The sequence below is a fragment of the Cynoglossus semilaevis genome, chromosome 14 (assembly GCF_000523025.1).
Source record: "Cynoglossus semilaevis isolate Cse_v1.0 chromosome 14, Cse_v1.0, whole genome shotgun sequence".
In the NCBI taxonomy this organism is placed as follows: Eukaryota; Metazoa; Chordata; class Actinopteri; order Pleuronectiformes; family Cynoglossidae; genus Cynoglossus; species Cynoglossus semilaevis.
Window position 1 is genome coordinate 8548544 of NC_024320.1, and position 144179 is coordinate 8692722.

The 144179-nt window shown below is 39.1% G+C and overlaps 7 protein-coding genes across 14 annotated transcripts in view; 5 read left to right on the forward strand and 2 right to left on the reverse strand.

The window, feature by feature from the left end:
- Positions 1-4508, forward strand: part of xirp2a (xin actin binding repeat containing 2a) — a 57415-nt gene extending 52907 nt beyond the window's left edge. For all 4 annotated transcript variants that reach the window (XM_025062081.1, XM_008324829.3, XM_025062082.1 and 1 more), the window contains 3 exons: positions 1-3340; positions 4143-4276; positions 4368-4508. The exon at positions 1-3340 is cut by the window's left edge and continues 5874 nt beyond it. In XM_025062081.1, coding sequence (XP_024917849.1) covers positions 1-3340; positions 4143-4237 — 3435 coding nt within the window. In that variant the 3' untranslated portion in view covers positions 4238-4276; positions 4368-4508. The remainder of the gene's footprint in view (positions 3341-4142; positions 4277-4367) is intronic.
- Positions 4509-10380: 5872 nt separating this feature from the next.
- LOC103389428 (beta-1,3-galactosyltransferase 1-like) lies at positions 10381-84553 on the forward strand. 2 transcript variants are annotated; one of them, XM_008324827.3, is made up of 3 exons: positions 10381-10513; positions 45796-45851; positions 79650-84553. In XM_008324827.3, exon 3 carries the CDS (start codon positions 79867-79869, stop codon positions 80851-80853), a length of 987 nt encoding a protein of 328 aa, XP_008323049.1. In that variant the 5' UTR covers positions 10381-10513; positions 45796-45851; positions 79650-79866; the 3' UTR covers positions 80854-84553. The 2 variants fall into 2 exon arrangements, with proteins under 2 accessions (XP_008323049.1, XP_016894574.1); XM_017039085.2 differs by lacking the exon at positions 10381-10513 and adding an exon at positions 41133-42067.
- A 20160-nt stretch (positions 84554-104713) lies between these two features.
- Positions 104714-126795, reverse strand: LOC103389468 (bile salt export pump). The gene is made up of 38 exons (XM_025062033.1): positions 126642-126795; positions 125909-126007; positions 125785-125803; positions 124615-124644; positions 124454-124505; positions 123357-123649; positions 123185-123272; positions 122253-122386; positions 122002-122173; positions 121791-121915; positions 121378-121552; positions 121155-121268; positions 120952-121062; positions 120719-120871; positions 120295-120587; positions 120123-120210; positions 119212-119345; positions 118961-119132; positions 118750-118874; positions 118337-118511; positions 118114-118227; positions 117911-118021; positions 117705-117830; positions 116921-117124; positions 116663-116833; positions 116038-116239; positions 115624-115693; positions 114704-114818; positions 114456-114626; positions 113450-113554; positions 113199-113360; positions 111727-111930; positions 110327-110568; positions 109986-110142; positions 108943-109140; positions 106904-107110; positions 106505-106651; positions 104714-105029 (listed from the first exon to the last, which is right to left on the reverse strand). Exons 2-38 carry the CDS (start codon positions 125985-125987, stop codon positions 104829-104831), a joined length of 5439 nt encoding a protein of 1812 aa, XP_024917801.1. The 5' UTR covers positions 125988-126007; positions 126642-126795; the 3' UTR covers positions 104714-104828.
- A 4876-nt stretch (positions 126796-131671) lies between these two features.
- LOC103389427 (retinol dehydrogenase 7-like) lies at positions 131672-134819 on the forward strand. Its single transcript, XM_025062065.1, has 4 exons — positions 131672-132016; positions 132849-133107; positions 133191-133354; positions 133694-134819. Exons 1-4 carry the CDS (start codon positions 131704-131706, stop codon positions 133912-133914), a joined length of 957 nt encoding a protein of 318 aa, XP_024917833.1. The 5' UTR covers positions 131672-131703; the 3' UTR covers positions 133915-134819.
- Positions 134820-135779: 960 nt separating this feature from the next.
- cldn10d (claudin 10d) lies at positions 135780-143362 on the forward strand. 4 transcript variants are annotated; one of them, XM_017038848.2, is made up of 8 exons: positions 135780-136019; positions 139248-139269; positions 140464-140531; positions 140650-140870; positions 141483-141644; positions 141727-141808; positions 141880-141987; positions 142811-143362. In XM_017038848.2, the coding sequence occupies exons 4-8, from the start codon at positions 140660-140662 to the stop codon at positions 142998-143000; spliced, it is 753 nt and encodes a 250-aa protein (XP_016894337.1). In that variant the 5' UTR covers positions 135780-136019; positions 139248-139269; positions 140464-140531; positions 140650-140659; the 3' UTR covers positions 143001-143362. The 4 variants fall into 4 exon arrangements, with proteins under 4 accessions (XP_016894337.1, XP_008323046.1, XP_024917834.1 ...); XM_008324824.3 differs by lacking the exon at positions 139248-139269; XM_025062066.1 differs by lacking the exons at positions 135780-136019; positions 139248-139269 and having other exon boundaries at positions 139285-140531.
- LOC103389425 (pentraxin fusion protein-like) lies at positions 136416-138192 on the reverse strand. Its single transcript, XM_008324822.3, has 4 exons — positions 138146-138192; positions 138011-138072; positions 137404-137617; positions 136416-137308 (listed from the first exon to the last, which is right to left on the reverse strand). The coding sequence occupies exons 2-4, from the start codon at positions 138063-138065 to the stop codon at positions 136903-136905; spliced, it is 675 nt and encodes a 224-aa protein (XP_008323044.1). The 5' UTR covers positions 138066-138072; positions 138146-138192; the 3' UTR covers positions 136416-136902.
- A 138-nt stretch (positions 143363-143500) lies between the features above and the next one.
- The window catches only part of gucy1b2 (guanylate cyclase 1, soluble, beta 2), an 11017-nt gene continuing 10338 nt past the window's right edge, over positions 143501-144179 (forward strand). The window contains exon 1 of the mRNA XM_008324884.3: positions 143501-144179. This exon is cut by the window's right edge and continues 545 nt beyond it. The gene's annotated coding sequence lies outside the window, so the exon portion shown is untranslated.

Consider the following 144179-nt stretch of genomic DNA (forward strand, 5'->3'; position numbering starts at 1 on the left):
CAGCAAGAGCTAAATGCTTTGCCACAGCCAACCCCTGCAAAGCTGGTCAAACCCATCTGCAGACCATTATTTAAGGTGCCCGCTGTCCCAGAAACACCAAAAAAGCCAATACAAGTGAAACCCAAGTGGCAAAAAAAGCAATCAGAGCCTTCTCCACTTCCACCACCTGAGCCATCTCCTCACCAAGAAATCACTGACTCAGCAGACAATAAAGAAGAAAAGGAAGGTAAATTGCAGGAAATAAAGAAACAAACCATCCAACAAACTCAAATGAATAAACAACTTCAGTCTGAATCAACAGTCGTGTCTGTGAAAACAATTCCAGATATTCCAGATGCAAAAACGGCACCAAAACCCAGAGCGTTTGTCCCTCCCATCAAACTGCCTCCACCTCCTGATCCTACTCCAGCTCCGAAGGCCAGACCCTATGCCCGCAAATTCAAAACCCCTCTCATGCTTGCGGAGGAAAGGTTTCGCCAACAAAAGGTGGAGAAAGAAGAGATGGAAACGAGTACAGTCACTACTCCCACTTCTCCACCGGCAAACATGTCATATTCTGCAAACGACACTGAATCTTCTGTGGCACAAAACACTGAGAAAGACGTGGACATAAAAGGGCGAACAGAGAAGGCGGAGGGAGCTAAGATCATTTCCAAAAAAGAAACTGTGGCCCAACACATACCTGCCAAGAAAGCACCTTCCCAGATCCCTTTGAGCAAGCTCTTGATCTCTGCATCTTCAAATGTGTCCACAGAAAAAAGGCAAGATGCCAGTGAGCAACTCACAGAAAACATACTCTCCTCTGCTGATGCTGTCAAAAAGAATCAAACAGCATCTAAACATCAGACCTTTTCTCAGTCACATCATGTGGCCTCCAGTGTCAAGGTTGAGTCACAGTCACATGTGGTCACTTCTTCAGTGAAAGATTTCAGCACTCAGTCAATTGCTGCCGTGCAAAGTGCAGTCCAGGAAAATCTTCAAAGCAAGCCTGCTGTCGCTCTGAAATCTAAAGATGTGAAGAATATTAATGTACCCGTGACACTAGAAGAGAAGAAGAGCCTTTCTTTGCCTACTAAAATTCCAAAAGTCACACCAAGTTTCAAGGTAAAAACCTTTAAGATCCCAACGGAGAAGAAGGAGGAGAGAAGTGATTGTGTGCCACAAGCAGATGTGATAAAAAGTGAAATGCAATTTCAGCAAGAAAAACGCTCTGTGTCACAGCAGGAAAGTAAGCAGCGAACAACAGCCAGAGTTGAGATGGAAAGAGAAATGAAGGAAAAAGAAATCAAAAGCCAGGTCACCATTCCAGCAAAGAAAGTTGACGTGGAGGTCAGTGTGAAAAAGACAAAGCAGGTGCAGAAAAATGAGCCTGAAGTGAAGCTGTCACCATCTGTTACTGTGTTAATGCCCAAGGTGACAAAGGCAACATCTGCAGCAACTCATCAAGGACAAGGCCATGTATCTGTCTCCCACAGTCAGCAGAGCGTGACAGCAGAGGCTGTTCAGAGGCAGGAGGAGGTGGTCGTCGTGAGTGAGCAGAACCTTTGCAGGCAAGAGGCCATTCAGGTGCAAACACAGCAGTTGAAGCAGCAAACAGCAGAGACAAATACAATTCAGGCGAAGTTCGGAAATTCAAAAGGCGAGCACAAATATGTGTCTGTGAAAGGTGCAGGGAAAATGGGCCATAAAGATGAGGCTCCCAGTGAAGAAATCACAGATTCAGAGAAATGTAATGTCATGCAGAGGCTGCTCAACCAAATAGAAGAGCTGGAGGGCACCCCAAGCAGAATAGACTCCAAGACTGTGAGAATGATTATAAGCGAGTTGGCTGAATGGGCGATAGGTTCAGATGAGAAAAAGAATCTAAGTGAAATTGCCAAACAGCAAAGTAAAAAGAAATTGAAAGAAATTGTTTTTTACCTAAAAAATATGTTTCGAGCAAAGCTCAGTGTGCTAATGGAAAACTTGAAATTGGCTGAAAAACAGGACAAAGAGAAAACAGAAAAACCGGCGCCACCACCAGTGCTTCCAAAACCAGACAAGAAAGTTGTCAGTGCCACAGCTGCAAAGGTTGCCTCAAAGATCAGTGTTGGTGGCTCTAAATCTGAACAGAAGGTGGTGCTAGAGAAAAAGTCACTTCAGAGCAGCAAACTCCATCAGGCCGTGAGCGACTCGCCTGATCCTAGAGTGTCCTCTCCTTTGGCAAGTATCCGTACTCCATCACCAACTTTCATTAGCATTGAATCAAGGAGAGTGGACTCACCCCTCAGGGTGACACCATCACCTCCACCCTACAAATCCATCGGGACACCGCCGCCTCCTCTTCGCAAGACATACACACCCACATCTAGCTTTAGCAGGGCTACGCCCTCTCCCACTCTCAGCCGCTCAGAGAAGCTGGTCAAACTACATGATACGTCCTCAAAGATCTCATTCAGCATCCCTGCTCAACATACAGTGACCACATACGAGTGCTTTGCAGCTGAAAGAGAGCAATCTTCCCCTTTCAGAGACAGTGGCTCACCCATGCAGAAAAATGAAGAAGGAATGGCGGATGTTACGGAAATGGTTGACTCCATGAAGACAGTGAGGGACAAGAAGTCTTTCTTTGAGGAAGCACAAAAGGCAGAGGTGAGCAGGGCATATGTTCGCAAGGATCCCATTGACATCCCCGAGCGCCTCGGCCCAGACAATGAGGAGGGTACGGAAGCTGTGATTATAGATCTTATGAAGGAGGATCTCCCAAAAGTTGACCTGTCCAAGCTGGTGAATAAATTTGAATCCCCAAAGCCTAAAGTCTTTGCCAGAAAAGAACCCATAGTCATTGCAGAAAGACTCGGCAGTGACACAGAGGACGCAGAGGCTGATCTACAAACCCAGAAGACCGACGACATCCCCACTTTCAATGTCAAAGCAATTAAAAATGTCTTTGAAACAGGCGAACACAGCTCACAGGCAGCGCGAGAGCTCCGAGAACAAATAGAACGAAGAGAACCTGAATCGGTTTATACCAAACCAGCTGCTCCATTTGAAGCCACAGTATTCACCGAACAATCCTGCAGAGTTGATGAAGATGGAAGCATTGCTAAAGAAACCCTGAGTAGTGAGGTGCACTCTGGGAGCTCCCTGGCCCGTGGCAACCCACCGTCCTATGCTGATGTGGTGAAAGGCAAAGTTCTAACAGTAGCTGTTCATCCTGATGCCTCCACCGAGGAGCTGCTCCGAAGCTTCCAGGAGTCATGGGCTGAGTCCGGGGGAGTTTTCCAGAACCTGGGTTACAGTGTGACAGAGCAGAGGACTTCACAGATCGTCACTCGCACACAGGAGACTGTTGTGACGGGTAAACCTGGCTGTGCTGCATGAGGACGATAAACCAAGCGTGATTAACTTGTAATTGTGTTGGAAACAAAAAAGAAAATGTCACGTTGTTGTGACATCACTGATGTGCTTTCATTTGAAGTGTCACTGCTAACACTCAGGCTTTCACACCTTTTTCTCAGGTTGCAGTTTGACCCGTGTACTCATCCGCCTCCCTGTTTCAAACTGGCATTGATGCTAACATATTAAACGTATGCCTGCGTGTGTTTGTGTGTTTAATTGTATGAACTGACCTTAGTGAGAATATTTATGGTCTTGACCGGAAACCAAATACCTCAGTGATTCTCTGTAGTCTGCAGTGACTTCTTTCTTAATACAGTATAATACCTGAGCTGACATTCAGCATTTTGTTGATTTTTTTTTCAACATATGTTTTCCATAGGCTTATTTTTGTAATATCTAGGCTAGTTTCAAGAAAATGAACATTTTAGTTCAATTTTAAATTTATTTTTTATGAATTTGCCTAATTAGAAAAATGGCTTCAGTGATTTGTAGCATTATATAAATGTTTTGGTGTTTTGGTATGTGTCGATTTTACCTAATAAATTAAAAAAATGTACTGTAATACTACTTTATTTTTTATTTAATTTCTTTATTTTTAATTTTTAAATTTTAGATCCATTAACTGCATTGTGCCTGTTGTTGTTTTTTGTGTGAATATTATTTGTTTTATTGCCATATGGCTCCATGTTTTCTTGCATGTGAGTTTTTCAGTGTTGTTGAACTAAGGGTACTCCATATTAAATCACATTGTTCTTTTGCAGAGAATTCGAATTCCAGAGTCCGAACAGTGCAGGGTGTGCAGGAAGAGGGTTTACCCCATGGAGTCCCTGATGGCCGACAAACAAAACTTCCATAAAAGCTGCTTTCGTTGTGAACACTGCAAAGGCAAATTAAGGTGAGGCTGTTTGACACAGTCCACAGTGATGTGTCGATTCATTTACACCATTTCACACATTGTTGCTATTGTTGCTTCTTCCCTCCTATAGTCTTGGCAACTATGCCTCTCTCCATGGACGAATGTACTGCAAACCACACTACAACCAGCTGTTCAAGTCCAGAGGGAATTATGACGAGGGCTTTGGACAGAAACCTCACAAAGAACTCTGGAATAACGAGAAAAACCTTCAGGATCCAGCCAAAAAGACAAACATCAGATCACCCACACCTGAAAAGAAAGTTATATTTTCATCTGCTCAAGAAATGAAGCCCACGAGTAAGATTGCTGTAGTGTGGCCTCCACAAATGGATCAGCCAAAGAAACCTTTTACTATAGAGGAGGAGATAAAGTTAGTAAAGCCGTCATGGCCTCCTAAGGAGGGCTGTGCTCCGGAGAATGAACCTGTGAAGCCTGATGTTCCTGCAGCCAAAGAAGAAAATGAAGTGGACGGAATTGACAAGGTGCCGCACGATGTCTGTTCAGCAGAGAGTGGGCAAATGTCTGAAGAGGTTCCAGCCTCCCCTGGGGCAGGTGCTGAAGAAGTGAGTGTTGCTCCCACTCAAGAAACTAAAGAATCAAACAGTGGGCCTGAGGCTGAGGCACTAGTGGTTTCTGAAATGGACTCTCAGGTGCAGAGTGGTGAGGCAAAGAAAGAACAATGTGAGGGAAGCACATCGCTGGAGGAAAGTGCAGAGAAGGTGGAGGAAGTGAGAGTAAATGGACACACAGGGCAGGAGGAGAGAGTATCAGGTGAAACACTAGAAGAGGAAGGAAAACCAAAGGAGGAATTCACTGTAAAAGATGAGGCGGGAGCACCAGAACAGAATGCAAATGCCAACAACAACAACAACAACAACAACAACAACCTGTTTGCAGAACTGTGTGAAGATAAGGTTCAGCGAAACCAGTCAGTGTGCACTGATTTTTACCAGTGCGATCAGTGGGATGAGTCAGACTGGATGCCAAGCCAAGTGCTGCAGTTGGCACAGAGAGAAGATGCATTTGTGCCAACAGGTGCCAAATGTTCTGACGCCACTGACTGCTCCACAGATTTAAGCTTTGAAGAAGCATTTAGCAACAAAAGAGAGCCAGAGGTGGGGGCTTCAAGTTTCCTGGAGGACATTTTTGCCACCCTGAGCACAAGCAGCTCTAGTCTGCTCTCTGGTTTCAACTCTGACCCACTGGGTCCATCTGGAGGGCAGTCCACACTGGATGAGGGTTTCAATCTTGGGACAGAGATGAGTGAGAAAGCAAGTGGATCAGGGGTGATGGAAAGAGAGATAGAAGGTGATAGGACAGGCCAAGACTGGGCTTCTCTGTGGGAAGATGAGGAAGAGGTTGAAGGCGAGGTCATGACGGTGGAAGAGTGGATCAAGAGGAACAGAACAGCATAATAATGCTGGGGACATATCAGAATTTCAGCCCATTTTTACTAAACAGCACTGACCACAAATATGTCAGAGTCCATGGAGAGATGAACTGCTCTGATTGAATCTAGTGATTGTTTTTGTACTCAGTTTTAAACCACACTTTTATTCAATATTTAGCTTTGTGTTGATGCTGACTGACTGCACCTGGTGTGCACAGAAATGATAAAAGGCCTTGTATGACTCCTACTATGCATATCACACTTTTTTGCTGACTGAATTAAAAGGGATTTTGGATTTTAAAATGTTCTGCATCTCCATTACTGCCTGACTTAGAATTAGAAGTTCTACAGAGAAGTCAGAGATGTTTGGAGGTTTGGGGGGAAAATGCCACAGTGCATCGTGTGTTTTTGTATTTCAACTTAAACTTACACATAGATATAAAGCTAACATTAAGATGAAAGGTGAAATACCGTGCAGATGTGTTGAGAAAGTGCAGCGAGAAATCAAAATCGAACAAAAACAAGGCTAAAGGCAAATTCTTTTCTAAAGTTTATAATATATATATATATAGCATAATGGTTTCATTTTTCAATGGTTTACAGAGACACATGCAGCCCGAGAACCGCCGGTTGCCAACCACTGTTTCACACCAATGGTGCATTACAATTGAATACACAGTCTACTTCTGTCCAGTCTGGCCCAGGGGCCAATTGTGACCCTTGGTCAAATCTTATACAACCATCACATGTGGGACGCTGGCACACACAATACACACAAATTTCAGCTTCCTAGAATTTTTTTTTACTTCATCTTGTATGGTCTTCAGATGGATTCAGAGGATGAAAGTGATTTTGGTAAGATCTGTTTAGACTTGTCATCCATGTGTTGAGATTAAAATTATGCCGTTTGAAATAAAATTTACATGAAAAACTTAATTTGTATTTTAATGGTTAAAAAATGTCAGGCAGAACGGTTCACTTCAACAAATCTCTCTGTCTTTGTAAAAAGTTTGTACACCGCGGCAGTAAGGCGAGTGTCACTTAAAGTGAGTAGCACTATTTCCATGAGGTTTTTACTGGAGACATCAGTGTATTCAGTGCTGCAGTGAGCCACATCTTTAGATGTTTTACTACAGCCTGTATCGTAACAGAACAAATCTTTAGGGAGGCATGGCTCGTGTCATTGTCCCTGATGTTTGAATACCTTGGAACCGCTGAAATTGTTAACCTACATCGACACATAAGGATAACAGATAATAATCAGTTCATTGGACTGGCACATTTTCCAGTGCATGAATATTTGAATGAAGAATTGGTCCTGACAGTGATATTGGTATTGGTGTCGGTGCATCCCTACAAACTATCTTTATTTTTTTTTATGTAAAAAGAATTAGCCATAATATTACTCCACATAGCTCAGTACAAGCACTAGTCTCCAGTCACTAGGTGGCAGCAACTCATACAGTGGTTTGTAAAGATAAAAATATACGCTATTAGGTTCTCTCTCTAGTATTTCAATTCGCAGAGGTGTGGGTCGGAGAGGAGACATGACAGAAAATAACTGAGAACCACTGACCTAACTTAATGTTGACAAAAGACGTTAGCATTTAATTTAGATCGGTAAATAAAAAAATGACCAAAAGGTTTTGATTAAGGGTCAAAGTTAGGCTAGTGTCATTGAAAGAGGGATTAGTCTGAAAAGGAACAAACAAAGGGCTGAGCAGATATAGTGGGTATAAAGCAGCATATACTGTGTTAGCTTTAGCAAGTTACTTAGAAACAGCTGATTTAGGGATTAAAACATATTGCAGACAGTCAGCTTGATAAATCGCTTATAGTCTGCTGAGTTGTAAGTCATAAAATAGGTAAGAAAAAGCCTAAAGGGCCACACAGCTTTTTTAGCCCAGAAGTGCTAATGATAGCTCAGAGATAGTTACTTTACTAAAAAATCCCCAGTCATTTACACAAAATCCATTCTAAGGCATATAAATGAATGGCCTGCACTGGAAATATATTTTCCCAGCCTGCACATGACAACCTATAAATATTCAATCATGACAAGGGCATTTTAGTACCAGTACCATTTCTCTGCAGTGTCTAGTCTAGACCCATTCTACATAGAAATGATAGACCACCTGAGATGAGTTTGGTGAAATCTGTATTGATTTGTACTGATGGTGCATGCCTGCTGTAAGAGTTACAGATTTTCCATTAAGGTTGCTTCTTGTCATCTCTGACAAATGTTTCTTTTTATTTGGCCGTCTCTCAGTTATAGCTTGAGCACACAGGCTAATTGGCTGTACAGAAAATATATACTAGAATGTTAATAACGGGAGCAAAAAGAATGTACTTTGCTGTCAGGGAAATTATGGCACTACAGATTCATGCAACACTGCGCTAATACTTCCCTTCAGTGCAGAAAAATGCTTTAAGATCAATTATTCATCAGCATCCTTTTACTCAAATGCTGTTTGGCGTCACTTTAATTAGGCTTTCTCCAGCCTCCAACATTTTTCATTGGCACATGTAAATAGATGTAGATTTGTTCATTATGGACTTTTAGTTGAACTGATGAGAGGACAAAATGTATTTCTATTCAAATGTGGAAGGGAACTACTGAAGTGGGCAGCTCTAACTGGGTAGAAAACAATGTTCATCAATTTGGTCTTATTCAAACCTCAGTCATAGATGGTGTCCTCGGGACTCAGCTCTGAATGTTGTCACATTTCACCATTAGCTATAAAGTACTGCTTATACAGGGTACTGCATTAGTGGAGGAGATACAAAAATGTGGACACATTTTCAAAACACAGTATGCTGCCACGACCATGTGGCACTGTGGAGGTGGAGAAATACCAGGGATTGCTGATCGTGTATTAGTGTTATGAGATCTCTTGAAGATACTTATATTTATCTAGTAATACACTTTAAAGCCCAGGCTCTCATGCAAAAAAAACCAAACAAACAAAACCAATTTGGTCAAATGTCAGAGCTGCGTTGCTTGTTAGAAACACGTCTTGTACACTGAATGGGTATTTAAACATTTTGAAAAAGGTGGAACAAACCGCCAGGTCTACGCAGATTGTGACGGAGTTGCAGCTATCACACGAGGTACGTTCAGGTACCATCGGAGACTAGAGAATCCGAAGATTGCGGCAGTTTACGTGTTGTACGGTTTAGGTCAAATGGTTATTCATGAAATATTTATATTTTTTTTATGTTGCTTTTTTTCTTATAGTCCCTCCAATATTCTGGGAAACTAGGGGACTGCTTCCCCCACTTTGAACAACCACTGCTCTACAGAACGTGTTCCAACAGAACATAAAGCTTCAATATGTACATTCTAAGGCAATAAATTATGGAGCCAGAATTCAAATCAGTTGTTTACACTATTTTTGTAATATGCTGTGCGTACGCTAAGTACAATAATTCTAGTCCGGTGGTTTGATATTTCAATATTTATATATGGAAACATTGTAGCTAGGCACCACGCTTTGATTGGAAGAGTAAAATGATGGACAAAATGTGAAGGTGCAGCAAAACATGAAAAAACAAAACAAAAACAAAAAACATGGGAGAAACAGGTCAGATTTTTTGTGTGGACCTTTGCTTTTTTTTAAAAGAGGCACTCCATATAATCCATTAACCAACACCCCATGACATTGAGAGAGGATCCAGTCATTTCATAACATGTTTTTTGTGGATGATCAGTGAAATGAAAACCTGTTCCTTCTCAGTGTCCTGGTACCAAATAACCAAAGACTCTTGGTGCTGATGCGTTGGGAGCCCTGCATCTATATACACAGAATATTGGGCAACATTCAAACAGACACATTGACCTTAGGGGCTCAAGCTGATGACCTTAGTGCTGTGTTCCATCAGCACAAACCACCACCACACCACCACCACGTGGCCAACCACAGGACCTAAAATCATCACTGAACAGCAGCCTAAAAAATGTTTGACAAAATAAAAAAACATTTTTTTAGAGCCGCGTGTATTCTATTTTATCTATTCTATTGTATCTGTTTTTCTGTTTCTGCCTCTCTGCTCATTGGACTTCGCTCTCTCTCCCTCTCTCTCCCCCCTCCTCGGTCCTGGAGGTTGATTCGCGGTAGACCGCAGTCAGAGCAGAGCAGAGAAGCTCCGCGGTTTGAAGCTGTGTCTGCAGTTCAGCATCTGTGAAATCTCGCCGTACGACTGCCAGTTAGTCGATGAATCAGGTAGGCAGTCGGACTCAGTAGAGAGACAGGTGTTTTTAATTGTACACTACACTTTGTGGAGGTTTTGGGGTGCGTTCGGTTCGTGCGCTCTGCTCCTCCTCGGGGTTCGTCTCCTCTCCACTGCCGCTGTTACAGCTTCGATATGGAAGTTGAACAGACAATCCTGCGCTGCTGTACATCACCGTCTCCCCCATCCTCACCTCTGTTCCCTGTCAGCTAATGCTGTGGAGGACGGACCCACGCACCCGTTCCTGTGGTGACAAAGGACAGCTGAAACTTGGACACACGGTCGTGTCTGTCTTCTGCTGATGGTCTGCGGTCCAACAGGGTGAACGGATCACTTACACATTCATGGTTAAAGAACCAGCGCCAGGAACCAAACTGAGACACTGCAGAAATCGACACATGGTGACCGTGATTTTTAACTTCTAACTGGATCCATCGGAGAGTCAGTGTGCCAGCACTGAGCACACACACACCTGCTGCAAAGTGGAGTTTCTCCGCGGGTTCTGCTCTTCTGCACCAAGATAGAGAAAAACGAAAAACAAAGTCAGCGTTTCGTGTCATGAAGACACGGGATCTACTGTTGGGTCGCGGACTATGGTGAGTTCACTGACACAAATCCAAATGAAGGCTTCCATTACGATGATCGTCTGATCCTAATAATGAAGGCAGCACTGATGCTGGTGGAGTGGAGTTTAGAAGACGTGTCTTCCACCTCACTAGACTAATCCTACAGTTTTTACAGCTTCATGTTCATTCTCTGGCTGAAATCCCAAGTTATTAATCTTTATATTCCATCCAAAGTCCATTGAGAAAATGAGTGTTTGACTGAAGACTACACAGTAGCTCAAGGCCTTTCTTTTTTCTTTTTACTTCCTCTAAAGTGGTATTGTAAATCTCTTATTTATTATTATAAATATTCACCAATGTCCTCTGAAAAAAATCCTTCCTTTTGGTTGATCCAATGCTTCCTGGGTGGCAGGTTTACATCACAGAGGTATGTCCAAGAAAAGGATTTCACACAGTGCTTTACAAACCTGAAATCTCACTGATGGTGGCAGCATTTCATATGGTGAGAAAGCTCAGGAATTAAGGCAGAGGAACGGAGGGCAGCAAATTCTTAATCACTGCTGACGGTGACAGCATTATAACAACTTAACCTTTGCTAAGGTTGCTGATTCAGTCTTTGGACTCGATTTGTGAAAAGGGTAACTGTTGGAAAGTGATTAGCAGTCTTTTCGTCTGTGCGTCATTCATCATTAGAAAAGCTCTTTTGTCAAAAATGTATAGTGTGGAATTTTATCCACCTGAAAAAAAGAAAGAAAAACCCTCATCAACACTGGACTGTAAAACTAGCCATAATGCAGAGTTTCCCCTTTTTGGAGTCAAATCTTGCTGCATGTCACCAGGGATTTGGGGTGTGGGGATTTTGAGAAACGTCATAATACCCAGACATATAGTTTCTGTTTCCATTTTCACTGCTGTTAAAGTTCCATGAAACCAATACTGTAAAAGTCAGTGCCACTAAACCTCACAATTTGTCTTCTTGACCATGCAACTGAGATTTCAATATATTCCCTCTAATTTATTTCTTGTCAGTCACCAGAGTTTCTTGTTGTTTCAATGCCAGTTATTATTTGTGAGTTCAGGTAGTTTGGGTTTTCTTTCTGGTTTTAGAAAGTGCAACCAACACAACCAACACCAGTTTTTCAAATTTGGCTCCTGGACCCTGTCTCTGTCATGACCGTTCAGTCTCTCCTTGATACTTTAAACTGTAGTAAAAATCAAGTAAAATTTTATATAAACACATAAACGTGGTGAGAGATAAGAGTTTTCAGGGTGAGCAGGTCATTCTTCAAGTGGAAGGTTAGCACCTTTTGGCCCTGGGCAGGAAACCCAACATGTTGTATTTTTTTGGCAGCGCTACACTGTTTTTCACAGTGTGAAATATTGGGGGGTAATTGATTTATACAACCAAGGGTGTAAAACTCTACTATCTCTGGTGAAAATAGGTCTCTCTATTGTTTAAAACTTTTGTGTTTTATAGCCAGAAGTAGAAAAAAAGATAAATTTAATTGTGAAGATTAAACAAATTAATGGTCATTAACATAAATTGCAACATTAGATCAGAAATAAGTGATAGTTAACAAAAGGAGTGACAAAATTAGCATTTTTTTCTTTTTATGCAAATTGTATATGAAAAGAGAAACAGCAAAAAAAAAAAAAGAAAAAAGGAAATTTCAATTAAAAGGTGTGATTGATAATGTCACTGATTTCTATTTCAAGGTTGTGAGTGTATGGTTGTTAATCAGGAAGGTCTTGATGTGGTCATCAAAACCGTACCATCACAGAACAGTTGCCCGTGTGTGATGTGGTGGGTGGTTGGGAGTGACCAGATAAATTCACAGCAGCAGATAAAAACATCGTCTTTCACCAAATGCTGTGCACTTTGTGGACTAATCTCTAGTCCACCAATGGATCTGGCTGCTAATCCATGTCACTTAACATGTAGCAGGAAAATCTATAAGGCTTGTGCTTTTAATCATCCACAGGAATGGTACCTACAGTGTCTGTGAAAGTAGCAAAGGCAACGAGAGCAAAAAGACCAGGAGGGCTCTTGAAATTTCAGAATGTAATTGAAAAAAATAAGATTTAATGTCCGACCTCTGTAACACCCTCAACTCCAACGCATTTGTCAGGTGGAGCATTGTATTTCCTGAGCAAATTTCTGTTATACGTCAGACAACTAGGGGTATAAGAAAATATCGATACGCTGCTATGTCACGATATTTCGTTTCATGTTACATTATATTGATATTCTACAGCACTGTATCTTTTTTTTATATTAATTAACATGCAAATATTCTTGGGGTTGGTACATTTTATTTAGCTTTTATTTCTTCTCTTGAAATGTCGATCCAATTAAAAAAAAAGTGTGTTAACTGTTCTGACAGTTTTAATACAATTAAATTATGAAATATGGAATTAATATGAAAAAGTAAATAAATCATCGTGGCTGTAATACTGCAGTGTATCACAATATATTGTACTGTGTCCTATATCGTACCATCTGATTCTTCAAGTTCATGAATGGGCAGTATCAATGAGACCAGCGTTAGCTAAAAGATAAACTCAAATTAATGACATATTGGTGGACACTTAGTGTCTAATATAGAGTGAGTCTATGTGTGAGTGAGTGAGTAAGAGTGAGTCTGCCTGTGAGTCCTTCTCTGTATCCATTTCTGACTCACGGATTAGGAGTACTTTTCAGCTTGTGGCACACACCTTGACTACATCCTCCTCCTCCAGATCGGATCCTCTAATACTTTATTTATTCATATTTCAGAATTACACACTACTTTCTTAAAGAGCTTACATGAAGGCTCTCTCACCCACTGCAAAGTAAATCCTCAGTGGAGCTAAGCTGTTGTGATCACTGTGACACTCAGTCTTCACTGCACTGGCTTGTTTTAAAGTGGACCAGCAGCCAAATTCTCTCATTTAAGCCTGTGCTCTGGCACGTAGCCACATTGTGATATGAGGGAGATAGAGTGGGGAGGTGGTGGGGGTCCATTTAATTTCAGAACTGTCCCACTGTACTGTAATCACCTTCTGTGACAAGAAATACAGCGGTTTAATTTTAATTAGGCATACACGCAAAGTGCTGCTGTTTTCACACATGGATGATTTCATTGGCAATGACAATAAAAACAGGCTCCGACCGGTTTGGTCAGACTGATCTCCTGGTGAAAACACTTTGAACCAGTTCATGGTGTTGGTACCGTTAAGATCACACACACACTGATTTAACCTTGTTACAATTTTGATTTTTGCTTCACTTATTCACAGCCTTAGCTCGTGGTAGGACTCCAGTCTACCACTGGTTTAACATCACCCACTCCTCAAAACCCAGGTTCAGGGGCATCCACTGTGAAAACTGCGAAATCACTGTGCGGACTACCACTGTAGCAATCGCAAGGGGACATGCTGAAAATGATCATTCAATACCAATTTACATCAGCAGTATACAATCTAGCCCACATGGACCCCCAAAATAGTCAAAGACTATCATTTTGTACCACAATAGCGTAATCTTGTTTGGGTCTGTGATGGACCACACATTATAAAATTCTCTGACTTTTTGGACGATCATCTAAACCATTGTTTCCCAAAGACTGGGTCGCGACCCTCAGGTATGTCGCAAGAGGGTTTTTTTTGGGTCGTCTCACATCGTGTTTCCCAGGAGATTAGGAATAACGTCTATGGACTTGGGTCGCAAACGTTTGTGACCTTTAAAATGTGTCCCCAGAGAAAACGTTTGGGAAACACTGATCTAAACTAGTGAAGTCATCCACATGTCATAGAGAAAACTTTTTCTGTCCAAATTAGATGCCGCACACCTCTCACTTCACCACATCCCACATTAGAGAATTGCTTTTGCTCACCCACATTCCACATTCGCAGAGATGGGATAAAACTATTGGTGTAGGAAGTTCCAGCTGTCATGTGGACATTTCTCTCTGTTTTGTTCTGGAAATTGTGAATATTTAAAGTAACCTTTTCTGCATCCGTAGATGTCTTTGAGCTAAAATGTACAAAAATACCTATCTGTGCAACTTCTCGCAGAAAAAACATGGAAATTGAAAACACGTCTAAATGTCTACAAAATAATGGGTGCAGTTCTGTGTTCTGTAGCTGTAATGGTCGTCTCGCTGCACAGGCTGCTGCGGTGATTCTGTGCAATTACCTTTGACAACATCTCTGTAAAGTTTTGTTTTTGCTTCGTAACTCGTTTCTTCTTTACGTTGGTTCCCCTTTTACCTGAAGTTTATGTCCCAGATCTGTATGTTTTCTGCTGGTCATGTTCACTTCCTGTAGCTGATGTGGATGATGCTAACAATAAAGAGGGGAAATAACTGATTAAATTAATAAGCCTAAAAAGAGGTGTGTTGAAGTGTTACAGATAAACATTAGGACTTCTTAACATTAAGTTTAATTGTTCATTTTTTTACCATTAGTTTCTACTTGTTTTGTATTGCAGCCTATTGGAGTAGGGAAGTGGAAGTACCCAGTAAGAGACTGCAGTCTTAGAAATGTAATTGCACCAGAAGTGTAAAAGGGAAGGCAAAGGAAAGTCGGGTTATGAGAGTGAATCCTCGTCCAGCTGTAACCTACGGCGATCGAGGTTGAAGCCAGTATTATGTTGTACCATTCTCTGTGAGAACGTTTGTGCGGTATGTGAAGTGGGCAGTCCTCCTCTCATTTGTCTTTTGTTATCACACTAGCATGGCTAATGGTGTGATGTTCTGGTTATCATAATGAGCTTGTTGTGTTGACATTACTGGAGGAGTGTAAACCACCAGCACCTACACACATCTTGTCAGTGGTTCCTGTGGGAGTTTGATTTGTGCTGTAGATAGTTTTGAGTCGCTATGCCCTTTTTTAGACTGACACGCTTAGTTTATTAGCTTTGATATTTAAGTTGTTTGATGTGTTCTACAGAGAATAATGAAAATATGATAAAGAAATCTGATTGATGTAATTATTTAGTAAAGCCCTCCAAAAAAGTACCTATGTGTGCTTTGCGTAAATGGCTATATGACGTCCACATTTTCTTCTGACAGCCGCCAGGAGTCAGATAAAAGAACACGTCTATTGTAAAACCCAGCTATTTTTCTTCTGCTGTCACAGAAGCTCCAAGATCAGATCGATCAGATCAGATCGAGAAACTATTTTCCAGAATCAAGGATCACGCGTAATAGCCTCATAATGTCCCATCATCCCTCTGTGTGTTGGTCCGTGCAGAGACGGGAATGGCAGCGATTGCGGATCAATATGTTGCTGCTGTGATGTTGTTAGGGATCTGTGTTTCCTTTCTTGCGGTGCCTGTAATTTCCTCAAAAATCAATGGTTTTCAACCTGTCCTATAAATGGCATCTTTGTTCATCTGTTATTCACAATGAAACGTCCCTAATTCTTGTTAAAACCAGTGTCAATGACATGAATTACATGGTAATGTTATAATGTCCATGTTTAAGTACATATAACTTTTAGAAAACATCAACAAATATTACTTCTCTGTGCATCTCTGTGTCTTTTGCCAGACAGTCACGTTGTTGCAGGTGTCTGTTACATAACATTCAATCAAGTAACTAACAAACAATACAAACAATAGAAGCCAAAAAACCCAGCAAACTGCTAAATGGGTCTTCTGAGGAAAAGAAGCTGATAAACATTTATATTTAAAAGTCAAGTTAGCTAAAGCATAGTTGCTTCAAAATAAATCAGCTTAATTTTTCTTTAAAGTAGCCAAAAAGAGTCTGTGTAAATTTGAGATCTAACCTTTTATATATATATTATATAAAGCAAATCATAATAATGCTACAAGCTTAAATGTAAATGACTAGAGCGTAGATTACAAATAAATATTAGTTAAGACCCCCAATGCTACAAGCTTAAATGTAAATGACTATAAAGAAATATTAGTTAAGACCCCCAAAAATGCTAAGGATATAGATTACTATGAAGACAAAAAGGTAAGGATAGCATGAAGGTAGGCCAGAAATCTAGGCGTGTATTCAAAGATAAATGATTAAATAAAAAAGGTTCCCAAAAATAGCTATGTTAAATTAGAAAAAAATATAGCTAGGTTTTATGACAAGATGTAGCAGCAATTATCAAATACATGAAAGAGTGAAGCTTTAGTAAATGTTAGTTAAACTTTGTCGGCTAACAAGCAGCACTGCTAATATACGGTAAAGTATCTAAAAGTATCTGCTGACGGAGCTACTGTGTACGAAGAAAGAATTCAACTCTGGAAAACCTGAAAAAATAAATGTTATTGTAGTCAGAAAATAACTACGTTAGTTTAGAAATAAGAAGCAAATGTTTTGCGGTGAAATAGCAAACAGACATAGTTAGATAAAGTTATGACACACTATGACACAATCCAACGGTAATGATGTTGAAGTAGCTAAAAGTAGCCATAATTTTGAAACACTAGGAACACTTTTCATCAAAATTGTCATTAGTAAAAACCTGTATTTCCTTCATTGGCCACTGTTTACTGTGTACATATATCTTTATATATCTAGGTTTCCTGTTGCTGCTTGTCAGTAGCAGTTTATAACATGGCAGACTCTGGGTCAGAGACCTATAGTCTTAATAGGTGTGGATTAAATGGCTCTTTATATGTGAAGCCATCTGGGCTGTTATTAGTCCATACATCTTTTTAACCTTCCACACTAAAGAACCCGGGTCTATTCAGTCCTGTAGCATGGACGAGTAAACCCCCGCAGCCAGGAGCCGGCTCTCTTTAATGACATCATATTTTCATCCTGGACTGATTGGAATTGGATTTACAGGATTCTCCAGGATGAGGTGAAGTGCATGTGACAGTGATTGATGGTGTTTGTGCAGAGGAGACCAGAGAAAAAGGAGTGTTAGCTTAGTAGCTCATTCAGGATTTCAGCTGTTTGACGCGCTTCTTAGTGGGCACTGCTGTCAGGGCAGGCCACAGGAAGAATCTGTCACTGTGCCGCGTTTGCTGTGACATTTTCCTGCTTTCACTGAACAGGAGTCTTAAAGAGAGCAGTTCTGACAAAACTGTTTCCCCACAGTTTCCTTCAAAAGCATGTCTATGTGTGTCAATGCCTGTTTTTTTGTTTGTTTGTTTGTTTGTTTTCTTTAATGTTTTCGTTGTAAACAGCTAACCATTAACACAAGTTCATTGTGCAGTATTACACCACAAGCACATTAGTGTCTACATGAAACGTCTGTTGCACCCATTGAACCAGTTTCAAGGGCAATTCTAAAGGTCACATTTGACAAAGTCACATTGTGTCACATTTGTCACATTGTGACAAAGGCCTTGTCACATTTGTTGTACCTGTATTTTAGATAACTCATTCTGTAGGCTAACCTTTAGCTCTGCTAATGGTTAATTTGCTCATTCTTGATATCTTCAGAGCAATGATGCTGTTTCTAATCATTAAATTTAATTTTTGTAAATACTGTATAAGACTCCCATTGGCATTCATATCTCTAAAGTACGGTGCAATGTGATTTGGGTGGCGACTGCTGCCCCCGCGACCCGGAAACGGATAAGCGGATGAAAATGGATGGATGGATGGACAAACATATATATGTATTGGGTATTGGGTATGAATGCCCAAAATTATTCATACCCCTGTCAAATACAAGGGATTCCTAATTTTTTTCAGTTACACATTAGTATTTCACCTCAGATTTGACATAAATAATATATGCGGACAAGTCTGGAACCATGAGCAGCTATGTTATGTGAGGTAACACTGTGAAAGGTGTTAAATTAAACTTTGACAAAAAGTCACCATGTCCAAAATTATTCATACCCCAGTGATACTAAGACCGCTAGCCAAAGGATATTTAAACTAGCCATCGTCTCTAAGTGTCTAAAGTGTTTAATATTTTGTTTTGTCAGTTTTCGGAATATAAACTTGGTTGTCGACTTGCTCTTGACATTTCAGTCATTTTTGAGTCAACACAAGACTTGCCATGGCAAAGACCAAAAAGCTCAGTGAGGACTTGAGAACACGCATTGTAAATGCCAAAAGGAAGGGAAAGGATACAAAATTTGCCAAACAATTTCAGGTGCCAGTAGCAACGGTGCAACGTATCATCCGAAAGTTCCAAAAATTTCACACAGTCAAAAACCTCAAAGGTCCTGGTTAGAAGTCAATACTGACACCTTGGCTTGCCAGAAGGATCAAGCGGGATGTTGAAAACAATCCAAATACTACTACCAAGGCTGTCCTGAAGGAACTGAGTTCAAGTGGTGTGACTCTATCAAGGCAGACACTCCAGCGGATACTGCACCAAAATGGACGTCGACCAAGAAAGACTCCCTGCTTCAACCAAAGCATGGTAAAGCTCGTCTGACTTTTGTAAAGACCTACTTAAAGAAAGACAAAAGCGACTGGTTGTCTGTTCTATGGTCAGATGACATGGAAATTGAGCTTTTTGGGCACAGAGATGTGGCTTTCATCTGATGAAAAAGGGGTTAAGCCTATAAACCAAAAAACACAGTCCCTACTGTTAAATATGGAGGTGGAACCATCATGCTTTTTTGCAAATGGGCCTGGCAACTTGGTTAAAGTGGAAAGAATCAGTACATCAAGATTCTCGAAGAAAACCTCCAGCAGGCAGCAGAGAACCTGAACCTGAGGGAGCGTTGGACCTATCAGCAGGACAATTATCAGAAGCATATGGCCAGGGTGCTGAAGAAATGGTTCCAGGGATTTCCACGGAAACCCTCCAACCTCAAAGATCTGGAAACATTTGCAAAGGAGAAACGGTCCAGAATTCCTGCCGATACTTGCAAGAAGCTTGTGAGCAATTAGAAAAATCGTTCGGAGGCTGTGATTTAAAAAAAAGAGGGTATGAATAATTATGGAGTGTGATTTTTTTTTTCATCCTGTAAAACCCATGTTTATTTACACTGTCTATCTTAAATATATTGGTTATGGCTTCATACTTTCTTATGTGTTCTATTTAAGTAAAATCTGAAGTGAAATACTAATATGTAACTGAAGAAATTAAGAAATTCTTTGTATTTGACAGGGGTATGAATCATTTTGGCCTTAAGTGTATGGTTTTATTTGTTGAATGACCTTAATAATTTTTACAGAACTGACAGCTTTAATGCCTATCCTCAAAAGTGTTTCTAAATGTTCCTAAACTTACATCCTTACAGTATAATGAAGACCTTAGCTGTAAAAAACAAAAACTAACGTTTCTTAAGCCTTGCTCTATTTTGTGGTATTATTAGTAAATTTGACTGATAGCATGAATATCAGTTAACACTCTCTCGCTTTTAGCTGCCGTGTCTGTGACTTATTAAAATGACAAACCTCACCGGGGGCAGATTATGTCAACCCAAGCCTAAATTAACATTTTATTTAGCAGCTGAATTAAAAGCATAGTTGGAGGTTCCTGAGACAGAGTGCTGACGTCTGAGATCAGGCACAAGTTGTTAGAGCTGAGAAAGCCACTGAGGCTCCAGTCTGACTCTACCAAAGAGACAATAATACTAACAAACCTCAAATTTGTGTGACGTAAAACACACTTTCAGATGCAATGTTTTCTTTTATTGGAGTCATTCCTGGAGAAAAGTCCTGACATATATTCAGTAATGTAGTACTTCTAATCATCTCTCACACAGACACTCAGACTCAAAAACTCTCTTACAAACGAACCTATAAACTGCTCCTCTCATTGTTCCTGATATTAAAAAATACATTCTTCACAGTCTATTGATCTCTTCTGCTCTTTCCAGCAGCGATGGAAAACCCACTGTAGCATGAACTTACAGTAAATATTCAGAAATTATACTTTCAAAATAATTCTCAGACCTAGCATATAATGTTAATCCTCACAGAGCACAATTTTCCTGTTGACCGTTTCCATGTAAATCAATAGTTTCTATGAAACAATCATGAAACACTTTGGATTTTACTAGTGTCAGCCTGCAGAGTTACAACTCTGTCAATCTTTCCAAATGTCTGCTTGTTGTACGATGGCAGTCTGTAGAATTTCCCCCTGCATCTGTTCTCCCTTGAAAGGCCTCCACTGATTGGCTGCTACTTTCTATTTCCCAGCGCTCAGCCTGGTCGTGATCATCTCTATCTATGCTGCCCAGATTTTACTGGATCATTGATAATATCAGTGGCTGAAGCTGAGACTTCAAAGTCTTTCTATGACTCAGTCGGCACAGATGGAATATTCAAAACAAACAACACAAAACTGTGATGATTTGAAGCTCAACAACATGGCACAGTAATGCAATTGTCAAAGCGCTTAGTGGATTTGAACATAAACAGGGGAAGCACAACATGAAAACGACAAAGTAACAACAATGAAGCCAAGAAAACAGACAGTAACATTACTGTCATTGGACGGAGGATGCTGGTTATTTCATGACTTGTGCTAAATTTGATCATGATCGGAAAGTAGTTCTTTTTGAATTAACAACAAATCAAAGGCGCATGTAATTATAAGAGAGCATCTCCTTCAATCATATACATATTTATACAACTGTTGGAAAGAAATAACAGTAGTTACCAACAGAGTGTGCTCTAAGCCTTAGCCTAAAAGGTGTTGTTTTGCTGTTAGCAAGCAAGCTTAGCAGCCCTGCAGAATATATACAGTACAACATGAAAGCGTTTTCCAGTTCACAGTCCTTATAGGCCACTACGGTGTTATCATCCCCTATCAATGTCATTTCGGTATGTTAGCTGAACAGTGTTGGTCTGTTCATTCACGTCCCCAGGCACTACACTAGAGGTGTGTTCACTGATGCAGTTATATGTTACATGGGAGTTGGGTTATTTGCTCCTTAAATACATTTAATTCAAATAGTGAAATTTTTTGTCTCTCCCTCTCTCCTTCTGTCTCTGTATTTACATAGATATATATCGCTATATGTCTATCTATCGATTGAATGAAGGTCCAACCTTCCAGAGTCATAAAACTGATGTGTTTCTGTTATTTTTCAAAAAGTTCATGCGGAGCCTAATGTTGATCTTGTAGCTTCCAAAATAACAGCTTGAAAAATAACTATATAAATTGTTTTTTTCTTGTTTGAAAAATAAAAATGCAGCTTTTGTTCTTTTTATTTTCACAGCACATAATAAAGTCTGGGTAGAAAAAAAATCTCTGTAAATTTAATTCTAACTCTCCTCCTCCTCCTCCTCCTCTCCTGACTCTAATCCTCTTCACTGAAACCCTGCGTGGTTTCACACTCACTCAGATTTATGCAGGGAAGAGGATGTGGAGGCAAAGTCCTGCTGCTCTGTGGTTCCTGAGTTAAATGAGTGAAACACAGAGAGAGCAGCTCCGTCAGTCTCTCCGTCAGGAGAACAGCTTTGACTCCTCTACTCTATAGAAACCATATTCTTCTTCTTCTGCTGCTGCTGCTGCTGCTGCTGTAGTCTGGAGCTGATATTTACACCTGACTGGATGAATACTTGATGTCAGTTACCATCTGCTCCCAGTTCCATGTGGACCTGACTACACTTTTCCCATCGTCATGTGTTTGACTCGCAGGCCTAATTATAGACTCACCACTGCTGAACCACGGTGTGTGAAGACAACACACAGAACATCGTGGATCTACCACTAACAAGATGCTGTGCTAATGACTTAAGGTGATGTAAACTTGAGAATCTTAATCGGTGGAGTCCCGTATGTAGATTTGACATTTACTCCTCATCTGGATATGAACCAAAGTGAGTGTGAAAGCAGCCACATTTAATGATCTCCTGATCTGATCCCAGTTGGTCTTGTTAATGCTCTCCTCTCTGCTGCAGCAGGAGAAAAATATTCACAATGACTGACTGACTGACTGACTGACGCTTGCTGATCTGACCTTCTGGTTAGAACAGATGCTGTGTTTAAACATTGAAAAGAAGAACCTTGATCTGCTGCTGCCTCTGCTCCTCATGTTGAACCTCATTTCAGCAGCTGCTTTCTTTTCATACTAGAAGATTACTTTGTTAAAGTGAAATTCAGTAAAATTCTTGAATGAATACTGAGTCCAACAGTGTGCTTTCTCTCTTGAAAACTTGACATTGCATGTTAGTTTTGTAGAAAAAAAAAATATAGTTTGTGTTTTGACTGTGAGCTTGTGCCCCAGAGGGCCTCAGTTTGTGCCACCGTTTTTCTGCCACTGCATTAGCTTGTACCAATTTTTTTTTCTGCAGTGTAATCATTATAATTTACACTAATCAACCTATGTCAATGTACTTCGTATACTACTACTACTACTATATGGTCAAAGAAACAACAAATACAAAAACTGTATCAAAGTCTATCAGGGCAACTTCACCTGCTGTTTTTCCCCGTACCACATATTTATTTTGCTAATTTGTTGTTTAAACGTGTCCCTGTAGAGGCACATACGATCACAGTAGAGGATGTTTCCTCTCAGCAGCAGCCATGAAGTCATGATCATAGAAGTGTGTTTGGTTTAATCACTCTTAGAGGTATGTTAATCCTCAGGTTTTCTTAATTCTTTCTGTTGTGTTCTGACGGTCACAGCAGTTTACTTTTCTACTGTGAAACTGCATTTACGCTATTGATTTGACTTGACTGCATTAACCAGGTAGAAGGCTGTGCTGTTTAAATGGAAATCAATGAGTCACAACGTTGATGGTGAGGCTGAAGGGTAATTATTAGGGCCATGGGGCCACCAAATTAAAATCGACAGATGGTTTTTTTTGTCATTTTTTAAAGGGCCTTGAAATGAACAAAGTAACACAGGACGGGTATTCTCAATACCGCCACCATTTTGAGGCTCCTTGTTCTGAAAGACAACAGGACGTGGACTCTTGGGTTTAACTTTAATAAAACAGCAGTTGTATTGTTGTCATGTTGTCATGTCAATTTAAGGAAACAAGTCCATTGCATCCATCTTGTAAACCCAGCAGGAAGTTGTATATTTGATTTAATTTTGGTGTCAGTATAAACATTGTACTTTTGTCATCTCTCCAGTAAGAACCCATCATTAGAACTTGCTATGTTTTTGACAACAATACCAGTACAATTAGAGATAAAAATCAAGGTACGAGCGGATCGAGACACTACTGCTGTTGTGGAACCCTCATATCTCGAGGGTCCACTGTATATGAAAACAACAGTCTCTACCTTCTTTTGGCCTGAAATGTGAACCTTGTCTCGACATCAGCAGCCCACATGCTGTGCAGCATGACTGCCTCCTTAGATTACTTTTATATCATCTGTCACATTTTGTTACCTTCAGAGGAAGGGTAATGGAATGGGGCCGGGGCTGATGCCTGCTTCGACCTTCTCTAATATGTTAAAGTCCATACATTTTTCACAGCGTGGCTGATTAAACTTCCTATATGACGTTTCATATTTGATCAGCTCTAGACTCTCTGGGTTTTACTTCCTCCACAGTCGCCGTCAATATTCAGTTGGTCCCCACTACACATGCACATCTGCTCTGTGTGGTGTCATTGCCGTGAATATTTTGTTATGCTTGTTTGCTATTTCCAAGGCCAGTCCTAGCTTACCTTGCTAACACCCTCAGCCTTGTTTGTTCTTTTGTGTTGCAGTACTGCCTGGGTCTACAGGGTCACTTGCCTGTCTTTTATGATTTTAATTATTTAACTGGAGTGTTTATCCTTTAATAACCTGAAAGGATGTGATCGCAATCGTAATTCTTCTGACTGGAAAACATTTTTAATTTTACTCATAGAAAACAAATTACATCAGTTGGAAAGGCAGTTAAAGACATATTTGACAGTGACAGAAAAAACATAATGGAAAGGACTGTGATAATCTTTAGTTCTGTGTTAAAAGCAGCCAAATCTCTGCTTTCATATGTCATCAATAAATTAGCTTTTTAGCAGAAACTACCCTGATAAAGTGTTTCACAGCTGCACCTGCACAAAGGTTCCACACAGATGTGTAATAAAAACTGTCCATCGGAAGAACCATAATGTCCTGAGCGGAACTGTTTCCGTGATTTTGCCTGGAGGGTTAATCTCCATAATCAGATCATTTTTCACTGATTTATCTCTGCTGTCATCCATCTTGCCTGAGAGAAATGCAGTGTTATCGATACCTGTTGACCTTTTTCAGCACTGGAAAATTTGTTGCTGACTCTCTAAATAAGCTGACCCTTAAATGACATTTCTCACAGCAGTGGAGCTTTTGCAGTATCGGCTTTACATTCAGAAACTCACAGGGCTGTGGACAAATCAAAATGTCTTTGAAACCTCTGAACTATTTAAATAATAGGCATTATTTAAGCAAGTATATATTTTTCTGCTAAAAATGAGTGATGATAGATGATAGACCTAGATTTTCCATGCTGAAATATATATTATTTAACCAAAAACAGCAAAAGGTAAAATAGGAATACAAAATAAAAAGAAAGAAAGAAAAACAAATAACAGGAAATGACCAATAGTTATAATAGTTCAACTACAAAAATGTATAATTAACAGGGATAAAAAATCATTGGAAAAGAATGACAAAATAAGGCAAAAAAATTAGCCTGATGTTAGTCATCAATAGATCATAGAAGCTAAATGTTACCATATTTTTAGCCAAATAGCCATTTGTATATATCTGTAGGTAGTAATAACTAACAAAATTAGAAATTAGGAACCAACACTAGAAGCTTAGATTAAAAACCAAAAACTCAAAGAATGTCTTTCAGATGTCTGAGTTTTTTAGTTTAAAATTTTAGTATACAAAGATTAAGCTAATTACACAAAAGCTAGGAAATAGGCTAACTACAGTAAAAAAAAACGAATGCATATTGGCATTAGACAACATTATACGCAATGACAAAATTACTATACAAAAAGGAATAGCTAAAAGGAGCTAGCCTCCTGGTTTCTTTGAACATATTAGCCGTACAATAATTGCTATAACTGATGGTCACAGATTTTACTCCCCTTCTTCTCAGTCCCCCTGAACTCCACCTTGATGAAGAGTAAAACCTCCGCTGTGCTTCAAATAAACAAGAAAAATCAAACTGTGGGTGTGTTCCAGGAAAGACAAACAGCCATTCTTTGCCAAGCTCAGCTGTGTTATGTTCACCTCACTTTCTCATCCTCCCACCTCCATCTTCCTCACCCTTCCTTCTCACAAGTTTGATCCTCAGCTGCTCTCCGTAGAGGCTTTATTGCCTTTCCTAGCTTTATCTGTCTGGCAGGCTGAAAAGGTCTCACAGGAAGAGATTAGCAATCCAATAACACGTGGAGCATTTACCCCAGCTGCAGCAACAGCAGCATCAGCAGCAGCAACAGAGGCAGCAGCAGCATGACAGGAAAATAAAATATTATAACAGAATTCAGATCTTTGGAGTCATGAAAACAATAATAGATCAGGGATGGCTCAATACAACTTTTTTATGTCAGACTGTAACTTGGAGAATCTGCCGATACTGATATCAATGCGATACCACCTTTTCTACACCAGCATGCCACTGACTGACATTGGGGAAATGATAGTGTCACTGTTAACAGCATGTCGTGTAAAGTTGAGTTGAGCAGTTGAGCTTAGGTATCAAACGGGCTGTACTTGTTTTTTTTATCAGTGTTTGATTCTGAAATTTTGACCAATATCAAACCGATACCGATCCTGAGTATCGGGTTGTATCTGATTCATGTCTTTTATGGGAACCCAAACTCACACAGTAGAAGACATTTGCCACAAAATTGCTTAAGATTCTCAAGAATTTTCCCTTTGTATGTTTTATCTCCACCATCTGTGATATAAAACGATCATGATGGTTTGATGATTCCTGGACATCTAGTAGAGTCCATGTCTTGAGGTGTCGGGACTGTTTTTGCAGCAGTAGAGGGGCAGGTGGCCATAACGTCATGACTGAATGGTGTATGGCCTCTCTCTCTCCGTTATTACCTGACAGCTGGTATTCACCAGTCCATTTTTGAACTGGATGCTTTGCCGGTCTGAAGAAATTAAAAACATTTGGTCGATTAACAACAAAATGGGTCGTTTTCTGCCTGTGATGGTATAAAACTGCAAAAGTCTGCCTTTTGATGTAATGCGTAAAAATATGTGAAGCATTTCTACAGCAGATGGCTTTGAGTAAAAAAAAAACAACTTTTATATCAGTAAAAAAAAAAGGGAATTTGAAAGTTAAGTATTTGCTTTTCATGAAAATATCTGAAGATATATTTTTGGTTATTTCCCCGTTTGTTTTTAGAGCTCAAATATAAACATATATATATTTAATTAATGAGTGCAATACACAGTCGTCCTCATGTTCTAAGTTGTGTCATGTCAGGAAGGTCTAAAACAGTGTTTCTCAAACTTTTTCTGGGGGCCCATATTTTAAAGGTCACAAACCTTCGCGACCCGAATCAACAGACATTATTTGTAAAATCCTGGGAAACATGATGTGAGACGACCCAAAAATAAACATTAAAATCTCAACGCAGACTGCTATGTGGTGAACCCTGATAAAGGGACAATTCAAAAGTGATCATTCTTCTTCTGCTAAATGATGGCCCTCATAATTAAGGCCGCACAAAACATTAAACAAAAGAAGTGTTTTAGCAGGTTCTCCAAAAATATGATTGGCATTAGAAGGTCCACACCTGTGTATAGATCCTATGATCACTAACATGATTCTAAATTTACTTCTTGTGTGAAATCAGACCAATAAATCAACAAACTCGGCTCAAATCTGCTGTTTCCATGAATATGTAGTTATTTTTATTCTACTGAAACACAAGCAGGAATACAAAGCTCCCCTAGCCTCGGTGTGTGAGCCGCCTGGCTACGCCATAAATCCCATCTGTCTTTGCAGCGCGTCCTGTGCAGTGAATCTATGCTCTCACCTCTGCTTCTTATCTGCTCTCTGTCTTTTCTTCAATTTCAAAAAGGACTTGTGTTCAGAGATAAAGACTAACTTTGTCAAGCACCGACTGTAGCAAATGGGATCAGTTACTGCAGTGTTGCTAGAATGTGGTCCTCTCCTCATGACACAGGTTTGACTTTTTTTTATCTATTGATTTTTTTCCCATTCTGATCTGCAATTATGTCTTTGATACATTGAAAAATCTCCCAATTCCCTGTTTTCATCTAAGTGTAAACTGTTCCACAGCTTCCTTTTTGACAGTAATAATACTGTATATATAAATACTCTGTGCTAAGTGCTAAGCACTGCCTGAACATGAGTTTCAGCTGAGACATTGCGTGGTCATTTACCTGCCTGTGAGATGAGGGACAAATAAGAACTGGAGATTATTGTATAGAGGTGAAAAGGACAGATTGCACCACACAGAGAAGTGATTGTTACATGTGTCTAGAGGTCAAAGATGGAGCGGCAGGATCCCTGTTCCAGGATATCATCATCCAGTGTCATAGTAAAATATTACTGCAGAAGAATAGGACATTAATAATGACTGGAGCCTCGTTTTTATTGTTTATTAGGACATTAATAATGACTGGAGCCTCGTCCAATCATTTTATTGTTTGCAGTGAAAAATGACGTATTTAGAGAAGTGGTCTGAAGGGTCTCTGCTGTGGTGTTGATAAAGGAATAGTTTATTGTTTACCCTTTAGATCTTTTAGATCAAAAAGTCTCAGGAATAGCTGGTTTATGTTTACGAAGGCTGCCTCTGTATACTGTAGAGATATGGTTTCTATGGCCTACTCCCTTGGTTTCTAGTGTACTGCAGATGCCCACAAGGGAGTCTCTTGGGGATTTGTTTGCAGGAAGTAAAATGCTGTAATATTCTGTTTAAAGTGCTCCAGTGTGTTCCAGTGAAAATCCCAGACAAATTTACAAATGTATTGTTTTTGTTTCAATTTTCAAATATGGATCACACATCAAAACACACACACAGGAGGGTGGTCTGGTTAGGTTATTTGACCCATGTAATTTAGCTCACTTCATAGTAAAGCTGACAGCAAAACACTCATCAATATAGCACATAATGCTATAAAGTCAATGTAGCCATGCATTCATCTACTGCCATGTTTAAATCCAACAGGTGCATTGTTCATTATTACATTACCATTGTACGGCATTAAATGCACAAAGCTATTTAGAAGTAAACTCATTAGCTGGCTTTTGCTACAATAGTACCGCTATAGCTTTCTATAGAGTGTTTAATATTATATTATTCTGACTTTTTACTTTACTTATTGTGATGTATTTAAAAAAAATATTTTTTCTAAACTCTGAATTTAAAGATTTAAGGATTGATTGACAGTTCTCCAAATTAGAATGTCAGTTATCATGGAGCTAAGTAAAAAAAGTGCGTAAATGGGTTATATATCTCAATAATGAAAATTTGTAATAATCTTTTCTTATGTTGTATTATGTTAATGATGTAATATTTTGCAGGTTTTGAAAGTTTCCTTTAAGTGTTGCTTTAAAAAAATCTATACATCAATAAGAATGTTTTTTGTTCGTTAAAAGTGAAAGGTAAATTGTCATTAGTGACATTTAGCTAAGCTGTGTTGGTCCGATAGAGAATTAATTTCCTTTTAATCAATACTGCCATGCTTCAGCGCGTTTCATATGTGTTTTAAATACCACATGTACTATAAACAAATACTGCTTTAGGTGAAGAGAGATGATTGACAAAGTGAAAAAAAAACTTTATGTAAAGTAGGTTGAACACAGCCTGGAATATTCATTTTAAGTTGATGATGATTTTATGAAACCTTTGTAAGACACTGACCTGTCGAAATTTAAAACCGATGTCTTACATAGCAAAAGATACCTTGACAAAAAAAATTGTCACAAAAGAGCTGAAGAATTATCTTACAAATAATCATATTATTATATATTATATCATCAAATAAATTACAAAAATGCAACAAGTGAAACAAGCTATCAGATTTACCTGAACGACGAGAGAAAATAGCTAATTGTTTATCTGTCAATGTAGTATTTATTACTCTTAAGGTAGCTGTTAAGTAAGTCGATAACAAGTCCTTGGATAGACCAACTTTAGCAAACTACAAGTTCCTGTAAAAAGATCCAAATCCCCTGGATTAACAACTACTTGTGTTAGCTTGTTTCTTGTATTTGTTTGTTTCCTGACACTGAGTTGTTACAAAGGCCTGGACTCTTCTCTGTGTACTTTTGGATTAAACGCTGGCTCTTCAATAATCCATGACTGTGTACTTGTCAGAGCAGATTAGTGACTTTAATCTCTGGTCTGTGTCCTTCATAACAGACATTACTGTTGTCCGTCGACTCAGTACAAAGTCCCAGCTCAATGCAGCTGATACTTATGTTTCTCACTGTGTTGCTGTCTGTCAAACATTGGCCTTTTCCTTCCGCCTCCAGTGTCAGAATCACTCACTTTGACAATTTCCCCTGAAGTCACCTTGTTGTGGGAATTTGGTGTTTCGATAAGAAGAGTCTCTAAATAAAGTTGCTACCATCATCATGGACAGGCAGAGGAGGGAAATACAGTGAAGTAAATCAGGGGGTCATCTGTACACACTGGAGAGGACTTACTGTATTATGCAAACAGATTTGTGCAAGTGACAGATTTGTGCAAGTGATAGAATCTAGAAATGTGTCTCATAATGAATGGAATCACATGGCAGGTGATTGTAACCCCCCTCCCTCCAGTGTAGCTCCACCCATACTACCTTACCTTACCTTACCTACCTGTGTGAGGACCACCATTTTCTCACATGACATACGTGACTGCAGAACTACTATTATATCCGTCCCAAAAACTAAGCACAGCTGCAGTGTTGTTGTTGGCTGAGCTTCTCATATTTCACTATACTGTTGATATAAAGTGCTGGATGTCACTTTGAATTAGTGTAATTATGGCAACCGGTTCATTGGCACACAGGTTCATACGATTTAACGTCATTCAGTGTCAGCCTAGGTTTAGTCAGCGTTAAACGAAGACTGTTTGATGTAACCGGGCGTTGTAAGTGCACTGTCTAAAGTAGGTGTGGTAAATTGTTCTTCTAATCACAGCAAAATCCAGCACGTTCTGAATTTTGTTCTGGAGCTTTTGTTTTGGGTCTGAATTTGGCTGTTACATGATTGGACAGTCATTTGTTTTCCAGCAGCCATTTCTCTATCACCATTCAACTGTTGCTATGGGGATGTGATGCTGTCCTCAAGACTCGCTCCTGCCAAAGAGGTGGGCGGAGCTCATTATCTATTTGGGGTCAAGGCACAGAAATGGCCTGTTTGGAACTTGGCTGTTGATTGGGTGTCTGAAGAAACAAGGACCTGGGGATGGCTTGATACAATGCCCGATACCAATACTGCAACTTGAGTATCTGCCAGTACCGATATCAATACCGATACCTTATTTTTTTTAAATTTGCTTAATATGTAAAGTTTAGTTTACTTTAGTTTAGTCTTTTTTTAAGACTTTTAGACATTTTTTGTCGTCTTTTGTTAGGACTGTCGGCATTAGTAAAGTGTGATATTATCTCGTCACTGCCCCCTACCTTTATGCCATTCATATTCACAACATATCTCTGTTCTTGGTTGGATGCTGAGGTTCAACTCGTTTTTTTCTGTTGTAGATCATTACTTTGACTGTCTGATGCATTCACAGACACTGTAGTTTAAAGTCCAATTTTTTTATACCTCTATTTGGAAGTCACCTTTCACCTGTTTCACCTGTTTTGGAATTTTACATAGACTGGACAGCTATAACTTTTCAGTTGTGTAAAAGAAGAGAAAAGAAAGCCCTTTTTGTTTCAAACTAAAACTGCCTCAGTAGAATTTGTAGTACCAAGAATGTTTCTCTGGACTTCAGCTAAATATAAACTGCGAGGACACACTGAGCCCACACACTCTTTTAATATGAATATTTATGTACAGACTTGATTGCCATCCACGCCTCATAATTGCTGTGCTACACTTGTGGCCCATAGAGTGAGTCTTGTCTTCCAAAAAAGGCTACTATTGACTCCCCTCTATCTGCCGACGCTGCTGGAAAATCAGCGAGGATCAAGGAGGATAACAGTGTTTCAGACAACAACAGTGTGCTACAACTTGATTAGCTGGAAAAAAAAAAAAAGACGTGCAGAAATGCAGAGTAAACCATTAACCCAACTGCTTTAATGTTGTTTTTTAACCCTAACCCTTGTGAATCTAAGGCTTTTTATGAGAGAATTGGGGTTGAAATTAGTGTAGAATAATCATGAGGACAAAGAGTTAGTGATGAAGTGTGCGATCAGAATGATTGATGGGTTCAAGGTGATTATATCAGTGATCAGAGGTGTATGCTGTGGAGACAGTTGAACTGCCTTTGGTGAGGTGGAAGTTAAATGGAGACATTTCAATGGCTCTTTGCCTCTGACTCTCTGCTAATTTCAGACCTGGGCTTTCTGCCCCAGCTGTGGTCCAAGTCCCACTCTCCCTGAACAGCAGATTGATTTCTGGCCAATCTGAGAGTGAAGACTCCAAGACACGTAGCCAGGGTTAAGTGATCTTCTTTGATGAATTCAAGTGTCTTGTCTTAACAACTCTTATGCCAATTATAGCTGTAAAATCTTTGTCACTCTGGGGAGAAAAAAATGATTCAAAGATCATTTTGCTAAAAGGGAAAATTACCCAGAGCCTCTTTCTCCCACTTTGGTCTGAAAAGTCAATGTCAGTGGTACTTTGTTAGAAAAGGTTAAAACGGCCATTAGAATTCAGGCCACAGCGCTTCTCATTTATTAACCAAATCGCCTGGTTCTTTATTGGATCTGATCCAAATTTAAGGTGACACTGGCTGCAGGTTTTCCATCACAGAATGTCATGTAGAACAAAGGCTGGTGTAATATGATCTATCTAACTCCAGCTTTGTCTTTGGCATTTGGCTTAGGGATCAACACAAGTAGAGCGTTATCGTCCGTCTCTCAGTAGCAGGAAGTAAATCTGTGTACGACCGCGACAGCAACGTTTTGTCTTCATTTCCCAGGATAACCTGGAAACAACAACACTTGTTAGATTAATGTTCCTCTCATAACTGGAAAAATGTAAAAGGACTTTTGTGGCAGTGACACCTCTTCTACTGATTAATGTATTGAGTTAAAGGACCCATGTTGCGGCTTTGATGAGGCAATTTGTACGGTTCTGCGTGAAAAACAACAGCAGTTCATTTTATTGCAATGAGCCTCTGGGGAGGCCTCAGCACGGCTGCCACTGGGTACAGTTAGGAGCTGAGCAAGATAATAAATCACAAGCTGTAGCTCTGCCAGGGAGGGGGCGCTGTTGCAGTTCACACTTTAATGGCTCGTCAGCTGTTTGTGGGGGTGCAGGTTCCAATCCACCAGCCACCAGGTTCCACTGAAGTGCACTGAGCATCGCACCGTCCCCACACACTGCTCCCCCGGGTGCCCTGCTTGAGCTGCCCTCTGCTGACTAAAGTGATGGGTTAAAGGCGAAGGACAAATTTGATTGCAGCGGTGTGCTGTGCATCAGCGACAATAATTCATTTTCACTTCCATTTAGATGCAGAGTTTGAAGCTAAAGTCTGGTTCTAGTCAGTAATGAATTCCAAATCAAGGACTTAACAGCACTCTCTCACTCCAGCCACACATAAATGTCACCCGCTCGACTTTTTTCCACCTCCGCAGCATCTCCCGCCTCCATACCCCACTCTCACCCAACAGTGCTCCTACCCTTGTTCACACACTGGACACATTCCGCCTTCACTACTGTAACACACTGCTGTTTGGAGTCGCAAACGTCACTTAGTCACATGACTCCTATCATGAATTTACTCCACCAGCTTCTCACAACATTCTGCGTCAAAGGCCCTTGGGTAACTTGTCACCCTCCTCCACAGTAACCCTAACCCGTCTGTATACTGTACACTGATTACCATGGATGGCCGGAGCCCTCAGCTTTCCCACCTCACATCCAGAACGCTTAACTGCGTCACCCATTTCAGGTCGACTGTTTTCTGTATGTCTCAGTATTACTTTTTACGTAATCCAACTTATTTTATATACTATTTTGTTATAATATATTTTATTCTCTCTGTATAGTGACCTTAAGGGTTCTTAAGTCTCTGTAAAATAAAATGTTATTATTATTATTTTTATTATTATTATTACAGAGGTTACTCCAGAGCTCTGGTTGTGCAGGAATATTTTACAGCATGTTTGCTGTCAGTACTGTCCTCGAAATGTCTAATGGAGCAAGATGTCCAAGTGGAAATGTCTGTTGGACTCCTTGATGGCATTTCAGGGGAATCAAAATATGAGAACTGTTTCGAAGGTTTAATGAGTTTGGTGGAGAAGCCCGTAAAGGTTTGCAGCATTTTTCAAACACCCAAATGTAGCTCAGTTCACTGTGAAACCTAACTAGCTTTAGCTACTGCACCTGCTTGAATCCAGTATGCTCTCTCCACAAATGATGGAGATCAAACACATGTTTTATCAAGAGTGTATAAGGTTTGTTACTGTTTGTGTGTACCGGGGGCACCTAGCTTGACTTGGTCTGTGTGTACCGGGGGCACCTAGCTTGACCTGGTCCTACTAGCTTACAGTACTTACAATGCTTTTGCAAACTCCTAAAGTTTAGATCGTTTGTTCTGCAGAAACCTTTGGATTTTTCCTCACAGATGTCAACTTGCCACTGTAGTATAGTACAGCTACAAGAAACATGTTACTCATTGTTTATGCGTGCTGTGTGGTGTATCAGGAGACACTTTCTCCTGCGCAGACACAACGGAAGGATTTTATTTCAGCGAATACAGGATTAAAGCTTTCCTTTATTGTGTTTTGTATATGCACACTGGTGTACATGAGAAAAAAAAGGAAAAAGTGTTCTCCCTTTAAAAAGTAAAAAAGGCAGGTATAAATAACACATTAAAATAATAAACTGATAGTTATACTGTACAGTCAGTGTTTTAACAAAGTCCAGAGACAGTTAACACTGTGTGAACATTTTCTGTGTTTGGTGGAGGGAGGCATGGCAGAGGGTGGGGGGGGGGGGGGGCATTTGTAATTCCCATGGAGACTCCTGTACCTTTTTCCTGGTGGTAGTAGAGAGAAAATACTTTTTTTTCATCTTGAGTATTTTGTGGTGAATTTAGTTGCTTCCCAGACAGGTTTTCAATTGTTTCATTCTTCACAAATGACAAACGCATGACTTAACCTAACTGGCCTGCCTGCAGTCTAGGTCAGTTTCCTTATGAGAGTGTGTGTGGCTCAATGTGCAGAGAGAAGACGTGGACAGTATAAGTAGTGTGAATGGGTAAAAGACTGGTGAATATGGCCTGGTTCCTCCTCATTTTTTCTTTCTTTTCTTTTGTTCTTTCTTTTTGTAGTTTGTAGTCCAGTTTTTTTTCCCCCTAAAGCAGTCATAATGGTAACAGCACAGTGTCACCCGGTAGACCTCGTGTGAGAAGAATGTCAGCTGAGTGGAGATGAAGCAGCGTTAATGTAAATGATCAGAGCTGACGAAAGAGTTCAGCTCCACAGTAGACGAGCGCGGACGACACACTGGTGATTTATTCAGGTATTTTATCAGTTGCTGTTTACAGTCAGAGAGGCATAAAGAAAATGAACGGTAATCACTCTCACTCAGATAGTGTAGAGTGTCAGTTTGATGTTTGTGTGTGTGTGTTTCTCCCTCCCCCCTCCTTAAACCCCAGCGGCAGAATCAACCACCTGGAGACCAGAACCTCCTGGTAATGTTGTAACACCCCGTTCACAGCTGACAGCTTCGGGAACATCACTCCACAGAGGGAATATGGTCCCATCAGCCTTTTACTGGAACTCAGATTCCCCTTCACCTGTGTGAGGTGTGGCTGGTACTTCATACAGATCTAAGTTGTTTTTTTAGTCTTCCTTTTTTCTGCTCTGTCATTTGACAGATGCTCTTCCTCATCTCATCACTAATTATTTTTCAAACAACAAGGTCTTTCGAGACTTTCTTCATAAATGTATTGATATAAGATGTTGTCCATTCATCCATTTTCATCCGCTTATCTATTATTTGACCTCCACCCAAATCACATTGCATCGTACCAACCCCCCCAAACCTTCCTGCAGGTGGTGAGTCCACTGGAAGGTACCAACCGCCCTAACCTGGATTCACTCTAACCCAGGAGGTGAACCCTGGGGTTCCACACCAATGACAGAGACATTGCCTCTGGGCCAAAGCACCACTATAACATGTTGTTTGAAAACTAATTCCAACAGAAAATAGATTTCATTGGAGGTATGAAATGTATGTTAAACCTGTGAAGAAGTGAACCTATAAAGGCAGCCATTTTGATTAACAACTATTCATAGAAACTTTAACTGTTGATTTTTCCTTTGGAATGTGGTGTAAGACAGACCTGGTTGTCAAGCTGCAAACGAGTTCATCACTTTATGAACCATTCTGTTTTATACGATTCTAGTCAACTTTATTCATATTGACCAAACACAACCACATTTGACCTGACTGAAAATTCTAGACAACAAAAGCGAAGGAAAGGAAAGTGAACTCCTTGTCATTGTGACACAGCTCACCACTGCACACAACCAAATGTGACCTCTTCTTTTGACCCATCACCAAAGTGAACAGTGGGCAGCTTTAAGGACCAGGGATCAGTGTGTGGGGACGGTGCCATGATCAGAGCACCTCAGTGGTAACTTGGCAGCTGGTGGACTCAAACCTGAAACCTTCCAGAGTCAAGTCCGCTTCCTTAACCACTAATCCACCACTGCTGAAAGAGGGATGGTCCATACTATAGATATATAGGTATATATATAGATAGGTTGAGCAGTTGGGCTTAGGTATCGAATCAGATGGACTGTATTTTTTTTTTTTTTACAGAATTCTTTTCTTCTGTTAAGTCATTTCTTGTCAGTAGGAAACCTATATTTAACACTAATTAATTTTAATAAAGGATCCCTGTTTGACATAATGGACTGACAGTCTACGAGCAGGTTAAGAGGACTTATTGACTTCAGTATGAGTGAAAAGAAATAATTAACAGTAGAGTTGTATAAGATTTTCTGTCCATTTCTCTAATGGAAAAATAACAGCTCTATTTTTTCCATTTGTACGCGTTAGTTCTCCACGTGAGCTAATTAGTTGGTTTTTTCTTTGTTCTGTTTTGGTTGGTTTCTTTTGTTTAGAGGACTGGCATGAATGGTTTTACATACACACACTCCCCCACACACTAACACACACACAAACACACATCTTTTTGTGTGTGATTTTACTCTAATCTTTATCCTTCTAAATCTTCATTCATTCTGTGGGGGATTACAGTCACACAAAGATTCAAAACTTAAGAAAACGCAGTGTTTCATGATTATGATCAGTTATGGAGACATTGAAACCAGGATTCTGGAATTGGATTTTCACATTAGTAGTCTCTCAACAAAGTAAAATAAGATTAATGTCAGTGCTCTTAAGGAACATCGGGGTATGTAATGTTGTGATAGAGAATAATATCACAGTTGGGGAATTCAGATCAAGCCCAGAAAAGAAAAGTGAAAAGAGTTTGAGACTGTTTGTAGAAAAAAGGGCTCAACTCCTCATCAATATTTACAGTTCCTATAAAATTGAAGGGTTTAAGGCAGCGTTCTTAATTCTTTCTCTTCTTCTAGTTAGAATTCTGAAACCTGAGGTTAATGCTTCTGACATGGAGAACAAAGTACATGGAGTTCTAAACAAAGTCAAACTTTTGAATTATGAATTTAGGGCCAAAGTCAGAATTTACAAACTCTGAGAAAAGTTTTTCATTCCAAATTGAACAATCCCTGAGAGAAATAAATTTAAAAAAAGTTATTTATTGGATTTAAGTTGGGTTTCTGAGGCTCAAGTAAGAGTTTTGAAGAAAATTCCAAAAGAATAAATTTCAGTTTAAAGTTAGAATTCTGATACAGATACAGGGACATTTTTATATTTTTAAGGAATTTCAGTTACAAACAGATCAACTTTATTTTTTATTTTAATTGATTTTCAATTTCTGAGAAAATTCTTCAATTCTTTCTTCTTGGATTCATAGAATTTTGACTCATAATCTAATTTTGTCCTTGAAATCAGAACTTTGGGGGAAAAAACAGCTCTTGTAGCTGTGAGGGTGATGGTCTTCAGATTTCTTTGTAGTTTTATGACGCTTTGATCACAGAGGGATTAATGTTTGCTCTAATCCTGTTAATTCTAATCCTGTCAAGCTGAATCTCAGGATTGTACAGAGCAGCACTTTATCAGATCCGCTCCGACTGCTCTGCTCTACGTTCGTGCTGTCAGAGATGGTCCTGAGGTGACCCCTGAGTGAAACGCACACTTCTTCATGCATCTCCTCTTGTGTTGACACTTTTTATGGACCTGACAGGTGGAGAAGAGAATTTTTCAGAGTCCCAGGGAGAGAATTATCATCACTTCACACTTTTCACTCTCACCTCCTGTGGGAGCCTGTTTCATCTCTCTCACTCTTATTCCACTTTTAAAGCCACCAGTTCAAAAACAAACATCCTGTTTCTCAAACCAAATCCCATTAGAAAACAGAACACAGTAGTCGTTGATCATTTTTTTTCCTACATCAGTTTTAATTAATCTGTTTTTTTGTGTGTGTGTGTGAAACTAGTCTTTAAATTTCTTTGTTTACATTTGTCTCACTACCACATTATAACTACACATGGCTGTAGTAGACTGTTAGCACATTTGCGTGAGTTAGCTAAGTAGGATATTAGGTCAGTGTTTTTCATCCTTAGGGCTGCAACCACATTCGGGCTCACCTGGAATTTAAATGTGCCCCAAAGAAATGTCTAGTAAGTGAGTTACTAATTATTGTTAAAAACTTTTTTTTAACAGATTCCAACTGTTTAATAGTTGAAAACGTGACAGACCTTAACACAAAGGTATAACGATAGATCTAGGGGTGCTAGGTAATACTGAGCATTTGGGCTCAGGTATTGGACAGGTTATAGTTGTATAGTCTTTGTTTAGATGTTCGACCCTGAAATTTTGAACAATGTCAAACTGATATTGATTCTCAGTATCAGATCCAGAAATCTCTAGGTGAAACCTAACAAAGCTGTTGGAAAAATCTCTAGGTGAAACCTAACAAAGCTAACATATCTAAACATATCTAAATGTGTTTCCATAATTAAAATAGACCTGGGATCCTGGTTTTCCCGAGCCTCCACTGGCAGACAGGAGAAAGAAGAAACAAAGTCAAAGGTTTCTATTGTTGATTCCTTTTTCTGGCTTATGTGTCTCCCTTGAGGCTTGGACGAAGTCCAGCTTCATTTCTGTGATGTTAAAAGTGAGTGACAGCATCCTGCCTTGGCCAACACCCACCATTGCCACTTAATGGCAACCCACGACACACATACTGAGGTTTTCCAGGCTGAGTCAGCTCTAAAACGTCAGCCTTTGGCAGCACTGCCAGCGCAGGAAAACAGTGGATTTGACATCAGTGACTCTGGATGACACTGTTACTGTCAGACTGAACCTCCCACACTCTGTCACTGTCACCCTTTTTCACTGTGTGGTGACAGAGACACCAGCTGTTAGGGAATTCTGGAGGTGAAGTAGTTTCCATTACAGCACGGTTGTGGACGGAGAACGACGATGTTCCATGTAGATAATGAACATACAAACATTAGCCAAAGACATAAATACACGTTAGCTCATCAAAAAACTGAAGTTTATTAAATCTACTATTAAAAGTTCACAGTTAATGTAGCTACATGGCTAAACAATGTCCTCAGTTTGTGACGCCCTCGACGTAAGGCAATTCATGGGGAAGTCGTCACTTCCCATAAATTTATTAAGAGATTCTTGATCCGTCAGTCCGACGGCATTGAAACAAATTTCACAGAGAACTAGTTGGCAAGATGAGCCGATGGATATGTCAATGTGCAGTGCTAAATGCAGATTTTATTTTGTTTATTTTGTTAGGGGGAAAAGTGTGTCTCATACTTCGTCATTGTTGGCAGTGTTGATTTGCCCTTGGCCTTGAAGTCTCAGTATTTCAGTCGCTGTGTGCAGGGCTTTAAATTCAGACTTCTTATACATATTAGTTAGGTTGTGTGTGTGTTTGTTTCTTGGCGTTGAAGAGTTTCCAGATATGTGTAGAATCCATTGAAATTCATCCACAGAAAGAGTTGAATCATTTCCTACTGTTTACATGTATTTTCCTCAGTCACTCGACAGCCTCAGTGCTGTGATGCGTTTGCTCCCAAACAACGAGGTTCTCGCTCCACCCTGCAGGGTCGGTCTGATTTTTCACATTAAATGTCTATCACAAATAGGTTCACACATCATCTGTCTGCATTTCTCTTTATTGCTTAGACTGATGGTGATGAAACAGCCAATCCAGTCCAACCCTCGGGGAAGCGTTTCAACCGTAGTTCACCTCCTTTGATTTAATCCTGTTATTCACTGCAGGTTAGCAGAGCTGTGTTTTCATAATCAGATCTCAGGATGAAATTTGACTTCTGAAGAAACAGACAGTGACTATATCAGGTTTTACCAATACAACCAAGCGACGCCACGTCATTTTATCAAATACAGTTTTCAGTCTCGCTGTTGGCAGTGCTATTGATGAGCTGCTACTGGAGAAGTTCAATGAAAACCGGAGAAGGTCTTGAGTAGAGTCAGAGAGTGGACGCTGCCTTCACTGATGAAGACAGGGAGCTTAGTTCAACGTCAGTTTAACATTAAGAAGTCAACTAAAACATGCAAATAATAATAAACTCACAAAGCACAGCCTAACTTTCCTCAAAAGCATCTTCTTGGAAAACTGGGTTTGAAGACCTTTGCAAATGAGCTATTTGTATGTATTAAGGTTTACTTTATTCCAGTGGTTCTCAGTTATTATCTGTCATTTCATATTCCACTGGAAGCCCCTCACCGCGCCCCCTATCCCCCACCCACACACTGCTTTAATTGAACACTGTCCCTTTAAGACTGGAGTGAGTTAGCCCCTGATGCTACTGTGGTTGTCGTTATTCAGTTACAGCTTGATGTTGTAAAGTGTGCATTGTGAAGTAAGGAGCTTTACAGAGTTTCACAGACAAACTCTTCTCGTTCTTCCTTGATGTAAACCATGATTTACATTCAATGTAAAAAGATATAACACTAATGCAATGACACATAAATGAGTTCAGTCAAAGGTTTTGCTCAGAGGGTGGAAAACTTGGAAAATACTAAAAATGAATGGACAAATGTTTAGGGGCTCACATGTCGCAGCAAGGCAGGCATTGAATAATGGATGTATATGTATTGTATATATCAGTGGTATTCTGTCAAGGCCATGACAGTATCAGAATCAGTGACTTATTTTTCAATGTATTTATCATGAATATTCATGGCATAATACACTATTAGTATTAGTTCTGTTGTCATCTTGTATTCATCTTCTCAGCTTTTCTCCTGCTTCCAGTTACATATACCCACATATTTCTGCTTCATGTGTTGTCAAGGTAAAATTAATCTGCCCTAAAGTCTTCAGAATCAGTATTTCAAGCGCTGGGAGCTTAAAATGAAAGGCGATGAGATTGTTTCTTTAACCAATCAGATTTTGAGTTGGCAACACAAAGGCTTCTAGCAGGCCTACAAATATGTTGGCCATTTGAGTAAAACATATTTTGATAATAGAGAAATTCCACAATGTCTGTTCTTTTGTAATTCATTGCTTTGTGGAACCAAATGTTCACTGGTCATATTTAACTGACAGGGTCTTAGATTATAATGGCTCTCTTGATTAGGGATTTAATTGGCCCAAGTGGATTGAAAAGGTCGACCAATTAGATCCACTCTGAGTGGAGATGAGCACTTTGTCTGCTGCAGGTACCTAATTACCTTCAACAGGATGTAGGTCATTTCCATTCAGAGCTTGTCTTGTACTCATGTACTCTGCATTTTAGTAAATCTAGTTTAAATCCCAGATCGGAACAAAAAAAAACAAAATAACTGAGAAAACAATAATTAAATGACATAAAAGCATCATCTGTAATTATTAGCCGTGTACAGTGAAAGGTGACATTTGCAAAAGTGCAGTGGGTTAATGTGGGACTTTACTAGGGAGAAAAACAACAAACTCAGTGTTGTCACACAAAACAATAATCTGTTATCCTGTCCAAAATGTTTTCGCTACTTAAGATCTAACAGTAGAAGAATCTCTGTTTTTTGATCTGTATAAACCATAGCTGCAGTATAATTAGCTGTTGCTATTTTTTTTTGAAATGTCTCTGAATCACAACTGCAGATTTACAGATCAACAAACCGATTCTTCAGCTGTTTTCTTGATTAATGTGAGTGAATTCTAAAAATGCACAAAAAAAACACAGTTAGATGGAACGATTAATTTTGAGTCAAGGCTAGAGTCAAAAACTGTTATTTTTTTCCAGCTTTGTTTTGATAGCCGGTGTGATTTGTGTTTTTCAGAGAATTATAATTTTCAGAGAAACCAGCTGGTGTTCGAGTTGAGTGTGACCTTGATGGAAGCTGCAGTGACACAGTAAGAAAAATACTGTAGTGCACAGCATGGCGGGCTGCTGTGAAGCACACCCAGCATGTGTGGAGAATGAAGAAAATGAATGAACATTTTCTAGTCAGTCTCCTCAAAGGGGGATTTGTGTTTTCAAAGAGGAGCATTGGTGTTAGAACACCATCATCCAGTCAAAGAAGGCCCAGTTTGAAGAGGCTAACAACAGGTAAACAACTTTTGTTTTTTCAGACGTATCATTACCGTAGTTAGTTTAACAGCTGGGATTTGAACAAGTAACGTGATCAATGTTGATCTGAATAGACACACATTATACAGAACTGTTACATAAGCTTTACGTTTGACAGTTGGGTGCACAGCAACTGATTTGACTGTAATAAGTAATACATTTTTTCACTTCTGGTGTTGACAGTGATTGGACAATCAGGGCTGATCATGTTTTTGTTTATGTCAGGTATGGTTTTGGCGCCATATCATTAGCACAGACACAGTGATCAGACAAGGATTTGGATTATGAAGAATTTATCTTTCTTAAACCCCAGATCATTTAATAAATATTTGACAACTATTGAGTCAGCCAGGTCTGAAAGGTCAGAGAAGTCCTGCAGTGCCAGAGGAATCAGAGGAAACATTTGTTTCACACTGAAAAATAGACTGCAGTGAATTTCACCTTATCACGATAAACCTCAGAAAATACAGGAGGACTTGTAAAATCAGATAAATTCCTTCATAATTGGTAAGAAATCTGATAGAAGCAAACAAACACAGGGTTGATAAACTTCACTGTTACAGTTAATGTTTAATCATCTGTTCAACTATCCTGCGGCTTACTTTGTTATTGGGTCTTTTTTCTGATTTGCAATTTTATGCTACTTTTAGTCAAACCAGTTTAGGCATTCTTCTCTAAGACTGCTTGATGTCTCAACTTCTAACCTTGGTCTTTTGTCTTTTTAGAATATAAAAAAATGCATAGCCAACTCGGGTGTACACGTGGATAGTAATTTCAGTTTAAATGAGCAGATCATTTGCGGATGGGAAAATTAAGCTCCATCTTATCCAGACAAGACTTTGATGTTAATATATTGAAATCAAAGATCATTTGAATTATTAGAACTCCCTTTATGTTGGTGGTTGTCAAACATCCCTGCCCCGTCTTCAAAAAGTTCAGTAATTGCCCTTTTAACTTTCGTCTGCAGGAGTGAGTGCCTCTACACTGGCTTCCAGAGCTGCAGAATCCACTTTAAAGTTTTATCGTGGGTTTAGAAAGAGCCAAAAGGTCTTAAAGGTAGAAACCTTCCTCTCTGATCTGCTCCAGGTCTCTAAGATCTACCGGTCAGTAGTTCTTGGCTGTCCCTAAGTCGAGACCGAAGCACAGAGAGCATCAGGCCTTTGATTTTGTAGTGACTATTTTTATTTTCTTGTATGTTTTATTATCCTCAAGTCGGAGGACAAAAGGTTCCCAGAAGAAAAACAACACAAACGAAAGAAAACAAATGTAGAACAATCCAATGTATGTGGTAAACTGAATATCCATAACTTTATTTATCAATTGTATTTTCACTCCAAACAGTTACCATTTCTAGTTTAAACCTTTGAACCCTCCACACTGAAGTTAAAAAAAAAAGTAATAATGTTCTATGAAAATACTTTGTAAGTGGAACGAAGAGGCCGGTGTGACAGAGTCTGATGCTGCAGTCACTCACACTGTGTCTCTGTGGAAACACACTGCATTGTTTTATCCTCAGCTAAAAAGCAGAAAGAAAACAATGAAGTCCCCGTGCCTCTGTTGTCCCCACACTGCACTCTAGTTCTGGGGAGAAAAGTGTGAATGTTGGTTTGTTGAGTGTTGGTAAATACATAAGTAAATAAATGTTGGCTTAGTTCAGCCTCACAGAAATAAAATCCTCAGTTTAACAGCACCTTATGACAAAATAAAAATGAGTGTGACACTAATTATCACCGTGCTGGTATTGAAACACAGAAAAGGAAGAACAACAGTGACTGGACTTTATCTTACTACACTGTACAGGTACACTCTCCATTATAACTGCTGACTGCTTTTTTGGGTGTTTTTTTTCTTTTTTTTTTTTTTTTGGCTAAATTTCATTCATTTCTTTTTTTATGGCAGTTAAACCTAATTATGATTTTCTCTAGTTTAATTAAACTGTTTTTTTACAAAACAATGTTTCATCATCTGCTTGAAGCTACTGTATGTCAATTGTAATGTCAATTTTCAAAAATCCCTGGGCTAGGTTTTAGATGTTTTACTATTAGTTAGCCTTCACACATTTGTTAGCTACTTCTGGGTGGACATTAAGCATTCTCCTGGTCATGTTTTAACTTCTGGGTGGACATTAAGCATTCTCCATTCTCCATTCTCCGTTTTTAGCAATTTCAAGGTCAACTTTTATGTACACCTGAATTTATATTTAGTTAATGGTTTTTTTTTTTTTTTTTTTTTTTTACCAGACTAGCGTTTCAGTGTTTTAGCCTAGCATTTTCTGCTAAAGCGTTTAGGTTTCCTCTGTGATCCATGCTTATTTTTCCACTGGGAAAAACAATTTGGTTTAAGAGTGGACTTCTTAATGGAAGTTTGTGATCATTCCAGGACAGAGCCGTATCTCCAGCTCTGATCAGTGACTTCACACCTCAGACCAGACATGTCACTCCAGTCTGGGGGCAGAACGGTCTTACCAATTACCCAGACTCCACTGCTCTGTGCCTGTAAGCAGCAGCACTCAGCCTTATGACAGTGTGATGGGCACATTATCACCAGCCTCTATTTCTACTTCCTTTTTTAAAGCTCATGGTCCCTGTGATAAGGTTTCGATTTCTCAGTTTTTTCAAAAAAAACGACACGACTGGAATAATTCAGATAGTTCAACTAATATTGAAGTAAGAACTGACAAAATATATTAAAGTTAAAAGTGGTAAAAAACCTTTGCATGCTAGCTTGCTAAAAGTTGCCCCGTATGTCAAACATAAGATGCAATTCACCACTTGTCCACAAGTAGTCTTACAGTTTTCAGTTGTTTCTGTAAAATATTTTGTCATCTGGGAGAAAAGCTGGGGCTTTTTTTTTTCCAAAAGTCCTTTGACTGGGATTTTATGGGAAGCTAGTTCCTATTAAACTAATTTGATTCATTGCGTGTTAGATCTAGAGAGGAATCAGATTTGTTAAATGTTATCTGTCTTTTGTTTCATTTTGAAATTAAATGAAAACTGTCGATGTGTCACTGGCTGTGCCACTTATTAATCAAATGAAAAGCTCAGTTTGATTTGAAGGAAATGCATTTGCCCTTTTCGGGGATTGAGTGAAGTGTAGAATGATAAGTTGTGGAGAAAACACAACTGTCAATAGTTTCCCTGCAGCTTCTCTGTCTGTTTCTTCCACCGTTATGAACCACGTTCAGAACATGTTTGAGCAACAGGGTTTTGGCTTGTAGCTGTACAGCTTTGTTTTCTTTTTTTGTCACAGCCATTCTTTGTAGTAATGTTTCTGTCTGTAGTCATGTTTGGTCGCCTTGGTAGCTGACTCTGTTCTTCCTCTAGTTGCTCCAGTCCCTGCTTTCCTGTAGTGATGGTCAGTTTGAAGCAGAATCCTCGAAACACACTGTGTTAAATTTTGATTAGTTTGACCAAATGTCATGTGTGCCTCATTTGTAGACTTGATTGCCTCAGTCTGGACTCTAAAGCACTGATTTTTAACATTTTGGTAAACAGTTTTTATCAGTTTTTGCTAGAATCTGTGTTTTGTTTGAGTATTATTTATATGTAATTATTCAGATATACTATTGAACACTTGAAATACTTCTCCATGCAGTACTTTCAAAAGACATAAAGGTAGTTTGTGCTACAGAAGACTTGCTGCTCATTTGTCTCACAAGGACATCCTTTCCATACCTGTGACACATATCAATTTTCTTTTCCCCACAGAAATGGTCTGAGGAGACACGGACAATATTACTCTGGAGGAAAACCAGCTGCAGCAGGTGGGTTACACTACACTGACCTCAGGGATGCAGTCCATATTTCTGCTCTTAGAGGGATTTTTCCCCTGTGAGTGCTGTATGCAGCAGCAGTAGTTGTGTGTGTTGTACACAGTCTGAGACGGTGGGGCAGAATAAAAGTTATTGTTGCCTCTGAGCTTCACTGCCTCAGTGCTGCTGTTTAATGAAGCGTCAGTTTTATTACCCGTGCATGTGTTTACATCTCCCGTGTTTCTGTTGCCATCAAAACCAGGGATTAACAGGTTATTTATGGACGAGATAACAGGGCACGGCCCTCTTTATCATGTGGGCTCTCCAGTCTAACTAGTCCACTGATCATAATCATCACCTGCAGAGTGTGTGGTTCTGTGGATTAATGCCTACAATATAGATGGAAACACTCTGTGTGTCTTTGTGTGTGTGTGTGCTTAAAGAAACGTCGTCAAAATCACTCAGCCAAAAGCAGCCAGGACCAAGTGTGATAATTCAGATAAATATGAAGATAAGTGCCTTACATTAACACATTTACTTTTTTGTTATCATTGTATTTTATGACCATACCATACAAACAGAGACATTTCACTATTAAACAGTTCAATAAAAATCAACCATCAGAGAAATCTCTATATTAAAATAAAAGGCAATGAAAAAATAATTGAGAAAAAAATTAGGGTTGGTTGATAATATCTGCCAACCGATGTGATCAGCCCAATAATAGTGTAGTTATACAATAGATGTAGGAATGGCTATTGCTTTTTCCTCTGATAATGAAAACACAATAATGCGATGTTTCGGTTTTGCCAAATATTCTAGAATTGCTTGTGAGTTCCTGCGATGTTTACTGCAGTTTCGGGGGAAAACAGCTGCATATATCGATATTGGCTGATATCAGAATCGGGAAATTCTTTGGACTTTATCGGATATTGGCCAAAAGTTAATATCGGAGAACCCTAATTAACATCTGCATATATGAGGGGCTACATTAAATATTAAGAGTTCAATTATTAGTTGCATAATTAAAGATCAAACTCTTATCCAAATTATAAATGTTGTCTAAACAAATAGAAAAATAAACAATTATAAAAATATTAGTTTTAGAATACATTTGACAATAAGAACTGAACAACAGTGCCAACACCTGAGGCCTGTACTGTGAAGGACTCTCAACATATCCAGGCTTTGTGTTCATGGTCTGGCTTAACAAAACCTAAAGTCCCGGAATCAAAGTTAAATAGTTACATGATGGCGGTTATCAACTGGCTTTGTCTGGTTCTCGGCTTCGTTCTCTCTGCACCTTTACATTAAGTGGGGCGTTTGATGTCATTATTGTTATTGATATTCCACCAAAATGGAGTGATCCTGGGTAACATTGTTCAAAGTTAGGAGGCTTTGAAGACACTGGTTTTAACAAGAAAAATGAAAAGTAGGGTGTAACTTCAGTGAGGGGGCAGAGGTCAGCCTTATGATCCTCTCAACCACGTACGATCTGATGTACCGCTGTGGCCAGTTTATGATTCTCCGCCTGCAGGGGGCTATCCCTCGCTGACAGCCACAGCCTTTGTCATGGTTGGTGGGATGGAGCAGGAACCCAATTTGAAAAATAAAGAAACCTTTTCAAGTGAAGCCTAGATGTTGTATTGTTGACTTTGTTGTAGAGTCTTAATCGCTGATCAATATTTGGTCAATAATAAAAACCAATTACTTCAGTGCTACGACAGGCAGAGCAAATTGTGTTTGTCGTGGAGAACCAGTGGAGACAATTCTGTCAATTATTCATACGAAACCCGGAGGAGAGTATGGATTATTGTTTTTACGAATTACTTGCATAACAACATAAACCCTGTTTACAACCTGATTGTTTTATACAAATTGACATCAGTAACTCTCTTCAAACACAGTCGACAAGAACAAGAAGTTTGGGTCGGAGAAAAGTGAGTCTAGTGTATTCAGGAAAATGACCTTAAGATTAGGAATGATCATAATTAGAATTATTTTTGTGAATATTGAAATCAGGATTATTCAACACAAGTTTTCAAAGAAATCAAATGTGATATTTTAGCTTTCCAACTAACAACGAACTTAAGTATTCTATTTAAATGTTGTAAAAAAAAAGGTAAACACAGTAAATAAAACCAGTAAGATAGAGTCTGTTACCTTCTGCTGCTCCTCCCTGTCTGCTACTCTATATCTGTTAGCTTTATTTGTTAGCTTCTAAATGGCACAAGTGTGTTCATCCCGATCATTCACAGATCATTGAGGAAAGGTTTATTTAAATTCTAATCATCTTGCTTAATACATAAGCTGGACTGTGTGGAACGTGTAGTGACAATAGGTTTGATAAAAAGCCAAAAAAAAAAAAAAGATGATTGATCAACTGCCCACAGAGAAAACGTTTGTTGAAACACTAATGTCAGATGCTGTTTGTGTTGTTTACATGTTACATGTTCATCCTCAACTCAGCAGCTGATGAGTCTAAAGGTCTCCTTTCACTGGGTCAATTAAAATCTCTCCTCATAGCCACTGCTGATCATCAGGTGCTGCTGCTGCTGCTGCTTCCTCCCACTCACTTAATCAGCACTTAGTCAAATTAATACATGAATCACTCTTGTCATCTACATATTGTTTGATTTTTTTTATTATCTTATTATTAGCAGCTGTGTGGTCATGTATTTAATGTCAGCAGTGAGAATTTGTATCAGCTTTAAATTTGTAGTTTCACTTTATTCAGTTCTTTCATGGTAAAAACCCCCACTTCTTTTCGATATACTCAGCAAATAACATTTTGTCTGACGGGCAGAGAGATTGGATTCCGTGTTTTCTTCTTCTCTTCTTGGTTAGAACAGCAACTGCAGAGACACAGTGATGAATCAGAATCAGGGCACTTGAGTAGCTTTTAGTGAAACGGCTCAGTGACGTGAATCTAGATACACATACACTGTCTGTGGAACATAAATGAACTTCCCCAATGGGGTTTGTTCAGATGGGCTGGAAAAAATAATTATCTCAGCCTCATTACTAAATATGTTAATTGGTCTCTTTACACAGTGTTGATTAGAGATGTATGTGATTCATCCTTTAGGTTGTATATACAGTATATCTGACAAGATTACTGCAAAAAGCTGCTTATGCGAACAGTGTTAAACTTCAGATAGACTCATCATTCATCAATTCCAAGTGTTTGTTTAATTGAACAGTTCACCATAGAGACTCAGCTGCAGGCCGTATTTCCACGACTTCATCATCATTTATCAGAGAGGGCTCAGTGGGTACTTCATCATGTTTCAGCAGCAATTTCTTCATCAATTTAATGAATACATTATAGAAAACTACTTCTAAATCTCCCCTGAAGTGCCAAAGTTCACATGACTTCACTCATGAATATGGAATGACGTTAGCCTGACAAAATAGAAATAAGCTAGCCGAAAAAAATTCTACTAAACCTAAATTCCAAATAAGTCAGTGTTGCTAAGTGATACCCAAAAATGTGCCAGAAGATCAGTAAGAGTTAACCTCAAAATAGGCAGAGGTTGTAAAACATTGTAAAACTTAACTAGCACAAAAATAACAGCCAAAAGTCAGACAGATAAATAAAAAAGGAGAAATATACATATATCCTTGCATTGATAACAGTGTGTTTTTGATGGTGTATTAGAGCCATGATAAATGCTGACTTGGTTAGTTGGATAGTTGGTTGCACAGTTTCGGCCGTTATGACCTGGTGTTAAAGTTTGAATCTGATCAATCTTTACAAGTCAATGAACGCGTGTAAGTTTTGGAACTGATTTTAGTTAATCGTGTGGCTGTGAGGTATTTGACCTCACTGAAACATTCCAGTTTAACTGAAACCTGGTCCAGTGGCACACAATGTCACTTTCCTTTTCCTGCCATTATCTTGAATTATTAGTCCACTCCACTGATTAGTGCTGGATTATTTATTGCTGCTCGTTAGAATCTAATCTCCGTCTGTTGTCCTGAGCTGTGTATGTACTGTTAACTGTCTGGTAATGTCTGTTGTTGTCGGTGAAATACAGTTAAGTCATCTTTAGTGTAGGGTGTGTTGTCTTTTTTATCAACGGCCTTTTTCTTCCTGTTGTTGCTGCTGCACTTAAACAGCAGTAACAACACAATGTTTATATCAGTGATAACACTATTAAAGTATTACTACATGGTTGATCTGCCGAATGACGTTGTTTGGTGGCTCTGTCTGCCATGATGGCATGTAAACTAAGCTAGGTCTTAGAGTGGCTGTGGATCAAGAGTGGTCAGATTCAATTACACGGTTTCACACAGTACTTTTTGATTTCAACTGTAGAGTTGGAGTACTTTAAAATCAATGGGGTAGGTTGTGGCCTTGAACAGTGGTTTTCAAAGTAGGGGCCACCAGGGGGCGTTAGGGGAGCATCAGAAAATTGGAAGAAGATAAGTAGTTAATAGTTAAATAAGTGAAGAAGATAAGTAGTTAATAGTTAAATGACTATTTGTCCTGAACTGTACAACATGTAAAGTGACATGTTACTGATACTCCAGTTTCCGATGGTACATGAACACACCTCAATTGACGACTGCAGCTTTGTCAGTATGGCATAATCTTTGTAGACTGGCTGTTTGCATTACTCAGCTAATACACAAAGCTACTACTCAGTTGGAATATACAGTGCCGAAAACATGTTAGTTAATATTTTTTTTTATTCCAAACAAATGTCATAGTTATTGAATAGTTAATAAAAGACAGAAAATATGGTACATTATGAAAGTGTCTTTGCATATTTTGTAGCATTGTCTGAGGGTTTGCAAAGGGCCCCGGCCAGAAGCTGTTTTAGAAAAGTTTGGGAACCAGAGGCGTAGAAGGTTCTTGTAGGCAACATGCTAATGGATTAACAGTGGAACAGTGGATTCCAGTATTCGTCTGGTACCTTGCAGCCTTTACTGTTAATTAAAGATCAAAATTAACAGACGTTCAGCCCTAAAATACAACTGACAGTATGTCATGTTTTGCCACAAAGTCGTGTTTTTGAGATTGACTGATCCACAGTTGGAGCAGTAGCAGCAGTGACATTAAAACAGTAAGGGAGGTGATGTCGGGAGTGGTGAAGTGCAGCGTCTGTAGAACACAGAAAGGTTTGTAGGGTCCAAAAGATCTTTACGCTGTACCTGTGAAGCTGCTGATAAACCACATCCAGACAGGACTCGTGCTTACTGCCCCACTTTGATCATCACTTGTTTCATGTACAGTTATGTGGAGGAACTGCTCCACTGCTACACCAGTCCGTCCATCAGTTAGTCCAGGCTTTACTGCAGTTTTAACCTCTTGCTTCTCCTCTGCTCCCAATTCTGATCTCAGACAACAGTTGGAGTCGGTGTAATCAAACAGATTTAGAGGTTTTATTTGCTCCAGTTTTTTTCACCTCCTGAGGCTGAGGTGCAGAACTCCATCAAGCCTCAGTCTGAGGCTAAATCATACCCTGTGTTAGCTCGGGCTAGGGCACTACAGCTCAGAGCTCATGTCATTATTAAATATGTTATTAGCCTTGTCTTGATACTATATTTTACTAACCACCACAGTATTACAGTACAAAGTAAGTGTTGTACTATATTTTACTAACCACCACAGTATTGCATTACAAGTGTTGTCATTTTTTATTACCTAAAAAGTAAAAATCTATTAGACATATACAAACATATATATAGGTATATATATATGTGTATGTACGGTATATGTGTATGTATATATATGTATATATATGTATATATATATATATATATATATACACACACACTACTATTTAAAAAATGTAATGTCATCCAGATGCACCACAAACGTGGCTCATATAAGAAATACGGAGAGAAGTGGGCAGCAAGCCATACAATATAACACTGTTTTTTGTTTGTTTGTTTGTTTGTTTTTATTAAATGTGATTTAGCCTTTAATCCTCTAAACTCCTGCTTTACTTTGCCATTTCCTGAAGGTGTTTTTCACACACTAGTCGGACGAAGGTACACTGTCTTTGAACTGACTGTTTGATGTTGGGAATGGGCTGTGTGTGTGTGTGTGTATTTGTGTATGTTTGTGTGTGTGCGTGTGTGTGTGTTCTTTGACGGAGTGTTTCTATAGACTTAACCATGCATGACTGTGATAAAGCTGAACTCAGTACAGATGAATAGAGCCTCCTCCCCCCGCCTGCCCACACTGACACTGCACTTCACAAATCCACTTTTATTCAACACACACACACGTTAAACCACTTTGAGTGCTTTGTTTAAAAAAATGTGTGGATGCTGTATAGAAATAGAGTCAAAAAGGATTCAGAGCGAAACACTTAACAGTAACTTATTAAAAATGATGTTGTGTTTAACTTGTAGCGAAGAGTAACTACAAGTTAAGATAAACGTGGCTAAACCCAATCAAATTAGCTAAAGGATAACCCATGTTTTTAGCACGAAGATACAATTAAAACAGTGACTAAAATGCTAAATAGTACTGTTAATAAAAAAAAAATTTTTTTTTTGGCATGTCAAGCCAAAACATGTTTTAAATTAGTGCAGAAGTGTACCCAATTAATTATTTAAAACTGGTTGAAAATGTACTTAAAGATGACATTTAGGTTAGCCCCAAACTAAAAATAGCATTAGGTCAGCCTAATTACTTCAACACAAAGATGCTAACATAGGAAAAAACAGTCTTTACAGCAATTGCTCCTAATTTGCTCAAAGAGTTTGAAAAGATCTCTTAAAAAAAGTAATATAAAATTATGTTGGTTGTTTAATAAAGTTAAACAACCAACAGTTAGTGAAAAATGTGGAAATATCTGTAACTTTCATTAGAAATGACAATTAATACTTAGCTTAAAGCAGTAATAGCTAGTCCAGAGGAGAAGGAGGTCCATCGTTGGTACCTGGGCCGTATCTTGTGAATAGGTTGCAGTGCAGATTTGTGTGTCTAGACTTTCCTCCAGTGTCGATCGTCTGCAGGTTTCAGGTTCACTGCTCTGCTGAGGTAAACATGTTGACCGCTTTCTTTATATTCTGTTGCTGCTGTTTCACCTGAGCTAAAGGAGGCCGTCCAAACATTGACAAAGTAGTTTCAGATTTTCTCTGGACGTCAGCGCTCTCACACGCACGCTCCTGTTTGCGGGAGTGAAGTCCTTGGAGAGGTGGTACTTGCTCAAAGTGCCTTAGGCTTTCAACTTTATTTTGAATATAAAAAACAAAGTGTGGAATATTAACAATAAACATATGTTTATGGCGGAAGCAGACAGAGGTGAGCAGATGAAACTCTTCCACAGACGCACAGCATCTGTCCACAGTCTGGTGGATTAAGCTGCAGATCACTGTGTCCCATCATTTCTGCTCCAGTGCAGCCACCAGGAGGCTGTTGGCTCTGACTTAGTGTCACTCCCTCGGATAGTTTAACCACTTCCTGATATATGAATAGGTGCTTTAATTCAGTCAGCAGTCAGATTTACTTCTCACAATAATAGTCCGGCCCTCACACCTGCTTAACGGTTACATGTCATTTTACAGGAACGCTGTGTCCTCGTCCACTCTGCCCCTCTCTGAGCAGCAGCAGCTGCACAGGTTTACATTTAAATATATGAAGGTTTCCTGGCACATACGGCAAATGCAGTTTGATGCAGTTTTTTTTTAATATACTGTGTGGATTGAATGTAAAGCTTCAGAAGTGGTATATTTAAAACGAGGAATATGAATAAAGATCAGAGCAGAAGGATGAATTTTGTACGTCTATGGTCCCAGAGCATTAGTGAGGATTAGGTCTTTCGTTTAGATGTATTTAGATTATCTGGGGGAGGGGTGGTGACTCTGTGCTCGCCAAATGCGGGAGAAGTTTGCGTCTCTCTGTGATCGCGTGAGTAGGTTGAGCCAATGTAACCCCCCCCCAACCCCCCATGTAACCATTCAAACCAGTCACCAAAGCTCAACGTCTAACAACAATGGCGGACACCAGGCTACCTCTGACTGTGCTACTTGATGAGTTACAGCTAATCAGCTCACTTTTGTGTACTAACATAAGCCATGGTTATCACGGTTTTCTGATTTTCTTCCCATGTTAGTATGTTAGAGCGGGGGTGACACAGCGCCACACACAGGCCACTACAGATACGACAGGGACCACAGTCATATTGAGTGGCTTTGATTGAACGCTGAATCTTCTTGCGCCTGGTCGATGTGAATGGGACAAGATCTCTCCTCATCTAAAGGCTCCGTAGTCCCTTACTTTGATGTAAATTCAAACATTTAAAATACAATACAAAACCTTTTCCTCAAGAAAGAAAGTTCCTGGTTCCTGATTGTCCACTGGATGTGTTAAATAGACTCAATGTGTGGCAGCTGCCAGCTGCTGCTAAAATGCTCACAGAAGAATTAGATTGGTCCGGATTAATCAGCCCTGCTTGGACTATTTTTAACCAGCTCTCCTCTTCTTCTCTTTCTTCTTTAGTCTAAAACCACCATGTGTGATTTTTAACAAGCTCCAAGTTTAAGAGTGACGTGGCCAGTCAGTGACCGACGCAGGTGGCCTTACAGGTGCAGGGGGAGGAGGGTTTGTATCAGGACAAATATTTGTATTTTTAGCAAGTACATTTTTGTTCTTGTGCTTAATATTTGCATTTATCATTTTGAATCCACATGTTTTTTAAATGTTTGTCAGTTTGTCTGTTTTTGGCATTTAAGCAGATATATATATATATATATATATTCTTTTTGGCTATTATTTCTCTTAGCAGAATTTTTTTGGCCTAGAAAGGGACAAGAGATGAAAGCAGTTGAACAGGTAGTGGGTGTCGAGTCTTTCCAAATGGAACTTGTCTAATGCAGATCTGTTGTTGCTCTGTATGTTTATAGCTCCTTATTTACCCATAAATCCTATAAATGGAGTCCTCCAGACATCTTATTATCTCAGAATTTGTATTGAGTTGCATTGCTGACTTCCCCAGTAGCAGAACCAGGGGCTTTGACCTGGGGAGCGGGCGGTGTGATAGGGTTGAGGGTTTCATACTTCCTCTTGTCACAGAATGTATATGGAGGTGCAGGGTGTGACTTTTCTTTAGAGTCTGTGTGAGTTCTCATCCAGTCATCCAGGTCTTCTTATCCAGAGAAGTTACATCTTGGACAACTGGAATGGTTTGGTTTCTTGAAGGTGTTTACCAAACCAGTCCAGTTGCTCTTGAACCACACTGTTTGTCCTGCAGAAATTAACCAACTAATGCAGTTTGACTAAAGTTCCCAATTTCCATTACACATGTCTTTTTACTAAATTGTCATTTTGGCTAATACTTTGCTGCCTTCTGGCTAGCCTGCTATTGTCAAAGAAGCTAAAGGGTCTATATTCTGATTTTGCCAACTGTACCCAAATACGTCTTGTTGAAAATTATCATGTGTCGTCGAAAAGACACAATAAAAAGCAACAGTGCCAAATCTTAGGTATTCACTGGCAGGACTGAGTATTAGGTGTAAAGGTTATTTGTTGTTTGTCTGTTTTTTAACATCAGGTTTGGCAGAAACTGTATTTTAAAGATTTACTGAAAAGGTGGAAAAGACACTGCAGATAGAGAACTATTGTGTGGATATTGGATATTTCTGCCACAGTGAACTAGTGCCAGAGATACAATCGAGTATTCCATAACACACTCAAATGATGGACAGCCAAAAGTTTTTTTCAAAGTCTAAAATAAATATTTAAAAAAATTAAATAGGTGTGCTAAAGGCAAACTCCTGTTTTTTGAGGACATTTAGTCCTAAATCATACTGATTTCTCAGCTTGTCCGTTGACCAACAGTGAACCATGTGTTTTATCTCTGGTGCAGCTCCCAGTCATCACAAAGTCTTTAAAGCCATATACCCTGTGGACAGCTCTAGCATTCCCTTTGCTTTTCCTCCTGTCACACCTTCAGCATAATAAATATCTGCAGCAGGAGCACTGATGCACAGAGTGACCCTCTCAGCCATCACGGCTGTAACCCCACCCTCACTCTGGGACCAGACCAATTTACAATCTGCTCCCTCAGCACTGCCTCCCAGCCGTTTGTTCTGCTGTTTATTTATGACCTCTGGCCCTTCAATGAAGGCCATTATGGCAGGGATTATACAGTCAAAGTGTTCAGGAAGGCTCACACCATGCTCTCATTACCAACTGCTCGCCCAGGAAGACCAGGAATGACACTGTGAGGCAGACAAATTGTTGGTAATGTCCAGAAGTTGCAGGATGCTTGATCAAATCAGTGTCTGAGGAAGAAATACATGATAAATGCACAGTCTAGTGGCAGCACCCGCTGAACAGGAAGCAGTAATGTGAGTGAAAATGACAGAAAGGACTGAAGGGCGGCAGCTGCTAGGAATTAACAAACCGTGGAGGAGGTGGGGGGATGGTCATGCTGAATTCTCTTTTCATCTTCTGGATGCACTGTATTAATGTATGAAGTGAATGTAAGAGGGCTGATCATTTTGGCGCAGTCCTAAATACCTCGTCTACAGGTTTAACTTCCTGTTCAAGAGATAATTCTGCCGTGGACAGTAAGAATTGTTGTTGGTGGAACTGGGAGAAAATCTCTCCAGCTGGTCAGAGAACTTTGCTTTAAAAAAAGAAAAAAAACCCAAATATAATAATCTAATCTGACTTTCACCTTTTTATTGGTAGATTAAGTCCAGAGTAAACCTGAGAGACTTCGAGGTGAAAACAGCGGCCCATGGAACTGTCCAAATGGATTTCAAAATATACATCAAATAAATAATGTTAGACAAAAATGTATTTTTTATTCTGTCCACCCCCCAAGGAGTCTGTCCAGAAAAACTCTGGCCTTCTGACAAATATACAGTAGTTGGTGACCCCTACACTGAAATATAAAGACAGGAAGCCAGTAGAATCCATGATATTTCTTAAAATGTTAGAAAGAAAAAAAATCATTTTGTGCAGAAAAGTCCATTTGGTCTATTTGGATGTGTTTAATTGAGTTATGAGAAAATAATACACTGTCAGATCCTGATAACAGTCTTTTTTGTACAGTTTTGACTTGGAACTTGCTTTGACTGTAAACCTCACCAAATGTGTCTTCTTCAAAGAAAGGACAAAAATCACAGGCTGTGTCAAAGAAGAACTGCTCAAGGCCAGAAATAAGGCTGGGCTTAAAAGGCTGGCGATTAACACTCCAGTCTGATGAACACAAGGAAACAGTCTTAGACACAAGAAGAGAGGAGGTTCTCTTTGAGGGAAGTTTAAACTGGGGAACATTTAATGTGGGAAATAAACAAGAAATAAACTCTCTGCTGCTCATTAGGAGATGCTTATTGATTTTTTTTTTTTTTTGGATTTTTTTTTTTTTTTTTGGATTTCTGTACAAAAGAGTTTTGTAACATGACGTTAAACCAGATGACCCCAAATTGATAAACCACTACAATAAATAAGAACAGGAAAATCTTTTTTATTATTATTATTAAATCGTGTTTTAATGTAAAAACCAGGGATGGCTCAGAAGGGAAGGATTGGTATATGTCCAATATTGGCCACAATATCAGGATCGAACATCATGACAAAAAGCCCAATTTCTCTTCACTTAATTTTGTGCGACCATCCAATAAATTGACTTGGCAGTCACTCCAAGCTGCAGTATTGGTATCAGACATGAAAAAGTTGTATTGAGCCATTACTTGGCAATGCATGCTAAGCTATTCAAATAATACGCAGGTAAATATATATGAACATATATATTTATGTTTATAATTTAAACTGTCCCCTGTTGCAGTGAGTACTGTGTCCCAGTCCCTGCAGAGACTATGGGAACCATTTAAAGACATATTCTTAAAACCATACGCTCCATATTACAAAGTCCTGGCTCTGGACCAAGCACCACCGTACTGCATCAGGACAGAGCACATGAACCTGTGATATATGCTGTGTAATGAAGGCCAGCCCTGCAGCAGACTTCATACAGTATGTCAGATCTCTCGCTGTAAAACCCTGTGCAGCTACATTAATGATTTGTTAATCTTTGAATACCGTGTTGGTTTGGTCCTTGATTCCTTTTTAGTCCTCCACATGTGGACACACAGATGAATCGATTGACTCAGCTGTCTTTGATATGACTCCAGGAGCAGGAAGAAGAGGCATGTTGTACATGTGTAGATCAGAGAGTGATTCATCTGGTGTGTGTTGATGCTGGTTAATGCTACAGCCTAGTTAATGCAGGACTAGTTTCCTTCCCCGTGGCTACTGGATGCTCCAGTGTACCAGTCTTCCTGTTTCCGACTGCAGTATGCTATGGGACACTTAGCTGACAGCAAGCTCCAGGACAGAGCTCACTATCAAAGCACATTAGAACATTAGATCTTCTACCTCCCTTTATTTTCTGTTTCATACCATATCTTTGTTCCAACTTTTTGTTCCAAACCGGATTCATCCTCTGCATTTCTTTCTCGCATGAATGCTTAATGAGAAAATCTCCATATGAGGTTAAAGGATTACATTTTTATCATAACTCCGTTTCCTTGTGAGGAGAGTGATATTAAAACGCTGTAACGTTCTAAAGAATGTGACGCTTCTGTTTGGTTTAAGAGTAGTTCTAGATTTATCACTGTCGCACAGACTTTACCTCAGGTTTCTCTTCAGGTGGTCAATACAGCATGTGGTCTTGGGATTTTGTAACAGCTGTAATTTTCATGGAGAAAATTAAATACAAAACAAACTCAAAGTAACACAATAAAACATTTTTACACTTGTTTACCTTTGAAAACTCACTGTGTTAAAATGCTAACGCAGTCCATTTTAAAGTCCGATCTTTGAGGTTACGATTGATGACTTCTTAGGTTATTTGTGATGTTAGTGTTGAGTTATATCAACATGGGTATCTACTGTGTGTTAGAGCGACAATGAATTGATGGACGTTGAAACTGAAAATGCTAATCAGAATTTTTTTAATTAAGCCATTTATTTAATCAGCCCTAATTATAATTGTACATAAAGGTCACTGCCACCTTAAGAATATGTGCCTAGTGATGTTGACATTGGTGTGTGTCCCTGATGTCCTTCCTGTCACAGCCCTTGTTTATCAGGGTGTTTATAATTTGGTGTTATCTCTTCAGATTTAATGTGTTGTCCAAGAACACAGCATGGAGTGAGACGATTGCCTTCTACAAATTATAAACAGACATCATTTTTTTACCTTTTTGTGAATATACATCAAGTCAGTCTTTTTTTTTATTTTCATGTGTAAATGTTTTCCTTCTTGAAGCCTAAAGGAAAATGTATTTCTGTCCTATCAAATCTTCCTACACGTCTTTGAACTCCTATAAAAGCCAAGAGCAGCACATTCAAATCTACATGCTGAATGAATCTTTAATCGTGTAAAGGTCATGTTAAGCTTTTCTGGTGTAAGTGGGTAGAAAGAAATCTGTAAATATCAGCCACATTTAGAATGTAATTAAAAATTTAATGCGGAAATGCCATGAAAAATTCAGTAATAGTTGAAGCGTCATATGAGCCCTTCTTCTGAGAAGGTTATTGTGCATGAAATGAGAGTTGGGAGTAAAACAAGCCCGGCTGAATAGAAGTGAAAATGATCTGCCACACAGCCTAATGACCTGCCTTCATACACCTGTGTGATTTAATGCTGTGTCTGTAGAACACACTCTGAATCGCTGTAACAATTACAGCTTTACTCCTGGCTCATGTCAGCCTTTAATCAGCCCATCACTAACGTGGATATCATTAAGATTGGTCATGAAGTGGACACTGCAGATGATTGGCTGCTCTTACTTTGCGCATAATTATTGTTTCCTTTTCATATGTAAACAGGTCTGTTTCAAATGTCACTGAACAATGTATGTCATCACTGCCCATGTTATCAAAGAGGTTATCCTATTCATCCAGTGAAGGGCAGATCTTCCTGTTTCCCTCCGCTGCCTTCAGATTCATGTGGTTTATGTCTTGATTCCACCCAAATGTTTTTTCCAGGTCCCTGTGACCAGCTACATTACATCGTAGATGTAGATGTAGCTGCTATACAGTACATTTGCAGAGCTCGAACCAATACTCAGGATAGGTATCTGTCTGACACTGGTCAAAATTTTAGGATCAAATCTTGAAAAAAGAACTTTAGCAAGTCCCATCCAATGCCTAAACACCAATGCTAAACTTTTGCACACCTGCTATAGACAGAAACACTATAACCAATGGCAGCCTGCTGTTTGCTAGAGGAGAAGAAAAGTTGTCTGGTTGATATCAGTATTGGCAGATACTCCAAGTTGCAGTATTGGCATCGGACATGAAAAAGTTTTATTGGGCTATCCCGACACACAGTTCCTCTTCAAACAGTTCCACCAGTTCTGTCGTTGAAACAACCTGCTAATTTCTGGAGGCTCCATGTCATTTATTAGTGCACAGGTTGGAAAGGTCTTTGAAAATCTATGGCAACAATGACTTATGCAGAGGAGGGTGGAAGTTTTATAATCGGCCTCCCTCTGGGTAGCTCCACCCACACTACCACTCCTACCTGTGCTAGGATCCACCTTAAAGCCTTTAGCCCTAAAGCTAAAGAATACTGCTCTGTTGTTACATACTTTGCTCTTTATGCTCGGACAGCAACTACTACAGTATTTTGCCCATTGAAAATAACATTTTAAACAGGAAATTATAATAATAATTATGGCCTTACGCTTAACTGTTACTACAGCATATGGCTCAATATCGTGGATGTTCTTGAGGTTTATTGCTCTTCGAAGCTAGTTTTGAAAGATCTGAATGAACACAAGCTCCATAATGTAAACACCTGAGCCTCTAGAAGTGGGTTTGTCTGTCTGTACCAACACAGGGTAGACAGTCAGTGAGAGCATACAACCTTTGCCAATCTTCATATTGTAATAGCTCCTGCTGCATTAAACAGAGACAGGTCTAGTTTGGATTTAGAGCAGGTTTATTTGGACAGATAAAAGGAGAAAAGTCCTGAACAGAGCCATGGCCTGGAGAACGAGTCACGCTGGTTCACTCTCCTATCAGCTCACTCTCTCACTCATCCATTTCTCACTCCCTCACACACTCCAACCAATACATCTTGACAGACCACGGCAGAATATCATACCCAAAGAATACCGGTAGGTATTAAGCTAAAATCGTTAACAACAACATAACCCAATATCAATGATATTATAATAGTACCATAAACATACTGTGGAAGTTACCAACTTAGCTGCTAACTGTTGGTTATGGACCTTACTGGAGCTTAGCTTTTCCTAGGAAAGTGAGAAACACTGCACGTGCCTGAGAAGCGCTCGCCAGTCGAGCCAATTCTCTTTCAATGCTCAACCATCGTCGTTTGTTACCGTGTTTGAGGGCTTCCCCCTGCATACAGTGGCTCATTAGCATACATAGAAAGCAATCATTCAAAACAGGGCTGTTAAACAGTTGAATAAAGAATGCAGCTGGGCTCAAATCTTCATTTTTTGTTTTGTTTTTTTCTGGCACAAATCCCGTTGCTACGTTTTATTTAGACATCAAAGAACCTTAATAAATTGCATACAATTATCATCATATGTGCCTTTTAAAGCCCGATCACCGAGCTGCACTAGTGCTAGTCAGTGACTTGTTAATTAACACACAGGCTTTAATTCACAGCATTTCCTCCAAGAACTCATTGCTTTCAGTACGTGCTAACTACACACAGAAAGACAACAGCTATGATGATGATGATGATGATGTTCTGGCTGTGAAAGGACCAACCACCGTTCCATCACTTCTGCCTACTGCTGCACTAAATCACGATTAGCCTCCCCATCAGATCGTTGTGGTTTAAATGTCAACAACAGCCTGACAGAGTAGGTTTGAACAGATTTGAAAAGTAATGAAAAATAAAAATACAAAAATGTTTGTGTATTACTCATCCAACCAGGCCTTGGAAACGTATTATTAGCCAATTGCTTTTTACATGAAACCAAACATTCAGACATGAATCATCATAATTATTGTTTAAATTGTCTGGTTCTGGCTGGCGAGAGACTGTAAAATGGAAATAAAAGGCCAAGATGCAGAAATAGGGGTCATCACAATTTTTATTTGATTTGTCTGCGTTTATCACTGCCGTGAATCACTTGTCACCATGGTGGAAGTTGTTTTGTTTCTCCTTCAAATATTTTTTTAAAAAAACACAACTTACTTTATTACATTATTAGCAGGTCCACAACAAAACGTTTTATTATTGTTTTACTGATTATACCAGATACAGTAGTAATTGATAAACTAAGCACTGACAACTACAACCTTTAAGTTTTTTGTTTTTTTTTTTCGTGGTGTGTTTCACAGACACCTTTAGCTGTTGTCAGCTTCCTGTCTTGCTTGTTCAGGTTCAGACTTCCTCATGTATAAATGCAGGTCTGGAGCCAAATCTTTGTCCTGCATTTTGTTCTATGGAAAATAGAACACCTAGAGAAAACCCACTTACACACGGGAATATGCAAACAGAAAAAAAAAATTGTCTTGAGCCCTTGGGTTTGAATTTTTGCTATCATTTTGGCCTACCTTTAGCTTATTTGCTACTGTTTATTTTTGCAAATATTGTTTATATTTAATTCAGGTTTCTTGAAAAGGCTTCATTTTCTACAATGTTTTCATTCATAATCCACATTTACCCTGCCTGGTATAAATAAACCATTAACCCAATGTGAGGCATTTGAATATGTTCAAAGTTTAAAGTATTTCCCACCAAACTTTAATCACTGATCCATTGATCTTCTCCCACTCTATCCTTTTAGGTTTGAACAGTTGAAAGTTTAATCCCCTTCCTTTGGACTTTGTAGATTTTTAGTAGTTTTTTTTTTTTTTTGCTGTCTGTACACTATCTATACTTTAAATCAACTTCAGAGTTATTTTTATATATTTTCTTTCTGGCTTACTTGTAGCATTTATGTTGTTTTCCTAGCAATTCATTTAATGCCAATGGGTGTCCATCAGCATGTTTTTTCTGGTTTGATGTTTACTATCCTCTTTGAGCTATTTCACACAGTATGTATGATATGAAAATAAGGACTTCTTAGGAGTCCGTTCTGCATTTAATACATTTTTCCTGTTTCTTCTTCGTTGGCCAAATTAAAGTTAACATGTTCAATTAATTTTTCACTCGTGTCTGTGTTAGGTACTTATTACCTAACTTTGATATGTCTCTTACTCTTTCATTTTTGGTTTCACTTAAACATAAACACCAACAACGTCAGACTTTTATGTTTTCTCTGCAACAATTAATTAAAATGTTTTGAAAAATATGGTTTATTTTGGAGGGACAAAGTCTAACTCTTTGGTGCAACAGAGATTTTTATATCTTCAGACACAACCAAGACCAGATCGAAGTCACATAATTCGATGGTAAAAAGTCTGAAGGTCTTTCTTCCCTGCTGCAAAAATAATTGCCCATTAGTGCAGTGGCAGTAAAGATCACAGTGAAGGCATTTCTTAGGTAAGCTGCTGTTGGTCTGCGCTGACTCCACCGTCTCCATGTTTGTGTGTGGCACTGAGGAGCAACACACAGTCATTACGACACAGCGGGTGACTGACTGACAGGCCATTAGCTTCTCCTGCAGTGGAGACTGTGGAAACTGAGCTTGTTACGGCATTTGGTTTCAGAGCCAGTACTGACTTCCCCTTGATCTAAATCATCAGCAAGCATCAGCAGAGGAAAAGATAAACTGAAGAAATGACAGATTAGCAAAAGAAAAAAATAAAATAAAAATTACACATTTGGAGTCGCAGCAGAGATCAAACAACCAGCAGTGAGTAATGACAGTGTACAACAGAGACTTGTTAGAAATGCCACAGCTGACGGGTTGATCTTGTTTCACCTTAAAGTTGGAGAAACAGACGAAGATGTGTATTTAAGTTTAAACAAGATGTTTTTGTTTTTTTGTTTATGTTAATTTAATGTCTATCATTTACAGCTAGGAGAAAACGGTGTGGACCCACGGTGGTATAGATATTAGCAATTGCCTCATGAAAGGTTGTCCTTTGTGAAGATCAAATAGAGAGATTTGCATTTGTTTATTTATGATTGACTTTAATCTCAGCTAGTCTTCAATCTGCTCAAGCCAGTGTGGTCTTGTCCTGGTCCTTGTTGGGGACACCGTTACATAGATCAGTGAAGTTACTTTTATAGAAATGCAGTCTTTAAAGTGTGTATTTTGAAATTTTTCAGACATTCTTCACAGAGAAAGCTGCAGTTAGGATCAGTGATCATAAAACTATAAATACAGTGGAACCTTGAGCATTATCTCAATACAGAAACATCGCGGGAGATGCGTATGGAAGTCCACGAACACGTAAAGTGAACGAGTGAGACGGCGTGGGCTGCTCAGAGTGCTGGCCACTTACCGTCAGCGTCTGTAAGCGCGCTCGTATCTCAAATCTTCACTCGTATAACAAAACCTTAGGTTCACCTGAGATGAAACAGATGCAAATAAAGAGAGCATTCATCATGAGACTACAGTGAGTTAAATGAAAGCTTAATCATCTTCAGCACTGACAGATGGCCATACACACTGTATGGATATGTACCACTGTACATGTGCAGCAGCTGTACAAGTGGGGAAACACGTGCAGTACGTAAATGTGACTGAGACTTATTAAAATGTCAAGTGTCTCCGAGGAGAAACAAAGCAGATGGTGTTTAATTTAAAGGTCCTGTGTGGAACATTAAGGAGGTTTTGTGGGCAGGAGTTAAATATACCAGCCGTCCGTGTGCTCAAATCAGTGGAAAGATCTTCTTAAAATGAAAACATTTGGGTTTTTATGGACCACAAATCACTCTGTCGTATGCCCTTATGGAGACAGCCATCTTTTTATGTTTTTAAAACAGATGTTGAATCGTGGGATCATTTGGTAAAAGTGTTTTAGGTAAAGAGAAAACTCATGATGTTGCATCAGACCTTCTGTTTATGGTTCTGGTTTGATGGTTTTCTTGGTTTTTCACCAAAGGATAAAATGACAGTTAGGGGAAATGGTTGTCGGTTGTAAACACATCCAACAGCTCTGACTGTTTGGCTCATAGGGTGTCAGCTGCATGGCCAAATGAAATCCACACTTCACCTATACCTGACTGGTCCAATCTGATTCATGGTTCTGACAGAACTCAAAGAGCATGCTAAGGAAAAAGGGCGTGGCCATCTGGTTACAAAAGTGATAGCATGGAGGTGGATTTGCAGGTTTAAAAGAAACTACCACAGTCAACTGATCATTATTGGCCAAATCCACCTGATGTCACTCATACTCTACCTCAGTACCAAGGACGGGTCACCTGGTACTGGCCGGTACCACGCACCAGTACCCACCACTTCAATAGATCTGAGAGTGGTCGGTACAGTAGCTAATAGCTCATTGTTTTATTCACACATGGACTTTTATATAGTTTATAAACCAGGATTAAGTTGAATATTCAGGGCTGTTTTCTAGAGGCATCAACCGTAGGTTTTCTGACATGTTTAGATGCAGACAGTTGGATTATAAAGACTATGGAGGAGAAGCTCTGGCTTTTCTATTGGTGTAGAAGAGAAAACCCAGGAGTTTTAATGTCAGGGTTGAGTGAAACAGTCATGCAGCCAGTTTAACATTTAGTCAAGGACTCACTGATCTACGACATTCAAATTGAAAAACAAAACAAATAAACAGATTCTGAAGGTGCAATGAAACAAAAAGGTGTCTAAGCTAAAAAACCAAAATCTATTTCCATGACTAAAACAGACTGAGTCAGGCTAATGCTTTATGTATATTAATGAATGAGTAACAATGTGACCAATCTGAATACACAGATGGAGGTTCTGACTGCCATGGAAATCAGTCAGTCTGTCAGGTTCACTGACTGTTATCACAGACACACGCCAGTGTAAAACAGACAAAACATTTTACTGAATGAGAGGTTATGTATTTAAGGTTAGGAGTAAAGGCAGTGGAGATCCAAGACGATTTATTTCAATATTTATTGATGGACACTTTGCTTTTTCTATATCCTCTTAATTAAAGGAACTCTGAATCTGCAAAAAATTGGTATTGGTGAGTCACATCGGAAATCTGAGTTGGCAGAAAAATAGTAATCAGGACATTTCTAATTTACAATGCAGTGATTCAGCATTTGCCAGAATAATTCTTTAGTCACTGGTTCTGATCCACAGCCTCGTTAAAGACGGTACAGATGTACAGTACAGATCAGGGTCATCTGCTGTTAAAGATCAGGAGCAACAGTTATACTGTACCCTCCCTTTTTAATCTTCTATTTCATTCAAAGCTTTACAATGAAGGTCACACTGTTCGAGATGTAGCTCTACACAAACAAGAAATTTAGGTCTGTTTAAAAAAAAAAAAAACAACAACGTCCTGCTGCCTGAACACAAAACATGCACACTGACTCATGTTGAGGTCAGGTTGACTCAGGCTACATTACTGTCCAGTGTAGCAGAGGCTTGACCTGTCACTGAGCAACAAGGTATGCTAGAGAAAGTCTACAGCCTACAGCTGGATCACATGGTAACTTTATGTTAGAAAGAGCTGTGAACCACATACTGACGAATGACCTTTACCCACCCGCAGAGATCACAGCGGCCACTTGTGTTACTCTGATGTGTGAATGGATGGTGTGATGACCTGGGGTCTGGCCTCCTGCAGCTGCCTGGGGTGTGTACGCAGGTAAAGCTGTTCTCCACAGACAGCAGGAGGGGGTTTGTTCAGAGGTCCAGCTGCTCAGCATGTCTCTGCTAAATCAACTCTTCCTCATGTCACAGACACTAAACAGCAAACAATATTTTTGTGTAGGGGAGAAAAACAAGTCTGAATCAGAGTTGGTTTGAATCCAGAGTCAGGGATAAACCCAGCGGGTCGTGTGTCTTCACCTCACTAACTTCATCTTTCTCTAATGTAACCCTAACATTCTCCATGTCCTCCTTCACTACATCCATCTCTCTGTCCTGGACTCCCACTGTTTCACTCCTGTCTCACAGCTTTGTCTTCAAATACTCGGTCCAATTTGTCCACAGTTCCTACTCAGCACATGTCAGAACCATATCAACGTTGTTCTTTTAACTTTACCCCCGACTGCTGGACCCTAGCAAAGGTTACCACCACTATTCTGTTCAAACACCAATCTGATTTGGTTTTCCTGTTTTCTTATTTCCTTTAAGAAAACAGAAAGAAGAAAAGTCCAGATGCTGCTTCTCAGTCGATAGAGCAGAGACTCTTAATCTCAGGGTCAAGGATTCGATCCCCACGTTGGGCGGTTTCCTTTCAGCAGTTTCCCCAGTGCGGGATCGATAAGTTGAATCTAATCCCTGCATTAGCTGTTGACTATGGTGACATTTGAAAAACGTATGAGTATCGTAGGGTAAACAGTTCTGAATTAGAGAGATGATGGTGATTCACTTAAAGTGCATGACACCAGGCTGTCATATATCCATCATTTGTAGATGATCAGTAAATTATGTTTCAGATCACTGTCACGTTTCCTGCTGTTAAAAAGTGTGAGGCTAATGAGCTCCATTAGATTTAGTAACAAATACAAAGTCAAGCTCCACAATAGGTTTGGAAACAGACCTGAAGCTGTCGCATCTAGGATTAAAAACATTGATGTGTGCTTGGGCAACACACCTGATGTGTTTTTAACATGCTGCAGTTCACATTTATTTCGCTCTCTCATAGCTCTCTGGCCACACATGCAGCCCACATAATCTGCAGGCCGATAATTTAAACTAAAAAACCAAACAACAATACTCCTTTTGTGTCACTTTCCTCCCAACATGCTACTCTGTCCAGTTTCTATGGAAACATAAAAATGAAATACACAATCTGACAGTGACTGGCTGCTGAGAGCTGTGATTTCTCCAAAACTGAGGCAACTGCCAGTCAAAATGTAAGTGGCACTTCAGCTAATGATAGAGAGGATATAAAAATGAGAGGCAGAGGTGACGATCCGTTCTGAACACTAGTGATGTGGTTTCACTGCTTAGAATGGCATTCGCTCGTCAGTGCTGCAGCTTCTCCACCACCGCAGGGGTGAATGATGGATAATGATGGTGGGATGGATTTTCCCAAAATAAAAAAAAGGAAATAGATGTGCATTTTAAATCGGTGAACTTTTTGAGGTACAGTTTGTAACCTCCAAATGAAAACCTCCTCAGAGTTTATTTTTGTCTAATGGTGGTAAAATAACAATAGTCCACCGACTGCAGCACAGACTACACTGTGGTCTGTGTTTTTTTTTTAAATCATATATTCTGTGTTCAGATGGGTTTGAGACACGTCTTTACAGTTGGATGATAAAGGTTGATATTTATTTAGTGGATGCAAAGTTCTTAGGCAGGGGAGCTGTTTCTGATCTGTTGTAGGGAGGGTAATGAGCCACCCTTTCAGTTCATGGATTCATTAGCCTCGTTTGTGAAGGTGAACCAACCATGGACCATGTCCAGGCTTGTCTCTGTTGAAGATTGACCTTTCTCTGGAGGGAACAGTGGAAAGAAGAAGAGTTACGTTGTTCTAGAGTGGAGTTGAGACTCTGACCAAAAATAGTCTAATGATCTTTGACCTGATTCATGTGTATATCATGGAGGAGGTGTGTGGTCCTGGTCAGGGCAGCCTCCTTTGAATACATTCCAATCACCTGCGGCAGTTGTATTATCGAGTGACCCGTTAGTGTCCAACTTGACCGATCCTGACACGAGCAGAGCTGCTGACGGTCCACACTTTCCTCCTGTGCTGTGTGAGCTGCAGCCACAATCAAGGTGTGAGGAGCTATCACCCAGCACCATCAGAGGTGCTGGCAGACAGGTACAGTCAGGAACAAGGTCAACACATCCCATAATAGACCGGCAAGGAGACAAGTTCACCTGTTCAGATAAGACACCAGACAGTGATGCTGCAGGGAGAAACCACACAGAGTGCAGACAGACTGGAGGTGTGTGTGTGTGTGTGTGTGTGTGTGAGAGAGAGAGAGAGACCTCTGAATGTGTCCTGTCAGGTATAAAAGCATGAAAAAGTCCAACTACCTCATGGCTCCAGGATCTGCTCTGGTTCTCTCCTGTGACTGAAACATTTCATCTGTAGAATTAAACTGACTTCTGCTGAGGGGGTTCTCGCCTTCTGTCCACATCAATTTTAAACTGCTTTTCCTTTTACCTCCTTCAGGAGCAGTTTTCCCATCATGGAGTGGTTTTTCTTCCGCAGCTAATGTTTAATTTGTCTTTCCTCTGTGGTGTGTCTGTAACTCCTTGAACCCTGACACAGCACTGAGCTTCAGCAACGTCAACATTACGACCCAGTTGGACCATAAAATGTTTACCTGCATCCATCAGGTGGCTCTGGTTCCAGTCAGTGGGCCAGTGGAACATTCAGATCACTGTTCAGCTGGGACTGTTTACACCTCACTGCTGCTGCTGCTGCTGAATAATAATAGCCATCAGTAACACATAATAGTTGTATGGATCTATGTCATCTAAAGGAGGACCAGATCACTGTGAAGACCAATAAACCCAGAAAATGCAGACAGAAGTTAAAAACCTTGTTGCTTTTCAGAGAAATACTCTCTGAGCTGTTTTCAAAATGGAGGACATCTATTGTCAGTGACTCTGTCTGGCATTTTTTGAAAGGAATAAAAACTGACCGTACAATACAGATGTCAGTTCATTTTGACTGATATTTTTCCCCACTTTATTTTTACCTCATGGAATTAAAAAAAGCATTTCCTGTGTCTAATATGTTTTAATAATTCCAACCAAGACGACAATGTGACACTCATCTTTAGAGAAGAGTCCACATTAATCTGGCTCACCTAATAAAATTAAATTAACTATTGTTCCAGTTCATGTTTAGAGCCTTTTTCACAAAACACATGTTTATCAGTTCAACACTGAATCAGATCTGAACTCTCATCAACTCTGACGTCCTGAGAATCTGCTGTGACCACAGAGCTCGGTTTGTTCACAGACTCATGTCCGTTAGCACAGTTTGGACGCCAGTCCGTAGTGCAGCACGGACAGACCAGGCTTCTGTTAAGCAGCCAGAATCTGTTGGCTGTTATCGCTGATTCCATTTCCTCTGTGGCTCCCGAGCTGCTTTTATATTCGCAGGCTCTCTGTTCCACAGGAGTCCAGCGTGTCATGTGCAAAACTGAACCTGAAACAACCGTCAGCGAGTCTTTCATTATGAGGAAAACAAAGGCAGAGCCGGAGCCGCAGCAGCTCTACAACACTGACATGTCAACGCTTTTTTATTGGCCAGGATCTGAACCAATTTGTCTGTTGGTGTTAAATTCCTCATTAATCCTCTTTCTGAGTGTGTGAAGGAGACATAATGGGTTTTAGAGTTGGCAGAAGAAAATGCAGAAAAGGAGGATCAAAGACTGAACAAAAGAGATTTGGCTGCAGCCAGAAACTGCTGTTGTGTTTATCAGACGTTCAGCAGCAGGAGCTGGAGATCAGGTGATGACTGCCGAGTTAGAGACGCTGTCACTGAGCCCAAATCATAATTGTTTGATTTTGAATGATCTCAGAACCTACGGCTTCCCAAGGTAAATGAGTGTAGACACTGACAAATGTATTAAATAGTAGAAATAACCTTTGTTTCCATATATATTTGATCAAATGACTTAAATCTAATAATGACTAAAAAGAAGCCGTTAATTCGTCCCACAGTGGGTGAAATTCACAAATGAATGAGTTTTAAGACACGGCATTTGGAGACAAGATATAATTTATCTTCATTGAATTCATTATTGTTTTTAAGTCTTTTATTAAGAGAACTTGACTCAATCGATGAATTTCCAAGTTCCTCTGGTAACAGCCAAAAAAGTCCTGTCTGTTTTTTACCAACTGATAAGAGTACAATATGTTCATTTGTGTAAACAACCACTGTGAGAAACAATACTTCCTCGGTTTGGGTTTTAATAAATATATAATGAAGTGTAAGGCAGTGTTGTGTGGGTAGAACAGCTCCGGGGGAGACTGAGTGACAAGCAGTGTGTTTGTGAGCTAAACCCAGACCACAGTGAGGACACCGAGCTGGAAAATGCTTACAGTCAGTTTTATTTATTTATTTTTGGCATTTGCAGAAGTGTTTACTACAAACAAAGCATCAAAAAAATACGGAGAAAATCAATACAAATAAATATTACAAAATACGATAAATGCAATTTAACATTCTGTGTAGCAAACGCAGCTAACTAAACAGAAAGTCAGCACAGCACGGACGCACTTCATTTAAATGAAGTGTCTCACACTGTTTCCATATTTCAGTGTATCAAATTAACAAACACAGCCTTGTCAAATAGGTCTGAACCAAACAGTGATTTGATGAGGTGTGAGCAGCTCATCCATTCACCCTGTCGTTAAACTCAGAAGAAATATTAGCACGTTCTGCGCCATGTAGCATCTCCAGGTGTTTAATCTTAAATGTGGACAATGACAACCTACTTAAATTAACAGCCCATGAGGGCGACGAGACACTGAACTACAGTAGGAAAACACACAACACTGGCTGACAGCGTTACAGAGTGGAGAGGCTCCTCGACCTCGGAGTTCAGTTCCTATGTTGTGACCTGTACATCAGTACCTACGTCAGTCACTCACGCTAACACAGCGGTGACATCATAATCTAGGAGATAAAAACTTCAGGAGAGTCTGACCTATGACGTGGAGCCATAATGAAGGGCAATAAGTTCCCAAAGAAACAACACAAATGATGTGTGGGCAAAGTGTTAGCTGTATGGAAATATTTCAGTCTCGCAAAGAAGTGTTCATACAACACAATGTAACAGTTGACTGTGGCAGAGAGTTTAGCCACCTCGGCCCTGTTAATTAAGGTGTTGTTTTGTTCATTCTCAGGTTCAGCTGTGGTTATTTTTATTTTTTAATTTATTTTTTTTTAGGTTGGTACTGGTACACACCCATCTTCTTTAATAATAAACTACAGTACACATTTGTGTATTTCTATCTTAATGTAAATTTGATATTTTTTGTCTACTAAGTTAGGAAGGTAATCTTTAGACCAGGGGTCACCGACCTTTCTGAAACTGAGAGCTACTTCAAGGACACTCAGTAATACAGAGAGCTACTTGTTTGATACAGACTTCCCCAACAATGTAATAATAATTAGTTCTGGGACATACAATAGTAGACACTCGATTTATTGGACCCATTTGAATATCACTGCAGGTGGAACTGATTCTAAAAGCACAGTAACAGTACAGTTTTGACCCTCTGGTTGACTAGGGTTATTTTAAGAACATACCCTGTGGGCACCTTCTGTAGTCCACAGGGGGTGCTACCAGGTGACCCCAGACCCCATGTTGGTGATATCTGGTTTAAGCCAAGCCTTCGGTCTCTGTCAGATGGTGAGTGTATTAATTCAGTAATGGTATCAGTTATTGGCAGATATCCAACACACCAGGCATCGGGGGTGAAAAAGTCAGAGAACCTTAAATATTTTCCTTTTTAATTGTGCGCAGTGGAACCAAAACCAGAGACCCAGCACCACCCTTAAGCCTTAAACCACAAACACGTAGAAGTCAATTCATTCTGTTAATCTGAACATAACTTCATATTAAGACATTTGAGGCAACACACACACACGCACACACACACCCAGCTCCAGGAGTTGACTTCATTTCCTTCCTCTCCGTTCACATCCTCTCTCCTCTGTTTACCACGTCAGTGTTATTTGCCGCCCTCATTGGCCTTGAGGTGTGTTTTTGTCTTTTGTTCAGTGCTGGACTGTTTTCCTCCATAGAAGCTGTTGTTTGTTGACTAATCATCGTACACACAGAGACCCTTTGAGATAATACCACAGAAAATCACAACACGGTCGATGTGTGTGCGTTGACTATAATAGTCTTCTGTTTTTTACCTTCACACATGGGAGATAATTATTGTTCTTGTTTCTTCCCATTAGCCACTTGATTCCTTTGGTTGTCGCTGCTGCACAGTGACTTTTACAGGTCATGTTTCTCTTTCGACTACGATGACTGCAAATTTTCTGACTGACAGCTTTGCTTAAATCAGCTGGCAAACACACTCGCAAAAAAACCAGGCAGCAGTTAATGAAGGCTGCCTGTTTATTTTCTCCTGTCAATCATTGAAGCAGTAAAACAGCAGAGTGAATGTAGGGTGTCAGCTCAGAATATGATTTATTTACCTTCAGAAAGGCCTGTCCCTCACTGAGAAGACGGCAGACATCAGAGTGAGTTCAACTGAAGGCAGTGCTGAAGCAGCTGCTGTCACCTCCTTCCTCTCCTTCCCCTCACATGCTATTTCTCTCCCACTCCTGCTCACTCACCGCATCTCCATCAATGGACAAGGTCACCCTGCATTGTTAAAGACCGTCATCAATCATGTGGTCTAACATTAACCAATACTAAAACTCTCACATCTGTGTCTCACTGAAGCCGATGATTTACACCTCAGTGTTTCTACATCCACAGGTGGAGACGATACTTCACCGTCACTGTCACCGTCACCTCTTCTAATTGGTGGTGAGGAATTCTTACTATTAAGGATGGCTATTTCCCGATGCCTAATATTGATACCTTCTTCTTTCCTCCGGCATGCCAAAGGCTGGCGTTGCTGTGGTGATAGTGTCCCTGTTTACCGCATGTCTGCAAAATTATGTCAAGCATTTGGGTTCACACGGGCTATAGTTGTTGTTTTTGATGTTAGATCTTGACATTTTGACCAATACTGGAATGATACCGATCCTGAGTGACGGATCGCCTCCTCTAAAGTTACGACCATTGTTGTCGAAACTGTTCATGTTTCAAACGGCATGTTGAGGCCTTAACTGCCTCAGTCTGAATCAGCTGGGTGGGGTTTGGAAACGTCGGTGCTTCAGATGAATGAAACAGCGCCATTGGATGAATCACTTCCTTAGAAAGTATTGAACTTAGGACTGAATTTGAAAAACGTGGCACACTGCGAATGTATTCAAGATGAATGAAACAGAGCTCTTCTCATCTCAGAACTGCTTACGGTCCTCTTCACCCCCCCCCCCCCCCCCCCCCCCCCCCCACTCACCCTCATTCCCCCATAAACTCAATGATTAGGGAAACACTGACACAGATGACAACAGTAAACACAGCGCCACCTGTCTGTCTACTTTTATACGTGTCCTCCTGTGCCTGGAGATGTACATCAGCACTGAATATTCTCAGGTCTTTTCTCAGTTTAACAGGACAGTGGAGAGATGAGGCTTTTACACCTCATCAAGTCACTTCTTGGTTCATTGGGTCTGTTTGGTTTGTTGAAACATGGAAAGTGTTCCCTGGTTAGAGCGATACTGTTAACTGAAAAACAAGCATTTCTAAATAAATGTTTGATTGGTGGAGAATCAGCTGGTTTCGTTAACTGTACAGGAAGGTTAAATGTATTCTTCCTTTTTAACATTTTTATTTATTATATGCTGATTTTTATTGATATTTTGTCTTATCAGCGTCAGTTTGGAGATTTATTTCTTTAATACAGAACGATTTGTTTCCTTCTAATTAAAAATGGCCGTCTGTGAATGAGAAGAAAATAAAACTGTCTCTTCAAGCATTTTCCTGTTCCTGTAGATTAGTAAAGCGGTCAGCCCTAATCTTCAAATTGAGCAGCATCTCTCAGATTCCCAGCTTGCAGTTGTCTGTCTTGGGACCCTGCACCACCCATGTTTTCTGCTGCATAATCTCTGGCATCTTCATTTTGTAGTTGATTTATTCCAGTTTAATGTATGACGGTAGTTGTGGTATTTATTGATTAAACTAATGGTTTCCTGTAATGACTTGCAGCCTGCAAAAAGTCATAAATCACCTGCATAAGGGCTAACGCTATGCTGTGAATAACGTATATCTTTGTCCCGTTACTATGACAACGGGCTGTATGAAGAGGATAAACATGAGAGGGTGGTTAACGTGTGTGGTCTGATATTAGTGATTAGTGATACCGTTTGTTGGTGAACTCTTTACTCTGTTCGCTGCTTGGAGGACCTATGGAGGAAGACCGTGGTTCCTGACTGCTGTACCTTCAAAATAAAAGCAGAAGCACCAGCTCTACTAAGAACAAGATTTTTGTTATATGATATGATACGGATTACTTTTTCGCCAAATTTTATCAATGCCAATATTGATACATATTGCATACATTTTTGGTTGATTGTTTTGGTTTTGGCCTGATATATAAGAAACGAATACAAATAATTTGGCCTGATATATAAGAAACGAATACTTCTTGTGTGTCTTATTTCAAATTTACAATCTCATGTGTTTATAATATTAAGCTCTCTTTGTTCTAGATTCAATGTATATGCAAAACATTTGTTTTCATATGAAAAAAATCAACATTACATATCTGGAGATAAGGAAAAACATGCACAAAAGCAGTCAATTTTTCATTATTTATTGAAAAATTGACTGCTAATTTTAATTTGAGTTTGACACCCCTGCTCTAAAAGATGTGGATGTAACACATTTTTTGAGACTAATCTATCGAACTAATCGAACTTAATATATGGATACAACAGAATCGATGCACCATCACTACTTAGCATTACCATTGATGCACGTTGTTTGTGACAAATGACTTTGGTGATCTTCCATGCGTCGATAGTATGTTCAACCGTCTTCCAGTCAATTTATCAATATTTGCTGCAGCACTAAACTGCATCAAAGTGGAGTGGGGAGTGTGTGATTAAAAAGCTTCTGCCTCCTCTCTAAAGTTACCACTTATGCCCCTGCGTGAAGTTTTGATTGTTGAACTGGTCTATTTTGAGAGCCTCTTCACAGAGACGACCACCATGTGGTGCCTCTGCCACCATGTAGGACGTAATGAAGCAGCAGTTAGTCCTGTGGAGCTCAGCGTGAGGTCAGTAAATCCACTTCCTGGAGGAGATACATTAGAAACTCTTAAAGCTGCCTCAAAGATGACACTTTCTCCCCCACTGCTTTTTACCACTTTCCACTGTCTTACTGTCTGTCTCTGGTCTGTTACTGTGCTGCTGACAACCAGCTCTGTGCCACAGAATGAGCCCGAGTGAAAAGGTGATAATATCCATCATTATAACACTTTCATGGACTTCCCTCCCTTTTTAATACCTGTTGTGACTTACAGTCACTGACTTTCAATCCACACCTTGATTTTTATTAGCGAGGACGTCAGCCCTCAGTACCTGGATAACGGTTCACATGAATCGCGATAGATGCAAATTGAGTACATACACAATAAGGTTTAAATAGTACACTGATGCAATACTACAGTGTAACCAGCCACTGTAGTACACATCTTTTTTTCATTCCCTAATTAACCATTTAAACCATTTATTATTATTATTATTGTTGTTGTTGTTGTTGTTGTTGTTGTTATTATTATTGTTGTTGTTGTTGTTATTGACATTTAGTTGTAGGCACCATGTTGGGGATTCGTGGGCCAGAAGTGGCACCTGGCCAGTATTTAGGCACCCCCTGACTTTCATTCATCATTCATTTATCATAACATTCTTATTTTTCAATAACCATTCAGTTACAGAACTGAAAAGAACAAGAAATCATCCGTGGGAGTCTGAGCCAAATGAAAATGCTTCATTCAAATCAATACCCAACCTATTATATATATATTATATATGTTATACATGTGCGGCGCACATCATAACAACATCATAACAACCCAGTTTAACATGAAGTTATGAATACATATCTAAAGGTTGAATAAATGGTAGTGTCCTCAAACTTCTCATTCAGACACAACCATTAGCTTTGATATCAGATAGTGCTATTGCTAATATACAGTGATTGAATGAAAGGCAGAATTGGCCCTGGGAGAAGTTAGAGCTGAAAAAAAAAGAGGAGATCATAAGAAATATTCAGATTTCTTTTTTTTTCACCCTTGTGGTGTATAATGAAGTCATAGTTTGGGTTTTGATGTGGAAGTAGGGAAGGAGAAGATGTCAAGGACAGAGGAATGGATGTAGTGATGGAGTGATTTTGTGAGAGAAAAGGAATGGCGAGGAGAAGACAGTGGAGATTAAGGGCTCAAGGAAGAGTGATTGTAGTTGAAGCTTTCAGTCAGTTAGAGGCGTGATCCGCAGAGAGGAAGTTGACAACCCCATCAGGAAGAAAATGAAAGAAAGGGGGACAAGGTTTTTCAGAGCAATGTGATGAAAACCTTGGGATAAGACAAAAAAAAACAACAATGAGGAGGAGGTGAGACGTATAAAGATGGATCAAACAGTCACTGAAGTGGTGAAGCTTGATGGGAATGGAGAGTTAGGAGAAGCAGGAGGTGTAAAAGAGTGGTTGGATTTTATTGGAGCATTAGATTGATGACTCTGCTTTACAGAGAGTCAACATGATAAAAAGGCTGAGTAGTAGAAACCTGAGGAAATTCCTGAAAAAAAAGAAACAGTCTTTGAAGAAAACTGAAGTCTGATTGGAGGGTAAGACATTTTATCTGAACATCTTTTCATGTTTTTATCTCTAACAGGATCTAAACCACATTTATTGTTTCATGGTGTCTTGGTCAAACTATTTGGCTTGGGGGGGACAACAGACTAGATCAGGGAATCCCAATCTTTTCAATGCCAAACAGCATATGAAAAGAAACATCAACTTTTTAAAATGTTTATTTTTCTTTGTTTTGAAAGTGAATTATTTGAGCTTGGAGCTTGGAGTTAATGAAATAACAAAGAATGCCAGTAGCCTGAAGAGAGACATTATGTGTAGAACTAATGAATACATGGGGAAAACAGGCAAAGAAAGAAGATATTATTTAAAGGTTGGTATGAACTAGATTTTAAGTAGCTCTAATTAAACTTTCTTAAAGTGAACCAAAACAAAAGCAAACATTGGATGAACAGTTAGCTAAAACATAGCAAAAACGGTACAGAACTGGTCAAAGGAAAAATCTAAAATTAAGCTCACACTTGGCTCGAAGTGAAAATAGGATAATTTAGTCTTGTCAGTCCCTGAAAACAATGTGTCTTAAAAATGTGTCAAACGTTTGAAAAAAAAAAGAGATTTTTTTTACTGTTTTATTGTCTTTGAACCTGTTGTTTCCTTGATCCAAAAAGAAATCTCTGCTTTGTTTTCACTGATGTGTGTTTAACAGAACCTCATATTCAGTGGGATAGAAGAATACATGCGGAGCTGCTGCATAACAAAGGGATGACGTGTGTAACAAAGAGAGGTCTGTTTGAAGTGACGGATTAGATGTAGTTTGGTGAATTAATCTTGCATCAGTGTCTCCCAATGACTTTAAACTCAGACACATTTGCACTTTGCAGGTAATTAAGGCACACGTTTTTATCATATGCTGCAAATTCAAAGCCCTCATGGTCTGTCAGTTTCACCAATTAGAGCAGTGATCTTAAAAGCTGCTGGAGCTCATCGACAGTCAGAGTCCAACTAACGAAGAAGCAGCTCATTACCGAAGGAAAGATGTAATATCCACGCGTTTGCTCCCTGCTAACTTTAGCTGTGAACTATTGAAAGAGAACTGGAGAGAGTGGGCGTGTGAGGGGGAGTCTGGGTCAGTTTAGCTAATACATAGCATATGGAATTGTTACAGTTTATCTACAACATGAAGATAATCATAACAATTAAAAAAAATCCTTTTCAGTATTGCTAAGTTTGATTTTAAAAATGTTCTATAGTGAAATATAGACATCCTTAAACCTGAATGTAAAATCCATAGGTTAGCACGTTAGCACAAAAAGGTAAGTCTAAAGATAACACAGGGTAAACATGTAGGAAAATAAGTATGATGTAAACCAAAAATAACATTAGCCAAATAATACAGAGCAGCTACAGCGATAAACAGATCATTAACACATGGCAAAGAAAAACAAATAAAGGATGATAACAATATTCAAAATTAGCTCTAGATTAGCTGCTCATCAGATACACACACAATTGTTATTCCTTAATCTAAAAAAAAGTTCTAAGCCCAAACAAAAACAAACAAAAAAAAAAGCCCAAATTTAAATTTTCATAAAGACACCTGGCAGGTACGGTATGTAACAATAGCTTACCAACTAAAAAGAATCAAAACATGACATTTAACATCTATAAAGATTATATATAAAACATAATGTTGAGCCCAGGAAGAATCTAACAAACACTGACATTTTAAAACTTCCCCTGAAACTTACAGTTAATAATATAGGATACATGACCGAATCAATTAGCCAAAGTAAGGTCAGAGACCATCAAGAAAATTTGACAGAAATATTTGACAGCAGTTCAACATGAGTTAAAGGATGACATCTTATCTGAGAAATGTCTAAAACAAACACAAATCTGCGTTGAAATGAGTTGAAACTATCTAACGATTAGCCTTTAAAATGTTAACTTTAAAACAGTAACCATCTTTTTCCTGCTTCAACTCCTTATCGGTAACACGTGGGTCGACAGACTCTACAGTGTTTACAGCACAACCACCAAGTCTCACACGTGTGCAGAGAACAGTGAGAGTGCTCTCTACTGTTTGGTTGAGGGTGATATCAAGACTTTCAAACAGAAAGTGTCAGATGGGAGTCAGAGAAGGGTCTCATCAGTGGAAAGCTTTCCTCAGACAGAGAGCGGTGATGGAGTGATTGAATAACCGATGGTGGCGCTGTGCCATCTGTCTACTCCGTGGACTGATGTTAGGGTCTCTAATGAACTCTCTCTAATGAGGATAAGACAACAAGTGATATAAATATCTCACAAACTGCAGCTTTGATGTGATATTTTAGAAAGGTGATAAGACCTCCCATTAATCTTCATCATTTGTCTATGTGCAGTAAGGATTAATGTTGTTTTTCTTTTTTTTTCATGTTATTGTCAGATGCTGTCCAGCTACCATGGAACACGGTGAAGACGAGCGACTGATACTAGATCCTTTTTAATCGCAGCACCAGTGACGACCCTCATGTGAAATTAATGTCAGCTGTGTTGCAGCAGCAGCTTCCAGCTGCTCCTCCTGATCTGAGACCACCCACGGAGACATGGCTCCAACAGCCCCGACACTGCTGTCTCTGCTAACACCAGCTGAATGAACAGAGATGCCGTCTAAAGTCTCCTGCTTGTACCTGCTGACGGTGGTATGTTGGGCCAGCGCCCTGTGGTACCTGAGTGTGTCCCGACCATCTACGTCCTATGTGGGACAGTTGAACTTCCCCATACGCAGGACACCCAGGGTAAACAAAAATGCCACCTTAAACAATATCCGCACCCGGCCCCTCAACCCACACGATTTTGACTTCCTCATCAATGAGGACAAAAAGTGCGAGGTGGAGCCCCCCTTTCTTGTCATCCTCATCAGCACCACCCATAAAGAGTTCGATGCCCGGCAAGCTATCAGAGAGACTTGGGGGGACGAGAGCACGTTCTCAGATGTGCGTGTTGTCACTCTGTTTTTGTTGGGCCGCAGCACTGACGCTGTTCTCAATGAGATGGTGGAGCAGGAGAGTCAGATCTTTCACGACATCGTGGTGGAGGATTTCATCGACTCTTACCACAATCTCACTCTGAAGACAATGATGGGCATGCGCTGGGTGGCCACATTTTGCGCTAAAGCTCAATATGTCCTCAAAACGGACAGCGATATATTTGTCAATATGGAAAACCTGATCTACAACCTCCTGAAGCCCACGACTAAACCCAGGAGGAGATACTTCACTGGCTATGTCATCAACGGTGGGCCAATCAGAGACATGCGCAGCAAGTGGTATATGCCAAGAGACCTGTACCCCGAGAGCAAATACCCTCCCTTCTGCTCGGGCACAGGTTACATCTTCTCAGCAGATGTAGCCGAACTCATATACAAGATATCGCTGCACACGAGGTTGCTGCACCTGGAGGACGTGTACGTTGGTGTTTGTCTGCGAAAGCTTGGCATACACCCCTTTCAGAACAGTGGCTTCAACCACTGGAAGATGGCGTACAGTCTCTGTCGCTACCGGCGGGTGGTCACTGTTCACCAGATTTCTCCAGAGGAGATGCACCGCATTTGGAATGACATGACCAGCAAGAAAAACCTTAACTGTTAGCAGTGACTTCACACACGAGCACCAGCAGAAGATTCAGGGAAGAGCTGTAACACCCGGAGAAAACCAAACAGCAAGAAATCAGTGAATGCTTAGTCAGGAGACTGCGGAGACATCAGGGTGTTCATCAGTGCTACTTATAGACCCTACTAAAGGAATGGACCTAGCCATACAGTTCCAATGGAAATGTAATCTTTTGATTTAAATATATGTATTCTGAAACTGTGATACGATTCTCACCCGTATATGTTCAAATAAACCAAGTCCTCTAACTAGGTACACTCTAATGAGAGGGTGAGGATATCATATGCAGATGGAGCAAACAGTAAAGCCTACTGAGAGCACACTGGTCACATTTGTTAAATTTGCCAAATTCTTCTACAAACCATCAAAACTCTTCACCTACTTCTGAGGATTTAACTTTTGCTATCAGATGGCTTGGCCAAACAAAATGTTGTTTGGTTTATGATGTAACTCAGCTTAGACTCTTACGGTATGGTCTGTTACAACATGTTTCCACACATAACTATGGGTGGTTCCAGTCAATGCATCACATATGGATTGAAAGAGTGAGGAATCAAAACCCACAGGAAAGTTGTCGGTTTGATTCCCAAACACAATGGGGGTCCTACTCTTTAGCTCACCATGCTCTCACTGTACCAGCGTTGCCACTGAAACTCATTTATTCACAACCACTGGAATCAGCTGTGAGACTAAACATTGAACTCATGGACTGTATATAAAACTAGACCAAGCCATGCCCCTGCAGAGCTAGCCTGTGTATATGACAACTAATTCTCTCTCCATTTCTAACGTCACTAATTGTTTTCCTGACAATCTTGTGATCTACCCACCAGTTCGAGATCGTCTCTATGTTAAATGAGATCTGTTTGTAATTATCAGTTGCATGTGGACAGAAAAAGAGTTATAAAAAAGAATATACAGTATATGAAGGAAATAGTGATAGTGAGTGTAGCGGTTAGCACGCCTTGCCTCGGAAGAGAGTCTGGGTTTGATTACCAGAGGAACCACATGCTTGGCGCTTGCTAGGGGCAGCCTGTTAGCAGCATATCTGCTGCTAACACAACAATTTCCCAAATACGGGATCAATATAGTACACATTTATTTTTATTTTTAGTGTGAAAGAATGTGAAAGTATATGATGAGTAACTGACAGCTCGATCATCCATTAGAGCACTGATTCTTAACCATAGGGTCGTGGCCCAAACTTGGGCCGCCAGCGCCAACTGGAGAACCACGAAAAACTTTGAGTTTTGCACCTGTGGGTAAGGACAAACGGCACAAAAAGTACACACCAGAGATACTGATAATGTTATCCATGAAGAGCTCAGTCGCAATGCAACTTTCGACCTTGTGGTGGCGGTAAAGCATTAGTTTGTTAACAGACTTCTTCTTTACGCTAGGTGTAGCAAAAGGTATGGAGGTTTTTTTAAACGAAAGGTTGAACGTCATGCCCCCCCCACAAAAGACAAAATTTCCGGGCATAATCCTGACTTCATCAAATATGAAGCTTTTTGCTAAGTGAATTATTGAATCCAAATCAAACTATGAGTGAGGGCAGTTAAACCTTTACAGTGTTAATAGTTAATGGGCCGCGGGACACGTCGTACTATAAAAAGTGGGCCTCAAGGTCAAAAAGGTTAAGAACCCCTGCATTAAAGGGTGTTCACTGTAACTGAAATAGTTCTTCTATAAAGACAGCCCTGCTGTCAGTCACATGCAGTGATTCATTTTATTAACCCTAATTATTAAAGTATCGCTCCAGAATCTATATTTTTGTGTATGATGCATGTGTGTTCAAGGTGGGTAAATAGTTGGACCTACATGGATTTTGATCTTATCTCAACGAGAATTTCACATTTAGATTCTTAACCATCCTTTTAAAGCAGCTACAGAGCAACAACCATTGTGTTTTTGCACAGGTACAGTCGTCATATCCTGAGTGGTTTGAAATATAATCATCTGGCCCAATTATCCCCTCCTAAAAGAAGCCTAGGTCTAATCTGTTTCAGTAAACTCCAGGATCTTGGCGTCAACAATAATAACCGTGTTTACAACTAGATTTTTGTTTTTGTTTTTCCACTGTCGTCACAGCATGTAGGCTTTGTTTTCCTTCGACCACTGAGTGACTCTGGGTTCCGGGCTTTATCTCACCCTGTATCAAACAGCTGGAGTTGGCTGCCGACTTACTGGTTGGTAATGTAATTGGTTGCTGTTGTGATTAATTTTAAATTTCACACATGACAACATGGGTTTAAAACCTACATTGTAACGTCTCATGCCGATTACAATCTTTATTTCCAAATGTTCCTGATGGATTTTCACTCCATGTTCTTTTGGAAGGAGGTCGTCACGTTCTTTCTGGTTTCGCAGCACACGGACGCCACTGCTGATCTGAGATTCAGAGACTCGTTTGAATATTTTAAAAACATCACTTGTATGGTTTCTCGGAGGAACACGGATATTTCTGGATGCTTCTCACAACACCCAGTGGATCTTGATCTTGTGAACCTTCACACGACAAGGATTCAGAGGGAGCAGCAATAACTGCAACCGAATGTTCCCTTTGTTCAATTGTACATTTGTGATTATTGTCTCAGGCACTGACCTGTGCTTTATTTTATATTAATTGAACATAAAGAAGAGGTGATTAACTGCTCCAAGTGTGCTGACGACAGATGCCACACAGTTGAGATCTTCTTTTCAGTCACTTGAGAATAAATAAACCACTTTTATAAAATCTTGACTTTTATTTATTACAAAAAAGTCAATTTTTTCTCTATCTCTAATTCTAGTTTTTGTTAAGTTCATAATTATCAACCTTGTTTTTTGTTGTTGATTTTACCTTAAGTCCAGACCAACTTTTTGGTGTCTTAGCAATTTTTCCAATATTTTTCTAACTGCTTCACCCGCATTACGACTCTTTTGATATTTTTTTATTTTATTAATTTTATTTTAGCTAAATGTAAGACATCTCACAAATATCCCCCTTCATGAAATAACTTTATTCTAGGGCACTGATAGAAAAAAAATATTTGTCGACACGTCACAGAAAATGTCATCGTCCCCTTGGAGGAGTCCAATGGTCTAAAGGTTTTTTTTTTTACACGTGTGCCAACACATTCTTCACCTCTGATTGGCTTATGATGATATTTGATCATTGACTAAACCAGGAGATATAATCATTTCATTAAACGGGCGGTTACGTTGCACAAGAACACAAAAAGTCACCCATCACTGGTAACAGACACTTTTGCTAATTTTGTCTTAGACAGATGTCTTTTTGATTTGATTTGATTTGATATTTGGTCTCATTCATTCATTATCTACCATCAGTTCCTCGTCAGTATTGTGGTGAGTAGAAGGAAAAACTACATGACCAGAGGGTCTCCGTCCAGTCTGTCCTGGAGGATGAAACTGTCACAAAGCCAAGAGTCAAACAGTGACCTGAGATACGATCATGTGACTGGGAGCTGATAGGACAACTGACTGCTGTGTTCTCTCCAATAGCAAAAACTACTACAGTAACGTATGGAGCGTTAGATGGTCACTGTTGGACCTGTGTTTCGGTGTAGACACTGTCAGTGTGATGACATCATAAATTAGTCGTCACCTCAACTTTGTACACATACATGTGTACGTGCAGCACTGGCAGTTCACCCTGAAGTACTTTTACAGTAATAAATCCTCCTCCACCACAGCAGTTTGGATCCCTTTGGTTCAAACACTGAAGGTAAAACATGACTTTACTCTGCGGCTGCGGGTGTAGTGTGGTGGAGTCTCATAAACACTGTTGTTACCTGCAGCAGCTGAGCTCAGTTTGAAACCAGCCTCATCTTTCAACCTGCAGAATCCCACAGTTTGAATGTGGAAAAGAAACACACAGTCGCTGCGTCTGCTGATCTATTTTTCTCCTGCAGGTGTTGATGTGTGTGCAGCAGTGAACAGACCACCTGCAGCATGTAATTACATCTAACATAAAACCTGGGTAATTAGCAGTCAATAGACGTTTAGACCATAGCCGTTCTAAGAGGAATTACGGTAAATAATAAGTGAGCGATGAGTAGAAATGGAAGTATTCTTAAAAATGTATTCATTTTTAAAGGCCTGTCTGTTGTTTAAACATCAGTACCTGTGTCACTCACCTACGCTAACACAGTGATGACATCATAATCTAGGGCATAAAAACACCAGGACAGTCTGATTTACACTTGGGAGCCATAATGAAGGTCAAAAAAACAACACAAAGAAAAAAAAGTTAACGTATCACAATCCAATGTATGGAGTACAACCAGCCAATGTAAACAAAGAGGTAGGTGACAAGTCATTCATCCACTGAACTACTTCCTGTGTGAAATTTGTTTTAAATGCCGTGCCTCGGAAAGATTGAACAAGACTTTTGTAATACATTTATGGGAGATGACGACTGTTGTAAGTCATGCATAAAGGCTACAATGCTAAAATGCTTGTAATATTTTCTATGCCATCTATTGGGAAAACATGGGTATTGCAGGGAAAAGGCAGAAGTATAATGATAATATTAATAAATTATATAATTTGGAAAAGTTTGGTGGGCCGGATTAAAAAGCTGAACGGGCCACATCCGGCCCCCAGGCCTTAGTTTGCCTATGCCTGTGCTACACGTTTGACACACATATGGGTAAGGCTCTGTGATTTTCTCTCATCTCCCCCAAAACACATTATACACAGATATACTTTGTTTTTTAGATGCATTGATATATATATATATATATATATATAAACTCCTAACTTTAAGCTTTAACCTACGACTTTGTTCTTGTCATCCTGCCTTTTCTCCTACAGTGGTCTTGATATTCCATGGCCCTTCTTTTTCACAGACTAAGGACTTTATGCTCGGAATGTTACATTGTTATTTTTTTTATCTCCAATATGACACTTTATCCAGTTATTGGAAAGACAGCCTGATTCCTTTAGCCTGTGGGGCGGCGGTCTTATCAGCACGTACACTTCAGTGTCTGCATGTTAAACAGTCTCGTCCTTGAAGTTGAATGAACACCTGCAGATTTCAGCTGATGTGACTCAGTCAAAGGTGAGTGAATCAGTCCGTTTTCATTAACTCAGGAAATTACAAGCTGGGAAACACGATCCTATTTTTATCGTAAATGAGGAAACAATTTCCTCAAGGTGAAAACAACGACACACTGATGAGTTGATGGAGGTGTGATGCGATGCGGGGACTTTGTGCTGGTGTAAAGACTCCATGTCCACCCCACAGGACAGCCGTCCTAACCCTCTAAGGCTCCATGATATTTCATTTCACTCTGAGCCGTTATTACAGATGAGGGTTTGATTTGAAGGCCTGTCAAGGCTCCAATAAACAGGCCTATAAAACATGTCACCGGTGGGGTTTCTATCTCAGGGATGACTCATGGAGCGGTTATATTTGAAGCCACTCTTGTCTCGTATAGTTACAGGCTCAGCAGCTTTCAGCATCTTAGAGTCAACCATATCTGTCTGAAAGACCCATTCTCCCAAACACAATTATATAAGGACAATTATTGGGGGTTTTTTGGGGGGGGGGGGTTACAACCAGACACAGGAGTTGTCGATGAACTGCTGACTTCACTAATTAATTACAAGTATTTTGTCTTTAAGAATTCCCTCCCTTCCTTCACTTAATGATACAGAAGAAGACCAGCAGCTCCCGTGACTACTTAACCCATATCACCCTAATTTTCTCTATGGGCTTCAGTAGAGGAAGGTTAAAATGATTGCAGTGAAAATGTCAATTAGCAAAGGCAAAATCACTTTGAATAATTTATGTGTTTGTATTTCCTTCCTAGCGTCATTGCCCTCTTTTGATGGTGCCTCCTCTTTCCTGTACATGACTGCGTGCCAAGGCCATGTTAAAAATTTTAAAAATAAAAATGACCCGAATGATGTACATTTTACAAGACTGAAGTCATAACATTATATGAAAAAGTCGTACGTTTATGAGAATAAAGTCATAGGTTTACAAGTCATAAATTTATGAGATAAAGTCATAATACTAATGTCAACTTAACAAGAAGATTAACAACGACACAGAAGATTGTGATTGAGATTGTGATCAGTCAGAAGGTGAAGTCTCTCTCCATTTTATTCCAATACTAAAGTATAACTTCACTCCACATTTCTCATTTTGATGTACAAATGGTTAACGATGTTCCTACTTCTCTTGTTCCCCCACAATGACCATAATCTCATTTATTTATTATTATCATTTGTGACTCATAAACCACTACAACGTTTTCTTCATAAAATCACTCCCTTTTTTATCATACATTTCATTAGATTTCATTACATTTCTTCATTCTCAATGTGGCCCTAATACACACTGTACCTGTGGAGAAGAAGAAGAAAATAACATGATAGAAATTGTCATGGGACAGAAAAAAATGACAACACATTTACTCAAATAATTAATTTTCTTCAGTTTATCAAGAGATGGTTTTATGTAATTTAACAAAGAAACACACAACCTTGTGTTTTTAAAACGTGGAGTAATTTTTTTCCCACAACTTCTCCTCACTGCCGTGCTATATATTTTTCACTGATTAAGACTTATGGCCGATGTAATGTGGTATAATGTGCTGAGTAATAGAAAGTCAGAGATGTAATTGACCCGTAAACTCTGGTGGTTGAGCATCTAATGGTCTAAAAGCATCAGGGAATTTAAAGCCGATGATAATCTGGAGACAAAGCAGCCAGCAGTGTCTAAACGTCAATAACTATGGCTGAGACATAGAAGAGGTAGAAACACACACACACACATATATATACAGTATATACTATATATATATATATATATGTTATGTCCACTACACTATGGAACCACAACAAATGTGGATACTCACCACAATACTGACGAGGAACTGATGGTAGATAATGAATGAATGAGACCAAATATCAAATCAAATCAAATCAAAAAGACATCTGTCTAAGACAAAATTAGCAAAAGGCTGCTTTGATTAGAATTAGATAGTAGCCTAATTTCAAAAAGAAAAAATAGATGTGCCTGAGGTGAAACTTAAGGAAGTAATTAACGCCTGAAGAAATAATAAGAAAGCTAAACTGAAACTATAATATGACTAAGACCCTGGAAAAATAGTTTTAATCCCAGCAACCAGCCTTCTGAAATGTATTTCATGATTTCTCTATTAAAACTGTAGTTTTTTACCCAGCATCCCTCGTGTTTTCAGTCACTGTGACCTGTCCTCTGAAGGACCGACAGAGTTTGTTTATGAAAGCCACAGCCACAGAATAAATTGTTGCTGCAGAACCAACCATCTGTGCAGCCCTCCTTGAAGCCCACAATCCTTTCTCTTCCACTGGGTAAAATGCCACAGGGGTCAAAGGTTGGAAAGCATCAGAGGGCTGCAGCTTCTACGGCGGGATTTCAGTGGTTACGGTCTTTTCTAGAAGAATAAACACCCAAACTCATGCAAAACTTCACTTATTCCCCTAGAGGGCTTTTTTTGGGAAAATGTGTTCTTCTGTGATAAGACATTTTGTCAAGTTATGTAAAGAGTTTTGAACAATCACTAGTGGAGTTTCACCCAGCACTTGTCTTGTCATGTCTCAAGAAGATGATGAAGAATTCTACTTCTGAACAATGAACAATGACATGACCAAAATGCTGTGTTGCAAATTAAATAAAGAACAATATTCAAAGATGATGGTTTGTAGAGGAGTGAAAAAGGAGTTTTGACTATGGCCAACCACAAGTTTCTTATTCATTCATTCATTCTATGAGGTCTGTCTGCACCTCCCCCTGCCCCCACCCCCCAACCCAACCCAACCCAACCCCCACTTTTGCCTGCTGTCCAATCAGTGTCATCACACTCACCTGTGTCCTGTGATCACCTGTTCATCAGTCTCACTGGGCTCACCTGGTGTCCTGGGTATATATACCTCTCTCCTTCACTCAGTCTTGGTCAGGTCATTGGTCTGTGTTCATAGTTCCTGGTTGATTCCAGTTCTTACTTTGTTTCTGCCTGGTCTTGGCTCTGGTGAGTTTCTGTTATTTTAATTTTTCTTTCCTGCATTTGTCCTGTGGGTCACCTGTTGATAATTACCTCTTTACTTTATGTCTTACATTCCATAGAGGTTAGCTTAGTAAGTTGAAGTTGTCAAAGGCAAAGATATACTGTAGTTAGGTAACTGAAGTAGGCAACATGATGTTAGTATGTACATTTTGAAAAGCTAACCCAATAAACAGGTGTTGAATTAGCAAGTATGCCATGGGCGTAGAGGCACCTGTACAAGGAAATGAATTAGCAGAGCTACACTAAGTAAAAGAACTAAGTAAATAGCTAAGTTAGCGAAAGGTGCTGGGATAAACAAATGATTATAAGTAAAAAAAAAAAAAAAAAAAAGTCAAGATATAAATTAAATAGCACCAGGAGCTTATGTAGCTGAAGGGACGCTTGTACATTGGCCAAATTAGCCAAATTATTAAACCTTTCAACAAGGGGTAGCAGTAGTGGCACAAGAGATAAATAGTAGGAGTATTAGTACAAGGAGTATCAGTAGGAGGAACATTATTAAGAAAAACAGTAGGAGGTCCATTAGGTTAAAATCAGTGGAAATAAGTCAACAGTAGAACGGTGCTGAGAAATAAGGCAACACCACTGTAACTAGTTTGGTTTCCTTGTTTTCCCTCCACTATAAAGAGCAACACCATCATGTGATTAGACAGTGCTACGCTCCAAAGCCATGCTGCAGAACAACTGAGTGATGTCAACGAAACTCAAATATTGATATCTGGCAGGTTCTGCTGTCCTTGTCCATGGCACAGTTTCTGCAGCATGAATTATTTTCAGTCATCTATAAGTGATAGATGGGGTTTAAATAGGAAACATACATCAGGAGGAGGAGAGGCAGGAGCATGGAGAGAGTTTGACAGAGATAAATGTGATGGCTGACCTGAATATGAATCACATGAGCAATAAATTAACTCTTAATGACCTGGGACAGACGCCCATCTCCTGGAGGTGACGGAGGCCTAGGAGCTTCACCTTAAGAGCAGCAGTCGCATATTTATGCCCTGCGGCACCTGACGGAGGATTTGCATATTGATGTGAGAGCGGAGCCTCATAAATACCTGATTGTCTGCTGAATGAAGTAGATGGTTGGATTCAGAAAGCTAGTGGAGGAACACAGGTTTAGTCGTCACTTTGCTGTGTCTTCAATGTCACTATTTGATGCACGAATGAGGAATGAGCGTTGTTCCTCCCGTTGTCATCTTCATGTTCCAAATATGTCATTTTCCTTCGGTTATAACCCAGCCGCATAGTCCATCTGGGCCCCATGTGACTATAATTATGCTAAATGGGTAAAACCGCTTTGACTGGGGCTAACTGTGAGGGTCACATGTGCTATCCGCTCGTCCTTTACTGCCATATGAGCAATTAGCATACAAACCACCTGTGAAAACCCCTCAAGGGTTTCAGTGCTCAGCCCGTCCTGCATCCACGAAGATGCCACGGGAACACGCTGAAAGGCAAATGAATGTTAACAACAGAACATAGAAATACAGTGTTGTGCAGCAGGCAGAGCTCTGACCAAACTGAAGACAGACATGTGACACTTTTTTTTCCGATTACAGTTAAATTCCGACTACACAGACCTGGAGATTCTATAATTATTTCCAGCCACTGCGTCAGTGTGCTGCTGCTGCTGCTGTGGGCTAAGTGTGGTCTCTCTCCATCATTGGCTTCAGGCCTCTAGGGATTAATTGCCTCATTTAAGAAGGAATTAATCTCTATTTATACCTAATCAGTCTCCGTCACTACCTGACCCACATCTCAGCTGCAGCATTTGCTCCTCAAAACACAAGCCACTAAGAACAGCAGTATGGAGAGACTGTGTTGGCGAGAGGTTTTCATAGGCAGGTGATGAGGAGGTCACTGCTGAAATCAGAGATAGGATGAATGCAAAAAACCTTTAATGTTCCTATAAAATATGTATGGGTAACTATTACGAAGGCTATTCAATTAGCCAGGCTTTAGTGTCTGATGCAACCCTCATTTCTTCTTTTTCATGAAGGACACAGTACTTTACTGTTAGGGTGTTTACTAGATTACAGACAAGTATTGATGGAGAGCAGTTTAAAAATAAAAAGGTAAGCATTATATTCACAGAATAGGCTTTTAACATGTACAGATTACATTGTTAAAACTCAGAAATCAGCTCTTATTTGCCAAAAATGAAAATTAAAAAGAGGTTGAGTATTTAGCTAAGTGTTTACCTTAATACTCCCTTACCTAAATCTTCCCTTACTGAGACTTAGCCTTTTTAGGATTCTCCTGTTATTTCATAAATTATTTTTAATACTAAAAAAAAAAGAAAATACTAAATGAATGACTTACAAATTAACCCAGATAGGGCAGAGACAAAAACACAAATATAGCAAAAAGAAAAAGGGGGAGGGATTTGAAGTAGGTCATGTAGGTACATTTAAAAAGAAATAAGTATAGCAAAATACATTTGCTGAATCTGCTGCTAGTTAGGTAAACCAAAGAATAAGTTCCATAATTAACAGCTCAAACTTCACACGTGAAGGACCAAAATATAATTAAAGTCATTCAAGAAATAGTAAAACAGCCTTACGTACAGTAGAAAAGCTAAAGTTATTCCCAAGGTGCACCAACCAAGCCAGAATTAGCTTAAATTAATGCATATATCTAGTATAGCTAAAGTTAGCTTTTGTTTATAAAGGCATGGCTAATTATGTACAAAAACAAAATCTATATATATATCATAAAAACATAAGCAAGTAGTAAGCATGAAAAAAATACCTACAACATGTTAACATAACATTAGAAATTACATTGGAGATTTAGGTGCTATGTGAAAGCTAACTGAAAGCTAGCATTCATTGTTCACATTTTGAAGTGTTGTTTTCATTCATTCATTTTTGCTCATATTGTTCTTCCAATATTACATCATCTGCTGTCGAGTATTTAAATCAGACTTCTATCTTAGATTCTGTCTTTCCTCAGTCCCTCTACTTGACGCTGTTCTTCCTGCGAGGCCTGAGACACTCCTCAGCAGATTCTCTCTCTCTCTCTCTCTCTCTCTCTCTCTCTGTGGCGACTGCTCTACCGTTGACTGACAGTGCAGTTTTTAAATGAGAAAACCAATGTGTTTCCCGCAGCTTCTGGAAGGTTCTGATGCATTTGTTTATAGACATGGAGGAGTGGATCTCACCTCTCTTTACACTTGCTCAACACTTTTCTTCTGAACCTGTCAACAAACATTGTTTTGTGAGGAAGAAAAACATAAACATTCTTGTGCTTTTCACTCTGACAGCTTTTATGTCACAACATTAGAAGAACTGCACACGGTGGGAAACACAACATACACTCCTGTGGAACTGGATGTGCAGGTGTTAGGCCACCCTGCTGTTGTAAACAAATAAATGAAGTAGAATAGAATAAACCAAGAAAAGGTGTTGTTATCCACATGTTGCGTCACCTAATGGCTAATGGCTCCAAAAGAATTGTGAAAATATGACTGCCTCTGGTTTTCAGAACTAGGTCCAGGTTCTGTAAACAGATTTTAGGCACTTAACAACTTTGTTTATTTAATGGCCTTGAAACACATTTTTTCTTCCCTTCAATTTAAAAACTTGAATGGCCTAACCCACAGAAACTATTTAATTGCCGGAAATAAATGTAGGAAATCAATTTGGTTTGGACTGCAGTGTAGGAAGAACAAATTACAACCAAAGAGGGACTGCCATCTTCCTAACTTGGGATGGGAGTTTATTTTACTGAATAATATGGCAAAAACAACAACAACAAAAAAAAAAACAACAAAAAAAACAAAACAGAAATGGTTGGGTTTTGGTCCTGACACAGGAAGAGGAAAACTACAGTTAAGAAAAAGCAAATCCTAAGACTGATCTAAAAAAAAGTTGTAGAAATAACAAATATAAGAAATAATAAATATTCTCTGAGCTACCTGGACAATGCTATCCTCAAATCATGCAGAGATAAAGTAGAGGTTGTCAGAGTAAATAGGGTAAAACAGAAAAAACAAGAATAGCTAGGTGTTCATCAAAGTCGCAGGATTAGTTTTTTATAAAATTGGGAAAAAAAGAGTTATAATAAAGCTTTACGTTTCTGTCAGTGCTGCAGACGTATTACTGGAGAGAAAACATTGTATTCTTACACAGGCTGTGCTGTAGACACAAGTTGTTAATAATGATGATGAAAGCACACAGAATCGATACAACAAAGTGCCGGTATGTGGGAAATGGGGGAGAAGTGAAGGACTCTATTTCCCAGCAGGCTGTCGCTGAAACACAACTATCTCTATTTCTATCACTTCCAATTTATTTCATACTGAGCCTCTGTTCTTCGTCCCCCAGCTCTCTGGAAGATAATCGACAATGAAATTAAGTGTTCGGACGTCTGTGTCAGCAGGGGATTGTGGGGGATGTGACGGCTTAGGGCTGATGAGAGATAATCACAGGACACAATAACTGTGCATGTTGGAACAACCGACTGAAACCTGGTCTGCTCCTCTGAGGTGAGTCGTGTGTGATGCAACCACTGGACAATACAGCCATCCACTACATTTATCTCCTGCACCAAACACCGTAAAGACCGAGACGATTGATCACAGCACACAGTTGCTGTTGATCCATTCACAGCAGAAGTAAAGTGTGTCAGCTGATGTTTATTCACTCATGTGAAATGTTGGGACAAACAAACAGCCGACACTGGTGGTTGAGGCTCTGTGTTGAAGGCCCAGTTATTCCTTAGAGCCAACCAGTTGGTCTATGTCACTCAAAAAGAACTGAAAACGCATCATGGTGCAGTAGCCCAGGTTCAGTGAAGTTTGTCATCTGACCCACAACCCAGGTATTCAGCCTCTCTGAGCTTAAATACCAGAATTTAACAGCAATCAGAACTGGGAAAAAAAAAGAAAGGAGGGCGGGAAGGGGGGTTAGGCTATGAAAATCCATCAGCCAATGAACAGTTACGTTTCATTATTTCATCGCTGAAGCAGTTATGACCTATCGGTTGTGTCTGCTTTCATTAGCAGGGATGGTACAGCAGCTGCCGTCACTGTGCAGAAAAGAGCTGCTGCTGTTTCCTCTCCCAGATGGTGTTATTGTAAATAGCATGTTTGGTTATCACAGTTCTGCTAACAGTTGGACTGGAGTCAGAGCCTGTTTACAGTCAGTCACTCAGACACAGCACAGTCTCAGAGGTGGTGTTTTTTTTTTTTTTTTTTTTTTTTACTCACTTTGACTCGGTGAGTGTCAGTCGTGATCACTACAAGGTTAATCATCCCCTCGTTTGCTTAGATGGCATTTGTTAATCATGCTAATGGCTGTGTTCAGGGACTGTATCTGATTGAGAATGTTGCTCTCAGACAGTGGAGCAGTCAGACAGCATCAGGTTAATGTTATCTTGGGTTGGTTGAAGGTGATTGAACAAGGCGAGCAGACAATATCAAAGGATTTGAAATGAGAAATTTTAGCTGTAAAAGGCAAACAACAAATTAGCCCAGGTGACAGGAGGACGGTCGCTCCACTCCCCAGGAGGAACAGCTGCTTGTCATATGAACACTGAGTCAAGCTAACGCCTAGTTTGTTCGTCCAATATCTGTGTTCATTCTCCACTGAAGGGCTTGTCGCTATAACCAGGGTCAGTAAGAAATGACCTCAAAGAGCCTGTAACATTAGAGTTACTGTGAAATGCACTGTAATTGGTCAAAGCTCCCCGATGACATGACCTTAGAGCAACAACTTTACAAAAGGGGATAGCATGAAAGTGTTATGGAATTACTGATCACATGCTTTAAATTATTCTGTTTGGTGTTTTAATCAAGTTTAGTTAAAAAAAACAACAACAAAGCCATAAAAGAAACGTTCACCTAGAACAGTACTTCTAGAATGGTGGGGCCTGCCACCAGGGGGTGTCATGGTGAGGTGTTGGGAGGGAAACAAACCCATGAAAGAAATGTTAACCGAGACTAGTGGTTCTCAATTTAATTTCTACTTGAGAACCTGGTAAGGTATATTTTTTTTATCTGTACTAACCACTGTATGCGTTGCTGCCACCTAGTGCCTGGAGGCTTGTTATCATTCAAGCATTACAGCAGTGGTACATTTAAGTCCAGTGTACCAAATTCCATTGGAAGCCCCCTTCTGGCACATCATTGAAACCCCTGCCCCACTATTTGAGAACCACCGACCTAGACCAATACTTCTTATATAGTGTATAGTATATAGTTTAGTACTGCTCCTTTCAATAAATCAAAAAGTAGTTTTTCGAGTATAAAGCAAAGAACTGCATCTACATACACAGACATATCAACATTTCTTATAATTAGGGCTTTTCTGGTATCATTACATCTGTGAACTTTGACGCTTAGGTTCCAGTGAATAGGCATTGAACTGAAAGGCGTGTTAGAAATGCAATGAGTCTTTGTACAGAGATCGACCCAAACACGCAGTAAAGAAGGCAAGCAGGAAAATACATCCAGCCAGTTTCAATTATCTTCCCTTTAATATGAGTCTCGATCTATCAAAAGGGAACAAAGATGGCCGACACTGTTGTGACTTTAGACATTATACATAAATGAAAGGGTAAAACAAGAATATTATTTGGTAATAAATAAAACATTGTTTTGTAGTGCTCTGCTCTAAATATCACCTCTTGGGTTCTATAGACGCCTGTTTGTTAATACAGTGGATTTATTTCAAAAGATTTCAAAATGTCCAATGTCCTTTTGATGTCTTTGAATGGCTGAATATTTAGGTAAACCAGATACTGTTATTAACCAATGAGGGCCTGTCAGAGATAAGTGTAAACCACCAGGGTTCTGTGAAAGGGGGGTCAGATTAAAAAAAAAGGTCAGAACAGGAGAGAAACACGAGTCCCGTTGAAGAGCTACGTTTTTAGCCTCGCTATCATTAGTTTGAAGAAGAAGACTATGTGTGGGCGATGTATTTTACTCTGAGTTAATGAGTATGAACACTGTGTTAATTGGTAATCGTATGAATATTGTCTAAGTGTAGTGTTGTCATTTAGTCATTATTGATGTTAATTTCTGTGTAGCGTACCTCTAAGCCTTCATGTCAGAGGTTGCAGCTACTGCTGTAGAGGTGTTCCCCATTTCATCTCCCTGTTCCCAATAAAACTGGAGGTTTGAGGAAGTGGATCTTCATTGTACATGTAGTTTCATGGATCAGTGAGTACGGAAACTTTTTTTTTCTTTTCTCCAAATTAGCTCCAATGTGCACACCAACAACATGGTACCATAACTGAGTGTTGATATTTTAGTAGCCTCCCTTCAATTCACCTCTCATCCTCAAGGTGTCATTGTTGTTTAGGGGTATGCCATGACAGTTTAATCAAATTAGAATTGAGAATTTTGGAACCTGATCGTATTTAATTACAATTCAACTGAACTTTATCTATTTAATATTTTATAAGTGATCTTTAGTGAAAAAAGTTATAGTGTAGGTATACATCAGAAGAAGAAGGCCAAAGGTCAAATGTGTTCTACAGAACATACAGAGGTGTGTGAGTGGTGCAGCACCAGAGCAGCACTGCATTAAGACCTCCTTCCACTGTCTCCTGGGGTGTGAGATGAGAGAAAGAGCCCGACTGCTGTTTACATACTGCATGGTGGCATCGACTGCTGTTCACTGTAGAGTGGTTTTATGCCTCAGTGGAAGAAAGATCAGTATGATCTATATTCTGTATTGAATAGTCATGTGGTGTTGGGTTAACCAAGCATGGCCTGAAACCAGGCTGCTGCTGGACACCTGCCATTTCTCTACCTCCCACCACCATGTGAAGTATCTCAGATTACCATGTGCTGTGTGTTTTGATCGTTGTTAAGATACTCCTCCTGGTCTAACCCTTGGTTTATGGGCCTCTTAGAACTGTTTAGATCCTGTTCCTCACCTGATATATCAGACTTGTCTTGTTTTAGGACTTTTTTGGTTGAGTTTATGTCTTCGTAGTAATATTTTTTTTTTCATAAATAAACCTTCAATAATTTTTAAGAAGGTCACAGATGGTCATCGAGATCAGGGGTTCTCAAATGTTTTCTTGCCGAGGCCCCCCCAAACAGCATTAGCTTCTGGTCAGGGACTCCCTTTACAAAACCACAGACAATGCTACAAAATATGTGAATACACATCAACTTTTAGCATGTTTTTTCTCACTTTTATTGACTATTCAGCAGCAGAAACATAGTGAATTGCATTAGATGGAAATACATTTCCCTCCCAACTCACAGAACAGAGGACAGCATCTAAATGAAAGGATCTCAAAATAAAAGCATGTCAAAATGAAAGACATGTCAAAATAAGAGCATGTCAAAATAAAAGCACCAATACAAAAGCATACAATTGCAAAAGTCAGCAACTCAAAGGACAGGAAAGGCAATAAAGACGTTTTCTGTTTTTATAGGTTCACCCTTGTTTTCATTTAAAATTAACACTTTCACAAGCAGTGATTTTGTGGGAAAATAAAAAAAAGTCAGATAAATCTGGATTAATAACTTAAATTATTAACAGGTGTTCATCAAGTTTGGTTTAAAAATCTTTTTTGGTTATAAAATTTTGATCAGTGCTGAGCAAGGTGTATAATTAAAACTTGTCGAAGAGGCTTCTAAGACGTGTCTTAACACCTTTGGAAATGGTATTTCTTAGAGCTTTTTGACTGGCATCCATACTATAACTGATATTGACATTTCTATCTTTGTTGTTTCACTTTTGTTTAATAATCACTCTGTTCTCTAATTCTGTTTGTTCATTTTATCATTTTTCCACTCTTACCGTGGAGAGCCTATTTGTATTTAAATAACTTCCAAGGAAAATGTGCTGGCGAGGTTCAACTGCGACTGCAGCTCGGTGTAAACCAGGTTTTGATACCAGAAGTCACATGTATGCTGTGCACAGCATTTCAGAGTTCATTGTAATTCAACTCAAAATGACCAGCGTGGCCACGACCTCACAGTGCTGTCTGTCCTCTGGTCATTGTTACTCTTCAGGTCCTTCATTATGATAAGGTTTATTGAACAACAGTATAAATGAGTGTATCAGTGAACATAAAACGTACCCTGTTTGTGTTCACTTAGGCAAACTCAAATGTATAAATAAACCAAAACAACGCAGCCACCTGAGGTCTGTATGGCCGTACACCCCCCGACTGGAATATTAAACAGGCCCTATTCTCTATTCCTGCTTAACTAACACTCACTACGTGTGACAGTGATGCTGTCAGAGTGCAGATGTCAGTGACGCCTCATCAGTTGGCAGTAATATGTGATCACACTGCGCTGACCTCGGGTGAATTGAGTCTTTAATCAAAACATCGCCACACTCAGGTTCTTCTGGTGAATTAACATTCATCTGATGAAACCTAATCTCACAGCTTCTCCTGTCAAGCTATACAGTGAGAGGACACTGTTTGACTTTGAGCCACGTCGATGAAATTCTGATAGATGGGAACGGGAGCTGGAGGTTCTGTGATGCATTGTTGCTGCGTGTGTGTTTAATATGATGCTGATACTAAAGTATATTTACAACAGGGGATTACAGTGGATCATGTTAATGGTTTATCATCTTACACTTTTTAAAACTGACGTACAAAATTAAGAATATTTTAAAAAGCAGTCAGATAATCACACTCCCAGTGAAACCAGAGCAGAGGCTCAGAGCTGTTGAAGAAGATCTTCCTGAATGTATATCAGTGTTGTGTTTATCTAAATAGGCGAATGTTTCACAATAAGTTCGTACATTTGTTCTGGTGTAAATGATGTACTGTATAATAAATAATAAAGTAGGTCATATTGTTTTGCCTAAAAACCCAACCAGCTCGATGGATACACAGACCTGATAGTACAGATGTATATATTCAGGTTATTACTGTGTGCCACTCATAATTACATCTCCAACTGATTTCCCACAAGAATCGTTATCTTGACCCTCATCCTCTCCTGGACTCACCACTCCGGTGCTGGACAGCAGGGTCTCTAAAGGATTTAAAGCTCTGACACTGACACTCAAGAAGCCATTACAGCTCACTGAGAGGATGAGCTGCAAATTGGTTCGATCACATGAGCAGTAAATAAGATGGAGGAGTAGCTCTTTTTTTCAACTTGTCAATAGTTGGCCTCGGGGTTGTGTTGGGAATGATGGTGATGAAGGTTCTGCATTAAAATGTGGCAGAGGAAGAGGCACAGCAAGGGAAGATTGCAGAGTAGGAGAAATGAAAATGGGACTTTGTTACTGGTTACAGTAAAATGAAGGTTCCCTGTTTTATCTCAGGTTAAAGATGTTTTATTTCGGGCTTTGAGCTTAAGACTAGCTTTCCACCGAAAAGCCTGTTTATACTGGAGAGTTTGTATCTGTTCAGTGGTTCAGTTGAGGAGTTAACACTAAATCACGTCAGGTATAAGGTGTTCCAATCAGTAAGTCAGTAAGTAAATGTGAATGAATGAAGCGTTACTGTAAATCAACTTGGCTGGTGTTAAACAAACCACTAATTGAATGTGTCATTAACCTGAGGGGAAGTGAAAAAGATTCTAATGTTATTATTATCAGACACAGCCATTAAATGTAATTTCATTATATTTCCATTATAATTGATCATCATAATATGTTAATAACATCAGTCGTGGCCACAGGGAGAAAGTTTTGTCAAAGAAAAACATTTAGATAATGATGAATAATAATGAATAAGCTTGAGTAAAGTATCAGATGTCCCTACAGGTCAAATCTTCATTGACAGAACTGAAACAATATTATAGAATGAAGAAAATAATACAATCACACAGTTTTAGCTACATCAGGTCACCCTGAATTCAAATGGACTTCTCTGAAATGTCTGGGACATCAGGTCACCCTGAATTCAAATGGAATCCTCTGAAATGTCTGGGTCTTTTTTTTTTCTATATTCTACATTCATTCTTTTTAAAATTTTAATTAAAAACACCACACAGTGAATGAGCAACACAGTATAACAAACACGATCAAAAACTATTTCTACAAAAAAATCTGTGGGGTACTTGTACTAGCACTGCTCCCAGTAGTACTGTTGCACTTTTACCAGAGAACCTGGCACTGGTTTTTGGTGACGCTGACAGTACCAGTATGTAGTTGCTGGTACTGCAACAATAAAACTTTAATCCAATTGGCACTGGTGGCGCTGCCACTATCCTGGTGCTGGCACTGGGACTACTGCACATTCACCATTGGCAGCACTGATTGTAGTGGCACTGCAGACACATTGTATGTACTGCTGTCTAGGGCTGTCCAACAACTGCCTTCTGCCACAGCCAAATGAGTTTTCAGATTTGGAGCACGGGTTCCATTTTCTGTGTTTCAGGATCAGAGCTATGGCCTTTGGGGTGCTCTGTGGTCAGATGGTCCAGGTTAAAACAGTTTTCAGTGCGGCAGTGGTGGCTTAGTGGTTAAGGAAGCGGACTTGGGTCTGGAAGGTTTCAGGTTCAAGTCCACCAGCTGCCAAGTTACCACTGAGGTGCTCTGATCATGGCACCGTCCCCACCCACTGCTCCCTGGTCCTTAAAGCTGCCCACTGTTCACTTTGTTCACTTTTTTTTAACCCATCAGGTTAAAAACAGAGGTCACATTTGGTTGTGTGCAGTGGTGAGCTGTGTCACAGTGACGAGGAGTTCACTTTCCTTTCCTTCTTTCCTTAACCTGGACCATCTGACCGCAGACCTCTCACTGATGGCATTGCTGGAAACCTTCTAAATTTAAGGAGTAATCATGAAGTGTGATTTATTTTCTACAGGTAGTTGGTCGTTGTTTCTTTGTAGGGATGGCATGATCTGATACTGAGGATCAGTGGTAGTCCTGTGTTGGTCAAAATGTCAGAAATGAACATGAAAAAAACAACTATAGTCTGTCTGATCCTTTGCACAACAAGTGAACAGAAACACTATCACCTCAGCCATGGCAGCCCGTGGCAAGTGCAAGGAGAAAAGAAGGTATCGGATTGATATCAGTATTGGCAGATACTCCAAGTTGCAGTACCAGTATCTCACTTTTTTATTTGATATATTGACAATAATGCAGCATTTTCATAACTGCCTAAATCTTGACTTCAGTGACTTAAAGTCATACTTGGGGCAGACCAAACACAGTAAGATGTTTTAATTCTATGTACTGTACGATTCTACCAGAGCATTTTTGCTTTGGTTTTATTTAAAAACAAAACATTATTTTTGTTATATTAAGTCAGACAAAGTAAACACAGCTCTCCAGTCCCATGAAGGTGACTGTCCTTCTTGGTGAATAGCATCTAGTATGAAAAGAAAGCTGCTGCTGAAATGAGGTTCAACATGAGGAGCAGAGGCAGCAGCAGATCAAGGTTCTTCTTTTCAATGTTTAAACACAGCATCTGTTCTAACCAGAAGGTCAGATCAGCAAGCGTCAGTCAGTCAGTCAGTCAGTCATTGTGAATATTTTTCTCCTGCTGCAGCAGAGAGGAGAGCATTAACAAGACCAACTGGGATTAGATCATTAAATGTGGCTGCTTTCACACTCACTTTGGTTCATATCCAGATGAGGAGTAAATGTCAAATCTACATACGGGACTCCACCGATTAAGATTCTCAAGTTTACATCACCTTAAGTCATTAGCACAGCATCTTGTTAGTGGTAGATCCACGATGTTCTGTGTGTTGTCTTCACACACCGTGGTTCAGCAGTGGTGAGTCTATAATTAGGCCTGCGAGTCAAACACATGACGATGGGAAAAGTGTAGTCAGGTCCACATGGAACTGGGAGCAGATGGTAACTGACATCAAGTATTCATCCAGTCAGGTGTAAATATCAGCTCCAGACTACAGCAGCAGCAGCAGCAGCAGCAGAAGAAGAAGAATATGGTTTCTATAGAGTAGAGGAGTCAAAGCTGTTCTCCTGACGGAGAGACTGACGGAGCTGCTCTCTCTGTGTTTCACTCATTTAACTCAGGAACCACAGAGCAGCAGGACTTTGCCTCCACATCCTCTTCCCTGCATAAATCTGAGTGAGTGTGAAACCACGCAGGGTTTCAGTGAAGAGGATTAGAGTCAGGAGAGGAGGAGGAGGAGGAGGAGAGTTAGAATTAAATTTACAGAGATTTTTTTTTCTACCCAGACTTTATTATGTGCTGTGAAAATAAAAAGAACAAAAGCTACATTTTTATTTTTCAAACAAGATGTTCTATTTCAGGCTGTTATTTTGGAAGCTACAAGATCAACATTAGGCTCTGCATGAACCTTCTGTTTAGAACCAGAGTGTCACACTCATATTGGTTCAGGGGCCACATATGGCCTAATTAGATGGGCTGGACCAGTGCAATTATAACATAATTACCTTAAATAACAACAAGTACACCCCCCACCCCCTTGCTGTCCTGCAAATAAGTACATTAGAAAATATTTATATTTAATGAATTATAATTTGATAAAACATGTATGTGAAGTGTTTGTGGATATTTTTAGACCGGATTGAACCCCTAGTGGGCTGGTGTTGGCCCGCGGGTCATATGTTTGACACCTCTGGTTTAGAGAAAAGTACAGTGACACCTGTGTGGCTTTCTAGCATATTAATTACAAATTATATTTTACTTATTTCCTACAAAATGAGCTTTTTTTCCCCTCAAAATAGCTGATAAAAACATTTCATGCTTAGCGAGTCAACCAGCAGGGGGCAGATGTCTGAAAGACTGCAGTATATAGACACCTCACAGCTTTAGTAGAGTCTAAGTTCATCTATGTTCTCACACCAGCTGTGGTTGAGGTTTAGGTGTTGGTAAAGTCACAACAGGCTTCATAGCAGACCTTCCTGTATCAGACTGGGAGAAGAGCAGCAGCAGCAGCAGCAGCAGCCAACAGAACACAGCTGTCAGAGTAGGAGATAAGTGGATGTGGAGCAGCGTGAAGCTTATGAAGCCTCTGCTCTTTTCTCTTTTCCTCAACCATCAACTATTTGTGATGAGGCTCTGGTCATAAAACGAAACGAGCTGCCCCGATGCCACGAAGGCTATGAAAATAAAATTCAGCACTTCTGCAGGACACACTCAGTTTAATCAGACAGTGTGATCAGCAGGTCTGTAAGATCAGACCTGGCTGTTAGGTTTATAAAAACGCTTTGAAGTAAAATGTAACAGCAGTGATCCAAAAGAAGTTATTGTTTTATGTATAATATGGATAATGTAGACAACAGTCACAGAGCTGTGACAAACTAAATCAGATCACTCATGGGATTAGTGATATAAAAAAGTCAAATCTACTATCCAGAGCAGGGCTCAACAACTATATTTGTCAGAGGCGGGGACTTGTTGTGAACACACACCTCCTGGGTTGTTGTCTGACATTATTATGCAATGTTTATTATGTAATCCAGTTGTGGGCCGTACTGGATGGTTTGAGGGGCCAGATCTGGCCTGCGGGCCGTCAGTTTGTGATCGCTGATCTAGAGCATGTGAGCTGACGTCTTTAAACTCTAAATTGACTGTCTGTACCATCTTCACTACATCACAGTTCACTGATGGCATTAAAGCTAGTTTGTAAAACAGGGAAGCTGGTCAACTGCTGCCTCGTGTGGCAGGTTTGTGATACTTAAAGATTTAAGATCTTTACGTAAAGGTTAAACACAGCACTACAGTATAGTGACTAAAGACACTGGTGTACCATCATGAAAGAAGCAATATCTGACCTGTTACTACATTCAGTTTGTTCATATACTAGCACTTGTTTTCCTGGTACAGTTCAGTGTCTGACTGCCATCAAAAGGAACAAAATCAAAGGTGTTTATATTCACCCAGAAAAACCACCCAGACACCTTTTTTATAGAATGTTGTATTTTATCTTGTCTATTACAATCTTTTTTATTTTATTTTTTTTTACAGTATATTCAATATAAAAAGCCTTTTGGGGCTGTACAAAGAAATACAATCTTTATTTAGAATTATTCCAGTACACTAATACATTACTTAAAAAGTAGCTGTGAAATTATTCAACACTAATATGGAAACCTCATGTACACATTGGTGCTAGGACCTATGGTAATATTAAACTAAAAATTATTATAATACTTAAAAAAACTTTCAGTTTAATTTAAAATGAAGATGTGTAATGGAAAATAAAAAAATAGATAGTAATATTAAACTAAAAATTATTATAATTATTAAAAAAAACTTTCAGTTTAATTTAAAATTAAGATGTGTAATGGAAAATAGATCAATGAATTAGATTAATAAACTTATAAACAATAAAACACAAAACTTTTGTTTTTACCTAGAAATCACGTGAATTACAAATGTACCACAAAATGGGAACAGACTTAAGTCTGACCCAGAAATAAAAACATGTACAGCAGTGATTAATGATTTACGAAACCTGGAAAATATTTTAATTTAAAAATATGACAACAAGATATTTCATTTCAGATTTTTTTCCCCTGGTAAGGCTTTTGGATTTTTTCACTTGAGACCTTTGGTGGCATTAATTCATCCCAGAACAGAACAGAAGTTTGTTTATTCATCCTGCCTGCAGGCAGGGGTCCAGTTATGCTGCACAAATGTTTTGGTGATAGATAAAATAAATACTGTACGAATAAAACTATGTAGAATTCATAATGTACCTGTTTCACAGAAATAAAGCCAGGGCTTTAATTAAGACTGGAGATGCTAAATACTCAAGTGGACTTCCTACTGCCATGTGGCTTCTACACCAGCTTCTTTTCGACATGGGGTTTGTTCAGTTCTGATGTCCCTGAAACCACAAAACGTATGTAAAACACATGGTCGTGGTGTTTTGCGCTATCATGGAGGGAATTTGAATTTATAATTTTCCATTTTATCTTGCGGCTTTTATGTAGCGTGACTTTATTTCCATGAAAAGAGTAATCATTTCTGTCTCCTGTTGAATGGACGGAGCGGTTAGCTGATTGGTGCTCCTGTGGTCACCAGTTTGTAGTAGGCTCCCTTGAGGGCCATGAGCTGGTCATGATTGCCTTTTTCAATCAAGAGGCCCCTGGACATGACAGCGATGATGTCAGAGTTCTGGATGGTGGAGAGGCGATGGGCGATGACAATGCAGGTACGGCCTTCTCTGGCTTTGTCCAGGGCTTCCTGTACGACCTGAGGCCAAAACAAATTGACAAAAGATCAGAGAGAAAAAGTGTTTTACTGAGTCACAAGGACGAGTGTTATCTTTAAAGTACGTGATTAATGTGCCATAAAGGCTGAGATGTAGTCTTTGAATCCTTCGTCTAATCTTTAGCGTTCCCTTCAACTCTGCTTGAACAATGTTCAGGTTCGTTGTCCTACTTTGGACCCTGAACTTTCACCGACATCATAAACATGAACTTACTTTCACTGACTTTTAGCTTCTTTGGGCTAAAGTTCAAACTGTCTTCTCTGACAGTTTTTGTCAATTTGCTATTATTGAGGCATTTGAAGATATCTTATAGTAATCTTGTGTAGCTAACTGGGAGGTCTTTACAATCTAGTTACCGACTTTTGACTAATGTTTTTTCATATGCTGCTGAAAGTTTTCTTTAGCAAATACAATTTTTTTGTGTGTGTGTGTGTTGTCGTTACTTTAGATTACATTTTGGGTTCAACATGTAGTCGTCCCAGCAAACGTGTTTCTCATTTATTTATTTATGCTGTGATTTTGACAAATTTCTCCAGTTTTCTGTGCTGAATTAACAGAGGATAAGTTTAGCTCTCGGTAATCACATACCTACTGCAGCAGCCATCATGTGTTCTCCATCACAATTACAGTAATTTTACGATAGCACACTGATGACTGTGATTAGAATGTTGGAGTGGTTCGGAGCAGCAGAGGCCTGTTTGCTCCACAGCGTGAGCCCTGTAGACCCTGTTCATCTTAGAGAGGCCGTGGTGTAGAACCGTGGCAGCTGATATTAACACAGATTATGACCATGATGATAATTAACCTGCTGCTCCACTCACTTTCTGTGACTAGAGGACCAGCAGAGCATCTAGATGATGGAGTGGTGGACGTGTAAGTTAAGGTGATTTACCCACAGATGCAGATGGCACCAGGGCCAGGGGGCCGACACCCTCTCTGATTCATAGTGACCCTGACACGTGTCCTTTCTCCCCCCCTCCGCCCCCCATCACCGACAAACATCACAGATAAAACAGAGGTGTAATGTGCTTTTTGTGATTATCTGTACTAAAACAAATTGGGCATTTAAGTTGTACATAAATGTCAAAATTTCCCTGTTAAACTTAAGCACAGATTTATACTTAATCACATGAACAAAACATGGACAGCCAAGTCCTGGACACCCATAAAAAATTTAAAATACATAAATATAAATAAAACTGTAGGAATAGAAATATATATGTATATATACACATATATTTCTTAAAAAATATTTTAAGAAAGAAAATTATTTTTAAGAGATTAAAAAATATTTTAAGAAGGAATTATTTTTTAATAATTAAAAAATAATTAAATACTTTTATTATTAAAATTATAATTTTTATAAATTGTAAATTATTGATATTGTATAGTGGTATCGCTGACAGCCAGCCCCCTCCCCCCAATTCAAAAATGTTATCTGCGCCCCTGGGTTTACCTTCTCGCTCTCAGTGTCCAGAGCTGAGGTGGCCTCGTCCAGTAGCAAGATCTTGGGGTCACGAATGATGGCCCTGGCGATGGCAATGCGCTGCTTTTGACCTCGAGACAACTGTGAGCCCTGAGCACCAACGTTGGTGTTGTATTTCTGAGGTGGAGGGAAGGAACATTCGTTTCAGGAACCCGTTATACTTGTCAGCCTATAAGGTTAACATACAGCACTTTGTTTCTGTTCTTTAGGCTGTTGTGTAATGGAGCAGTCTTTCCAGATTAGACGTTTGTTCATTTATTCTTGTGAAATAAATATTTAAAGTAGTGACCTTTTAACCTTCTCCGACTCTGCTTCGGTTCATTTATAAAACTATGTACAATTTATATCTGCTTCTTCTGTGTATAGTACCTCAGGCAGGGCCATGACGAAGCTGTGCAGCTGGGCCTTCTTGGCAGCTGCGATGACATCGTTCATGCTAATTTCACGGGAGTTGTCTCCATACTTGATGTTCTCTGCGATGCTACAGTCAAAAAGTATAGGCTCCTGAGACACGATTCCGATTTTGGAGCGCAGGAAGGACACGTTGACACGAGTTGAATCATGGCCATCTATCAGCTGCAAAAGATGAAACATTCTTTTCATCACATAAACATAACATGAAAATACTGGAAAACAACCATTTAGACTGATCTCAATATCAATAACATATTTAATGTCAGGCAATATGAATTCAATGTTAAAAACTGCTCTGTAAATCAGTAAAAGGTATTTAAAAATAGCTTGAGTTAGTTGAGTTGTTTAAGCTAAAAGATTGTTGTGGAGCTAAGATAAAATTTAACAAAACATTTTATTTATAGTTTCACAAATACATATTGTAGGTTAGTGCAAACCAGCTGAATGTAAAATACAAATAACATTTATAATAAAATATGAATAAATCAGTTTGTAAATACAGTTTATTACATAAGTAGTTATATTAAAGCAAACGAGGAGAGGAATAAAGTCATTTAAAAATGTTCCCCAAATAGCTTAAAGAAAACAGAGATGGTTCCAGAAGGGTTAAATGTGGCCAAAAGATAGAATAAAAAAGTTTCCATTCTCAGAACAAACTTATCCAAATGTAAAAGTTGTAAATATTGTAGCTAAATTGCTCAGGATTGGCTCACAAATTGCTAAAAACCTAGCAAATTAATGTACAGTAGAGTGCAATTTTAGGCCCTGTCAGAATGTGTTATTTTCTGAAATAATACATACTGTAGTTAGTCATGGGCACATAAAGTTAAAATATTAAATATCAAAAAAGTATGTGGTGATGATACATCTATATAGAATACAATTTCTCTGAGACAGAAATGTGGGATCAACCTAAAAAATAATAACATGGTGTGTGTAGAAATATTTACATAACTAAGAATTAAGTCACAGACTGGTTTGGACTTTTGAGAACAACAACATGTATGTGGGTTAGTTTTTGTACCTAACTGAATGTTAGATTTCTAACCTAACATTGCTCATTACTACCCAAATGAATAACTAAATACTTAGGCCAGAATTTACTGAACTTTCTGCAATAACCCTGTATTACTGTCCCTTTAAAAACTCTTAGAGACAGAAAATGAGGTGGATGTGTTTCTAAACCACTTCCAGCTCAATTAGATCAGTTTGAATTTGGCAAGTCGCCCTCACTGGCACGACGTCAAACCCCTGTCCTGCCCAGAATCTCATTTATTCTAAACACAGGGCAAAGTCAGCAGAAATGTCCTGCGAAACAATGATGTGTGAGACAAAATGACCGGAGAACAAGAACAGCACTTCAGTCCTCATGTGTCCTGTAATTATTCTGGGACATTGACAAATTACTCATTACACCCTTGTGGTCAAGTGTGGGACATTTGAGAAGAATTATTGGCAAAAGACATGTTTGTACTTAAGGCCGTGCCGTGTTTAAAAGCTTTACATTTAAAGGATAATAAAATACATCTGCATAATTGGATTGAGATTAGTAAAAAGGTAAATAGGTTTTTCAAATCTGTCAGTGTTCAAGCCCCTAAAGCAGGTATGTTTAAAGCTTGGCTCAAGGACCAATCATAGGACTGGAATGGATTATTTGTTTGGCCAACATTTTCATTACATAAATTAGCATTAATAAGATAATAATTAGTTATTCTTTATTATTATTATTATTATTATAAGAAGGCTTTTCTTTACCTCTTAGGTAAGAGCAGTTGCAGGGCTAATATTAATCATTTTTTGGTCAGACTTCTTATTGTTGAGCTAACATGAAGCTAATTTCTTTGATGCTAATGTCTGGCTGTTTCTGGACTAACGTTTGACATTTGGAAGATGTTTTTGGCAGGCCGAGGTATTTAGGCTACACAGTCAAATTTATAGCTAACATTTCATCTTTTGATTCCCTCTGTGTGTGTCGTGCATGTTGTGGTAATCACCACTCTGCCGTGGTCAGGATCATAAAACCGTTCTAGCAGCTGTACGCTGGTGCTCTTCCCACAGCCACTGCTACCCACGAAAGCCAGCGTCTGGCCTGGTTTGACCCCCACGTTCAGTCCGTTAAGAACCTGGATGTCTGGTCTGGTCGGGTACGTGAACTTACAGTCAATGAACTCCAGGTTTCCCTGAAAGTTGTCCTGTAAACAAATGGGATTGGGAGAAACAGGAGGAGAGAGGGTAGTTACAGTGTTATAATGCCATCTTCATTTAAAAAGGAAGTACTACACCTTTTGGTTCATGCAGCTTCTATGTCAGTTCAAGCTCTACACCAAACAAACACATTAAAACAAATGTATTTCTCCTTTTAGAGGAGTTTCAGGTGAGTGAGGAGCAGGAATCCCCTCCCCTTCAATTAGGGAATACCAATTTTGTGATCTGGTTAAAGCTAACCTTTGGCTAAGTTTTAGCTAGCTATGGTTAACTGGGCAATTTGTGAAGTATCAGGAGATAAATCTTCCTTCTCTTTCTGGAAATCAGATTTTTTTTCTCTGCCTCTTGAATGCTTCAAGAGTCTTACAATAACAAGACGTGGTTTTCCTATTTAGCCACCATCAAGGTGCACAGTACTTTAACAACTCTATGAAAAAAGGTTATACTGTTTTTCTTAATATTTCCCCATATAAATAGTTCCCATGATTATGATATATTCACAGATTCAATGTGATTCACCAGATTAGAAATGTCAGAAAGATTATATTTATACTTTCAGCTGTGCTATTTATATACTGTTTTGCGATATCCTATATTACAAATTACTGCAATTCTATTAAGTTTTTTTAAGCAGCAACACTGTGCTGTTACATGCTTAACATCAGGTCACTACAATTGGAACAGAGGGATGTACATTTGTAATCACTACAGAAGAAATAAAAGCAAAATAAAGGGAACCAGCACCATGAATATTTGCATGTTAAATGTTAATTTAAAAAAATTGATAGAGTACTGTATAATATCAATATGATATACAATTTTCCCACCATACCCATTTTTCTCCCTTGTCACTGTAGACACTAATCTGAGGCACGCGGTCCAGCAACTGGAAGAAGCGTGCAGCTGAAATCTTGGCCTTGGCGTAGTCAGGTGTGTAGGATGAGGCTCTGCCAAGTGCCGTTCCACTGGTGACAATGGCTGAGATTACCCTGCAAAGAAGAAAACAGCTTTGGAATGTGAACAGCATAAATCCTGGCAAACAAGTTCTAGGCAACAAAAATAGTCTGTAAAATAATGTATTTTATCAACTGACAGAGTTTAAGAGAAGCTTTTACATATTTGAACGTAAACAGCAACATTTTGTCACAAGAATTATCTGGATTTCAGCCTCACCTAAACACCAGGCTAAAATGTAGCCCTTCCTGTCGCACCAAATATCCACCAAACCTGTAGGAGGCAGCGTTGGTCAAAAAGACCACACACTGGGCAAAACCATAGCAGCCTCCATACACGTTAGCTTTCTTTAAGGCAGCCTGGAATGGAGCATCTAGTTGGGCATTGTACATGTCCACAAAACTCTTCTCTTTCCCCAGACCTGCGATGGTGCGGATGTTGTTCAGAGCCTCACCAGAGATCTGTGAAGGAAGAACATGGCGTCACAATCACTCACTCTGTGTACATTAGGTCACATGGTTCACTTACATACAAGCCAAAGACGTAAGCAACCGACTTTGACTATTAATTTTATTATTTTTTTTTTTTACAATTTTCAGACCATATCCTGAACTAACACCTGCAGTACTATGTTGTCATGTGATCAGCATAGTGTAGTTGTAATGGCTTTGCACCTGAATTTACTTAGTTAATTTGAGATCTTAACCTCCATCTTAAGGTTTAGGACTAGTTACTAGTTAAAGACTAGTTAATGAGCATTAGGTAGTACTTGCAGTGAGACTAGTTTTGCTGTGCAGCTAATACCACTTGAAACGGAAACGACATTAGTTGCATTTCATTTTTAGTTGTTTGATTTTTAACTTTTTTGTTAAATTTGTTGATAATATATTTACATTTTATTTTATGCTCACTACTTTGTATTATTTAGAAAGTTTTCTATTTTTATTCATCTTTATTTATTGTTCTTAGAATATTTAGAAATGTTGTCTTTATTGTTTTTTTAAATTATTTTTATTTGCCTTTGACCTTGAATCTAAATTCTGTTATATTTTGTTTTCAATTTTAGCATTTTTTGCATTTAAAAAAAATCTATATTTCACTCACATCCTTCCACATTTTTAGTATAATTTTAGTTTTCTTTTATTGTTTTTCCTCATTTTGTTTCACTGACAAAGATCAGTTACGCATACGCCAAAGATTTAGATAGTGAATAAAAACATTTCCAGCTTATAATTTAGATGATAAGTTTTTCCTAAATATTGTATGAATATTTAGAAAATTGGTTGGATTGGACATGCAATGCAGTGAATCTGTAATTTGTGTAAAGAAGGATTTGATCCGGATAATGGATCAGCTTTGTTTTGTGATTTTCTATCGGATTTAGCGCTGCTGCAGATAACTAATCCCACCCTGGCTGCTACATAATCCACTTAAACAGAATGAGCGCAGTTATAGGAGAAGAAGAGTTTAAATGGTGATGTTGTATAGTTGGTGTGGCCCATCAAATTTTAATGTGGGGCAGACACAGTGGCACCGCCCTCAGCTGAGCAGCCATACAAATTGTGGGTGAATCATTTCAGACACAACAGGCAGTAATACCAAAACAATATTTATCTGACCCGTCCAGCAGCTTCCATGGCCTGCTTGTCCTGTTTGGCAAATCCTGTCAGCATTTTAGCCTGAAATCCTCCAGACAGAGCAATAAAGGGCAGGAAGCAAAGGATGAGCAGCGTCAGCTTCCAGCTGAAATAGAAGGACATGATGACTGCCACGCCGATGTTGGTGAGGGAGTTCACGATCATGCCGATCTGTGAACCTGTGGCCTGAAAGTATGAGAAAGTTACAAAGAGGTTTAGTGACTGTGAAGAAGCGGCTTGGTTTTGTTTGTGTAAAGTACAGCTCACAAACAGAAATTCAGCTTAAAAAGCATTTTATAATTTGATAATTAACATTTAATTGAATCAAAACAGAATCATATACAGTAGTGTTGAAAATGCAGTACATTCATTTTAAAATGAACACGCAGATAACGCTTTTCGTAGCACATCATAGCAGACATGGCACTAGTTTAAACAACTAACAACCAACTGATAGCTGAATATCAAGACTGGTTTATTTGATTCAAGGACAGCATTTCATCATTTTAATCGAAGTATAGGGTTGGAAAATGCATTGAAGGTGCTGTAGGGTTTTACATCTTGTCTAAAAGATTTCTTTTTGTACATGTTAACAATATTGCCTTAATGCAGGCAGAAGGAAACTATTGACTTCCCCAATGTTCAGTGTTTCTTCCAGTTTAACCCATTTTATAGGGAATATTTTGGGAAGTACAAAATAAACTTTAACTGGTATACGACTGTTATGGAACTGCATTTATTAATGCATCAACTGTAGATGAACCAAAACAGGCTGCTGAACTACTGAATGATAATGATATTAAAAGCTTGATGCTACATATGACTCCTTACCACTTTGACAAAAAGCCCTAAAATCTAAGCAAGGCTCCATCTGAAGTTTAGAACATATTAGATGACATCATTTTGACCTCTAGTTATATATAATTAATATATAAATATATAGTCATTTCTACGCAGAGTCTGTCCCCTGAGGCCCAAAGTAGGCAGGTAATCAGTCATTTTCTGCCTAAGCAATGTTATGAAAATGAGAAGTATTCATTTAAAATGTTAAAAAATATGTGACCATGTCTTCATTCCCTCTAGGGTAAACATTACACACGAATATCACTCCCTCACTCAATCAACCCCCCACCCCCCAACACACACACACAGCAATTATTGTTCAGATTCTTCACTAGTTCATGTTCTTCTTTATCTTTTCTGTCACGGTCTTCACCAGACTTGACACTGTTGTCAGTGTGAGTGATGCTATTTTTCAATACTCAATCTATAGCTGCACAATTAAAGTGTACATTTAATCCTAATGATAGCATTTTTCTTTTTCATGGATTTGCCCAAAGCAAATAGATTTGTCACAGATTTCTAACTGATTCCTTCCACTCCCAAAAGGTCTTGAAGATTTTTTTTTTTTTTTTTGAATTAGGGCTCTACAATTCAAACTGGCAACAGCTCACCCCTTGAACCTGTGAGGCATCAGTAGCCAGACGTGTAGTCAGAGCTCCGGGGCTGTTCCTATGGTCATCAAACCACCCAACCTCCTGACCCAGCATGGCATGGAAGCCGAGGCGCCGCAACCTGCGGGTAAGCAGCTCACCAGATTTGGAGAATGCATAACCCTGGAGAGAAAAGACAGTAAGTACATTGGAATCAGCACCACCGCTGTCTGATTAAATTAGACCTGATGCGTGACCTGCTGTGATTTTACCTGGAGCATCTGGGTGAAGAACGATACCACGCCAACAACAACAAAAAACAGGCAGATGCTGTCGATTTCCCTCTTCTGAGCCACAGGATCGGTGACTGAAAAGGTCTAAAGAAACATGCACAAAAGAAACGAGTAGTTCAGGATCCCCAAAGACTATTTGAGGTATTGATACATTATCCACATCTGTCTGAAGGCCTTAGCAGTAAGCAATACAATGGCTGCTATCTTGAATTGTAAGGATGGTGTTAAACATCATTTAAAATGAACTTAATTCTTCTTCCCATTCTTCTCCTAAAAATCCCAGAATCTAAACAAGAACAAACGCATATTTTTGTCTTCAAATGTCAGTGTTGATCACGGGTATTAATTTCCACAGACTCATCTAGAATCTATTTTTTTATTTTTTCAGACATTTCTCAAACCAGAGCTTGCACAACCCATCCTAGAGACCTTTCCTCGCACTCAGCATGAACAGGGTAGGACCAGAGCCTTCAGCGCTCAGTAGTTCTGCTGCAACAACTGATTAAGAGTGTAAGATATTGTTGTTTTTATTGTGAAAAAGCACTTGACTAACTAACTATGTACAGCAAACATCCTAGTCTTGTGTGTTAGCACGTGGTTAGAGTACAACTTGCACCTTTAATATGGCCAAGGGAACCAAGATGAAAACATTAACAGCGTGTTGTTGTTCAATATAGATATTGAAGTCGACGATCAGTGGCTGCTTTCATTTTTGTTACTTCTGGGCAGCACCCTCAGATTAATTGTTATTACACTCTGTGCCCCCCTAACCCAAGCCCCCAGAAAATTGGACCTGCCCCTGTGGTTTTGATGTTTAGTTTCCTATTTTAGACATCTGTTGAGTTAGTTTGATCTACCTTATGATTTATGTATGGCTAACCCTTCAAACATCCTTTACCTTTGCTGCGTCCATTGAGGAGAAACTATGTTCAGTCCCTTTTTTACACAATGTAAAGTTTATTCAAGAATAGAAAAGAAAACTTACGGCCAGGATTTGACTGAAGAGCAGTGAATAGACTGGGTTCACTCCTCCGTTTATTGCAGCTCCAAAGGTACCAAAGAGCATGTAGGGCCATTCTGGTAAGTTGTACTTCAAGATCCGAGTAACGGGAGCCGGCTCTACAGGTTCCTCCTCCTCCTCCTCTGGAATTGCATTCTAACATTTTAAAAAAAAGTTTTAAATATCCGAAAAACAACATTTACATAGAAAAGTATAGAAATGTTTTCACACACTTTGTCTGCCTTGGAGACGGAGTAGGCCCTAGGACCAAGCTCTCCTACAATGGAGACTGAGGACTCAGGTATGAGGTTGGACAGCTGGGACCTGGAGCGCTGGCGGATTGAGGATCTGTAACATGTGGGAGTTCTTGGAAGTACTTGCACAGAGTTCCTGGTACTGTCTCATATTCTATATTATAATATTTGAGACAGTATAATCTATACCAGTGTTTCTCCAACTTTTTCTACTCTGTACCACCTGAGAAAACCCTGATCTCTGTGAGTAGCACCATGATGACCAACATTAGAATACAGCAGCAGAGGCCTTCACTGTTAGCCTCCACCACAGGAGAGATGTTTAGACAGATGTTTATGTTTAAATGTTGTATTAATTGTGCATGGTATGTTTCAGATTGATTCAATTGAAAATGTAAATGTGAAAATCTGAATTTTCCCCGCGTACCACTAGACGGCGCTTGTGTAGCACTGGTGTGTGTTCACAAGTTCCTTGTGCTAATTTATCTTGCGTATTAAATTCTGGACAGTAGAGTCCAACTATTGAACAAGCTCTTAGAAGCACACAGTAGACCTTTTAGGGTCATAAGGAAAAGCACATGTACAGTTTTAGCAGTACTAGTTACCAACCTGCAATAATAACGCACATAATCACTTGTTATTTGTAACCAGTGGTAGTTGCTACAAGTTCCTGTGAGGAAAATGCAAATGTTTCCTGGTGTTGATACTTATATTGTTCCTACAATGGAAATGCACTCAGTGTGGCTTTTGATAATACAGTAAGCTTAGGTCCAGAGTGTCAAAATAAACAAATCAAGGTAATACAGGAAATGAAAATGTGGGCCTTCACATAGACATTAGCCATTTTTACAATAATCTTCCCTTAAGTGCTGAGTCTAAATGTGTATTGGGGTCAATACCTCAAACTGGCGCGGTAGCTTCCCGCTCTGGACAGATTTGGTTTCACTAGTTCTTCTTCCTTGTCAGCCACTATTGGACAAGCGGCAGATCCATTAACAGTTGTATGCATGCATTCTCATGTACAGTAGTATCTTGAATTAATGAGTCATTATGCAAAATACATTATTTTTATGCTAAGTTTTAAATAGCTCATCTACACATGTATGTTTGCTTTATCTCTGTCTATAATAATATTCAAGCTATTCCTGTACTTCCTGGTTAATGCCCAGCTTTTTTATCTGACCTAGTCTTTGGAAAAGCTCTACACATGTATGTTTGCTTTATCTCTTTTTTATGTGACTTAGTCTTTGGAAAAGTACCTACTGTTGAGTTTTTATAATATAATTTTCCTTAAGCATTAACACTGTACCTACTTTGTTTAGCTTTTTCGTTTAGGGCCTTGTCTCCTTGACTCTGCAAGGTCACGAGGGTGAAGTAAACTCCCTTCCTCTCCAGCAGCTCGTTGTGTTTGCCCCTTTCCACTGCTCGACCATGTTCATAGCCAACAATCACATCAGCATTCTTAATGGTGGAGAGACGGTGGGCAATAGAGATGGTGGTCCGACCCATGCGAACCTAGTAGAAACCATCTGCCTTTAAATGACAGTATGTCATAGCTACAGAACAGAAATACTTTAAATGGATGGTTTGAAAAGTCCAATGTTTTGTTGTTGTTTTTTTGTTGTTGTGTAGTGCGCTAAAGCCAGCTGGTTATAGAAACATCCAGCTAGCTCTCTTACAATTTAGCTCTCTAACAATTTATGTGTCAGTCTGAGTCAGGCTCAAAATATGGATCAACAATTACCAATTAATTATAGTAATAATATAATAATTATAGTGTTTTTAGCTCAGCCACTTCCAATGGATGCAACTATGTGTATAATTTGTACCAAAAAGGTAAGAAAAAACCCCAACAATTTCTTGGTATTTAAATAAATGAAACAAACCAAAAAAATTAAGCCAGGAGAAACAAGCTTGAGGTTTGCATTTAAAGCTTACTTTATCCAAGGCCTCTTGAACCATAGCCTCGCTTTCGTTATCAAGGGCAGATGTCGCCATATCCAGGAGCAGGATTCGAGGATTTCTGACAAGGGCTCGAGCAATGGCAATTCGCTGCTTCTGACCTCCACTCATCTGTCCTCCCCCTTCACCAACCAGAGTGTCAAATTTCTGTAAAGATTCAGACCATAACATGATGAAACGTAAATCCTATTGTCACTTGACAATGTCAGATAAATGTTGCAAAAAAGAAGAGACCTGAGGCAGATCCATGATAAAGTTGTAAGCGTTTGCCTCCTTGGCTGCTTTGATAATGTCCTCGAAGGACACACCAGGTCGACCATAACGTATGTTCTCAGCTATGGTAGTGGCGAACAGCACAGGTTCCTGCTCTACAATACCAATCAGAGAGCGCAGCCACTGGATGTTTAGGCCTCTTATGTCATGGCCGTCCAAGGTCACCTGACAAATAAACCACAGCAGGCACCTTCATTTACTGAAACAGAAGATGCAAAGCTTTCCAACGACTTGACTTTAGAGAATTGTTGGCAGTAGCGCTTTAAATGGCAGGCTTTTGGGTTTCTTATCATTTGGTCCATCTTTAATTTAGATTAAATATAAACTAGGCGTTAACCTTCATTAGCTGTGCAGCAAGCCATTAGGTAATGCTAAAAGTTGAAGTTAGTTTTTAAAATTAAGCTAAATCTATAAAGTGAGTTTATCCATCTATCTATCCATCTATCTATCTGCCAAAGCAGCTCATCTTCTTTCAAGGCTGAAAGAAAAACTCTAATTCTCTATTTTCAGTGTCAGTGAGGAACCATGATGTTAGAGGTCATTTGCTGAATAACAGAAAAGATTCTCATATTCTTTCATAACACTGTGAGAAGGTTTTTTTTTATTGTGCTGTTATAACTGGCCTGAAGAGAAGGACAAAACTCCTGCTGAGTGTTAGAGTAGTCCATGGTAGGGAAATAAACTACTGTATATGACAAGAGCATCACATGTTCTTTTAGGAACATAAAAAACATCTGAAACTCACCATGCCTTCCTTTGGGTCATAGAAGCGCTGGATGAGCTGAATAGCAGTGCTTTTTCCAGCTCCACTTGGACCAACAAAGGCTGTGGTCTCTCCTGATTTCACTGCTACACTGAGCTGGTCCAGTGTCTGAGTTCAAGAGACATAGCAGTATTAAAATCTCTCAAATCTCCTCATTCTAACGATATCTTTAGAGAAGCAAGGCGTACTTTGACTTCAGGCCTGGATGGGTAGTAAAAGGACACATTGTGGAACTCAATATCCCCTTTGACCTTGTCCAGTTTGTAGCCAGCCTCTGATAAACAGTCAATCTCTGGCTCCTGTTGGTTTATGGTTTTGATGTTAGCACATGTGACAATAGTGTTTGGTCAGGGGAAATAAACTTTAACTTGACATAGAAGATGTTTAGTACTCTGTCAATGGTCTCAAAGATGATGGTAGCAGCTCCACGACCAGCAGCAAATGCCTCCAGGCACGGGGAGGCCTGCCCCAGATTCATTGCGGCAATCAAAACCCCAAAGAACACCTGGAATGAAAATAAGTGAAAGAGAAACCTTGTACTGTATGTGTAATCTGAATTGGTTGTGTTTGGACAGCAGTGAGTAAATTAAAATGTTTTATTGTCTCTTTGATACCTGGAGTAGAGTCCCTGGTGAGTACTCCTCTGTGTCTACCACCAGAGTTGAACCGTACCAGAAGGCCAGACCATAGCACAGAAAAATGATGAGCCACATGTATCCAGTGAAAAAGCCCATGATCAGACCCTTCCTGATGCCCCAGCGCTGTGCTGACACCAAGTTCCTGTCATATCTGTGAGGAACAAGAGGAGCTGAGAAACCTACCACAACTCTGGTTCCTTAACCACCGAGCCATGGTGATACTTCTTATGTAACGTCATTTACTAGACACAAGGCTGAGTATTGCTCTGTAATTATAGTACTTTGTATTTTTGCAGTACTGCACTGCTGTAGAAGACAAGGGTTTTTAGGTTTGAATGTCCTTAAATATGCTGAAATTCAAGAGGGAAAAAGTTCAATTCATACTTTACCTTTGCACTTCTTTGTTCTCACCACCAAAAGCAGCCACTGTCCTGATGGAGGAGAGGACCTCATCGGCCACAGCTCCGGCCTTAGCGTACGCCTGCAGCTCCATGCCTGTCAGCTTTGCTACAAACTGGGTTCAACAATAAAACCCAGAAAAACAGCAAGTTAGCAGAGAGAGAAAAAAGGCGACAGAGTGGGGGAGAGATCAAGACTTACCAAGGCCATCAAACCAGCACCTACACCGATGAGAGGACTGGCTGCAACAATGACTAATGTAAGCTTCCACCCTTTAACGAATCCAATGCAGAAGCCACACACGAAAGTGGTGAAACGCTGCAGGAAAATGGCCACCTGGTCTGCTATTGCGTCATTGATCTTATTGATATCGCTGTGATGCAGAGAGTAGTGATATTAAACAGAACACTCCAGCAACACCACATCAAACAGGAGTCCATTAATCTACTCACTCTGACATGCGAGTGTTCAGTTCACCCACAGACGTGCAGTCGAACCAGCCGATCTCCATCCTCATCACTTTACTGAAGTACATTTTCCTGATCAGCTGGATCTGTTTGGCAGCCGCCGTCACCCACAGTGAGATCTGTCGGTTGTGTAAGGCAAATTTACAAGTATGACTGGGTCAAAGGTTAGGGTTGTCAAATATTATAGGCTCAGCTTATTTCAAATGTGGTATTGAGTCGTACAGTCAAGGCGTAGAACAGAATCTGTTTGTGTAGCTCTTTCTGCGGCTCCAGAGGAGCTTTTTCTAGTCTGATTTCTTTTTTAATAAGACTAAATTTGCTGACTTTAGATTTTTTTTAAATGGGTTTCACAAATGTAGTGTGTACGGAGCCCCTAAAGGGACATGGGGAAAAAAAAAAAGAAACATATCTCGTGCGCATGAGAAAGTTTTATGTACGTACTGTACATGATTTACAACATGATTGTTTTGTTTTTTTAATGTATTACCCTGTATGTATGTGTGGCAAAATGCCTTAGATATACTTTCTCGTGCTCACGAGATACGCTTCTTTTCTTTTTTTCCCCATGTCCCTTTAGGGGCTCTGTAGTAATGGCTAAAATGGGTTAAAAAAGCCATAATGGCACTTGATAAAAAACAGAGCTGGCTGTTAACTCAAAAAGAGTTTAAAAAAAGTTTATATCAGTTATCAAATTTTTTGAAAGAAAAAACATGCAAAATTAGAAACAAACACGTTTAATAAGAGCATATCTTTACTTATAAATGTACTACTATGGTGGTGGTCCCCAATTAATAGTAATTAATTTTAGTTACATTTTATTTTAAGCCCGAGGACGCTTGTTAACTTTACTACACCAATACTGTATAGTAATACACATGTTCTTTTTATATACAAACCTGTAAGTATCCCAACAGGAAGACAGCAGCTGCGATTCCAACATAATAGTAGGCAAATTTGGTCATTTCAAACTCAATGTCCAGCAACCTGCACAGAGTAAATGAAGTAGAATTATCAAAAATGCAAAATAACAAAGCATGGTCTCAACCAAATTGAAGTTGCTCCACTTACCCGCACGGCATGCCCAGCAGCGGGGGCAGTAGATCCTCTGTAGAATTCCTGCCAAAGCTCCACAGGGACATGTTCTGCACTGATGCAGTGACGTTCTCCTTCCACTGGATTGTGTTGTTGACGCACTCTTTTCGGTCGTCGCTCAGCTCATTCAGCTCAATGTCGTATTCGATGAATGTGTCAGTGAGCAGGCCGAACACCAGCAACATCATGGGCTGAGCAGAGCCGTGCAGGATGGCACAAACACTGCCCACCACCATCATTAGCACCTGGTTACACGTGGCGAAGCGGAACTAGGAGAGGTAGAAGATTAATGTTCAATATAAAAAGTCCCTTTGAGATATAAGGGGATTTCAGTTTTATTTAAAATTGTATTTGTTTACTGAGGTGTACTGGTCTTCTTGTGGCATCACATGTTCTTTTAGGAACATAAAAAACATCTGAAACTCACCATGCCTTCCTTTGGGTCATAGAAGCGCTGGATGAGCTGAATAGCAGTGCTTTTTCCAGCTCCACTTGGACCAACAAAGGCTGTGGTCTCTCCTGATTTCACTGCTACACTGAGCTGGTCCAGTGTCTGAGTTCAAGAGACATAGCAGTATTAAAATCTCTCAAATCTCCTCATTCTAACGATATCTTTAGAGAAGCAAGGCGTACTTTGACTTCAGGCCTGGATGGGTAGTAAAAGGACACATTGTGGAACTCAATATCCCCTTTGACCTTGTCCAGTTTGTAGCCAGCCTCTGATAAACAGTCAATCTCTGGCTCCTGTTGGTTTATGGTTTTGATGTTAGCACATGTGACAATAGTGTTTGGTCAGGGGAAATAAACTTTAACTTGACATAGAAGATGTTTAGTACTCTGTCAATGGTCTCAAAGATGATGGTAGCAGCTCCACGACCAGCAGCAAATGCCTCCAGGCACGGGGAGGCCTGCCCCAGATTCATTGCGGCAATCAAAACCCCAAAGAACACCTGGAATGAAAATAAGTGAAAGAGAAACCTTGTACTGTATGTGTAATCTGAATTGGTTGTGTTTGGACAGCAGTGAGTAAATTAAAATGTTTTATTGTCTCTTTGATACCTGGAGTAGAGTCCCTGGTGAGTACTCCTCTGTGTCTACCACCAGAGTTGAACCGTACCAGAAGGCCAGACCATAGCACAGAAAAATGATGAGCCACATGTATCCAGTGAAAAAGCCCATGATCAGACCCTTCCTGATGCCCCAGCGCTGTGCTGACACCAAGTTCCTGTCATATCTGTGAGGAACAAGAGGAGCTGAGAAACCTACCACAACTCTGGTTCCTTAACCACCGAGCCATGGTGATACTTCTTATGTAACGTCATTTACTAGACACAAGGCTGAGTATTGCTCTGTAATTATAGTACTTTGTATTTTTGCAGTACTGCACTGCTGTAGAAGACAAGGGTTTTTAGGTTTGAATGTCCTTAAATATGCTGAAATTCAAGAGGGAAAAAGTTCAATTCATACTTTACCTTTGCACTTCTTTGTTCTCACCACCAAAAGCAGCCACTGTCCTGATGGAGGAGAGGACCTCATCGGCCACAGCTCCGGCCTTAGCGTACGCCTGCAGCTCCATGCCTGTCAGCTTTGCTACAAACTGGGTTCAACAATAAAACCCAGAAAAACAGCAAGTTAGCAGAGAGAGAAAAAAGGCGACAGAGTGGGGGAGAGATCAAGACTTACCAAGGCCATCAAACCAGCACCTACACCGATGAGAGGACTGGCTGCAACAATGACTAATGTAAGCTTCCACCCTTTAACGAATCCAATGCAGAAGCCACACACGAAAGTGGTGAAACGCTGCAGGAAAATGGCCACCTGGTCTGCTATTGCGTCATTGATCTTATTGATATCGCTGTGATGCAGAGAGTAGTGATATTAAACAGAACACTCCAGCAACACCACATCAAACAGGAGTCCATTAATCTACTCACTCTGACATGCGAGTGTTCAGTTCACCCACAGACGTGCAGTCGAACCAGCCGATCTCCATCCTCATCACTTTACTGAAGTACATTTTCCTGATCAGCTGGATCTGTTTGGCAGCCGCCGTCACCCACAGTGAGATCTGTCGGTTGTGTAAGGCAAATTTACAAGTATGACTGGGTCAAAGGTTAGGGTTGTCAAATATTATAGGCTCAGCTTATTTCAAATGTGGTATTGAGTCGTACAGTCAAGGCGTAGAACAGAATCTGTTTGTGTAGCTCTTTCTGCGGCTCCAGAGGAGCTTTTTCTAGTCTGATTTCTTTTTTAATAAGACTAAATTTGCTGACTTTAGATTTTTTTTAAATGGGTTTCACAAATGTAGTGTGTACGGAGCCCCTAAAGGGACATGGGGAAAAAAAAAAAGAAACATATCTCGTGCGCATGAGAAAGTTTTATGTACGTACTGTACATGATTTACAACATGATTGTTTTGTTTTTTTAATGTATTACCCTGTATGTATGTGTGGCAAAATGCCTTAGATATACTTTCTCGTGCTCACGAGAAAGTATCTCGTGCTCACAAGATACGCTTCTTTTCTTTTTTTCCCCATGTCCCTTTAGGGGCTCTGTAGTAATGGCTAAAATGGGTTAAAAAAGCCATAATGGCACTTGATAAAAAACAGAGCTGGCTGTTAACTCAAAAAGAGTTTAAAAAAAGTTTATATCAGTTATCAAATTTTTTGAAAGAAAAAACATGCAAAATTAGAAACAAACACGTTTAATAAGAGCATATCTTTACTTATAAATGTACTACTATGGTGGTGGTCCCCAATTAATAGTAATTAATTTTAGTTACATTTTATTTTAAGCCCGAGGACGCTTGTTAACTTTACTACACCAATACTGTATAGTAATACACATGTTCTTTTTATATACAAACCTGTAAGTATCCCAACAGGAAGACAGCAGCTGCGATTCCAACATAATAGTAGGCAAATTTGGTCATTTCAAACTCAATGTCCAGCAACCTGCACAGAGTAAATGAAGTAGAATTATCAAAAATGCAAAATAACAAAGCATGGTCTCAACCAAATTGAAGTTGCTCCACTTACCCGCACGGCATGCCCAGCAGCGGGGGCAGTAGATCCTCTGTAGAATTCCTGCCAAAGCTCCACAGGGACATGTTCTGCACTGATGCAGTGACGTTCTCCTTCCACTGGATTGTGTTGTTGACGCACTCTTTTCGGTCGTCGCTCAGCTCATTCAGCTCAATGTCGTATTCGATGAATGTGTCAGTGAGCAGGCCGAACACCAGCAACATCATGGGCTGAGCAGAGCCGTGCAGGATGGCACAAACACTGCCCACCACCATCATTAGCACCTGGTTACACGTGGCGAAGCGGAACTAGGAGAGGTAGAAGATTAATGTTCAATATAAAAAGTCCCTTTGAGATATAAGGGGATTTCAGTTTTATTTAAAATTGTATTTGTTTACTGAGGTGTACTGGTCTTCTTGTGCAGGGCTTAAAATAAATAAATAAATAAATAAATATTGAGTCTATGGAAATGTGGTGTAAGTCTTTGCCACAAGAGGCACCATTAAGTATGTGGCTGCAACTGGATGTCACCCTGCTCCCTGCTTCCAAGGCAGACGTGCTAACCACCCCACTATGAAACACTCAAAAGCATGTTTCTTAGCTAATAAATACATATACACATAATTAAATACAAATATAAGTAGGTATCTAGTATAAATAACATAAAACAATACTAGACTGAGCCTTCATCAAACCCACAGAAAAGTAAAGCCAAAACTCAATGCTAATAAGGACGGCAAAACCTATATTAAATTATATCTATACTTACAGTATATTAGAACATTTGCTCAGAAATAGCACAAAGTCATTCGACAATCAAGTTAGAATAAAGGTCGTTTAAAGTAAACATATAAAGAAATAAACAAAACTAAAACAAAAATAGCCTAACACGGTCGCTAACGGTTTTTACTGATGGGTAAGTATTGATGATAAGATTAGAGCGACCTCTGCTGGATCATTTGGTACTTTGTTGGAGACTATGGAGAAGTTTTATTTGAATTGATTTTGTACTTCTACTTTTTAGATAATCCTATAGCTGAAAAATGTTTGAATAAACATTTTTTTTAAAAAGTGAATGCCCCTGTTAAATCGTGGTGAAAACAAATATTTACCAGTTGAAAGAATCCAACCCTGATAGCCGACTGTTCTGCCGTTTTCTGATCCCTGTTTGGACAGGATTTAGTTTATAATCCATATATATATATATATATATATATACATAAGGTAGGTGTGCCAACAAAATGATAAGGAACTGGTTCATTTTTACACTCACTTTTCATCCTTCTTAGTCTTGGTCATTGTCCTGAAGGGAATACAAGAGAAAATGCTGTTAACTACTATACTTAAACGTGATACTCAGGAAATAAAACTACTTCACCTGTACAGTATGTGTACCTTGGGATAGGAGGGTTTTAGCTATTTGGCTAAAAGGTAAATCATTATCTTTATCTACAACTGAACAAACCTTTATCTGACTATTTTAATCACCCGAGTTCATTGTCCTCTACACAGATAAGATATTGAGTGTTTCTTACTCAAATCACAAACATCCTGTGAATAAGTTCTTAGAGTCCGACCAGAGAACACATCAAGTATTTAAATGAGCTCTGGTTTGAATTATTACAGGGGCCGCAGTTTTTGTTATTTTGCAGACTTGATGGAAAAAGCTTTTCAGTTTTAAAATAACTATTAGTTGACATTTGTCTAACTTGTTGAAATGGCAATTCCCACATTTTTAGCATTGTGAATAATTTTTGGAAAAAGTCTTGATCTGCAGGAACTATAACATATGATGGAATTATAGCTATAGTATGTGCTGTGCAAACAAATTATCATCATTATAGCACATTTAAAATATGTTAATTTTTGCCTACTGTTTTGCTCAAATGTTTTGTCTAATTTTAGCTATTGTAGCACTAAGGAGGTAATTCTGTGGTAACGCTGAATGACTGTATTTTAACTAAAATTGTACTACTGGCTTTAAACTTAGTTCTATCATGTTGAGTTAAAACCTACGTATTTTAAATTATCTTTGCCACACTTCTCTAAGGTTGACATTATTTGCAACATAAATGCTATCTGATTTTTTGATGTAAAACTAAACAGTGATTATTGTGACTATACTTCTTTTTTTTTTTTTTTTTACTAAATATGTGTTCATCCCAGCTTTAATAGTACACATTTGTTTCCCTCTGTTTTATTCTTGCCTATTTCTATCTACTTTAGGGCAAAGTTTTAGCTATTTTTTAGCTTTTGTTGTAGCTTGTTTGAACACCTCATTAGATCTCCCTCTGTTTTATTCTTGCCTATTTCTTTCTACTTTAGGGCAAAGTTTTAGCTAATATATTTCATAATATATAATATATTCAAAATATTTGAATATCGAAAATCCTACAAACACTTTCTGAGATGTATACAGTAGTAGAGTAAATATAATACTCACATGTAGGGGTCAGATGGATCTACAGGAACAAAACAGGTGGTGGTTATTGTATTTAGTGTATACTATAAAAAGAGACACTTAACATGACTGTTTAAATGAAGATTTAACTACATGAGTAATTTACCGTCATCTGAAACCTCATAGCTGTGGTTTTCCTGTCCCAGCTTTTTAATGCTTTGTAGTTTCACTGATCCACTTGGCATGATGTCTCATCTGCAGGTATCTACGAGCAGAACGCGTATTGTGACTATACTTCTTTTAAGGTTAAGACAAAAGTGGAAAAAAAAACAATAAATAAAACCCAAATGTATTTTCCGGTAGAAGGTTAGTAAAAGTCTACAAAAATATATACAATCTCATAAAAACATTTTTAGCCTTTGTCCTAAACACCTAAAATGTATTACCATTCGTCTTCATTTGCTTAGTACAAAAGTTGTTAACTGCTCAGCGTCTAATGCCCAATTCAAAGAGAATAGAAACAGTTTCTAACATTGCCTCCTGTCGACAATTTGTGCAGCTAATGTCAACATGAATTATGTAATTATTAAAGCATCAAAGCCATAAAAATTCAAAGTTTGATCCCTGAGTGTTGCTGTAGACTTAGGCACAGCGATGGTTTTTACTTGTATTCCAAACTCCACCACAAATCTACAAATTTAATGAGTAATAGAAAAAGTAAGACATCAGGAAGTTTGAGATAAAAAACTACTCACTCCAACAAACCAAAGTCTACCCAATCAGCTGTTTAACGTCAACGCAAAGTAAATAAGTTATTCACTTTAATATTAATGTCTACGTTGAATCTACATTGAATATTTAACTATCTCTAAAAAACAAACCCAAACCGTTCTACCTACTCATGGAAAATATTCCTCTTCAGCTGTGAATCAGATCTGAGCCTCAGTCAGTCAGTCAGTCAGTCCGGTGTCTGTCACCCAGGCTCCTAGTCCTCTGTGGTTTGTTGTTGCACCTTTGGCAGCGATACACGTGCTCTTATTGAACGGAGTTGGGCATGGCTGGAACTTGGGGTCAGAGTGTTTTGTTTTAAGGGTAAGTGTCCTGTGGGTTCCTGCTGTCCAACAGGACACTCACCCCGTCGGAGCAAACATTTCACCTTACGGTGGCTCTGTGTGAACAGCCACAGTGCTGTGACGCTAGTGATAACTTTAGATTAAAATGACGGCTCAACAGTCACTATGAAGTAATTATTTTTGCACTATGAACACTATGATTTTGAGCACACAAACTCAGGCCCGGGGGCCAGATCTGGCCCACAATGTAATTACTGTATATTTAGCCTGCGAGATCAAATGTGTACTAGAGTTGGCCCACCAGTTTATAACCCCTGTATGCTGGCAGGATTTGTACTATTAGTGATGAATGAGCTATGAATGAATGAGGATGTTTTTGTTGTTGGCTGGTGAAAAAAAAAGATTTACATTAAAAAAGAACTGGAAAGGCTACAGAAACATAATAAGAAACAAATACTAGTGATGTCTTATATTTCAAATTTAATTTCTCTTATGTGTTTATATATTAACCTTTGGTTGTTCAATGTTTACACAAAACTAATGTTTTTTGCCACATGAAAAAAATTCTACATTACATATTTGGAGAGAAGGGAAAACATGCAGAATTGCAGTCAATTTTTCAATAAATATTAAGTTTGGTCCACGACTTCGTCCCAGTTTTTAAATTTCATGACTCTGTGAATTTGAGTTTGACACCCCTGATTTAGTGCTTTGGCATACTAATACATTTATGAGTTTTACTTTTGTTTTTAGTGAGCATTCTGACATGTCAGAAGTGACTCTCCTGGACAACAGTGGGAAGAAACATATACAGTATAGTTTGCAATAGTGGCATCACAGCAAATCATGTGACTTTTTTAAAAGTCTTTTTGAAATATAATTGTCTTATAAACCTAGGAGCTACCTATAACTCCAAATGCCCTTTAGCTAAAATGTTATTTTTTATTGACTTTGGTGCAGGAAATTTAAATTTTAGGAAAATATTTGATTATACAAGCAACGTTTCTATTCTGTGAGCCTGAGGCGAAACGTGGGGTAGGCAAACTTAGAAAAATTATACTGCTCTGGAGGTTGATGCCCTCCTCCTGCTTGACTCCCTGGTCAGGTGATTTTTTTTCTAAATGCACTCAGAGCTACAGTATTTGCAAACTGAACGCTTTTAGGACAAAAACACTGAAGATAATAGTTTTGTGTGCGTGTGTGTGTTTGGTAAAATTAGTTTAAACAGTGATTGTAAATCTTACTGTTTACATTTTGAGCGACTATGCAAAACTGGTAAAATTAGTTTAAACAGTGATTGTTAATCTTACTGTTTACATTTACATTTACATTTTGTAACTCAAGGCTTAGAACAGATAAATGCATTAAGTAGCCTAAAATGAGATGAATAAAAAGTTTAAATGTATTGCTCAAATGTATGAGATGAATAAAAAGTTTAAATGTATTTTTTTTTTACTCAAACATAACACCTTTTAGGCTTACCGATTAATGATAAAAAGTCCTATGGTAACATTATACCTTAAAGTCATTGTAATAATCGTTCCACCATTAACAGATTTAATTATTATACAATACAATTATTAAATCTGTAAATGCAATTATCTCATTAAACTACATCACATACTGTAATATAATGCTATATATAATGTTTTATTTAATTTAAATATATTACAATTTGTTTTAGTTACATTTTTTATTGTCAGTTATTTAAAGAAAACTCTAACAATATACTATACAAAATATAAGATTAATAAGAAAACAATATAAGAAATATATATATTTATATGTTGTTGTTTGTGAGCCAAGGTTAATATTAAAACAATTTGTTATTGAACAACACTACTGCCCACTTGTGGTCAATATGGAAAATGTACTTTTTAAATTATTTATTGTTAGTAGTAGTAAGTTGCAAGTGGTTGAAAGCCGTAGTGGTCGTGTTTGGCACGTTTGGGCTTCCGTACAATTCCCTTAGCGTCTGTTTTGAACTTCGCAGAGAGTGATTCGTTCGCAGTGAGTGATTCGTTTGCAATGAGTGATTAGTTCGCAGTGAAAGATTAGTTCGCAGAGAGTGATTAGTTGGCAGAGAGTGATTCGTGAGGGAATCGTGAGTTCAATATAAACGAATATTTCATATGACTCGGTAGTCAGGAGTTACGAATCTTTCATATGACTCGGGAGTCACGAGTCATATGAAAGGTTCGTTCATATTGAACGAATCACTCGCGAACGACAAATCACAACCTGAACAGACTGTTCAGGCGACGCATCAGGTAAGAGTTTGCCGAAATAACATTTTGTAATCTTTGTGACTTCATTTAAAAATAGTTGGAGTGTGCCGATGTAAAGGTTGGTGCGAGGTATAGAAACGTTCATCGGAAGTTTGTTTTGTAGCATTTCACAAACTTGAGCCCAACCAGTTTTCTGGACACTACTTTCTCTGCGGAAGTTTTTGGAGAGGGAATGCACGAGATAGTTAAGTGTTTAGGTTTAGCCATTTTGATGCTTGGGGTTTGTTGTGAGCTACTCACAACAATGAGTCTTTCTTCAACTTTTTGCCTGTAATAAAAATGTTTTAAATACATACCGACCCGGAATAATGTCTTATAAGAAAACATGTTATAAAGCTGCCGGTGTGATATTTTCACATGGAAGTTAGTTTTATTCCATAGCCGCTCCTTTTTTAAAGTAACAGGGTTAACTGGTTTTACGTCATTGCACATTCTCAAGCCGCGCATGAGGTCGTTAAAAAATGTTCAGGATCAGTGACGTATCGGTGAAGTGGTGTTTAATTTGGGCCGAAACGTCTGATCCTCGAAATTGATAATACGTTTACCTGACTAAGCAGAGATTTTTGGTGTTTATTTATCTATTGGTTTAATCCCTGATGTGGTAGTTTATCATAAAATAAAACGTAAAAACTTTAATTAAAACATGTTTATAGTCAGGCTTTTAACGTAAAGAATCAATGCAGTGTTTTCTCTTCAGCAGCTCAGGAGTTTTGTCTGACTAAATGACAGTTTTATTTCAGACATTTCTCTACGAGGTTTTGTTGTGTTATAATTAACAAATGCGCGGCTCTTTTTTTCTTTATCAGACAGTGGCAAACAAATGACCGTAAACTTCGGTCTGTGTGACGTCATTTGTGTATTTTGTTTTCCGTTAGAATGTGAACAACTAACAGAACATTTTTTAAAGCTCGGGCTTTCCTTACATTACATTTCAAATAATGGCATTAAAGACACGTTGGGTCATTTACTGATTCATCTCACACATGGATCAATTTATCCCGATGCTTCTCAAACAAGAATAAGTTTGTTGCGAAAACTTGCTAAAAAAAAACAAAATTTTAGTACATATACCCCACAATCAATATGTAACTATTGTAGATTTATCAGAACATTAGAAGTAACCTATTCAAATTATAATTAATTAATTAATTTTTTTACAGTTAAAAAATCAAATCACTTACTTGTGTCTGACATCATATGTTAAAGTTAAAGAGTTGAATATTAAGTCCTCTCCACACAGGAAATCTATGGTTAAACTTTGTTAATGTTGCAACTTAAATTAAATATCCAACTTTAAACTCTTTAAGAAAAATGCTGCGCAAACCAGAGGTCAACTAATACTCTGGTTGTACAACGAACAACAGCCTAGGGACTGCACACGTTTATCAGAATCAGATTAGAGTACAAATATCTGTACTGTACTGTACCCCGTGTGGACACGTGGGGCCCAAACAACCAAAGAGACAAAGCCATGTGCATTCACTTGCTTGTTCTCTCCTTGTCATATGTTTTATTTGTATGACATATTTTTTATAAAGTAAACAATTATAGCTTTGGAATGGACCAGTAGTCGTACTCGTAGAAATGGTTGTATTCAATTATATAAACAGGTACATGCAGACTCAAAAAAAACAAAACAAAAAACAACTTGTTAAGCAAATACAATATCCTACTGAGGAGAAAACAGTCAATGAAGACATAAACAAACAATGAACCACCAGTTTCTGTGCTCTTAACCTTTAAATGATAATAAGTAACTGTGTGACTTTTCCTTGGAGAGAAATTTAACAACATCTTCCTTTTTCAGTCAAGGCAGATATTTTACATTGTCACAGCACAGCCACAAACTAAAATATTACAAAAGCTATATGTAATAAAATAGAACTATCTTGTAATTTCAATTTACTAACAATTTTCTCAAGTGTGAAACCTGGGCCTATCTAGTTGAACACACCACTGGTATCCTCACAAGTATTGAGTAAGACTCAAGCTAAGATTGTCAACAGCTGTGATTCTCTTTTAATAGTGATCTGCTGCCACCTACTGGAGAAGTATTTAATTGCTGCGCCTATTACTGTCATAAAGAAGCAAAGAATTTACTTGCAGTAAATGATAGTTTTCAGACCGATTAAGTCACATAGCTGAGTCTGAGAATCCGCCCTACTTATTACTTGTTGTATTGTTAGGTCTACACAAATTATAAATAAACACATATAATAATTAATAATACTGAAAGAATATTTAAAGATGTAAAGGTTTGAAGCCAAGTGTAAAATAGACTAAAGGTTTCTCTAGAAAGAAACAAATCTATTATTAAAATTAATTTTAAAAAATCAAATAAAAAATCAGCCACAAAAAGAGACTGATTGTATATAAGTGAATATAACGAACAATCCCAAATATAAACTAAAGTAAGTATAAACTAAATAAACTAAAAAAACAAAGGGACAACTAATCTGCCAAAAAGTTCAGATACAAGTTTAATAAACAGCCAGGGTGTGTAAGGGGGAGTGCAGTCATTGTCCTCTTACGCAACACTGTGTGTATATTGGTCAGGCTTTCTCTCAGTTGCTCCACACCATCTGTGTCCTCCTGCAGTCATGTTTCTCTACATCCTGGGCCTTCTGTTCCTCTTCTACTTGTACCGTTGGATCAGGGAGCTTCCCCACATTTCCAACAAAGGAGATAAATATGTGTACATCACGGGCTGCGACACAGGCTTTGGCAACCTCTTGGCTCGACACCTGGACAAGAAGGGCTTCAGGGTGATCGCTGGGTGCTTCACAGAGAAAGGAGAGGAGGACCTGAAGAAGTCGTGCTCCAGTAACCTGACCACGACTCACCTAGACGTTCGCTCTACGGAGAGCGTCAACAAAGTGGCAGGAATGATCAAGGACAAAGTGGGGACTTGTGGTAGGTGATGACCTAGAGCAGTGGTTCTCAACTAGTGGGTTGCGACTAGTTTTCAGTGGGTTCCAGGCCTATTCCGAGGCAAAAAGTTGTTGAGAAACAATATCAGCAGGCTCACCTTTTTACGCTTCGTACCAGTAGGTGGCGATAATACAGCTGTAATATAACCTTTGAAACCTGACATTTCATGTTAAAGGAGAAGAAACGCTAACTTCACTTACATATGCCAATTAAGTATGGCAAAGTGCAGATATGACACTTCATGAAATATAGATTTCTTTTAGATATGACACTTCATGAAATATAGATTAGAATATAGATAAGTATTATAGTATAAGTATTTTTTGTTCATTTGTTTTTCTTCAAGCTTTGTTTGTTGCGCAGCGCACCTTGGCAGAACAGTATCTCAGGTTTTTCTGCTCTGACTCCTTCTAGCTTAGAGGTATCTGAGATATTTTTTCAGTTTGGAATTAGTTAAGAAATGAAACTAGAAGAAAACAAAAATGTCATAATAGGACAATTAAAAAAAACCTGTTAAACTGTGTTTATAGCACTCCCTTTTGGGGTAGAGGAAAAGCCAAAAGCTAGTTGATTATTAACTATCCTTTTTGACTTTAACCCATGTCAACAGTATTATTTCTGCCCTACATTTGCATCTGAGCATTTCTTTTTTTTTTTTACAGCTGACTATTTACACTCTGTATTCAGTAGTGTATGTAGAAACCCAACAGATCAAGATTTAAAACTAGACTTGAATAAACTCAATTGGAAAGTCACTCCCCTGGAGCCACAAATTAATATTTGTGTTTTCTATTTTTAATAATAAATTCTAAAGGTCTGTGGGCAGTGGTGAACAACGCAGGAGTGTCCGTCCCTAGCGGTCCTAGTGATTGGCTGACCATTGACGACTACAAGTTAATGCTGGATGTGAACCTGACCGGCGTGATCGCTGTTACCCTTAGCGTCCTCCCGCTCATCAAGAAGGCCAAAGGAAGAGTGGTAAATGTAGCCAGTGTTTTCGGGCGCATCACAGGCACAGGGGGACCCTACTGTGTCTCCAAGTATGGTGTGGAGTCATTCACCGACGGCCTCAGGTAATACATTTTCTCCAACACCTGTTTAACATCTTTATAGTAACATTCACAGTGACGAAATGGACATTTTGCATCTTGCTCAGGCTGTGTTTGGTGCCGTTTGACGTGAAAGTCCTTTGCATAGAGCCGGGCTTTTTTAAAACCAACGTGACAGACTCTGGAATCCTGAGGAGGAATGTAATGATGCTGTGGAACAAACTGCCACAGGATATCAAGCAGGACTATGGAGAGGCTTATCTGAACCAGGGTAAGATTCACAGATTGTCCATAGTCGAGATTTTGTAACCGTCCGGCACTTAATTTGCGATACAAAGCATGCAGGCCTGTTTTTCCCAAACAAAATTGGGTGAGAATATACATATTCCACACATAAATGTTGTCCTTAAAATCTAGGAAACTTTTCCACACATAAATGTTGTCCTTAAAATTTAGGAAACTTCATCATAGATAAAATTTACACTAACCATTTAAACATTAAGCCAAAGTAAAAATAACCCCTGATCTCAGACTTTTATGAGTGACAAAAGCAGAAAAGATTTTACCTACAAAAGAAAAATAACACACTTCTTCTCTCCTTGCCTGCTAGCCTTGGCTACGATAGACGACACTGTCTCAAAGATCAGTGATGGGGATCTCATGAAGGTGGTGAAGTGTATGGAGCACGCCGTGTCCGCCGTCAGACCCCGTGTCCGCTATTCTGCTGGGTGGGACGCCAAGATCTTCTGGCTTCCACTGTCTTACATGCCCTCCTGTGTTTCTGACTTCGTCCTCCGGAGCAAAATGCCTTCTCTGGCCATAGAGACATAATAAGTTCTTTGTGTCTAGGCTACCATGAGCTGTAAAAAATCAGAGCACAAAATAATGGGACATCCATAAAAAAGAAAAATTCTAGAACCAAACTTGGACCAAACCAGGGACAGCAAGGACCAACAGCTAAACAATAGTACTCAGACCACGTTATGACTTTGACTAGTCTTTGTTTGAGAGTTAGGACAGGTTTAAGAGAGAGAGATCTGAAGATGGCACTATTTCCACACCAGAGACAGGAGAATTTTAGTTCTTCACAATAGAAACAGAAAATGAGACAGATGGAACACTCTACCTTTTTTAGATTGTTAGATTTCAGTAGTTTTCACATTTAGTTTGGGTCTGAAAGCAGGAAGCTGCCAAGTCACCAAATGCCTTCCCAAGCACATACACTTATAGCCCCACACATTCAAAGAGAATTTCTCCCAAACTCTCTTCACACCAATTCTCCAGTTGACTTCAAAACACCTCTACTCCCTGGGAACTATGGGAAGGCTCCCAATCCACATTCTCATGGGGAACCACAGATCCATCCATTCCTTTTGATCTCAGCAACAAAAGGTTCATAAACTGCTGCATCATGGAGCCACATAGTGGCGACTGCAGGGATAACCATGATACAAGAGCAATAATATGATTGGCCACAAGAGGTCTAACCTCTCAATTCCATTGCCCTACAACAGTTAAACACACACCCGGGAAGCTGAAAACCACTCCCCCTAACAAGCATAAAAGTGCACATCACTGATGATGCATTAGAAGTTATTCTTGAGAAGAAGGTTATTCTTGACTTTGCGTACAGGTAACTGTTGTACGAGACTTTTTTGAATACTTCTCTAGTTGTTTTATTTGCTCGTTGGACCTGTTTGTTTTGGCGTTTTTTTATTAAACGAATCAACCATCTACGGGCTGTTTCATTCCTTGCCTGAGACTACCTACGAGGTGATTTCTTCAATTTTGGTGCTGACTAATCGTTTAACAGGGCCGTGAACCGGATTGATTATACCAATAATCTTTCAACTGGTGCCGTGAATTCTGGGGGTGGGAGTAAATTTAAGTCTATAAAATAAGACTCTTCTATCTTTGTTGTATCTTGGTGGGTGACCTGATCCATGCTCAACCTACATGTTTGACATCAGTAGTCTGTAGTATTTTTTGTTTCAGTATATGGTACATAGCACATAAAATAACTTCATGTACACTTGAATCTTTTTGTAATCTGTCAAAAATATTGTGTATTTCCATTTTGCACATAAACGCATGACCCTGAAAAACAGCTTTAGTCTTGTGTTTTCCCCTCTGAACACTAGCACCACTGATGTGAAGGAATGTTATCAACAGACTGAGGGCGTGTCCAGTCTGAAGTTCCTGTCCTTCCTGTGGCTGTGTGTCAAAGGGAAAGGAGAGAAGCAGTAAACAGCCTCAGTCACAAAGGACATCTGTTGCACAATTGTATTGCTTAATGGTTAAAGTTAACATCCCAGGGTCATTAGCCTGGTGCAGAATGTCTGCTCCAACAGAGGGTGCTCTAGGCAGCTTTAAAACACAATTATTTTTTCTTGTTAGTTACAGTGTAGAGTAGTTGTATGTTGAGAGTATGTCCTGTCAACTGATGTTCTTCTACATTAGTAATATCATTAACACTTGTCCTGAACCTTTGTTTTTACATTTTGAAAATAAATGTATAAATACAGCACATAGACATTTTTATGTGCTCTTCACTATTACCAGAGCATTTATTGATCCACAGGTCCAAAGTAAGTGAAATATATTATTTTGTTTTTGTCTTAGTATAAAAACAGTTGCAGTAGATGGTCACCAGAGGTCGCTGTGTTGATAAGGTATCAATAACTGACGCATGTCACCGTTAGAATGAGACTTCAGAGCACAGAGTACAGAGAAACACAGATACTGAAGAAATTGACTTTATGTTGATTGCTGTTTCACAGGAATAAATTGATGTTGATATGCTACAAAAGAAACCAGCCACCGTGTCGTGTGTGTCACAGGCGAACATGAACGCACACAAACGGCAGAAAACACGTGACAAAGAGGGACGAGAGCTGTGTTGTCGAGATGTCTGACGCAGAGGGACCTACGACTTGGTGAGTGCACCTAAGAAATTGGACAGCGGTCTTTGAATTGTGTAGATGTGTTTGTGTTGAAACATGTTAACCAAACTAATGTCTTCCACACTTGTAAATACAGGTTTACAAGTGTGGAAGAAACACTCACTTAACGACGCACACAAACGAAGCTCCTCTGACTAAAGCCATTGTTGAAAACTAAATCGTATTGTTTCAGAAGGCTGAGTTGGATGCGTGAATATATTTTAGTGTAAAACAAAAAAACTAAAAAAATCACGAAACAAGCAGTTTTTAAGAGCCAAAAAGTTTAAGCTCTTTTTAAAGGGTGATTCTCAACAGGTGGATCGTGACCCAAAAGTGGGTAGCACTTTAGTTTTCATTGAGTCACAGGAGACAATCATTTTTGCAGAAAGATGTCGAGAAATTAATTCAGCACTTTCACCTATTTACATTCCTTAACAGCAGGTGGCGATAATAGCCATGTAATGCGAGTTGACACCCGATATGTCACCTCATAGGAGACTTTTTACAAACTATTTACAAATTTAAATTCAGCATGGCGAAACGCAGGTAGAACAAAGACTATATGAGATATGGCTTTTCTTGTCCTGAGGACAAAGGAAGACCAAAAGTGTGAAATCCTGAAACAGCTGACACTGAAGCAACATTTGAAAACAGAATTTCATTCCCTCAAAGATAAACACAAAGAGTAGATGACAGATGACAGCTTTTGAAAGCTGCTACATTCAAAAAGGAAAAGAGCTAGGGTACTAGATGGTGTTTTTATAGTTTTGTTTTATTGGGGACAAAGGCAGATACATTTCACAGTTATAACAGTTATGTCTCTATGCCATAAAAACTTAAAAACATAACTATTCACTTGGTTCTAGTATTGATTGAGCTACAGTTCCCGTGTAGCTACATGAACTGCCCCGTAAGATTCAAGTTCTATGGCTCTCCAGTCGAAAATATTTCCCGGTTGTACCCTTTTTCCTGAGTACAGTTCCTGGATGGTGCTGTATGGTAAGACAGTGTCCCACATGTTGACATCAGAGATCTCTCCAACAAAGCTCTGGCTTTGATCAAATTCACCATCGTAAGTATCTGGGTCCTGACCCAGTATCACCTTCCCACCCGAACGGACGTAGTGGCCCTGTCTGCAAGGCTTGGATAGGCTCTTTCTGCCGTTATGGTACATGGTTGCCAAGCCCGAACTAGAATCCCATGTGATGCAGAGGTGGGTTTCTAGGGCTTCAAGTTGAGGGAGGTCAAAGGCAACACCATCACCACTAAGGAACAAGGACAACCTGGCAGAATGTGGAGATAACAGAGGTTGGAACAAGTTGTTGTTGGCTGTTTTTTGTCAGCGGAAAAATCAGGACAGTGTCAGGTGGTCCATTACCTGCCATCGAATTTCCGCCACACCTTAAGTTCATCATTGACATTTTCTCTGGTGCGGTAGGCAAATAGGATGACCTCACGCTCACCCTTCAGCTCGGTGGCCACACGCATGCATAAAGTAAAAGCATCAAGTGCGAGTGGCTTCAAACGAACCAGCTCTACATAAGAATCATTAGTGGCCTTTGGGAAAATCAAGGTCTTCATGGTGACGGCCCCTGACAAGGAGAGACACTTATCTTAAGTCGTGGGTTTATTTTTTTCAGTGTTCTCAGTTCAAATTAAAATAAATTGGGTTTTAGTGAAATAAGCTGTAGAAAGTATATTTTGTATGGATGCGTGGACAGAGCGACAGACTCATAAACATTCAGTTCTAATAATTCTAATTTTAAAAGTCCATTAAGACAAATGTGCTTTGTGAATACAAATAAAATTGACCAACATACACAATATGCTGTGCAGACTTTAATTCTATTGATCCTCTGAAATATCTACAAATCAACATTTACTTCTTCCTCAACAAGGGTTGAACTGACTTCTGCTGCTGGTACAATTTGGGTTTTGAGCGTAATTCAGCTAGGGACTTGAACTTTAAGAGGTGAAGCACCTACCAGTCAAAACTGAGAAGGTAGTGACCAGGAAAAAGACAACGGGAAGCTGCATCATGTTGAACCTGCGACCAGATAAATTATTCTAAACATTTTAAAAATGATGAGCTGGAGACACGGTGAAGTGAGGCAGCCTACCTGCTGCTGCTGCTGCTGCTGCTGCTGCTGCTGCTAATAATGATGATGATGATGATGATCTTCTCAGTGCCTTTATGTAACCCCAAACCCCCGCAATTGCAATGTTTGCAATTTTGTTAGTGTATTTAGGGTTGTGTCCTATTCCAATTCCAATTCTTATCGGACATTTTTGAGAGCTTGTTTGAGAACTTTGATAAGCATGGAGGCTGTATGCTAAGCTTCACAGTCTTGCTGTTATTTGTGTTGCAGCTTATTGAGTAAAATAGCCCTTCACTGTAGTAACAGGAATGTTTCCTAATGTTGGAGCCCACAGAGGTACATTTTTGTTGATAATTAGCATGATGCTAAGTGGAAATGACCTGTGATGCATATTTGTGTTGATATGAGCGTAGATATGAGAATAGTTATTGTATTTCATAACTGTGATGTACATAATGTGTTCTTTTGCACAGAAGTTGTTTAAATATTACTTTTAGGTCTGAAAATGTTAAAAAGAAACCCTACTGAATGTTATTTAGCATTGGACGTCGATCGAAAAATGGACAATTACGCCAAGGGTTAAATCCTCTCTGGCGGTATTTCGTGGTTAAAAGTGTGAAGTGCAGCTTGATTATACCTGTTTCAGTGTGGTTGCTGAATATTCGTACACAGTTTTAAGGTTTAAGGTTAAGGATAAAATTTCAGTTTTGTTTCATTATAAATTATTGTTGATGAATAAATTCCTTGGGATGTAAGGCTATAAAACTGTGTGAGAAATCAGTCTCCAAAACCATTTAAAATTGCTACATGCTCTAGTCATCCAGGCATTGAAACAGAGTAGCTTAGAGTTTAGCCCTGCCCACTAATTTTAATGGGCGAGTGAAATAGGGAAATAATTATATATTTGTTTACACATAATTCATTGGTATAGTAACTAAATACTTACACATTTAATGACACATCAATGTATGCAATTCAATTTAATCAATCAATCACACATTTGAGTAATTATTTCATGATATATTTATTTAATGTTGACCATACAATAAGGATATGCCATCCTGATATAAATGTCCATATAACCATTTTATGTTACCTGCCTTTTTATGGGGCTCAAACCCAGGACCTTCCGGATCACTGCCTGAGTAAGTTAAAAATATATTTATATGGCTTGAATAATGTTAATGTGCTGAAGTGTGTAAGACCTATTTTGTCAAAATAGTAACAAATTAACAAATCAGATCAACCAAAGATCACAGTGACAGTGAAGGGTGGGCTGAATCTTCTTTGTTTGCTCTAAGTCAACATTTAGAGGTCAACATACAGCAGAAAAGATAAGACAAAGATACAGAACTAACTGAGCTAAACTTCCACCCTCTCATATTGTTTTTAACAAAAAGGTTCAAAAAATAAAATGTAGTCTCTGTCCTCTGTCGCACCAGAATGGATGGATGGATAGATAGATACTGTAGATAGATAGATAGGTAGATGGATAGACAGTTAGCAAAATGGTTCAAGCATGTCTTTGAACCTAGAGTGGTTGTAACATCATCCTGTGTGTCACTGTCAGTGACCCCTCATTGTGGGTTCCATAACTGTTTATACATAAACACTGCAGTTGAACCTTTTCTGTTTAACTCAGCAGAGCCAACTCAGCTAAACCGTCTCATGAAACCAAAGTAGTTTTCTCCAAATAACGCTTTTCTTGGAAAAATGTTCTAAACATGACGACGATGATGCAAGAGTTGTAAGGGGCAAACAAAACAACATTTATACCTCTACAGAAAAAGTCATAGAGATGTCAAACCAATTTCACACACACAGCAGGTCATCTTGCCCTTAACTGGATGTCAGTAATGATTATATACTTTCTTTAAGTATATTAGTATCAGTGTTAATTATTTATTTTCTTTTTTAATTAGTAAAATACTTAGGTTTATAATGAGAAAATAAACCTATTGTATTAGCTGCTTGCACTGTAGTATTATATATAACTTACATTTTTTTAAAAACATACTGTGTTTTTTATGGGGTTGTATTGATTTGATTTTGTATTTTGTGGGGTCCCGAGTGGGGTAACTTCTTTAAGTGGAATTGTCAAAATGGACAATGTAACCAAGGGCAGTAGGGCACACAAAAAAGACTCACCTTGACCTTTACACATTCACACACATCACTGAGTTGAAATGTTGTTGGTAACTCTCATGATAAAGTATCTACACTCCTAGTTTCTCTATGGACTTCGGCGTAGGCATTCTGCTTATGTTTTAATATTCTAATATTCCATATAAAACTAAATTGTTATTCTTAGAGAATGACTCATTTTGGTTTCTCTGCAGTGCTGGGAACAGGAAGGATGCTGACTGGACAAAACTGTCTAAAAGATAAGACAAGATACTGGCGGCAGGTGAGACACTTCAGTCCACTTTCCCACACTCACAGCCTCCAAACATTTCAGAGTTCTTGTTAGGACTTTTTTTCCCTGGTGATCAAGTCTTTTTCTTCATTTTTGTCATGCTGCCCAGGATAGTGGTGATGTACATGGAGCTCGGTTGCTTCGTGTGCTGTCTGTGCGGCTGGATCCTGGTCTGTTCCACTCTTCCCACAGAGTACTGGACGTTCTCTGAGGTGGGCAGCGTTGTGATGACCACCTCCAACTACTACTCCAACCTGTGGAGGGACTGCATCTCTGACACCACAGGGGTCTCCGATTGCAAGGACTACCCGTCCATGCTGGCCCTGCCAGGTAGAGTCACCTGAGAATTGTTTTGTGAAGTCTTGAAAGTTTCAGTGGTAGCAAAAGTGTTTAACTAGAGATAGTTTAATTAGAGATTTTATAACATGCTAAAGTCAACTGATGTGTGAAGGAAAAACCACAGAGAAATATCTGTCTGTAAGCCTGCAATTAGCCCCTATAAAAGTCAATTAGCATTTTATTCTATATTTTGTGTAATACATTTGCGAAATACATACTTAAATATTTAGCATTAAAATACAGGTTACATTGAACAAGTCAACAACAAAATAGAAAAAACAAGATTTAAATTAAACTGATCTGAAAAAAAGATTGAAGTTTGATTAAAATTTTGTCTAATAAATTAACAGTTAACACGTGTAAAAACATAACTACAATTTAGCCAAAATGAGTCTTAGGCCATAAAATATTTTATATATACAAATTGCTGGTAAAAGCTGAATAAAAACTAAAATCCCATAATTATTTTTTTTAAATTTCTTTATCACTGTTTTTAAATAAATAAACTCAAATTTATTGAATAAAAAGTTAGAAAATGACCAGATCAACCACAAACAGTAAATAGAATTCCAATAAAGCCATTGTGCCCCCTTGTGGTTCTAGTGTTCTTGCATGGCTGCAGGGCACTGGCAATCTGCTCCGTCATCACTGGCTTTTTCGGAGGTGTTCTCACACTCATCGGAATGAAGTGCACTAAAATTGGAGGGTCGGAGATCGCAAACGCCAGAGTTACCTTCTCTGGGGGGTTAACCTACCTGGTCTCTGGTAAAGACCACTCAACAAATAAACAACCAAAACATGAAACCATGTGTGAATGTCTTGTGAAAGCTGCCATGTCCTCCCCCAGGGTTCTGTGGCATGATCACGTACTCCTGGTGGGGGAACAAGGTGGTAAGAGAGTACCTGGATCCTACTTTTACAGCTCAAAAGTGAGTACATTTGAAAGAAAAGTTCGATTTTAATCTCAGAATCCAAACTCAACCTAATTTGTGATTACCAGGTTTGAAATTGGAGCAGGTGTTTTTGTTGGTTGGGGAGGCTCCACCCTCCTGATGTGTGGATCAGCAGTGTTGAGTTTCTTCGCTGGAAGAGAAGTTCTACCATCCAGGTGCAGTACCAGAGACTTCACAGTGTCTTTAAGCAAAATAATTCAGTACCAGAATCTCTCACACCAGGGACCTCTCTTGGACTGACATATAATCTACTCCTGGTGTCCAAAGATAACCATCACTGGTCAACCATCGTCTGTGAAGGACCATGTTCTACCTTTTAACTAACTTTTAATTATTTTAATTTGACCTAAACCTTTGTCATCTTTAAGTTAGACGTCTTCTGCGGTTACTTTCAGCAGTTAATAAACTCTGTAAATCTATGTTTGTTTGTTTTTGGCAAAATGCTTTTTGTTATAATCAAGGCTACATTTAGCTTTACGGGCAGCATGTTTTATACCTTCTTGTTAACTTTTAGTGGCAAGAATGTAGTAAATTTTTTCTATACATTTATCAAGTGATCAGCCAACTGATCAGGTGATTTTATGTGTAGGTATATTGTCTGTCAGGCTAACTTAGCTATCGCTCACTTTGTTGTTGATGTCTTCCCTCCATGTTTCCACATTTTGAAATATTTTATTTAAAAAAGTTATTTGCTAAACTCAACTTGGTTGAATTAAAAATATGTTTGGTTTAATCTTAGCTTCATGAAATGCATGTTTTAACATGTCTGATGCTAACACACACTAGCACTGTTATTTCAAAAATAATAATCCTACTTGAGAACGTAATGTAGTTCCTGGTGCTTCTACTAATTCCTGCAGTGAAAACTCAACTTGAAACTGAAACCGTAATAATTCAATATGAACAGATAGCTGATATGTTGTTGGTAACTGATAACTGGTGTTAGTATCTGACTTTACCTCTGCCTCTACAACACAGTTCCCCAAAGAAGCATTATAGACCACACACCTATGTCACTGCCAAGACCAGACGGACCTACATGCTGCCGCCCACGTCCTCCAGAGTGACCCTTGTTCCTCCGCTGTTTTACGAAGGCAGACGGAGCCGAGATCCCAGAGTGACTCCCAGAAGCAGCCGACCCAACTTCAGCAGGGACAGCTTTGTCTGAGCCCACACTTTCAGTGCAGGAAGGGAACTTTAAAGACGGGGACTAAACTGGCTTTTATTTTTAGAAAACCACGTCTTTGAAAACATTTCAGTTCTTGTTCCAAAGTACATTAAGAAAAACTTAAATTTTACCTCAGCGCAGGGCGGGAACAGAGCTACAGTGGTGCCATGTGTACTTAAATCACTGATTTTCTTTATGTACTCAAGTCAAGTAAGTGGTTTAGCAACAACAGATTCTACATTTATGAATAGAAGCCAACGATGATAACAGTGAGATGTTGTTAAATTATAGACGAATGTACATTCTTTTATTTCTATAACATACGTATGTTTTCTTCAAATAAAGCTGTATTTCTAACAATTCTTCAGTTTTTATCCTGTAGTGTCCCAAACTAACCGCTAGATGGCAACATAAACTCTGTCAAAGGTTAAGCGGATGGAACAAACCACTTCCTCGGTGAAACGGTGGCTCATAATTTTGTAATAGTGTATTTGTTTACAAAACGAGTACAAAAAATTCCAACAAAAGGGAGGATCCAGTTTTTACATATTTTGTTAAATGATGTAATTTTACTTTTTTGTTACTTAACTGCAACGTTTAGGTTTATTCTTTCTTTTTTCTTTTTTTCTTTTAAGCTAGATCCTGTATACAATCATGGTTAGAAGAGCGAATTGGGTTGTAAAGTTCTTAAGTCATACACCAGGATTGGACTTATTATCTGAATGTATAGATTTGTTTGTGTCTTTATTTTCAAAATGATTTACTCTATATAATTTACAAACCTTTAGCTAGACTAGGCACTAAAAGGCACATTTTTATATTATGTAAAATTATTATAATATATTTTTTGTTTAGTTTAGATACCTTTGTCATACATTGCTTTTAGCTGCTTTATACCATATTTTCTTTTTCCATATTTCCCCACGACTTAATAATGAATTTTTTGGAATTAAGCTCAAGTCCAATTGGAGCAGGACTTGGTCTGTTGTTCCTGGTTGGATAAATGACTTGAAAAGCGTCACTTTGCTGGGCTTAGTTTTTTATAATGACAGCACTTATATGTGGTCCATGTTCTGGGTCATTTCATTGTGAAGTCTGCCAGTGACCGAGACAGTCCGCAGCCTTTATGTTGTATTTGTCCTTTTTATTGTGGGGGAGATTCCATTTTTTTACACCCAT

Bases quoted from the DNA above. Each gene is read 5' to 3' on its own strand.
- cldn10d (XM_008324823.3), top strand. From the start codon at position 140,639: ATGCTGCCCAGGATAGTGGTGATGTACATGGAGCTCGGTTGCTTCGTG. The intron at 141,645-141,726 runs GTAAAGACCACT...GTCCTCCCCCAG, and splicing joins GTTAACCTACCTGGTCTCTG to GGTTCTGTGGCATGATCACG. The intron at 141,988-142,810 runs GTGCAGTACCAG...TCTACAACACAG, and splicing joins AGAGAAGTTCTACCATCCAG to TTCCCCAAAGAAGCATTATA.
- LOC103389428 (XM_008324827.3), top strand. From the start codon at position 79,867: ATGCCGTCTAAAGTCTCCTGCTTGTACCTGCTGACGGTGGTATGTTGG.
- LOC103389425 (XM_008324822.3), bottom strand. From the start codon at position 138,065: ATGATGCAGCTTCCCGTTGTCTTTTTCCTGGTCACTACCTTCTCAGTT. The intron at 137,618-138,010 runs GTAGGTGCTTCA...TCTCCTTGTCAG, and splicing joins TACCTTCTCAGTTTTGACTG to GGGCCGTCACCATGAAGACC. The intron at 137,309-137,403 runs GTAATGGACCAC...ACATTCTGCCAG, and splicing joins TGGCGGAAATTCGATGGCAG to GTTGTCCTTGTTCCTTAGTG.
- LOC103389468 (XM_025062033.1), bottom strand. From the start codon at position 125,987: ATGCCAAGTGGATCAGTGAAACTACAAAGCATTAAAAAGCTGGGACAG. The intron at 121,553-121,790 runs GTAAAGTATGAA...TGTTCCTCACAG, and splicing joins GAGAACAAAGAAGTGCAAAG to ATATGACAGGAACTTGGTGT. The intron at 117,831-117,910 runs GTACGCCTTGCT...TCTTGAACTCAG, and splicing joins CATCCAGGCCTGAAGTCAAA to ACACTGGACCAGCTCAGTGT.
- LOC103389427 (XM_025062065.1), top strand. From the start codon at position 131,704: ATGTTTCTCTACATCCTGGGCCTTCTGTTCCTCTTCTACTTGTACCGT. The intron at 133,108-133,190 runs GTAATACATTTT...CATCTTGCTCAG, and splicing joins TCATTCACCGACGGCCTCAG to GCTGTGTTTGGTGCCGTTTG. The intron at 133,355-133,693 runs GTAAGATTCACA...CTTGCCTGCTAG, and splicing joins AGAGGCTTATCTGAACCAGG to CCTTGGCTACGATAGACGAC.